Here is a 144,179-nt window from a genome sequence, read left to right on the forward strand (position 1 = left end):
TTGTTGGTAGAAAAATCCACGTTTAAGTGGCAGATGTTTCCCAAAAAATGTTCTCTAAAAAATTCCCGTTTTAGTGGCCAATATTGCTCTAGATATTTTTTTAAACACGTTTAAGTGGCGAAAATTGGCCTAGAAACTTTCTTCAAAAAATCCACGTTTAAGTGGCCAATGTTGCTCTAGAAATTTTCTTTACAAAAATCCAAGTTTAAGTGGCCAATGTTGCTCTAGAAACTTTCTTTAAAAAATCCACGTTTAAGTGGCCAATGTTGCTCTAGAAATTTTCTTTAAAAAATTTACGTTTAAGTGGCCAATGTTGCTCTAGAAATTTTCTTTAAAAATCCACGTTTAAGTGGCCAATGTTGCTCTAGAAATTTTCTTTAAAAATCCACGTTTAAGTGGCCAATATTGCTCTAGATATTTTTTTAAACACGTTTAAGTGGCGAAAATTGGCCTAGAAACTTTCTTCAAAAAATCCACGTTTAAGTGGCCAATGTTGCTCTAGAAACTTTCTTTAAAAAATCCACGTTTAAGTGGCCAATGTTGCTCTAGAAACTTTCTTTAAAAAATCCACGTTTAAGTGGCCAATGCTGCTCTAGAAATTTTCTTTAAAAAATCCACGTTTAAGTGGCCAATTTTGCTCTAGAAATTTTCTTTAAAAAATCCACGTTTAAGTGGCCAATGTTGCTCTAGAAATTTTCTTTAAAAAATCGACGTTTAAGTAGCCAATGTTGCTCTAGAAATTTTCTTTAAAAATCCACGTTTAAGAGGTCAAGTTGTTGTAGAAAATGGCTTTAAAAAATCCACGTTTAACTGGTCAGATATTGTCGTAAAAATCCAGGTTTAAGTGGCCAATATGCTGTAGAAATTTTTTTTAATAATCCACTTTTAAGTGGCCAATGTTGCTCTAGAAATTTTTTTTAATAATCCACTTTTAAGTGGCCAATGTTGCTCTAGAAATTTTCTTTAAAAAATCCACGTTTAAGTGGCCAATGTTGCTCTAGAAATTTTCTTTATAAAATCCACGTTTAAGTGGCCAATGTTGCTCTAGAAATTTTCTTTAAAAAATCCACGTTTAAGTGGCCAATGTTGCTCTAGAAATTTTCTTTAAAAAATCCACGTTTAAGTGGCCAATGTTGCTCTAGAAATTTTCTTTAAAAAATCCACGTTTTAGTGGCCAATGTTGCTCTAGAAATTTTCTTTAAAAAATCCGCGTTTAAGTGGCCAATGTTGCTCTAGAAATTTCCTTTAAAAATCCACGTTTAAGTGGCCAATGTTGCTTTAGAAATTTTCTTTAAAAAATCCACGTTTAAGTAGCCAATGCTGCTCTAGAAATTTTCTTTAAAAAACCCACGTTTATGTAGCCAATGCTGCTCTAGAAATTTTCTTTAAAAAACCCACGTTTAAGTAGCCAATGCTGCTCTAGAAATTTTCTTTAAAAAACCCACGTTTAAGTAGCCAATGCTGCTCTAGAAATTTTCTTTAAAAACCCACGTTTAAGTGGCCAATGTTGCTCTAGAAATTTTCTTTAAAAAATCCACGTTTAAGTGGCCAATCTTGCTTTAGAAATTTTCTTTAAAAAATCCACGTTTAAGTGGCCAATGTTGCTCTAGAAATTTTTTTTAAAAAATCCACGTTTAAGTGGCCAATGTTGCTCTAGAAATTTTCTTTAAAAAATCCACGTTTAAGTGGCCAATGTTGCTCTAGAAATTTTCTTTAAAAAATCCACGATTAAGTGGCCAATGTTGCTCTAGAAATTTTCTTTAAAAAATCCACGTTTAAGTGGCCAATGTTGCTCTAGAAATTTTCTTTAAAAAATCCACGTTTAAGTGGGCAATGTTGCTCTAGAAATTTTCTTTAAAAAATCCACGTTTAAGTGGCCAATGTTGCTCTAGAAATTTGCTTTAAAAAATCCACGTTTAAGTGGCCAATGTTGCTCTAGAAATTTTCTTTAAAAAATCCACGTTTAAGTGGCCAATGTTGCTCTAGAAATTTTCTTTAAAAAATCCACGTTTAAGTGGCCAATGTTGCTCTAGAAATTTTCTTTAAAAAATCCACGATTAAGTGGCCAATGTTGCTCTAGAAATTTTCTTTAAAAAATCCAAGTTTAAGTGGCCAATGTTGCTCTAGAAATTTTCTTTAAAAAATCCACGTTTAAGTGGCCAATGTTGCTCTAGAAATTTTCTTTAAAAAAAATCCACGTTTAAGTGGCCAATGTTGCTCTAGAAATTTTCTTTAAAAATCCACGTTTAAGTGGCCAATGTTGCTCTAGAAATTTTCTTTAAAAAATCCACGTTTAAGTGGGCAATGTTGCTCTAGAAATTTTCTTTAAAAAATCCACGTTTAAGTGGGCAATGTTGCTCTAGAAATTTTCTTTAAAAAATCCACGTTTAAGTGGCCAATGCTGCTTTAGAAATTTTCTTTAAAAAATCCACGTTTAAGTGGCCAATGTAGCTCTAGAAATTTTCTTTAAAAAAAATCCACGTTTAAGTGGCCAATGCTGCTTTAGAAATTTTCTTTAAAAAATCCACGTTTAAGTGGCCAATGTTGCTCTAGAAATTTTCTTTAAAAAAAATCCACGTTTAAGTGGCCAATGCTGCTTTAGAAATTTTCTTTAAAAAATCCACGTTTAAGTGGCCAATGTTGCTCTAGAAATTTTCTTTAAAAAAAATCCACGTTTAAGTGGCCAATGCTGCTTAAGAAATTTTCTTTAAAAAATCCACGTTTAAGTGGCCAATGTTGCTCTAGAAATTTTCTTTAAAAAAAATCCACGTTTAAGTGGCCAATGTTGCTCTAGAAATTTTCTTTAAAAATCCACGTTTAAGTGGCCAATGTTGCTCTAGAAATTTTCTTTAAAAAATCCACGTTAAAGTGGGCAATGTTGCTCTAGAAATTTTCTTTAAAAAATCCACGTTTAAGTGGGCAATGTTGCTCTAGAAATTTTCTTTAAAAAATCCACGTTTAAGTGGCCAATGCTGCTTTAGAAATTTTCTTTAAAAAATCCACGTTTAAGTGGCCAATGTTGCTCTAGAAATTTTCTTTAAAAAATCCACGTTTAAGTGGCCAATGTTGCTCTAGAAATTTTCTTTAAAAAATCCACGATTAAGTGGCCAATGTTGCTCTAGAAATTTTCTTTAAAAAATCCAAGTTTAAGTGGCCAATGTTGCTCTAGAAATTTTCTTTAAAAAAAATCCACGTTTAAGTGGCCAATGTTGCTCTAGAAATTTTCTTTAAAAAATCCACGTTTAAGTGGCCAATGTTGCTCTAGAAATTTTCTTTAAAAAATCCACGTTTAAGTGGCCAATGTTGCTCTAGAAATTTTCTTTGAAAAATCCACGTTTAAGTGGCCAATGTTGCTCTAGAAATTTTCTTTAAAAAATCCACGTTTAAGTGGCCAATGTTGCTCTAGAAATTTTCTTTAAAAAATCCACGATTAAGTGGCCAATGTTGCTCTAGAAATTTTCTTTAAAAAATCCAAGTTTAAGTGGCCAATGTTGCTCTAGAAATTTTCTTTGAAAAATCCACGTTTAAGTGGCCAATGTTGCTCTAGAAATTTTCTTTAAAAAAAATCCACGTTTAAGTGGCCAATGTTGCTCTAGAAATTTTCTTTAAAAAATCCACGTTTAAGTGGCCAATGTTGCTCTAGAAATTTTCTTTAAAAAATCCACGTTTAAGTGGCCAATGCTGCTTTAGAAATTTTCTTTAAAAAATCCACGTTTAAGTGGCCAATGTTGCTCTAGAAATTTTCTTTAAAAAATCCACGTTTAGGTGGGCAATGTTGCTCTAGAAATTTTCTTTAAAAAATCCACGTTTAAGTGGCCAATGTTGCTCTAGAAATTTTCTTTAAAAAATCCAAGTTTAGGTGGCCAATGTTGCTCTAGAAATTTTCTTTAAAAAATCCACGTTTAAGTGGCCAATGTTGCTCTAGAAATTTTCTTTAAAAAAAATCCACGTTTAAGTGGCCAATGTTGCTCTAGAAATTTTCTTTAAAAAATCCACGTTTAAGTGGCCAATGTTGCTCTAGAAATTTTCTTTAAAAAATCCACGTTTAAGTGGCCAATGCTGCTTTAGAAATTTTCTTTAAAAAATCCACGTTTAAGTGGCCAATGTTGCTCTAGAAATTTGCTTTAAAAAATCCACGTTTAAGTGGCCAATGTTGCTCTAGAAATTTTCTTTAAAAAATCCACGTTTAAGTGGCCAATGTTGCTCTAGAAATTTTCTTTAACAAAAATCCACGATTAAGTGGCCAATGTTGCTCTAGAAATTTTCTTTAAAAAATCCAAGTTTAAGTGGCCAATGTTGCTCTAGAAATTTTCTTTAAAAAATCCACGTTTAAGTGGCCAATGTTGCTCTAGAAATTTTCTTTAAAAAAAATCCACGATTAAGTGGCCAATGTTGCTCTAGAAATTTTCTTTAAAAAATTCACGTTGAAGTGGCCAATGTTGCTCTAGAAATTTTCTTTAAAAAATCCACGTTTAAGTGGCCAATGTTGCTCTAGAAATTTTCTTTAAAAAATCCACGATTAAGTGGCCAATGTTGCTCTAGAAATTTTCTTTAAAAAATCCAAGTTTAAGTGGCCAATGTTGCTCTAGAAATTTTCTTTAAAAAATCCACGTTTAAGTGGCCAATGTTGCTCTAGAAATTTTCTTTAAAAAAAATCCACGTTTAAGTGGCCAATGTTGCTCTAGAAATTTTCTTTAAAAAATCCACGTTTAAGTGGCCAATGTTGCTCTAGAAATTTTCTTTAAAAAATCCACGTTTAAGTGGCCAATGTTGCTCTAGAAATTTTCTTTAAAAAATCCACGTTTAAGTGGCCAATGTTGCTCTAGAAATTTGCTTTAAAAAATCCACGTTTAAGTGGCCAATGTTGCTCTAGAAATTTTCTTTAAAAAATCCACGTTTAAGTGGCCAATGTTGCTCTAGAAATTTTTTTTAAAAAATCCACGATTAAGTGGCCAATGTTGCTCTAGAAATTTTCTTTAAAAAATCCAAGTTTAAGTGGCCAATGTTGCTCTAGAAATTTGCTTTAAAAAATCCACGTTTAAGTGGCCAATATTGCTCTAGAAATTTTCTTTAAAAAATCCACGTTTAAGTGGCCAATGTTGCTCTAGAAATTTTCTTTAAAAAATCCACGTTTAAGTGGCCAATGTTGCTCTAGAAATTTTCTTTAAAAAATCCACGTTTAAGTGGCCAATGTTGCTCTAGAAATTTTCTTTAAAAAATCCACGTTTAAGTGGCCAATGTTGCTCTAGAAATTTTCTTTAAAAAATCCACGTTTAAGTGGCCAATGTTGCTCTAGAAATTTTCTTTAAAAAATCCACGTTTAAGTGGCCAATGTTGCTCTAGAAATTTTCTTTAAAAAATCCACGTTTAAGTGGCCAATGTTGCTCTAGAAATTTTCTTTAAAAAATCCACGTTTAAGTGGCCAATGCTGCTTTAGAAATTTTCTTTAAAAAATTCACGTTTAAGTGGCCAATGTTGCTCTAGAAATTTGCTTTAAAAAATCCACGTTTAAGTGGCCAATGTTGCTCTAGAAATTTTCTTTAAAAAATCCACGTTTAAGTGGCCAATGTTGCTCTAGAAATTTTCTTTAAAAAATCCACGATTAAGTGGCCAATGTTGCTCTAGAAATTTTCTTTAAAAAATCCACGTTTAAGTGGCCAATGCTGCTTTAGAAATTTTCTTTAAAAAATTCACGTTTAAGTGGCCAATGTTGCTCTAGAAATTTGCTTTAAAAAATCCACGTTTAAGTGGCCAATGTTGCTCTAGAAATTTTCTTTAAAAAATCCACGTTTAAGTGGCCAATGTTGCTCTAGAAATTTTCTTTAAAAAATCCACGTTTAAGTGGCCAATGTTGCTCTAGAAATTTTCTTTAAAAAATCCACGTTTAAGTGGCCAATGTTGCTCTAGAAATTTGCTTTAAAAAATCCACGTTTAAGTGGCCAATGTTGCTCTAGAAATTTTCTTTAAAAAATCCACGTTTAAGTGGCCAATGTTGCTCTAGAAATTTTCTTTAAAAAATCCACGTTTAAGTGGCCAATGTTGCTCTAGAAATTTTCTTTAAAAAATCCACGTTTAAGTGGCCAATGTTGCTCTAGAAATTTGCTTTAAAAAATCCACGTTTAAGTGGCCAATGTTGCTCTAGAAATTTTCTTTAAAAAATTCACGTTGAAGTGGCCAATGTTGCTCTAGAAATTTTCTTTAAAAAATCCACGTTTAAGTGGCCAATGTTGCTCTAGAAATTTTCTTTAAAAAATCCACGATTAAGTGGCCAATGTTGCTCTAGAAATTTTCTTTAACAAATCCAAGTTTAAGTGGCCAATGTTGCTCTAGAAATTTTCTTTAAAAAATCCACGTTTAAGTGGCCAATGTTGCTCTAGAAATTTTCTTTAAAAAAAATCCACGTTTAAGTGGCCAATGTTGCTCTAGAAATTTTCTTTAAAAAATCCACGTTTAAGTAGCCAATGTTGCTCTAGAAATTTTCTTTAAAAAATCCACGTTTAAGTGGCCAATGTTGCTCTAGAAATTTGCTTTAAAAAATCCACGTTTAAGTGGCCAATGTTGCTCTAGAAATTTTCATTAAAAAATCCACGTTTAAGTGGCCAATGTTGCTCTAGAAATTTTTTTTAAAAAATCCACGATTAAGTGGCCAATGTTGCTCTAGAAATTTTCTTTAAAAAATCCAAGTTTAAGTGGCCAATGTTGCTCTAGAAATTTGCTTTAAAAAATCCACGTTTAAGTGGCCAATATTGCTCTAGAAATTTTCTTTAAAAAATCCACGTTTAAGTGGCCAATGTTGCTCTAGAAATTTTCTTTAAAAAATCCACGTTTAAGTGGCCAATGTTGCTCTAGAAATTTTCTTTAAAAAATCCACGTTTAAGTGGCCAATGTTGCTCTAGAAATTTTCTTTAAAAAATCCACGTTTAAGTGGCCAATGTTGCTCTAGAAATTTTCTTTAAAAAATCCACGTTTAAGTGGCCAATGCTGCTTTAGAAATTTTCTTTAAAAAATTCACGTTTAAGTGGCCAATGTTGCTCTAGAAATTTGCTTTAAAAAATCCACGTTTAAGTGGCCAATGTTGCTCTAGAAATTTTCTTTAAAAAATCCACGTTTAAGTGGCCAATGTTGCTCTAGAAATTTTCTTTAAAAAATCCACGATTAAGTGGCCAATGTTGCTCTAGAAATTTTCTTTAAAAATCCAAGTTTAAGTGGCCAATGTTGCTCTAGAAATTTGCTTTAAAAAATCCACGTTTAAGTGGCCAATATTGCTCTAGAAATTTTCTTTAAAAAATCCACGTTTAAGTGGCCAATGTTGCTCTAGAAATTTTCTTTAAAAAATCCACGATTAAGTGGCCAATGTTGCTCTAGAAATTTTCTTTAAAAATCCAAGTTTAAGTGGCCAATGTTGCTCTAGAAATTTGCTTTAAAAAATCCACGTTTAAGTGGCCAATATTGCTCTAGAAATTTTCTTTAAAAAATCCAAGTTTAAGTGGCCAATGTTGCTCTAGAAATTTTCTTTAAAAAATCCACGTTTAAGTGGCCAATGTTGCTCTAGAAATTTTCTTTAAAAAACCAAGCTTCAGTGGCCAATGTTGCTCTAGAAATTTTCTTTAAAAAATCCACGTTTAAGTGGCCAATGTTGCTTTAGAAATTTTCTTTAAAAAAATTCACGTTTAAGTGGCCAATGTTGCTCTTGAAATTTTCTTTAAAAAATCCACGTTTAAGTGGCCAATGTTGCTCTAGAAATTTTCTTTAAAAAATCCACGTTGAAGTGGCCAATGTTGCTCTAGAAATTTTCTTTAAAAAATCCACGTTTAAGTGGCCAATGTTGCTCTAGAAATTTTCTTTAAAAAATCCACGTTTAAGTGGCCAATGTTGCTCTAGAAATTTTCTTTAAAAAATCCACGTTTAAGTGGCCAATGTTGCTCTAGAAATTTTCTTTAAAATATCCACGTTTATGTGGCCAATGTTGCTCTAGAAATGTTCTTTAAAAAATCCACGTTTAAGTGGCCAATGTTGCTCTAGAAATTTTCTTTAAAAAATCCACGTTTAAGTGGCCAATGTTGTTCTAGAAATTTTCTTTAAAAAATCCACGTTTAACTGGCCAATGTTGCTCTAGAAATGTTCTTTAAAAAATCCACGTTTAAGTGGCCAATGTTGCTCTAGAAATTTTCTTTAAAAAATCCACGTTTAAGTAGCCAATGCTGCTCTAGAAGTTTTGTTTAAAAAATCCACGTTTAAGGGGCCAATGTTGCTCTAGAAATTTTCTTTAAAAAATCCACGTTTAAGTGGCCAATGTTGCTCTAGAAATTTTCTTTAAAAAATCCACGTTTAAGTGGCCAATGTTGCTCTTGAAATTTTCTTCAAAAAATCCACGTTTAAGTGGCCAATGTTGCTCTAGAAATTTTCTTTAAAAAATCCACGTTTAAGTGGCCAATGTTGCTCTAGAAATTTTCTTTAAAAAATCCACGTTTAAGTGGCCAATGTTGCTCTAGAAATTTTCTTTAAAAAATCCACGTTTAAGTGGCCAATGTTGCTCTAGAAATTTTCTTTATTGTTGCTTTTTAAAAAAATCCACGTTTAATTGGCTAATGCTGCTCTAGAAAGATTATGTTAAGAGTGCCCCATTATTTGGCCCCATTTCAGTTGCAACATTTTATCACACAATGTTCTTCATTAACTTTATCATAATTTTATTAAAATGGCTTCTTCTTCTCTATTTTAGCTTGGTCCTTAAGCATTCTTCTTCGAAATCATGTTTGGGTTTTTGTACATTTTCTCAAATAAACTCTGAACAATATTCCTTGAGGGTTTGTTTCTGAGCATAACTTTACTAATTGATTTCAAATTAAAATTACACACACACATGCAAAATTGTTTCACATGAAACACAATTTGAAATATTCTAGGAATGCTTGAAGAAACCTCTTGAAAAGCATGGGTGAGTGTGTCGATGTGTGTACGAATTCTATATTTCGCCCGTAAGCATAATTTTTCTGTTTGGACCAAGATGATTGTTTTGGGGAACTCTATACACAAGTTTGCAAAATTTTAAACATATTTAACACCACATATACATTTGTATATGTATTTGTCGATTGCTTTTCGGCAAAAAAATTCGTTCATAATTTTAATAATGTTTTAATATGCAGACGCTACAACACCAACAACAAGAACAATTGTAACAAATACCCAGACAAGTCCTCAAGACAAAAGATAAGGCTCGCGTTCCTAAAAATATTAACAAAAGGCTAAGAAGCAGCAAGAAAAAAAAGAAACACGAACGAAACAATAAAAACAACAACACTTAAGTGTAAAAGGCAATAAAAATACGACTCAAAGGCATTGTTATCTGCAAAATAATAATAATATCAACATATTGAGAGGATATCAGACAAGAAGCACTTAAGGATTACATACATATGGAACAGCAGGAACAGTGTTGGGAGTATAGGAAAATATTTGGAAAAATTAATTTTTCTTTTGTTTTAGTATTGTTCGGCTACAGGCTTTTTTATAAATAAAAAGACTTGATGTTCTATGTTTTCAAGTTTTCTTTATTTCCAATATTTCGATTGGAGTCTCCAATCATCTTCAGGGAATTAAAGGAAGTAATGGATGTTTACTGCCCAAAACACTTTCTTTATTGATAAACAACAAATTAATTTTTGTCAAAGGATTTTTGAGATATATTCTAATTTTTATAATTAGAAAATTCTATCCTAAGAGCTTTTATTCCAGCAAAGGCAAGTGCCAGCTAGCTTTCTAGCGCAATATTGTCCTCTTAAACGTGGATTTTTTAAAGAAAATTTCTAGAGCAACATTGGCCACCTAAACGTGGATTTTTAAAGAAAATTTCTAGAACACATTGGCCACTTAAACGTGGATTTTTAAAGAAAATTTATAGAGCAACATTAGCCACTTAAACTTGGATTTTTTAAAGAAAATTTCCAGAGCAACTTGGCCACTTAAACGTGGTTTTTTTAAAGAAAATTTCCAGAGCAACTTGGCCACTTAAACGTGGATTTTTTAAAGAAAATTTCTAGAGCAACTTGGCCACATAAACGTGGATTTTTTAAAGAAGATTTCTAGAGCAACATTAGCCACTTAAACGTGGATTTTTTAAAGAAAATTTCTAGAGCAACATTAGCCACTTAAACGTGGATTTTTTAAAGAAGATTTCTAGAGCAACATTAGCCACTTAAACGTGGATTTTTTAAAGAAAATTTCTAGAGCAACATTAGCCACTTAAACGTGGATTTCTTAAAGAAAATTTCTAGAGCATTTTTGGCTCTTTAAACGTGAATTTTTTTAAAGAAAATTTCTAGAGCATTATTGGCTCTTTAAACGTAGATTTTTTTAAAGAAAATTTCTAGAGCAACATTGGCTCTTTTAGCGTTGATTTTCTAAGGAAAATTTCTAGAGTAACATTGGCCTTTTGAACTTGGATTTATTAAAGAAAATTTCTAGAGCAACTTTGGCCACTTAAACGTGGATTTTTTAAAGAAAATTTCTAGAGCAACATAGGCCACTTAAACGTGGATTTTTTAAAGAAAATTTCTAGAGCAACATTGGCCACTTAAACTTGAATTTTTTAAGAAAATTTCTAGAGCAACATTGGCCACTTAAACGTGGATTTTTTAAAGAAAATTTCTAGAGCAACATTGGCCACTTAAACGTGGATTTTTTAAAGAAAATTTCTAGAGCAACATTGGCCACTTAAACGTGGATTTTTTAAAGAAAATTTCTAGAGCAACATTGGCCACTTAAACGTGGATTTTTTAAAGAAAATTTCTAGAGCAACATTGGCCACTTAAACGTGGATTTTTTAAAGAAAATTTCTAGAGCAACATTGGCCACTTAAACGTGGATTTTTTTAAAGAAAATTTCTAGAGCATTATTGGCTCTTTAAACGTGGATTTTTTTTAAAGAAAATTTCTAGAGCAACATTGGCCACTTAAACGTGGATTTTTTAAAGAAAATTTCTAGAGCAACATTAGACACTTAAACGTGAATGTATTAAAGAAAATTTCTAGAGCAACATTAGCCACTAACACGTGGATTTTTCAAAGAAAATTCCTACTGCAGCATTGGCTCTTTAAACGTGGATTTTTTAAAGAAATTTTGAAATCATTACACTGTGCTTAACCAAAATTTCCATAATCCTTCACAGCCTTTGTTACTGTCCTCTCAATTCTATCTCTATCTCTCTCACTCTATATTCCAATTCAATCGCTCTAAGACCTTTTATGGCATTTATTTTGCAATACAACAACGACGAAATATTTATGAAGTTCTGCTGTGGGTCACAACAATAAAATTTTAAATGTTTTTGCTGTTCGTTGTTTTCTTTAGGCCATGAACAATTCAATTGACTAAAGTTTGCCACCTAATTTGATAAAATATTAGAATTAACTTGAAAAATATGTAAATTTCCAAGAGGCAAAATTTTGGAAATTCTGTGTTTTGCATTTGATAAATCCCAAAATCCTTAGCCCATATCTTTCGATTCTTCTTTGATAAAAATGTGACAATTCACTGCAAAAAATGTAATTTAATTTTGCAAGCTTTTGAGGTTATGGTATTGGATTTCTTTGTTTTTGTTTAAGCATATCAAAATAAAGCTGCTGCAGGGCAAAAAAACCAATAACAAAAAGTATTAGCCACAAAGACCAAGAGAGAGAGAGAGAAATACAAGAAGACAGAATATTGGTGACGTCGGCTAATTTGATTTGATGTCTAATATGTTCAAACAAATTGCAAAATAATTGGTTTTTATTTGTGTCCTTTATGTTGATGCAGCAGCCCACAGGAATGGAAGGATGTACCCTATGTCTGCCAGTTAACCATTAAAGTTAAACAAGAAAATTTATTAACAAATAAAACAAGTGTTTAAGTTAAATAAAAAGTTATTGATTTGTCCTCCTCGCCCTCCTTTCAGGCTTGGGGCTTGTAAAACAATAAAACAAGTAAGAATAAGTAAAAAGTTTTTTTTATGTTTCCTTCTTCTCTGCTAAAAGTTTAACAAGTTCCTTACAAGGAATTATTGTCTATTTTTGGAATGTCTGTTAAAGACTAAAGTTTATTTTTATTGAAATAAATGGGGTTGTGGAATGTACAAACATTCAAATAAAGGCGGGTCAGAAGGGTATATTCTAAAGAGAAAATGTTTAAGGACTATGGAGTGGAGAATATTAATAAAAATAATAATAATAATATTTTTTTTAAGATGGGAAAATGCGTTTACGCATTTGGCGACGTCGTCGGTGCCTCTCACCAACTTCTTCAAAAATTGCCTGCGTCCAGGCACCGCTGCCTTATCTTATATCAAGGTCTATCTTTTTCTTGCGGAGAACGAATTCCACAAACTTCGATATCGCTTTCCATCCAGCTTCACTTTCCAGCATTTTTGTTGTAATGCTTGAGCTTGCAACGTGTCCGATCTCGCTTTGTAGTATTTGTCGCCTGTAGATCAATTGGGATCATTCCAGCTCTAACAGCTCCTACGGATACAGTGCGGTCGGCCGAAGTTACCCGTAGGGCTGATGTTCTTTGTACCGACAATAACTTACTCGCCCGGACCTGGGTTCTTAGGGCCGGGGCCCAGATTTCCGAGCCGTACAACAGAATGCTATTGCTCGCCTCCATGAGAATTTTTCTGCTGTTTGGCAGAGGACCACCTGTATTTGGCATCAGTCTACTTAGTTGCGAGGTTATTTCTGCAGCTTTATTGGTAGCATACTCAATCTGCTTTGTGTATGTTAGCTTTGAGTCTAATCTCATTCCCAAATATTTTACTGACTGCTTTGTGGGGATTCTTATGTCATCTACATTCAACTCAATCTCAGTGGGAATATGTCGCCTGATAAGGAGAAGCAATTCCGTTTTTTGGAGAGCTAATTGAAGACCATGTTCATCCAACCAACTTTTCGCGCGTATCATTGTTTGGCGCAGTTTACTTTGGGCTTCGCTTATGCTCCTAGCTTTAATTACCGCCGCGATGTCACCTGCGTATCCCACAAGGTAGGTATCATGTGGCATTTCGATCTTCAAAATTTCATCGTAGGTTGCGTTCCACAAATCAGGACCCAATATAGAACCTTGTGCCGCTCCCGACGTGACCTGTATACATTTGTTACCTTGCTTGGTATCATACATCAGCTTTCTGTTTCTCAGATAGTCTCGGATGATTTTACGTAAATACTTCGGAATGTTGAAAATCGTGTCTAACGTTTCTGTTACGTCCGCCCATCGCAGGCTGTTGAAGGTGTTTTTTTATTACATCTAAAGTGGCTAGCAGTATAATGGGCCGGGAATAATGATTTCCGCATTGTGCGCTTTCTACAGTGTCTATTACGTCTTTGAGGGCTCCCACTGTTGATTTACCGGGACGAAAGCCATATTGTCTTCTGGAGAGACCACCTGCAGCTTTTATTGCTTCATTTAATCTGGGCTTGATTAACCTTTCTAGTAGCTTCCCAGCTGTGTCGAGAATACAGTGTGGTCTGTACGAGGATGGTTCTGTGGTTTCGCCTTTTCCTTTGCTTAATAGGACCAGCTTTTGTGTTTTCAATGGGTCCGGGAAAATTCCTTCTATTAAACATCTGTTATACATTTTAAGTATTACATCAGGGCGTTTTTTTGCTTTAATTTTTTAAAAACTTCGGTTGGTATATCAGTGGTATGTCTGTGGGAGAATCTGGTTCAGTTGAATTTCTCTAATGGTATGTTTTGGAAATAGGGCATTCACAATATTATCCATTATGTCCTCATCCATTTGGGCAACCGTGTTTTTTGATCCTAGTTTTTGTATCACGACCTTGTAGCCAAGTCCCCATGGATCTTGGTTCTTCCCACTTCTCAGTTCTTCCCACTTCTGTTTCTTGCTGGTCTCAATGGCGTTCTGCAGCTGTTGTTTGGCATCTTTGTATGAGGCGAGTTCTATATGAGCATCGCCTCTTCGCCTAGCTCGGGTGTATTTTCTTCTCATCTTCAGGCAGTTTCGTCTGGACTCATCGATCGTGGTGTTCCACCAATACACCTCCTTTCGCTTTGGTCGGGAAGTTGCTTTTGGCATGGCCTTGTTGCAGCTACTTGTGATAAGTGTCATTACATCTCTGACGGTTTGTTTAGCTTCTGCTTTCTGCTGGCTACGTTTGTACACCTCGTCCGAAGGTTTTCGTTCTCTTTTAAACAGAATGAGATATATTGGTGGTCGCTTCCGGTGTATTTTTCCAGTACTCTCCATTCTTTGATCTTATTAAATAGTCCATCTGAGACAAAAGTTACATCAGGGATGGTCCCTTCGCACCCAGGTCGTCTGAAAGTTGCAGTGCTTCCGATGTTAACTGTTGTTACACCCAGTCGAGCAATCATGTCCACTATTCGATTGCCTCTAGGGTCTGTTGTCGGCATCCCCCATTCGACTGCGCGGCAGTTAAACTCTTCCGCGATTATAAGATCTCCATTTTGGGACATTGCGAAATCTTCAATGTTCAATAATAAAATAATAATAATCATAATAATAATAATTGTTTTTGGGGGTTAGGAGGTAAAAATGTATTTCTACATGCACGAAGGCCGTCGCCAACGTGTTATGTCTGATTCTCCGGTCTGGCCTACCGACTAAAAAACCCCCTATTACTCTTTCCCGTGGAAATTTTGTCCACCCCGTAACCGGGTTTATCGTTACTTCGGGGTGGTTTCCTAGATAGCTGCGCCATCTCCGTCTATTTCAAATGCCTGCGTCCAGGCCTCCGCCTGCTTCTCTGCATCATCAAAGTATCGCTTTTTGGATCGAAGAACGTCTTCGCAGAACTTCTTTACAGCTTAACATTTTGCGTATTAGGTGTGCATGCTCGGCGTCGTCCGCATGGTTTTCTTCCTCGTATATGCAAAATGGCGTATTTCGTTTGCCTATGTTATATAGATACTTCATAAAATACCCATGGCCTGTGAACATCTGAGTTAAGTAGTAGTCCACTTCGCCGATTTTTCTTTCAATCCAAGATTCAAGACTTGGTAGGAGTCTTCTTGTCCATCTACCTTTGGTCTCAGCTGTCCATCTCTCTTGCCATGCTTGAAGGGTTTTCCGCCTTATTTCATCTTCTTCTTCCTGTTCAAGGCTACCACTTTGTTTTTTCGTCCATATTTTCTTTCGTTCGCGTATCGTGAGGCCAATTGGGGACTACTCCGGCTATGACGAGGACTGCGGCTCCGAAGACTGTTCGGTACGCGGACGTGATTTGTAAAGCGGCTGTTCTCTGGACTGCAAGTAAGGAGTTAGCTTTTTTTTTCCACTTCATTGCATCGCCCCATATTTCACAACCGTACAAAAGTATGCTATTACTCGATACCATCAACAGACGTCGCTTCTTTTGTGTTGGACCTCCGATATTAGCCATTAAACGGCTGAGTTGCGCTGTTATTTTCGCTGCTTTTGTAGCAGCATGTTTTATTTGATAGAAAAATGTCACCTTGGAGTCCAACATTATACCTAGGTAATTAATACTTTTACTCGAATTAAGTGTCAGGTCGCCGACGTTAAAAGCGATCTCGGTTGGTATGTGCTGTCTTGTGAAAAGAAGTATCTCCGTTTTGTGAGTATCTAAGCTAAAACCATGTATGTCTAGCCAACTTTTGGTTCTGATCATGACTTGCCTTAACTTGCGTTCAGCTTCCACAGTATCTCTGGCGCTTATGACCGCTGCTATGTCGTCAGCGTAGCCCACTAGGAGGGCACCAACCGTGGATCTGCCAGGTCTAAAACCATGATGTCTGTTCGACAAGCCTCTTCTATCAGCAATAGCTTTTTCCAGTCTCGGTTTTAAAAGTCTTTCGAGTAGCTTCCTCGCTGTATCGAGCATACAGAGTGGTCTATAGGCCGATGGGGAATCCGGATCGACTTGCCTTTGCTTATCAATACCAATTGCTGCGTTTTTCAAATTTTGGGGAATTTCCCTTGCGTTAAACATGCGTTGTGTGTGTCAAGGAGTATTTCTAGGCGATTGATAGCTATTTCCTTCATCACTTCTGTTGGTATGCCATCTGAGCCTGGAGTCTTCTTCTGTTGGTATGCCATCTGAGCCTGGAGTCTTCTTAGAATTTAGTTTTATTGTGGCTGCGACGAGTTCTTCTTTTGTGAAAAGTGGGATATTTGTCTTTTCTATAGGCATTGTGCGTTCTTCCCGGTGGTCGTGTGTGGGGAAGAGCAATCTTACAATGGAAGTAGTTTGTTCGGGTTTAACTTTTCCATAACAAGTTTATATCCTGTGCCCCAAGGGTTAAAGTTGATGTCCTCACGTAGAGCTTCCCACATTCACCTTTTGCTATCGAAAATTTTTTTCTGTAGGTTCTTCTTTGCCTCTCGTTTTCAGCTTCGTTTCTGTGCCTTGCCCTCGTGTATCGTCTTCTGCATTTGAGACATTCTCGTCTTGCATTTGCGATATCTTCATTCCACCATCGTACTGGGTTCTTCCTTTCCCTGTTAGTTTGTACTTTAGGCATGGCCTTGTTGCAGCTCTTTCTGATTGCATCAATCAAAAACTCTGCTTTAATGGCAGCATTTTCCGTAATTGGTGCCTTGTTCATCATTCGGTCTAGCTCAGATAGTAGGGTGCTTTTGCTCAATTTTTCGGCATTCCATATGCGTGTTGAAGTGCTCTGCCGTCTTGCTTATACATCTTTTACAGCTTCTGTCATAACATTGTACGATATGTACTGGTTGTCACTTCCTGGGTAATATTCAAGGACTCTCCAGTCCAGTATTTTTGTAAGTGTTCTTTCGGTAGCTAGAGTTACATCTGGCATGGTGCCTTCACATCCGGGCCGTCTGAAAGTTGGAGTGTTTCCGGTGTTTGCTGCAATATGACCAGCTCTGGCCATCATTTGGACTATCCTTCTGCCTCTTGCATCAGTGGTTTGCATTCCCCATTCTACAGTTCTGGCGTTTAGATCTCCTGCTAATATGACAAGTCCTCTTGTTGTGCAAACGAAATCCTCAATCTCGTTTAATTTCCTTTCGAACCCTTCGATGTTGTCACTTGGAGTGAGGTAGCAGCTGACGATTGTAAGGTCTTTAATTTGTATCCAGACAAAACAGTTTCCTTTCCCTCTTTTGTTGATCACCGGTATGTTTGTATTTGGGATCCAGAGTGCTGCTGTGGCGCTGTCGTCTTCAAACCATAAACCATTCTTTTTCCTGTACTGTTCGCTTATAATAGCGATGTCGACTGATTCCCCTTTTACGATCTGTTGTAGCAGAGCATCTGCTACTTTCCTTCTATGCATGTTTAGTTGGAGGATTTTAATGGTCGCGTTGTTTCTTGTCTATCTGCTTTGCATTTTCTTGACCCTGGCAAGTGATCTTTCAGAGTCTTTCCTTGTTCCGAGCAAATGCAGCATTTTGGTGGATTTTGACATTGTTTAAGTAGATGCCCTTCTTGGCCGCATTGGATGCATATACCTTTTCTGTCTGGTCCTCTGCATTCCCATTGCCCGTGTCCAAGACCGAAACACTTGAAACAGCGTCTGTCTTCTTCTCGATATTTCAGTCTGCAGTTTGACGTCCATCCGATCTTTAGTCGCTCTATCTTTAGCCTTTAGCCCAAAAGCCTTTCTTTGATTTCTTGAGTCTAGCTTTATGAGTCGGACGCTCATATCTTCTTCGTTTGTTCCCGTATTCTTGAGAATAGCCACAATTACGTCCTCCTTTGTAGTTGTGCAATCTATGTCTCTTATTTCAATTGCTGCTTTCGGCTTCGAATCTGTCTCTTGTGCGGTTTCTTTCAGAGTGTCTTTTATTGCATCTGAGAACTGTTTTGTTTTCCCTCCTTGGGCTAGTTCTAGAAATATAGCACCATTTCTGGTCTTACGAATTGTGCGGACAATAACGTCAGCGTCTTCCGGTTTCACATTCTCCTTCAGGTTTTTTAAGACATCGGCATAAGTATGACCGTCGGCTGGTTTGACCAGAACGACATTCGCACGAGATCTGGGAAATCCTTTTCCTGTGTTCATCTCTTCTTGTCTGATCCCTGTTTGGGAGCAGTCGATTGTTTTTACCCATGGCGAATTCATCAGATGCTTTCTTCTTTACTCTTCTGAGTTCCTTATTTTGTGAGGTGTTCTTCTTTCTCTTTCCAGGTGTTGGCATTTCTGCTGGGCTGGTTGCAAAGCGTTTTTGTGGCAGAGTTCTTATATTCTCTAGATCGTTTGTAGTCATCACGGTATTTTCTGCCGATCTTTTACTTTTTTCTCATTCGATTTCAGCGTCTATCCAGTTTCTTCTGGACTCTCCTAATATGTCGGGTGTGCATACCATTGCACCACGGTGACTCCAACTCTATACATCATGTTGTAGAAAAACGTACTTTCGAAAATGGTGATACATTTCTTCTATAAAATAATAATTTAAGAGTACCAATTATTGAATATATAAAAACCATCCTGGCAGTCCTACCAGTTCCTTTTCATTCCTCAATTAACATCCATGCCATAGGAATATCCTTAACTTAATTTCCTATTAACTTCCTTAAAATAATTTTCAAAATTTGATTCGCCAGTTTAACGGAAATTTAAAATTGTTTTTCTGCCATGAATGACATTTGTCTTTTCCTAGCATATCCACAAATTCGTGGAATGAGAAAGGGATGGATGGAAATTGCCAACAGGTATTTTTTTACATTATTTTGTTTTCTAGGAAAGAAAAAAGAAAATCCTTGTAGTCGTAAATGTCATTTAAGTCAACACCCCACTTGACTTATTCCCCACTAGAGTTTTGGCAAGAAAGGTAAAGTGGCGATACTTAATGTTTAACGTAAAGGCCTGGCTGCATCGAAATAAAAGAGACTAGACGAAACATAAGAGGATGCCACCAGCATGGCGGAAATCAAGCTACTTAAATGTTCAATTTCTTTAGACACAATTTCTTGTGTTTTATTTGTTCAGGTTTTTTTTGGCTGCAAAACACAAGATGTTTCACCTTACCTCAGCCAAATGAAAGCTTGAATGTCTAACGGAAACGGAAATCATTTAACTGGGGCTTGTTCTCTTCGGGTATGTTGATTTTTTTTCAAATGAAGAAATTGTTATGTCTTAAATATGTTTATTTACGGTGAGAGGAAGAGAATGATATAAGCCAATTATGTCAAACGTGTCGATAGTAAGAATATTTCTTAAAAAATAAATTGTTATCGACAGCTTTATATTAAGCGGGGTACCCACGACCAATTTTGCTTGCCATTGAGCCCGTTCATTTTTCCCAGTCACCAGGCAACCAAAAAATGCGTCTTATCGACGCCTTTTCTTTACAGAAAGATTGTCATCGTCAACTTTTTTATAGGCAAGTTGTTATCGACAAATTTTATTTAAACAAAAGTTGTTATCGATAACAATCCGATTGTTATTGTCAACTTTTCTTGATAGGAAGGTTCTTATCGACAAATTTTCTTTATAAGGAAGTTATTATCGACAAAGTTTCTTTATAGACAACTTAATTGACAACTATCTTTGTGGAAAAGATGTTATTGAGAACTTCTCTTTATAGAAAATGTATTGTAAACAAATTCTCTTTGTAGAAAACTTATTATCGATAAATTTTCTCTGTCAATTGATAAATTAATTTAAGCTCGAGGTCATGCTTGAATTAATTTATCAATTGACATAGAAAATTTAAAGGTCGAAAAAACTAAAAATAAAACTTCACGATAAATTTTCTCTGTAGAAATGTTATTACCGAAAAGTTTTCTTTATAAAAAAAGTGTTATCGACAATTTTTCTTTATAAGAATTTTGTTAATTAAGTCATAGAAAAATCATAATCGAAAACTTTTCCTTATAGAAAGCTTGTTATCGACATCTTTTCTTTAAGGAATGGTAGTTATCGAAAACATTTCCTTATAAAAAGTTGTTATAGAATTATTTTCATAATAGAAAGTTGTTATCGAAAATTTTTCTTAGAAGAAAAGTTATTATCGACATCTTCTTTACAAAAGAGTTGCTATGGACAGTGTTTCTTAACAGAAAATCTGTTATCGACAACTTTTCGTTATAACTAAAATTGTTATCAACAAATTTTCTTCATAGTAAATTAATATTCGTTATAGAAAAGTTTTTATCGATAACTGTTAATTATAGAAAAGTTGCTATCGACAACTTTTTGTTATGGAAAAGTTGCTATCGACAACTTTTTCTTATAGAAAAGTTGTTATCGAAAACTTTTCCTTATGGAAAACTTGGTACTAACAGTTTTTCTTTATAGAAATGTTGTTATCGACAATTGCTATAGAAAACTGCTCTTCCTTGAATAGTTGTTATCGACAAGTTTATAGAAACTTTTATCGACAACTTTTCTTTATAGAAAGGTTGTTATCGCCAAAAATGTTATCGACAACTTTTTTAATAGAAGAATTGTTTTTTATTTATATAAATTTGTTATCGACGAATTTTCTTCATAGAAATGCTGTTATGGAAAAGTTTTCGAAAACTTTTCGTTATAAAAAAGTTTGTATCGAAAGCTCTTCTTTGTAGAAATGTTGTTGTCGACAAGTTTTCTTCAGAAAAAGGTTGTTGTCGACAACAGTTTGCATAAAAGTTGCAATCGACAACTTTTCTTATAGAAAGTTGTTGTCGACGACACTTCCTCATAGAAAAGTTGTTATTGACAACTTTTACTAATAAAAAAGTTTATACAAAGGTTGTTATAGAAAACATTTCCTAATAAAAAGTGCTGATAGAATTGTTTTCATAATGGAAAAGTTGTTATAGAAATCTTTTCTTAGAAGAGAAGTTGATATCGACAAATTATCTGTATAGAAAAGTTGTTGTCGATACTTTACTTTATAGAAAAGTTGTTATCGACGACGTTTCTTTATATAAAATGTGTTATCGAAAATTTTCTCTGTAGAAAGGTTCTTATCGAAAAGTTTTCTTTATAGAATAGTTGTTATCGAATACTTTTCATTATATAACGACATTATTTCTCTAAAGAAAAGCTTTTATCGAAAATATGTTCTTCAAAGAAGAGTTGTTATCGACAACTTTTCCTTATAGAGAAGATTTTGCCGACAATTTTTCGTTAAAGAAAAGTTGTTATCGACAACTTTTCGTTATAGAAAATGTGTTATCGACAACTTTTCGTTATAGAAAAGTTGTTGTTATCGACAACTCTTCGTTATAGAAAATGTGTTATCGACAACTTTTCATTATAGAAAAGTTGTTGTTATCGAGAACTTTTTGTTATAGAAAAGTTGTTATCGACAACTTTTCGTTATAGAAAAGTTGTTATCGACAACTTTTCGTTATAGAAGTATTGTTATCGACAAATTTTCGTTATAGAAAAGTTGCTGACGACACATTTTCGTTATAGAAAAGTTGCTATCGACAAATTTTCGTTATAGAAATGTTACTAGCGACATCTTTTTTTTATAAAACTTATTATCGACAACTTTTCGTTATAGAAATGTTGTTATCGACAAATTTACTTTATAGAAAAGTTGTTACCAACTAAGTTTCTTTATGTAAATTTTGTTATCGAAAAATTTTCTGTATAGGAATGTAATCCAATTTTTTTTAGAAAAGTTGTTATCGACATATTTTCTTTATATTTTAAATTTGTTATAGAAAATATTTCATCATGGAAAGGTTGTTATCTAATTTTTTTAAAAAATATGTCGTTATCGACTACTTTTTGTTATACAACATGTGTAATCGACGAACTTACTTTTTAGAAAAGTTGTTATCGAAAATTTTTCTCTATAAAAATGTTGTTATCGAAAACTGTTTAGAAAAGTTGTCGATGCTTTTCTTTATATAGAATTTGTTATCGAAAAAGTTTCTTAATGGGAGGTTTTTTTATTAAATATTTATTTATAGAAATGTTGTTATCGACAATTTTTTTTAATGTTAATGAAATGTGTTTATACATAACATTTTGTTCTTCACAGAGAAGTTGTTAGCGACTACTTTTTTTATAAAAAACGTTTTTATCGAAAACTTTCATGTATTGGAAAGTTGTAATCGAATTCCTTACATAATGGAAAAGTTGTTATCGACAACTTTTCTGAAGAGAAAAATTGTTATCGACAACTTTTCTGAAGAGAAAAGTTGTTATCAACCACTGTTTTCTTTTAGAAAATTGTTATCGACAACTTTCCTTTGTAAAAATGTTGTTATAGAAATATTGTAATCGACATTTTAAAGAGAATTTGTTGGCAACCCTTTTTTATAAATGTTGTTATCGACTACTTTTCTTTGTAGGGAAGTTTTTATCGACAACTTTTCTTTATAGAAATCTTGTTATCGGGAACTTTTCTTAATAAAAAATAGTTATCGTTATAAAAAAATTTTAATGGATAACTTTTCGTTACAGAGAATCTTTTATAGGCAACTTTTTATTATATAAAAGTTGTTATCGACGATTTTTCTTTGTTGAGAAGTTGTTATCGACAACACTTTCTTATACAAATGGTTTTGTTTTTCATGTAAAATTTGTAATGCACAATTTTTCGTTTTTTATATAAAATTTGTTATCGAAAACTTTCCTTTATATATAACTACATCCCACTTTAAATAAAACTTGTTGTTTTTAAAATTTAAAAACAACAAAACCCGAGATTTAGCTGAATTATTTTACAACAATGAAAAGTTGTTATCGAAAACTTTTTTTTACAAAACAGTTGTTATCGACAACATTTCTCTAAAGAAAAGCTGCTATCGACAACTTTTCGTTATAGAAAATCTGTTATCGACAATTTTTTTCTCTTAGAAAAGTTGTAATCGACAACTTTTTTATACAGAAGTTGTTATCGACAACTTTTACTCATAGAAAAGTTAATATCGATAATCTTTCTTGATATAATATTTGTTATCGAAAACTTTTTACTACAAAATTTTTTTTTTAAATTTGTTATCGACCACTTTTCCTTACAGAAAAATAGTTATCGACTACTTTTTTTTATAGAAAAGATGATATCGATAATTTTTTATAGAAAAGCTGTTATCGACAATTTGTCTTTATAGAAACTTTATTATCGAGGAGAAGATCTTCAGAGAAAACATATTATCGACAACTTTTCCGTATAGAAGGGTTGTTATCGAATACTTTTCCGTATAGAAGGGTTGTTATCGACAACTTTTCTTTATAGGAAAGATCGTTATCGGGAAATGTTTTTTTATAGAAAAGTTGTTATCAAAGCTTTTCTTTTTTGAAAAATTCTGGTTGAAAGCTTTTCTTTAGGGAAAGATTGTTATCGAATATTTTTTTTGATAGAAATGTTATCGACAACTTTTTTTTGTGGAAATTTTTTTATAGACAACATTTTAACAAATTTTTCTTTACAGATGAGTTGTTATGTACTACTTTTCTGTATAAATAAGATGTTATCGAACGTTCTTTTGGAAAAGTTGTAAAGTTGTTATCGAAAACTTTTTTTGATATATTCTTTGTAGGGAACTTGTTATCGGCAACTTTTTTTATAGAAATTTTATCTACAATTTTTTATATACAAATTTGTTATCGTTGTAGAAAAGTTATATGAAAACGCTTATATAAAATTTTTTGTTGTATAAAACTTTTTATCGAAAATGTTTCTGTTGAGAAGTTGTCATCGACATCAAGATTTTTTTATAGAAAAGTTGTTATCGACAACTTGTGTTTATGGAAACTTAATTATCGAGGAGAGGGTCTTCAGAGAAAACTTATTATCGACAACTCTTCCGTATAGAAGGGTTGTTATCGAAAACCTTTCCGTATACAAGGGTTTTTATGGACAGCTTTTCTTTATAGAAAAGGTCGTTATCGAGAACTGTTTTTTTATAGAAAAGTTGTTATCAAAGCTTTTCTTTTTAGAAAAATTCCGGTTGAAAGCTTTTCTTTATGGAAAGATTGTTATCGAATAATTTTTTTTTATAGAAATGTTATCGACAACTTTTTTTTATAGAAATGTTCTTATAGACAACATTTTAACAAATTTTTCTATACAGATGAGTTGTTATGTACTACTTTTCTGTATAAATAAGTTGTTATCGAACGTTCTTTTGGAAAAGTTGTTATCGAATGCTTCTTCCCAAAGCTGGGTACACATTGTCAGTTTTGAATGACAGCTTTGTTGTTGCTTGCTAGTGTGGCCGTTCATTTTTGTCATTCATCATGCAACCGCAAAATGTTTTGTGATTGCTGGACGGTTTGACAGTTATCGATAATTGCGAAATATCGACATTCAAAACTGACAATGTGTACCCACCTTAAAGTTGTTATCAAAAACGTTTCTGTCTATTCTTCTTTGTTGTCGATACTTTTTGTTGTATAAAAGCTGATATCGACAACTCTTCTTCGTTGGGAAGTTGTTACCGGCAATTTTTTTATAGAAATTTTGTTATCGACAAATTTTTTATATAAAAATTTGTTATCGTTATAGAAAAGTTTTAATCGATAACTTTTTGTTATATGAAAATTTTTTTATTGAAAATTTTTCTGTTGAGAAGTTGTCATAGACAATACTTCTGTGAAAAATGTTGTTATCGATAACTTTTCTTTATAGAAAAGTTTCTATCGTCAACTTTTCTTTATAGAAGGGATATTATCCTCAACTATTCTTTATAGAAAACTTGTTATTGCTATTCGTTATAGAAATATTGTTGTCGGCATCTTTTCTTTATAGAAAATATATTATCCACAACTTTTCGTTATAGAAAACTTACTTTCGGCAACTTTCCCCTATAGAAATGTTGTTATCAACAACTTTTCTTTATATTTGTGGTTATCTACTCTCTCCGTTTTATCTCTAACGGAGAGCCAAAAGCCATACTTCAATACATTAAAGCTCAGATAAACAGCCAGAGTATCTCAAACCCCTAAAACAGCTAAATAAACAAAATCACAAAATAGAAGAACAACATCGTAATGCAACACACAAACTTAAACGCAAAAAATCAAGTCCAACCCTCTAAAAAAATTAATAACAACACAACAATAACCCAGTCCAGTGGTGGTGGACCAACTGACAGTGTCAAGTGACGTAGAACGCGCTTAAACATTGTTTTGGTTTAGTACGGTGGTCGGTCGATCGGTATTCAAGTATAACAAGTAAGCGTAACTTACTTGAGACGATCAGTTGTGATACAAGCGTGATAGCGATAAGATATCTATCGGAGTCGTTACGAAGTAAGATACGAAAGATACGACGATACGTAATTAAAGATTCGTTGGAAAGCAGAGCAAAAAAAAAAAGCAATAAAACGCGCTTCTCCAAGTCAAGAATGCAAATGCTGACTTAATTACAGACTTGTGATTTTTTTCTTTATTGTTGTTGTTGATCATTCACATCGCTTAGAGAGTGATAGTGAAAGAGCTAAAAGTGATCTTGAGATTATATCCGAAATTGTGAATTGATATTTAATTTCAAAGTGAATGTTTGTGGTTGAACATAAAAATGAATGAATTATGAAAAATGATCACTGACTGTCAAATGTTGTGGGGGAATCGTGGCTTGGGGGAGGTCGGATGCATTGAACCACAAACCATAAAGTAAAAAAAAACAACAAACTAAAGAACGACTGGGATTTAATAAAATTATGTTTATGTTACCGCCAAGAGGGCTGCTCTGACAACTCGCATACACATGTCGGACATCCCATAGCTATTGACTGACTTAATGATCGTGGTGTGTTCCCACTTTGAACGGCGGATGGAGGAAGCGGCGAGGGTAGTGTGCGTAACATAAACTAAAAATAAAAAATACATATGGTTAATAAAACAAAATTATGTGATTATTATTATTAATTGAATCAATTCTCAATGGAAGCTGTGTTGAAATATGACAAAAGCATATTCTAAACAAAAGCATATTAAAAAAAAAAAAAAAAATTAAATGAAGTGAGAATGAGAAGTAAAAAAAAATAATAATAATAAAATAAAATAATAAAAGGAAATTTGAAATTGTGCAACAAAATGAAAATATTATACAATGTATCCTACAATTAATTAAACAATAAAAAATAGTTAATTAATAAAAATATAAAAAAAAAAAACACGAGAATAACAACACATTTTGGCAATTAACGGTGATGTGTCATTTAAAAAACAATTTACTTGGCAGTCATGCAATTTTCTAAGTCATCTTAGGATTTAATTAAAACAACTGCTCTGTTCCAGAACCTGCAAGAAGCTACTATTTTTTACTACGATAACATTTTTCCCTTTATGTTATCCGAAAAAATAGTAAAAATTAGTAGATTCTTGCAGTTCTGGAACAAACCAAATATAAGTGAAAAAATGTGTTTCGGAGTTAGCCGCCTATTAAACACCATCGTTATTTTTTTTCTATAAGGAAACGTTGTCGACAACAATTTTTGTTTAACGGAAAATTATTGATAAGATTTTTTCTACAAAAAACCTTGTCGATAACATTTGCTATGCAAGGAACAGTCGTCGACAATAACTTTTCTGTTATGGCAAATTGTCGATAAACACTTTTCTATAAAATAACGTTATCGATAACAACTATTTATAAAGGGAAGTTTTCGACAACAAAGAAAACATAACAGTAAGGAACACTTGACGATAACAACATTATTATAAGACAGTTGCTCTGTTCCAGAACCTGCAAGAAGCTAGTATTTTTACTACGATAACAATTTTTCCTTTATGTTATCGGAAAAAATAGTAAAAATTAGTAGATTCTTGCAGTTCTGGAACAGACCAAGTGTTGTCGCAAATAATCTTTCTATAACTACAATTTGTCGACTAGGTCCCTGTATAAAAACTTACCGATTACAACTTTTTTTGTAAAAGATGGTTGTCGACAGCAAAGCTGCTATAAAGAAAAGTTATCGATAACAACTTTTCTACAAGGAACCATTGCCGATAACAACTTTCCAATAAGGAGTATTTGTCGATAAAAAAATTTCGGGAAAAAAAATTTCCGATAACAACTTTTCTGTAAAAGATGGTTGTCGGTAGTAACGCTTTTGTAAAGAAAAGTTATCGATAACAACTTTTCTACAAAGAACTATTGCCGATAACAACTTTTCTATAAGGAATAGTTATCGATAAAAAAGTATAAGATAGTGTTGTCGCAAACAATCCTTCTATAACTACGATTTGTCGACTAGGTTTCTGTATAAAAACTTATCGATAACATTTTTTTTGTGTAAATATAACGAAAAGTTATCGATAATAGCTTTTCTACAAAGAACCGTTGCCGATAACAACTTTTCTATAACAAATAGTTGTCGATATAAAAATTTCGGCAAGAAAAGTTATCGATAACAGATTTTCTACAAAGGACAGTTATCGATAAAAACTTTTCTATAAATAATAGTTGTCGATATAACTACAATTTGTCGACTAGGTTTCTGTAAAGAAAACTTACCGAAAACAATTTTTTTTTGTAAAAGCTGGTTGTCGATAGCAACGCTTTTATAAAGAAAAGTTATCGATAGCAGTTTTTCTACAAAGAACTGTTGCCGATAACAACTTTTGTATAAGTAATAGTTGTCGATAAAAAAATTAGGGATGAAAAGTTATCGATAACAGCTTTTTTTACAAATGACAGTTGTCGATAAAAACTTTTCTAGAAATAATAGTTATCGATAAAAAATTATAAGGTAGTGTTGCCGCAAACAATCTTTCAATAACTATATTTTGTGTACAAAAACTTGCCGATAACAACTTTTCTGTAAAAAAGGTTGTCGATAGTAATGCTTTTATAAAGAAACGTTATCGATAACAACTTTTCTACAAAGAACCATTGCCGTTAACAATTCTTCTATAAGGAGTAGTTGTCGATAAAAAAAAAAATCGGGAAGAAAAGTTATCGATAACAGCTTTTCTACAAAGGACCGTTGTCGATAAAAACTTTTCTATAAATAATAGTTGTCGATGAAAAATTATAAGCTAGTGTTGTCGCAAGCAATCTTTCTATAACTACAATTTGTCGACTAGGTTTCTGTATAAAAACTTGCCGATAACAATATTTTTGTAAAAGATGGTTGTCGATAGCAATGCTTCTATAAAGAAAAGTTTTCTACAAAGAACTGTTGCCAATAACAACTTTTGTATATGTAATAGTTGTCGATAATAAAATTCGGGAAGAAAAGTTATCGATAAAGCTTTTCTACAAAGCACAGTTGTCGATAAAAATTTTCTATAAATAATAGTTGTCGATAAAAAATTATACTACAATTTGTCGACAGCATAAAAACTTACAATTTCTGCGTAAAAACTTACCGATAACAACTTTTCTGTAAAAGATGGTTGTCGATAGCAATTCTTCTATAAAGAAAATTTATCGATAACAGCTTTTCTTCAAGAGAACTGTTGTCGATAACAACTTTTGTATAAATAATAGTTTTCGATATAAAAATTTCGGGAAGAAAAGTCAACGATAACAGTTTTTCTACAAAGGACGATAAAAAATTATAAGGTAGTGTTGTCGCAAACTATCTTTCTATAACTACAATTTGTCGACTAGGTATCTGTAAAAAAAACTTACCGATAACAATTTTTTTGTAAAAGATGGTTGTCGATAGTAACGCTTCTATAAAGAAAAGTTATCGATAACAGCTTTTCTACAAAGAACTGTTGACGATAACAACTTTTGTATAATAGTTGTCGATAAACAAATTCGGGAAGAAATGTTATCGATAAAGCTTTTCTACAAAGCACAGTTGTCGATAAAAACTTTTCTATAAAGATTAGTTATTAATTAAAATTATAAGGTAGTGTTGTCGCAAACAATCTTTCTATAACTACAATTTGTCGACTAGGTTTTTGTATAAAAACATACCGATAACAACTTTTTTGTAAAATATGGTTGTCGATAGCAACGCTTCTATAAAGAAAAGTTATCGATAATAGCTTTTCTACAAAGAACCGTTGCCGATAACAACTTTTCTATAAGAAATAGTTGTCGATATAAAAATTTCGGGAAGAAAAGTTATCGATAACAGCTTTTCTACAAATAACCGTTGCCGATAGCAACTTTTCTATAAGAAATAGTTGTCGATATAAAAATTTCGGGAAGAAAACTTATCGATAACATGTTTTTTTTAAAGAACAGTTGTCCATAACAACATTTCTATAAATAATAGTTGTCGATAAAAAATTTTCCCTGAAGAAAAAGTTGTCGGTAAGAATATTTCTGCAAAGAAATGTTGTCGATAACAATATAGTTTTCGATAAAAAATTGGTATAACGAAAGGTTGTCGATAACGACATTTCTATACATAAACATTTTGATAAAGAAAAGTTGTGATAAAACCTTTTTTTAAGTTTTCGATAACAAATTTTTATCAAAAAAAGTTTTCGATAACAAGTTTTCAATTAAGCAAAATTGTATATACAACTTTTTATAATGAAAATTTTTTGATGGCAAGTTTTTATAACGATTACTTGTCGATATTTACATTTTTAAAAAGAAAAGTTGTCGATAGCAAGTGTCCCATAACGAAAAGTTGTCAATAAGAACTTCATTATGAAGAAACGTTGTTGATATCATTTTTTCTATAAACAAAATTTATCGATAAACATTTTTCTATAAAGGAAAGTTGTCGATAATAACTTTTCTATAAATAAAAGTTATCGGCTACAATATTTCTAGAAACATTTTCGATAACAAATTTCTTATAACGAAAATTTGTCGATAAGAAAAAAAGGTATAGTTGGCGATAAAAATGTTTCTATTAAGAAGAAATTTCGATAATAAATTTTCTACAATGAAAAGTTATCAATAACAAAGTTTCTATTAGGAAAAGTTTTCGATAACAACTTTTCTATTAGGAAAAGTAATAGATACCAATTGTTCTATATCTTTAACAACTTTTGTATTAAAAAGTTGTCGATACAAACTGTTTTTTAAAGAAAAGTTGTCGAAAACATTGTTTCTGTAAAGAAAAACTGTCGACAACATTTTTTCTGTGGGGCAAAGTTGTCGATAACAATTTTTCTTTAAGGAAAAGTTATCGATAACTAGTTTTTTATAAGGTAAATTGGGCACTAACAATTTTTCTATAAGGAAAATTGTTCGATAACACCAGTTCTGTGGAGAAGAGTTGTTGATAAAAACACTGTCTTTATAGAAAAATTATCGATAACAACAATTCTTTACAGACAAATTGCCGACAACCACTTTTCTGTAAAGAAAAATTGTCGATAACAACTTATTTTATCGAAGAAAAGTTGCCAATAACAACTATTAAACAAGGAAAAGGTGTCGATAACAACTTTTCTATAACGATAAGCTATAGATAACAACCTTTAATAACAAATTTGTCGAGAACAACTCATTAAAGAAAAGTTGTCTATAACAAATCTCCTCTAAAAAAATGATTGATAACAACGTTTACATAAAAAATATTTTCGATAACAAAATTTTCTATTAAAAAAGCTGTCGATTACAAGTTTTTTTTTTTATAAAGAAAGGTTGTCGATAACATTTTCGTCCGAAGAAAAGTGGTCTATTAAAATTTTCTATAAAGAAAAGTGGACGGGAAAGACTTATCTATAAGAAAAATTGACGATAACAACTCTTTTATAAAGGAGGTGTGCCTATAACAGTTTTTTAATAACGAAAAGTTGTCGATAACAACATTTCTATAAGAAAGATTTTTCTCTGGCCACCTTTCTATAAAGAAAAATTGTTAATAACAATTTTTTATTAAGAAAACTTGTAGATAACAAACTTTCTCTGAAGAAAAGTTGTCGATAACCACAGAGAAAGGTTTTGGATAACAACTTTGCTATAAGGAATAGTTGTCGACGACAACTACCTTTAAGGAAAATTATTGATAACATAATTTTTGTGAGGAAAATTAGTCGACAACTTTTCTATATGGAATTTCCGTGGGGAAAATTGTCGATAAAAACGTTTATATAAAGAAAAGTTATCGATAATATCATTTCTATAGAGACAAGTTATCAATATGTTGTAGATAACTACCATTCAATAAAGATATGTTATCCATAACAACTTTTCTATAAGGAAATGTCGTCGATAAAAACCTTTCAATAGAGAAGTTGTAGATTTCAAACTTTCTCTAAAGAAATTTTATCAATAAAAAATTTTCTAAAGAAAAATTTGTCGATATAAATTGGTCGATAACAATTCAAAGAAGAAATTTTGTCGATAACAAATTTCCTCTAGAGAAAAGTTATCGATAACAACATTTATATAAAAAGTTTTCGTTAAAAATTTTTTTAATAAGAAAAGTTGTCGAGTTTCCTATGAAGAAAAATTGTCGATAACAAAGGGTCAATAACCACAGGCAAAAGTTTTCTATAAGGAAAAGTTGTCTATAATAAAAGTTGTCGATAAAAACGTTTCTGTAAGAAAAAGTTATCGATAACATCGTTTCTATAGAGACAAGATGTCAATAACCACATTTCTATAGAGAAAAATTTTCGATAACAACTTATTTCTATGATGAAAACTTGTCGATAACTGCCTTTCCATGAAGGCAAATTTCCGATAACAACTTTTCTATAAGGAAATGTTGTCGATGACAACTTTTCTATGAACAAAAGTCGATAACGATTTATCTATAAAGAAAAGTTGTCGATAACAAATTGTCTATGAAAGTTGTCGAAAATAACAAGGACAAGTTTTCGGGGACTACTTTTCTATAAGGAAAAGTTGTCAAGAACAACTTTTAACGTGTCGATAACGACTTTTCTATCAAGAAACCCATTATTTTATTTAAGGAAAAGTTATCCGTAATAACTTTTCTATAAAGAAAAGTGAGCGAGAATAACTTCTCTATAAGGAAAAGTTATCGATAATAACGTTTTTAAGGGGAAACACGATCGACAACAACTTTTAATTAAATAAAATGTGGCGACTTAAGCTAATGCTGTCGATATAACTTTTCTATAAAGAGAAGTGGTCGATAACAGGGAGATATTTCGATAAGGACTTTTTTATAGGGAAACGTTTTCGATTACAACTTTTATTTAAGGAAATTTTGTCGATAATATCGTTTTTTAAGGAAACGTTATCGATAACAACTTTTCTCTGAGGAAAAGATGTCGATAACAACTTTTCATTTAAGAAAATTTTTCGATAATGCGAAACTTTTTCGATTACAACTTTTATTTAAGGAAATTTTGTCGATAATATCGTTTTTAAGGAAACGTTATAGATAACAACTTTTCTCTGAGGAAAAGATGTCGATAACAACTTTTCATTTAAGAAAATTTGTCGATAATGCGTTTATTGAGAGAAAAAGTTGTCGACAATAACTTTTATGTATGGAAAAGTTGTCGATAACAATTTTTATAAGGAAAAAATTTCGATTACAAAATTTCTATAAAGAAAAGTGGTCGATAACGGGGAAAAGATTTCGATAGCGACTTTTATAAAGGGAAACGTTTTCGATTGCAACTTTTATTTAGGGAAATGTTGTCGATAATATCATTTTTTAAGGAAAAGTTGTCAATAACAACTTTTCTCTGAGGAAAAGATGTCAACAACAACTTTTCATTTCAGAAAATTTTTCGATGAGTTTATTGAAAAGAAAAGTTGTTGACAATAACTTTTATGTATTGAGAAGTTGTCGATAACAATTGTTATAAGGAAAATTTTTGGATTACAACATTTCTATAAAGAAAAGTGGTCGATAATAACTTTTCTATAAAGAAAAGTGGTCGATAACGGGGAAAAGATTTCGATAAGGACTTTTCTATAGGGAAACGTTTTCGATTACAACTTTTATTTAGGGAAATGTTGTCGATAATATAATTTTTTAAGGAAAAGTTGTCAAAAACAACTTTTCTCTGAGGAAAAGATGTCGATAACAACTTTTCATTTCAGAAAATTTTTCGATTATGAGTTTATTGAAAAGAAAAGTTGTTGACAATAACTTTTATGAATGGAGAAGTTGTCTATAACAATTTTCTATAAGGAAACATTGTCGATTACAACATTTCTATAAAGAAAAGTGGTCGATAATAACTTTTCTATAAAGAAAAGTGGTCGATAACGGGGAAAAGATTTCGAGAAGGACTTTTCTATAGGGAAACGTTTTCGAATGCAACTTTTATTTAAGGAAGAGTTGTCGATAATGTTTTTTTTAAGGAAAAATTATCGACAACAATTTTTCTTTAATAAAGATGTGGATAACAACTTTTCATTTAAGAAAATTTGTCGATAATGAGTTTATTGAAAAGAAAAGTTGTCAACAATAACTTTTAGTTATGAAAAAGTTGTCGATACCAATTTTCTATGAGGGAATATTGTCGATTACAACATTTCTATAAAGAAAAGTGGTCGATTAAAAACATTTCTATAAAGAAAAGTTGTCGATAACAGGGAAAAGATTTCGATAATGACGTTTCTATAGGGAAACGTTTTCGATTACAACTTTTATTAAAGGAAAAGTTTTCGATAATGTTTTTTTAAGGAAAAATTATCGATAAGAAATTATCTTTTAGGAAAAGGTGTCGATAACAACTTTTCATTTAGGAAAATTTGTCGATAAGCTGTTTATTGAAAAGAAAATTTGTCGACTATAACTTTTATGTATGGAAAAGTTGTCGATAACAATTGTTATAAGGAAAATTTTTGGATTACAACATTTCTATAAAGAAAAGTTGTCGATAATAACTTTTCTATAATGAAAAGTGGTCGTTAACGGGAAAAAGATTTCGATAACGACTTTTCTATATATTTCGATTACAACTTTTATTTAAGAAAATGTTGTCAATTATATCGTTTTTATAAGGAAAAGTTATCGATAACAACTTTTCTCTAAGGAAAAGATGTCGATAACAACTTTTCATTTAAGAAAATTTGTCGGTAATGAGTTTATTGAAAAGAAAAGTTGTCGACAATAACTTTTATATATGAAAAAGTTGTCGATAACAATTTTCTATAAGGAAACATTGTCGATTACAACATTTCTATAAAGAAAAGTGGTCGATAACAACTTTTCTATAAAGAAAAGTGGTCGATAACAACTTTTCTATAAAGAAAAGTGGTCGATAAGGGGGAAAAGATTTCGATAAGGACTTTTCTATAGGGAAACGTTTTCGATTACAACTTTTATTTAAGGAAAAGTTGTCGATAATATTCTTTCTTTATCGATAATAACTTTTCTATGAGGAAAAGATGTCGATAGCAACTTTTCATTTAAGAAAATTTGTCGATAATGAGTTTCTTGAAAAGAAAAGTTGTCGACAATAACTTTTATATATGAAAAAGTTGTCGACAACAATTTTCTATAAGGAAATATTGTCGATTACAACATTTCTATAAAGAAAAGTGGTCGATAACGGGGAAAAGATTTCGGTAAGGACTTTTCTATAGGAAAACGTGTTCGATTAAAAGTTTGATTTAAGGAAAAGTTGTCGATAATATCGTTTTTTAAGGAAAAGTTATCGATAATAACTTTTCTATGAGGAAAAGATGTCGATAACAACTTTTCATTTAAGAAAACTTGTCGATATTGAGTTTATTGAAAAGAAAAGTTGTCGACAATAACTTTTATGTATGGAAAAATTGTCGATAACAATTTTCTATAAGGAAACATTGTCGATTACAACATTTCTATAAAGAAAGTCTGTCAATTGCAACATTTCTATGAAGAAAAGCTTTCGATAACAACAAGGAGAAGTTTTCGATAACAATTTTTGTATAAAGGAAAAGTTGCCGATAACAAATTTTCTTTGGAAAAAGTTGAGTATAATGTTTTTTCTAATATGAAAAGTTATCGAAAACCTTTTTTATGAGGAAATATTGTCGATTACAACATTTCTATAAAGAAAAGTGGTCGATAACGGGGAAAAGATTTCGGTAAGGACTTTTCTATAGGGAAACGTGTTCGATTAAAACTTTGATTTAAGGAATAATTGTCGATAATATCGTTTTTTAAGCAAAAGTTATCGATAATAACTTTTCTATGAGGAAAAGATGTCGATAACAACTTTTCATTTAACAAAACTTGTCGATATTGAGTTTATTGAAAAGAAAAGTTGTCGACAATAACTTTTATGTATGGAAAAATTTTCGATAACAATTTTCTATAAGGAAACATTGTCGATTACAACATTTCTATAAAGAAAGTCTGTCAATTGCAACATTTCTATGAAGAAAAGCTTTCGATAACAACAAGGAGAAGTTTTCGATAACAATTTTTGTATAAAGGAAAAGTTGGCGATAACAAATTTTCTTTGGAAAAAGTTGAGTATAATGTTTTTTCTTATATGAAAAGTTATCGAAAACCTTTTTTATGAGGAAAAGTTGTCGTTAACAACATTTCTATAATGGGAGGTTTCGATAATAGGTTTTCTATAACGAAAATTTGTCGATAACAACTGTTCTATAAAGAAAAGTTTTCGATAACCACAGTTCTATAAAGAACATTTCTCGATAACATATTTTCTATAACAAAAAGTTACCGATAATCTTTAGAAAATTTTTCTATTATAACATCTTTTCGATAAGAACTTTTCTTTAGGACAAGGTTGCCTATAACAAATTTGGAAAAAGAAAAGTTGTCGATTAAAAATTTTCTGCAAAAATCGAAAGTTTTCGAGGAAATGTGATACTAGGAACTATTATACTTAGACAAGTTGTTATCGACAATTTTTTTTTGTACATAAATTTGTCATCAACAACATTTGTGTATATAAAAATATTTATTGCATCTTTATCTGGAAAAGCAGGCTGTCACCGACCTTTTTCTCAACAGAAAATTTATTATTGACACCTTTTTGGTAGAGAAAGTTCCTTTGTCGGCAATGTTTCTGTGTGAAAATTCTGTTATCGGCTACATTTCTATATAAATAAGTGGTTATAAATATTTTTCATAGAAAACTTCTTATGAGCATCCCTCTGCTCTCCTTTGAGCTGTGTAGTAAACCGATGAGTAATACAAATTGACGACTTACAAAGAACTCAAATAAAATTTGCAATACCGGTTTTGTCACGTGCTTCAATTTCCAATGCTTTTTTAAAACAATTCAATAAGAACAAAAAACAACAACAATACGAGTAACAACAATTAAAAAATTATTGCAAGGCAACAAGTCAGAGATACGAAAATATTGAAACGAACAAGTGACCGGCCGCTTAAAAGTGAACTAAAATCGGCAAGTGTTCAAAAATCGACTAGTTTTGATATTGAATTATAAAGGTTGAAATGAAAGTAAACAATAAATAAAGGTCATTTCCCCACAGGCCAGTTAATTATATCCTTTTAAACAAAAATTAAACAATGAAAATAATTTGAAACTAAAGTTGAAGAACTATCCTTAAATTGTGTAAAGAAGAAAAAACATAAACCCAATTACGTGACATCATCAAATCTCATAAATGTCAGTGTCAGTGACCTCTTGAAATGCCAAAATGTCAATTTATAAAATGTCAAATTACAAATCAACCATAAAATTACTATCAATGCCATCATCATCATCATCGACGTCATCCTCATCATCGACGAAGGCATCAAAACATATCGTCAGGAAAGCCGCAGCCATAATGCCGTTATTTATAAAAATCATTTTAATTAATTTATTAATTTTGCTACAATGTTTTCTGTGTGCGGCAACAACAACAACACCAACAAGTCATCTACAACAACAACCACATCCATTAGCATCTGTAATACTGCAAAATCACACACTGGATAAAGATAATCTTCAACCAGAATTGATAGTGGCGGCAACCAAAATACCCACACCGTTCTCAGTCCAGCAGCCGCCACAGAGCACAAATATCGACAAAGCTTTTGCAGTTGTTGATAGTGCAAATGACAGTTCAAATAATAATCACAGTGATGCTCCAAATGTTAATAATGCCGCTGCTGTTAGTGCCGCTGCTGCTGCTGCGGCTTCTGTAGCCGGTGATAATGATGGTAATGTCCATAATGACATTACCGCCGCCGCTGATAATGACCTGTCATCCATTAACCAATTATTTACCCATTTAACAAATGCAACACTTTTCCATGCTGCCACTTCGCATGATGAATATGATGCCAGCACTGTTATGCTATTGGGCAATGTAACCTATTCGTGTTTACAAACCTGCATCGAAGAGGTAAGTTAATGAAATTTGTCAGTGTGTGTGTGCTTTTTTATTTTGCAAAAGAAACAATTAAACAATTTTGTGGTACTTAAACTACGGTTTAAGGTTATTAGAAATTTGGAAAGGTTTTCTTTAAAGAAATGGTTTTCTTTAAAGTTTTCTTTTAACAAATAGTATGCCGGAAATAATTTTCTATAAGGAAAAGCTGTCGATAACAACTTTACTATAAAGAAAACGTGTCGATAACAAAATTTCTATAAAAAAAGTTGTCGATAACAACTTTTCTATAAAGAAAAGTTGTCGATAACAATTCTTCTATAAAGGAAAGTCGTCGATAACAACTTTTCTATAAAGAAAAGTTGTCGATAACAACTGTTCTATAAAGAAAAGTTGTCGATAACAACTTTTCTATAAGGAAAAATTGTCGATAACAACTTTTCTATAAAGAAAATTTTTCGATAACAACTTTTCTATAAAGAAAAGTTGTCGATAACAACTTTTCTGTAAAGAAAAGTTATCGATAATCACTTTTCTATAGAGACACCAACTTTTCTATAAAGAAAAGTTGTCGATTAAAACTTTTCTATAAAGAAACTTTATCGATAACCACATTTCTATAGAGATAACAACTTTTCTATAAAGAAATGTTGTCGATAACAACTTTTCTATAAAGAAAAGTTGTCGATAACAACTTTTCTATAAAGAAAAGTTGTCGATAACAACTTTTCTATAAAGAAAAGTTGTCGATAACAACTTTTCTATAAAGAAAAGTTGTCGATAACAACTTTTCTATAAAGAAAAGTTGTCGATAACAACTTTTCTATAAAGAAAAGTTGTCGATAACAACTTTTCTATAAAGAAAAGTTGTCGATAACAACTTTTCTATAAAGAAAAGTTGTCGATAACAACTTTTCTATAAAGAAAAGTTGTCGATAACAACTTTTCTATAAAGAAAAGTTGTCGAAAGCAACTTTTCTATAAAGAAAAGTTGTCGATAACAACTTTTCTATAAAGAAAAGTTGTCGATAACAACTTTTCTATAAAGAAAAGTTGTCGATAACAATTTTTATATAAAGAAAATTTGTCGATAACAACTTTTCTATAAAGAAAAGTTGTCGATTACAACTTATCTATAAAAAAAGCTGTCCATAACAATTTTTCAATGAAGAAAAGTTGTCGATTACAGATGTTCTATAAAGAAAAGTTGCCGATAACAACTTTTCTATAAAGAAAAGTTGTCGATAACAATTTTTATATAAAGAAAATTTGTCGATAACAACTTTTCTATAAAGAAAATTTGTCCATAACAACTTTTCTATAAAGAAAAGTTGTCGATTACAACTTATCTATGAAGAAATTTTGTCGATAACGACTTCTATAACAAAAGTGGTCAATAAAAACGTTTTTATAATAAAAAAATTTAGCGATAAAATTTCTTTAAACAAATTTTAGCGATAACAAATTTTCTATAAAGAAATGTTACCGACAACAACTTTTCTGTAAACAAAATTTGCCGATAACAACTTTCCTATAAGGAAAATTTGTCGAAAATCACTTTTCTATAAAGAATAGTTTTTGATAATAACCTTTCTATAAAGAAAATTTTTCAATAAATTTTTTTCTATTAAGAAAGTGTCGATAACAACTTTTCCATAAAGAAAAGTTGCCGATAACAACTTCTCTATTAAGGAAAGTTTTCGATAGCAATTTGTCTATAATAAAATGTCGATAACATCGTTTCTATAAAGAAATGTTTTCGACAATAAATTTAAATAACGAAAAGTTGTTTTCTACGAAGAAAAGTTGCCTATAACAACCTTTCTATAATGAAACGTTTGCGATAACCACATTTCTATAAGGGAAAGTTGTCGATAACAAATCATCTATAGAGAAAAATTGGTTATAACAACATTTCTATAACGGAATGTTGTCGATAACAACTTTTCTATAAGAAAAGCTCGTCGATAACAATTTTTCTATAAAGAAAAATTGTCGATAATAAATTTTTGTTTAAGAAAGGTGTCAATAATTATTTTTCTATATAGACAAAGTGTCGATAAAGTTTTTGATAGCAATTTTTCTATAATAACATCGATAACAACTTCTTTATAACAAAATGTTGTCGATAACAACTTTCTTATAACGAAAAGTTGTCGATAATAACTTTTCTATAACTATAACAACTTTTCTATAACGCAACTTTTCGTTATAGAATAGCAATTTTCTATAACGAAAAATTGTCGATAACAGCTTTCCTATTACAACAAGTTATCGATAACAAGTTTCCTATAAAAATGTTTCCGAAATCAACTTTTCGGTACCGAAATGTTTGTCGATAACAACTTTTCTGTAACGAAAAGTTTGTCGATAACAACTTTTCTGTAACGAAATGTTTGTCGGTAACAACATTCCGGTAATGAAAAGTTTGTCGATAACAACTTTTCTATAAAGAAAATTTGTCGATAAGAAATGTCTATAAAAAAAGAGATCGATAACAACAAATATTTTTCGATAGCAATCCTTTCAATTTTTTCTATAACGAAAAGTTGCCGATGACAACTTTCCTATTACAAAAAGTTATCGATGATACATTTTCTTTAACGAAAAGTTTGTCGATAACAACTTTTCTAAAAAGAAAAGTTTCGGTAACAAATGTCTATAAAGATAAGTGGTCGATAATAAATATTTTATACTAAGTTTTTGTTGATAATAAAATTTCTATAACAAAAAGTTGGTGGTAAAAACTTGCCAGTACCAAATAGTAGTCGATACAAATTTTCCTATTACAAAAAGTTATCGATAACAAGTTTCTTATTAAAATGTTTTCGTAAGCAACTTTTCTATAACGAAAAGTTTGTCGATGACAACTTTTCTATAAAGAAAATTTGTCGATAACAAATGTCTGTCAAGAAAAGAAATCGATAACAACTTTTATTTGAGCAAAACTGACAGTCAAAACTGATCATGTGTACCCCGCTTAATGAAAATTTTGTCGATAACAACTTTTCTATAAAGAAAATTTGTCGATAAGAAATGTCTATAACAAAAGAGGTCGATAACAACAAATATTTGTCGATAGCAATCTTTTCTATTTTTTCTATAACGAAAAGTTGCCGATAACAACTTTCCTATTACAAAAAGTTATCGATAATAAATTTTCTATGACGAAAAGTTTGTCGATAACAACTTTTCTATAAAGAAAAGTTTCGATAACAAATGTCTATAAAGAAAAGTGGTCGATAACAAATATGATATAGCAAATAGTTGTCGATAATAAAATTTCTATAACCAAAACTTGACGGTAAAACTTTTCTGTACCAAATAGTAGTCGATAAAAACTTTCGTATTACAAAAAGTTATCGATAACAAATTTCTTATTAAAATGTTTTCGGAAGCAACTTTTCGGTTACGAAAAGTTTGTCGAGAACAACTTTCCGTAACGAGAAGTTTGTCGATAACAACTTTCCGTAACGAAAAGTTTCTCGATGACAACTTTTCTTTTAAAATAGTTTTCGATAACAAATGTTTATAAAGAAAAGCGGTCGATAACAACTTTTTTAAACCAAGTAGATCTCGGCAATAAATGTTCTTTAAAAAAAATTCGGTAACAACTTTTCTATACAAAAAAGTTGTCGTTAATAACTTTTCTCTAACCATTACAACTGTTCTATAACGAAAAGTTGTCGATTACAAAAATTTCTATAACGAATTGTCGATAACAAAATTTTTTTAGCGAAAATTAGTCGATAACAATTTTTCTATAACGAAATGTTGTCGATAACAACGGTTTTGTAACGAATAGCTGTCGAAAACAACTGTTTTGTAACGAATAATTGTCGATAACAACTGTTTTGTAACGATTAGCTGTCGATAACAACCGTTTTGTAACGAATAGTTGTCGATAACAACTTTTCTATAAAGTGTTCGATAATAAAATAATTTCAGTTGCGAAAAGTTGTCGGCAGCGATTTTTCTATAAAGAATATTTGTCGATGACATTTCTATAGGGAAAATTTATCGATAACACACTTGTTATAGAAAGAAAATTTCGATATCAACTTATCTATAACGAAATTCCCACAGAGAAAAGTTCTTGATAAAAACACGATATCGATAATAACAGAGCAAAATTGTCGATAAAAATTTGTCTACATCGATGATAACTTTTCTATAAGGAAATAGAAATAAAATCGATATCAACTTTTCTATAACGAAATGTTGCTGACTACAAATTTTCCGTAAAGAAAAGTTTCCTTTAACAACATTTCTAAGGAGAAATAACACAAAGATCGATAATAACTTTTCTATAAGGAAAATTTATCGATAAAAATTTTTTTAAAGAAAAAAATCGATATCAACTTTTCTATAACGAAATGTCAACAGAGGAAAGTTACTGATAACAACACGATATCGATAACAACAGAGAAAAATTTTCGATAAAAATTTGTCTATAAGGAAAATTTATCGATAACAAACTTTTTATAGAAAAAAAATCAATATAAACTTTTCTATAACGAAATGTTGCTGACTACAAATTTTCCGTAAAGAAAAGTTTCCTTTAACAAAATTTCTAAAGAGAAATATTGTCGACAAAAAGTTTTTTTTAGAAAAAAAGTTATCGAAAACATTTTTTAAACAGAGAAAAGTTTTCGTTAACATTTTGTTATACAAAGAAAAGTTATTGAGAAAATTGTTTATACATATAAAAGTTATCGATAACATCTTTTTTACATAGAACAGTAGTCGATAATTGCTTTTTCACAAAGAAAAGTTAGAGATTACATCTTTTTTACAGAGAAAACTTGCCGATTACTATTTTTCTACATCGATAACAACTTTTCTATAGAGAAAATTTGTCGATAACATATTTTCTTTAGAGAAAAGTTGGCGATAAAAGGTTTTCTACATCGATTCTATAGAGAAAAATTGTCGATAACATTTTTTCTACGGAGAAAAGTCGTTCGTAATACCTTTTATACAAAGAAAAGTATAACAATAACAATTTTACTATAGAGAAAAATGGTCAATAACTTTTCTAGAGCGAAAAGTTGTCGATAACAACTTTTCTATAGAGAAAATTTGTCGATAACATATTTTCTTTAGAGAAAAGTTGACGATAAAAAGTATTCTACATCGATAACAACTTTTCTATAGAGAAAAGTAGTAGATGAAATCTTTTCTATGGAGAAAAGTCGTTGGTAATAGTTCTTGTACAGAGAAATGTAGTCAATAACAATTTAACTATAGAGAAAAAATATCGATAACAACTTTACTATAGAGAAAATTTGTCGATAACATATTTTCTATCTAGAAAAGTCATTGGTAATAATTTTTGTACAAAAAAAGTAGTCAATAGCAACTTTTATATAGAGAAAAATTATCGATAACAACTTTACTATAGAGAAAAGTGGTCGATAACAACTTTTCTTTAGGGAAAAGTTGACGATAAAAAGTTTTCAACATCGATAACAACTTTTCTATGGAGAAAAGTCGTTGGTAACAGTTTTTGTACAGAGAAAAGTAGTCAATAACAACTTAACTATAGAGAAAAATTATCGATAACAACTTTACTATAGAGACAAGTGGTCGATAACAACTTTTATATAGAGAAAAGTTGTCGATTACAATTTTTCTGCATCGATAACAACTTTTCTATAGAGAAAATTAGTCGACAACATATTTTCTATCGAGAAAAGTCGTTGGTAATAGTTTTTGCACAGAGAGAAGTAGTCAATAAAGTTAACTATAAAGAAAAATTATCGATAACAACTTTACTATAGAGAAAAGTGGTCGATAACAACTTTTATATGGAGAAAGGTTGTCGATTACAATTTTTCTGCATCGATAACAACTGTTCTATAGAGAAAATTTGTAGATAAAATCATTTCTATGGAGAAAAGTCGTTGGTAATAGTTTTTGTATAGAGAAAAGTCGATAACATATTTTCTATCGAGAAAAGTCATTGGTAATAATTTTTGTACAAAAAAAGTAGTCAATAACAACTTTTATATAGAGAAAAATTATCGATAACAACTTTACTATAGAGAAAAGTGGTCGATAACAACTTTTCTTTAGGGAAAAGTTGACGATAAAAAGTTTTCTACATCGATAACAACTTTTCTATGGAGAAAAGTCGTTGGTAACAGTTTTTGTACAGAGAAAAGTAGTCAATAACAACTTAACTATAGAGAAAAATTATCGATAACAACTTTATTATAGAGACAAGTGGTCGATAACAACTTTTATATAGAGAAAAGTTGTCGATTACAATTTTTCTGCATCGATAACAACTTTTCTATAGAGAAAATTAGTCGACAACATATTTTCTATCGAGAAAAGTCGTTGGTAATAGTTTTTGCACAGAGAAAAGTAGTCAATAAAGTTAACTATAAAGAAAAATTATCGATAACAACTTTACTATAGAGAAAAGTGGTCGATAACAACTTTTATATGGAGAAAGGTTGTCGATTACAATTTTTCTGCATCGATAACAACTGTTCTATAGAGAAAATTTGTCGATAATAAATTTTCTTTAGAGAAAGTTTGACGATAAAAAGTATTCTACATCGATAACAACTTTTCTACAGAGAGAAGTTGTAGGTAAAATCATTTCTATGGAGAAAAGTCGTTGGTAATAGTTTTTGTATAGAGAAAAGTCGATAACATATTTTCTATCGAGAAAAGTCATTGGTAATAATTTTTGTACAAAAAAAGTAGTCAATAACAACTTTTATATAGAGAAAAATTATCGATAACAACTTTACTATAGAGAAAAGTGGTCGATAACAACTTTTCTTTAGGGAAAAGTTGGCGATAAAAAGTTTTCTACATCGATAACAACTTTTCTATGGAGAAAAGACGTTGGTAACAGTTTTTGTACAGAGAAAAGTAGTCAATAACAACTTAACTATAGAGAAAAATTATCGATAACAACTTTACTATAGAGAAAATTTGTCGATAACATATTTTCTATCGAGAAAAGTCGTGGGTAATAGTTTTTGTACAGAGAAAAGTAGTCAATAACAACTTAACTATAGAGAAAAATTATCGATAACAACTTTACTATAGAGACAAGTGGTCGATAACAACTTTTATATAGAGAAAAGTTGTCGATTACAATTTTTCTGCATCGATAACAACTTTTCTATAGAGAAAATTAGTCGACAACATATTTTCTATCGAGAAAAGTCGTTGGTAATAGTTTTTGCACAGAGAAAAGTAGTCAATAAGAAGTTAACTATAAAGAAAAATTATCGATAACAACTTTACTATAGAGACAAGTGGTCGATAACAACTTTTATATAGAGAAAAGTTGTCGATTACAATTTTTCTACATCGATAACAACATTTCTATAGAGAAAATTTGTCGATAATAATTTTTCTTTAGAGAAAAGTTGGCAATAAAAATTATTCTACATCGATAACAACTTTTCTATAGAGAAAAGTTGTAGATAAAATCTTTTCTATGGAGAAAAGTCGTTGGTACTAGTTTTTGTACAGAGAAAAGTAGTCAATAACAACTTAACTATAGAGAAAAATTATCGATAACAACTTTACTATAGAAAAAATTTGTCGATAACATATTTTCTATCGATAAAAGTCATTGGTAATAGTTTTTGTACAGAGAAAAGTAGTCAATAACAACTTAAATACAGAGAAAAATTATCGTTAACAACTTTACTATAGAGAAATGTGGTCGATAACAACTTTTATATAGAGAAAAGTTTCGATTAAAATTTTCCTACATCGATAACAACTTTTCTATAGAGAACATTTGTCGATAACATATTTTCTTTAGAGAAAAGTTGACGATAAAAAGTTTTCTACATCGATAACAACTTTTCTATGGAGAAAAGTCGTTGGTAATAGTTTTTGTACAGAGAAATGTAGTCAATAACAATTTAACTATAGAGAAAAAATATCGATAACAACTTTACTATAGAGAAAATTTGTCGATAACATATTTTCAATCGAGAAAAGTCGTTGGTAATAATTTTTGTACAAAAAAAGTAGTCAATAACAACTTTTATATAGAGAAAAATTATCGATAACAACTTTACTATAGAGAAAAGTGGTCGATAACAACTTTTCTAGAGGGAAAAGTTGTAGATTACAATTTTTCTACATCGATAACAACTTTTCCATAGAGAAAATTTGTCGATAACATATTTTCTTTAGAGAAAAGTTGACGATAAAAAGTTTTGGTAATAGTTTTGGTAATAGTTTTTGTACAGAGAAAAGTAGTCAATAACAGCATTACTATAGAGAAAAATGGTCGATAACAACTTTTACATAGAGAAAAATGGTCGATAACAACTTTTATGTAGAGAAAAGTTGTCGATTACAATTTTTTTTTATATCGATAACAACTTTTCTATTGAGAAAAATTGTCGATAACATATTTTAGTTAGAGAAAAGTAGACGATAATTGACAACTTTTCTATAGAGAAAAGTGGTCAATAGTTATTGTTCTATAGAGAAAAGTTGTTATCGACGACTTTTTCTTTTTCATTACCATTTATCTAAACAAAAGTGACCTCTAACAATTTTTTAATGAAAAATTGTCGATAACATATTATCTAGAAGAACTCTAAAGTGGGGTACACACGATCAGTTTTGACTGTCAGTTTTGCTCAAATAATCGGTTGCTTGCCAGTGTGGTCGTTAATTTTTGTCAGTCATCAGGCAACCACAAAATATTTTGTGGTTGCTGGACAGTTTGACATTTATCGATATTTCCGAAAAATCGACAGTCAAAACTGATCGTGTGTACCCCGCTTAAATGTATCTCTATCATGAAGAGTTGTCCAAAACAATTGTTATCAAATCATTATAATCAGTTTTTTTATTTATTCAAAGCTCTTTGTCTTTTGAATATTTTCTAAGGTCAGTTATAAATTAGAAATATCTTGGATCGCATTCAAGCTAAGCCAGAACGTGTTTAATGGCCATTAGCGAGAGAAGAATTTGATGTGAATTTTAGCGATCCAAGCTAATGATAAACACCAAACAACATAAACAATTTGTTGTTAATAGTGGTATGAATTTATTAAATTGTTTTTATTTTCTAACTTCTTTGATGTTGGTGTTTGTTTGTTGTTATTGAAAAAAATACTCTTATTTTGAATACAGATTTCAATATCGTTGAAAGTTTTAGTGCCTATTTACCAATTTATTATTTGCCAAAAGCTCTGCAGAGTAAATAAAAAAGAAACAGAAAAAACAAATTTTTGCCACTGACCCAAGAAGAGTGATGCGATTGAGGGAAGAAGAGTTTGTAAAAACATTTTTTTTGCATTTTTTACATGCATTTGTTATTGTTGTTGTTGCACATCCAATTTATCCAATTGAAAAGTCAACACCTTTCTTCTCATTGACAGACTCATCATCTAAACTCTAAGCGTTTAAAAATAATTTACGCCCAGATGGGGGTGCGTGCGTTTTATGTTGTCTGTTTTCAGTTTTTTTTCTAGAAAGTGCAGCAAACGCTAAAAAATGTTAAGGTCAAAGAAATTAAGAGCATGTCACATTTGTAGGCTTTGTTAATTTTTGAGTTTTTCATTTTAGTTTTGTTGGATTTTTTTTTTCTGAGATGCACTTGTCTGCATTCTTTTGTGATTAAAACAACAATAAGCAACAACAAAATAGACACTCATAAATCTTACACTTGACTAGGTGGAAATCCAAGTTTTTTTAATAGAAATAATGGAATTTGTCTTTCGTATTTTTTTACCAGGAACAATAGCGAACGGAGGCCAGTACAATGTGGAACTAATAGGTAGGCATTAAGAATAAACTAGTTTATCATTTGCGTCGCGATAATACTTTCATACATACATAAAGCGGGAAACACACGATCTGTTTTGACTGTCGATTTTTCGGAAATATCGATAAATGTCAAACTGTCCAGCAACCACAAAAATGAACGGCCACACTGGCAAGCAACCGATTATTGGAGAAAACTGACAGTCAAATCTTCCTTCCGCTTAAAGAAGAGTTGTTATCGAAAAATGTTATTTATAGCTTAACTGTTATCGACAACTTTTCTCTATTGAAAAATTGTTGGAGCTTTAACGAAAATGGTATCTATAAAACGAACAACATTTCAATAAAAAAAAGTTGTCGATAAAATGTTCTCTATATGAAAATATTGATATTAAACACTTTTCTTTATATAACATTTGTTATCGACAACTATTCTTTATAGAGAAGTTGTCATGGACAATTTTTTCTTTTTAAAAAGTTGTTTTCGTCAACTTTTCGTTATAAAATGGTTGTTATCCAAAGCCATACTCTGTAGAAAAGTTGCTATCGACAACTTTTCTTTATAGAAAATTTGTTATCGACAACTTTTCTTTATGGAAAAATTGCTATCGACAACTTTTCTTTATAGAAAATCTGTTATCGACAACATTTCTTTATAGAAAATTTGTTATCGACAACATTTTTTTATAGAAAATTTGTTATCGACAACTTTTCTTTATAGAAAATTTGCTATCGACAACTTTTCTTTATGGAAAAGTTGTTTTCAACAAATTTTTTCTATAGAAAAGTTGTCATCGACTACTTTTCCATACAGAAATGTTGTTATAGGCTGTTTTCTCTATAGAAAATCTGTTATCGACTACTTTTCCTTATAGGAAAGTTGTTATTGATTACATTTCTTTATAGAAAAATTGTCATCGATTACTTTTTGCTATAGAAAAGGCGTAAACGACAACTTTTAGCTGTAGAAAATATGTTATCGACAACTTTTCTCAATAGAAAAGTTGAAACCTACTACTTTTCTTCATAGAAAAAATTCTCATCGACAACTTTACTCTATAGAACATATGTTATCGGCTTCTTTACAGAAAAGTTGTTATCGACAACTTTTTTGTACAGGAATATTTTATTTGGCCAGATGTTATCGACTACGTTTAGCTATAGAAAATAAGTGATCGACAACTTTTCTCTATAGAAAAGTTGTTATCGACTACTCTTTGTTATAGAAAAAACGTTATTGACTACTTTTTGCTATAAAAAAGGTGCTATCGACTACTTTTAGCTATAGAAAATATGTTATCGACAACTTTTCTCTATAGAAAAATTGTTATCGACTACTTTTCTCTATGGAAAAAGTTGTAATCTGCTACTTTTCTTCATAGAAAAAATTGTTATCGATAACATTACTTTAGAGAAAACGTGCTATCCACAATTTTTGCTCATAGAAATGCTGTTATCGACAACTTTTCGTTAAAGAAAAGTTGTTATCGACAACATTTATCTAAAGAAAAAAATTATCGAAAACTTTTCTTTATGTTATCGACAATTTCCCATAAAGAAAATTGTTATCGACAATTTTCCGTTATAGAAGAGATGCTATTGACAATTTTTCGCTATAGAAATGTTACAAGTACAACAAATATGTTATCGACAACTTCAAAAACAAATGCCTTTCGATAACTTTTTGTTATAAAATGTTGTTATCGACATTTTTTCCTTAAGGACAACTTTCGGTTATAGGACTTATTGGTAACCTTTTGTTATAGAAAATTTGTTATCGATGAACTTACTTTAGAGAAAACGTGCTATCCACAATTTGTGCTTATAGAAATGCTGTTATCGAGAACATTTCGTTGTAGAAAAGTTGTTATCGACAATAATTTTTCTCAATATTAAAGTTTTTATCGATAAATTGCCGCTACAGGAAAATTCTTGTCGATATTTTTCTCTATTGAAAGCTATTATCGACTACTTTTCTCGATAGAAAAGTTGCTATCGACTTCTTTTCTCTAGTGAAAACTTATTGTCTAATACTTCTCTCCTTAGAAAAGTTGTTTTCGACAACATTTTTCTACAGAAAAATTGTTGTTGATAGCTTTTCTCTATAGGAAAATTGCTATCGATGTAGAAAAATTGTTATCGGTTTTTTTATTTATGGAAAAGTTGTAGACAACAACTTTTCTTTATAGAAAAGTGTTATCGACAACTGTTTGTTCTAAGAAACTTGTTATCGAGAAGTTTCCGCTATAAAAAACATGTTATCGACAGCTTTTCGTTATAAAAAAACTTAATATCGAAAACTTTTCGTTATAAAAAAGTTCTTATCGACAACTTTTCTTTATAGAATACTTGTTATCTACAACTTTGCTATATTCAAAAGTTGTTATCGATAACTTTTCGTTGCAGAAAAATTATTTTCGAGAAGTTTTCGGTATAGAAATGTTGTTTTCCACCAATTTTCATTATTGAAATGTTTTTATCTACAACCTCGGGTTATAAAAAAATGTTTTCGGTAATTATGAAAAATTGTTATTGAAAAGTTTTCGTTATAGAAAAAGAGTTACCGATAAAATTTCGTTATTGAAAAAATTTGTATCAACAACTTTTCTTTATAGACAAATTGTTACGGGCAACTTTTCTTTATAGAAAAGTTATAATCGACATGTTTTTGTTACAGAAATGTTGTTATCGCCAAGTTTTCGTTATAGAACAGATTTTATCGACACCTTTTTTTCTAGGAAAATTGTCCTACAATAATTGTTATCTACATATTTGCCCCATAGAAAAGTTTTCGACATGTTTTTTTCTATAAAAAAGTTGTTATGGACACAATTTTTCTATGAAATATTGTTATCGATAACTTTTCTTTATAGAAAATTTGTTATCGGCAACTTTTCGTTATAAAAATTTGTTATCGACTGAAAAGCAGTTACTAAAAACTTGGTGGAGACAACTTTTTATTGTAAAAATTTTGTTATAGACAACTTTTCTGTCTAGAGAAAATGTTATCGGAAACTGTTGGTTATAAAAAACATGTTATGGACATCTGTTTCGTAAAAAAATTGTTAACGAAAATGTTTCTCTATAGAAAAGTTGTTAGCAACAAGAGAAGAGAGAAGATGCTATCGGCAACTGTTTGTTATAGATTGTTAGTTTTGAATCTCGATATTTCGCAATTATCGATAACTGTCAAACCGTCCAGCAACCACAAAACATTTTGCGGTTGCGTGATGATTGGCAAAAATGAGCGGTCACACTAGCAAGCAACAACAAAGCTGTCATTCAAAACTCAGACTGTGTACCCAGCTTTATGGACATGTGTTTCTTATAAAATTTGTTATCGACAATTTGTCTCTATGGAAAAGTTGTCATCAACAATTTTTTTCCCTAGAAAAGTTATTATCGACATTTTTTCTCTATAGAGAAACTTTTCTTGACTACTTTTCTCTATAGAAAAGTTGCTATTGACTACTTTTATCTATTGAAAAGTTATTGTCTATTACTATTCTCCATAGAAAAGTTGTTATCGACAAAATTTATCAATAGAAAAAATATTAGTGACAACTTTTCTCTGTAGAAAAATAGCTATCGATGTAAAAAAATTGTTATCGGCTACTTTTCGCTATAGAAAATTTATTATCGAGAACTTTTCATATTAGAAAAGATGTGAGAGAAAAATTGTCATCTACATTATGGCGAACGGTTTCTTATAAAAACCATGTTATAGACAACTTTTCGTTACAAAAAACTTGTTATTGAAAACTTTACGTTACAAAATATTTTTTATCAAAAACTTTACGTTATAAACAGTTGTTATCGATAACTTTTCGTAATACAAATTTTATTATTAGCAACATTTCTTCCTAGATACGATTTTATCGCTATAGAAAATGTCTAATCGACAATTTTTTTATAGAAATATTATTGACAAGAAATCAATTATCGACAACTTTTCTCTATAGAAACGTTTTTCTCGGCAACTTTTCTCTTTAGAAAAGTTTTTCTCGGCAACTTTTCGAAATAGACAAATTGTTATGGACAACTTTTTTTTATACACAATTTTTTATCGATAATTTTTCATTTCAGAAAATTTGTTATCGATAATTTTTCGTAATAGAAAAGTTGTTATCGACAACTTTACGTTATAGAAAAATGCCATAGACCAATTTTCGTTATAGAAAATATGTTATCGACAACTTTTCTTTGTATACATTTTATTATCGATATTTTTCTCGTCAACTTTTCGTAATAGAAAAGTTGTTATGGACAACTTTTCGTTATAGACAATTTTTTAACGATACTTTTTCGTTTTAGAAAACTTGTTATCGATATTTTTTCGTAATAGAAAATTTGTTATCGATAACTTTACGTTATAGAAAAATGTCATAGACCAACTTTACGTTATAGACAATTTTTTATCGATAATTTTTCGTAATAGAACAGTTGTTATCGACATTTTTTCGTTATAGAAAAGTGTCATAGACAAATTTTTGGTTATAGAAAAAATGTTATCGACATCTTTTCTTTATATAAATTTTGTTACCGATATTTTTCTCGGCAACTTTTCGTAATAGAAAAGTTATTATGGACAACTTTTCGTTATAGACAATTTTTTATCGATAATTTTTTAGAAAACTTTTTATCGCTAATTTTTATTAATAGAAAAGTTGTTATCGACAACTTTACTTTATAGACAATGTTTTATAGAACAGTTGTTATCGTTATAGAAAAGTATCATAGGCAAATTTTCGTTAAAGAAAATATTTTATCGACAACTTTTCTTTATATACATTTTGTTATCGATATTTTCTCGGCAACTTTTCGTAATAGAATAGTTGTTATCGACAACTTTACGTTATAGACAATTTGTTATCGACAACTTTTCGTTATAGAAAAGTATCATAGGCATATTTTCGTTAAAAAAATATGTTATCGACAACTTTTCTTTATATATTTTTCTCGGCAACTTTTCGTAATAGAAAAGTTGTTATCGACAACTTTTCGTTATAGAAAAATGTCATAGACAAATTTTTGGTTATCGAAAATATGTTATCGACATCTTTTCTTTATATAAATTTTGTTACCGATATTTTTCTCGGCAACTTTTCGTAATAGAAAAGTTATTATGGACAATTTTTGTTATAGAAAATTTTTTATCGATAATTTTTCGTTTTAGAAAATTGTTATCGATAATTTTTCGTAATAGAACCGTTGTTATCGACAACTTTTTGTTATAGAAAGTATCATAGGCAAATTTTCGTTAAAGAAAATATGTTATCGAGAACTTTTCTTTATATACATTTTGTTATCGATATTTTTCTCGGCAACTTTTCGTAATAGAAAAGTTATTACGGACAATTTTTGTTATAGACAATTTTTTATCGATAGTTTTTCATTTTAGAAAACTTGTTATCGACAATTTTTCGTAGTAGAAAAGTTGTTATCGACAACTTTTCGTTATAGAAAAGTTTTATAGACAATTTTTCGTTATAAAAAATATGTTATTGAGAACTTTTTGTTATAGACAATTTTTAGCATTGTGGCGTTTTTTTATTGGGATAGCGTTCGCAATTTTGTTTTTTTTTCAAAATAGTCTGCCTTAATCCCATTGTTGTTGTTTTAATATTTTAAAACAACTATTTTATTAGTGGAAAAGATTTGGCATTGTTCACCAAGGGGTAAGGCAGGGAATACTATAGTTGACTTGCCTATCCCTAGTACGTACTTATTTCCTTCAATTAATAGCATTGTGGAATTCCTCACTTTAACTTCACTTGAGTGACAAGTTAACTGACACATGACAACACTAACCGAGAATAAGGCAGAAAACTAATTTTATGGAAATAAGTCCAAGTCGCAAGTTTCCTTGCGGCAATTGTCAGTTTGTCGGTGTGAGAGAGAGAGAGAGAGTGTTGAGAGGCAAAGGGTTACATATGCCTCACCTCTCTCTCCATCAAACTGACAATTGCCGCAAGGAAAATTGCCTATGGTCTGTTCCAGCATTGCAAGAATCTACTAATTTTTACTATTTTTTTCGATAACATAAAGGAAAATATGTTATCGTAGTAAAAAGTAGTAGCTTCTTGCAGGTTCTGGAACAGAGCACTAATGTAAATATGGACTTTTATCATAACCCAGTTTTTTTTTTCAAGAATGAAGTTTTGGAAATTTTTGCCATGTTGTTTACTGGGTTTCTTAAACATTTCTTAATTGATTTCGATGTTCATGCAATAATTGTTATGTGGGCATCAGGGAATTTAATAAATTATTATTGTACATGATTCCCGTAGAAGTGAATAGCGAAAAAAAAACTAGTTTGAGAGGTAAACGTCACACACACCAAGTTTGTGACCAATTAAACTAACAAGAGAACAGTGGCAACGTAAAAAATTTAGTTCAAGCTTTTAGAAAAAAATATGAACTTTTGCCACAAGTAATGGAACAAATTCTGTTGATTGTTATAGTCAGTAGGAAGTCAAACCTTACTCTATTCTATATTTATTTCAAACCTCAAGCCCCTTTTGCATTGGATACTATTTGTGTGCACATTTGTGCCCATTCTTACCAAGAACACTATTTTCCCCGAGTCCATAACCAAACAACAATTAAACAATTATAAACACCACACTGCCACCGCCACCAACAACAACAATTATCAAGTAGCTACAGAGAGAGGGAAAGGGGAAAAATGGCAAACAATTTAAGTTGTTATCGAATAGCCAATGTTGAATATGATATCGAGTATTTAGACTAGAATCGCCTTACCCACAATGGCAACTAACAATGGGACAATAGCAGCCAGCAGCCAGCACAAGGCAAATATTTGTTCCATAAAACAAGAGTTGGAAAAAGCAAAACTCACTTCCATAGAACGGAGATGAAAAATGTAGAGGAAATACGTTTCAAACATTGGCAAAAAAAGTGAAATGCAACCAAAGAGTGAAACATAAAACCCTACAAGCTATGGCAGATTTTTTTCTGCTATTTTTTTTTTTGTGCAACAGAAGCAATCCGTGTTTGCTCTAAGCAAACAAATGGAACACTCTCTAACCTTCAGTATTCATTGCTATTCACAAAACAGAAAAGGAATACCGTGGGGGAGAGGGAAAAATATGTTGACTATTTTTTTCCATTTGAAATCTTTTGTAAAAAAATCTCATCAACGTCATCACCATCAGCATCATCACCAACCATCATCAGTTGCATTCTAGACCTATTTTTCTTTGGTCCATTGTTGTCGATATGCTTGACAAAATGACTGCCATTCTTCTGCTGAATAGCAAGTGTAAATAAAGACATTTGGTTGTTTGTTGGTCGTTATTTGTTCACAACTGAACTATTATGCCACCTAAATTGAATTACAATGCTGCTGCTTAACAAAATGACACCACAAAAAAAAAACAACATTCAATGTCACAAAGATTTAATAACAAGTTGCAAACGCGAAAAAGACCAACTGCAATTGAGATTAGAAATACAGTTTTAGCAAACCAAAGCAAAAAGTTTGCCGAAGAAAAAATAAATAGCTAAGGAAAAAAGTTGTACGAAAAATTTTAGCAAACACCCAAGGAAAGTTGTCGATAACAGCAACTCTATAACAATAAGGTGTGGCTTATAAAATTTTTATAGAGAAAAGTTGTCACCAAAAATTTGCTTAGTTCCAGAACCTGCAAGAAGCTACTATTTTTTACTACGATAACATTTTTTCATTTATGTTATCGAAAAAAATAGTAATAATTAGTAGATTCTTGCAGTACTGGAACAGACCAATTGTTGATTGCAATTTTCTTAAGCGGGGTACACACGATCAATTTTGACTGCCAGTTTTGCTCAAATAATCGGTTACATGCCAGTGTGGCCGTTCACTTTTGTCAGTCATCAGGCAACCACAAAATATTTTGTGGTTGCTGGACGGTTGGACAGTTATCGATAATTCCGAAAAATCGACAGTCAAAACTGGTCGTGTGTACCCTGCTTTACAATGTAAAGTTGTCAGTAATATTTGTTTATAACGAAAATATATAGATAACAACAATTCTATAAACAAAAGTTGTCGATAACAAATATTCTATAACGGAAAGTTGTCGATGACGACATATCTTTAGTGGCAAATGCTCGCAACAGTTATTCTATAATATTACATTGTGGATTAAAACTTTTCTATGAATTTAAATTATCGATAACAACTTTCGTTTGACGAAAAGTTTGCAATAACCACATTTATATCAAGAAAAGTGTTCGATAACAACATTTCTACCAAGAACAGTTTTGAACAACAATGATTTTATGACGAAAAGTGGGCGACAACAACCTTTCATTAACGAAAGATTTCGATAACCATTAGTATATAACAAAATATTTTCGATAATAACTTTTTTGTAATGAAAAATTGTCGATAACAAATTTTCTATATCGAAAAGTTATTGAGAATAACTTTTGTTTTTAATATCTAGTTTTCGTTAAAGGAAATATATCGATAATAACTTTTCAATAACAAAAAGTTTTCGATAACAAACTTTCTATATTGAAAAATTGACGATAACAAAAATTCTATAACGATTCTTTAAAATTTATCAAAAAAACTATTTATTTCTTAAGCGGAGTACACACTATCAGTTTTGACTGTCGATTTTTCGGAAATATCGATAAATTTCAAACTGTCCAGCAACCACAAAATATTTTGTAGTTGCCTGATGACTAGCAAAAATTAGCGGCCACATTGTCAAGCAAACGATTATTTGAGCAAAACTGACAGTCAAAACTGATCGTGTGTACCCCACTTTACGTAAATAAGACGATATCAACAGTTCAATAACGAAAAATAGTCGGCTAGAACATTCCTATAACGAAAAAATGTCGATAACAACTTTTTATAAGGTGGGGTACACACGATCAATTTTGACTGTCAGTTTTGCTCAAATAATCGGTTGCCTGTTAGTATGGCCGCTAATTTTTGTCAGTCATCAGGCAACCACAAAATATTTTGTGGTTGCTGGACAGCTTGACATTTATCGATATTTCCGAAACATTGACAGTCAAAACTGATCGATTATTCGATAACAACTTTTCTATAAAGAAAAGTTGTCGATAACAACTTTTCTATAACGAAATGTTGTCGATAACAACATTTCTATAACGAAAAGTTGTCGATAACAAATTTTCTATAACAAAAAGTTTTCGATAACAACTTTTCTATAACGAAAAGTTGTCGATAACAACTTTTCTGTAACGAAAAGTTTTCGATAACAACTTTTCTATAACGAAAAGTTGTCGATAACAACTTTTCTATAAAGAAAAGTTGTCGATAACAACATTTCTATAACGAAAAGTTTTCGATAACAACTTTTCTATAACGAAAAGTTGTCGATAACAACATTTCTATAACGAAAAGTTTTCGATAACAACTTTTCTATAACGAAAAGTTGTCGATAACAACTTTTCTATAACGAAAAGTTGTCGATAACAACTTTTCTATAACGAAAAGTTGTCGATAACAACTTTTCTATAACGAAAAGTTGTCGATAACAACTTTTCTATAACGAAAAGTTGTCGATAACAACTTTTCTATAACGACAATTTTTCGATAACAACTTTTCATAACGAAAATTTGTCGATAACAACTTTTCTATAAGGAAAACTTGTCAATAACAATTTTTTTATAACAAAATGTTGGCAGTACATATTTTATTCAAAAAGTGGTCGATAACAACTTTTCTTTAAACAAAAGTTATCGATAGGAACTTTTCTATGACGAAACATTGTCGATAACTACTTTTCGTAACAACATTTCTATAATAAGTTGTCGATAACTGCTTTTCTATAACGATAAGTTGTCGGTAATAAGTTTTCCCTCACGAGAAGTTTTCGGTTTTCTATATCGAAACATTTCGATAACAACATTTATTATAACTAGAAGTATTCTATAGTCACTTTTCTACAACGAAAAGTAGACGATAAAAAACATCTACATAATGATAAGTTTTCGATAACAAAGTTTCTATAACGGAAAACATGTCTATAAGAGTTTTTTATTATGAAAAGTTGTCTATAACGACATTCCTTTAACGAAAAGCTACCGATAACAATTGGTCTGTTCCAGAACTGCAAGAATCTACTAAATTTTACTATTTTATTCGATAACATAAAGGAAAAAGTGTTATCGTAGTAAAAAGTAGTAGCTTCTTGCAGGTTCTGGAACAAAGCAAATATTTATAATACGAGGAGTTGTCGATAATATTTTTCTATAAAGAAAAACTGTCGATAATAGCTTTACAATAACTAAAAATCGTCGATAAATCTTTTATATAACAAAAACTTTTTTATAAAAATTTTTCTATAACGATAATTTATCGATAACAACTTTTGTCGATTAGAAAACTTTCTGCAACGAAAAGTAGTGGAAAAACAACATTTCTGTATCGATAACAACTTTGATATGATGAAAATTAATCGATAACAACTTTATGAAGTTAAAATGAAAAGTTGTCGGTAAATACACACGTGTAACGAAAATCAGTTGATAACAACACTCCTATCACGCAAAGTTGTCGGTAACAGCTTTAATATGAGGCAAAATCTATATATATAAAAGAGCTTAGTGAGTGAGTGAGTGAGTGAGTGAGTGAGTGACTGACATATCATCGTCCAGACGAAACCGCTGAAACTAGAAAGCTGAAATTTTGACTGTGGGTTGCTGTCGGTATGTAGGGGTGAGATAAGGCTGGGTTTTTGGAAATTCGACCTAGAAGGGTACGAAAAGTACTAAAAGTTACTAAATATGGTACCCTTTGTATTAGGCAAACGGGAAGAGCTACAATTCTGAAATTTGGAATGAGGGTAACTGATGGAGAGTTAGAAAGATGTACCAAAGGGTTTTTGGAAATTCGACCTATAAGTGTACGAAAAGTTACTAAATTTGGTACCAATTGTATATTTTGAGCGGATATAGCTACAATGTTCACATTTGGTATGGAAATCAAGGTTGGGAAGTGGTGTTGATATAAGGAAATGATTTTGGAAGTTCGTACTTATGTGTACGAGTAGTACTAAATGGTACTAAATTTGGTACAATTTGGATTTGGGTGAACGGATAGAGCTGAAAACCTGAAATTTGGAATTTAGATTACCGTTGAAGCGTAGGATTGAGATATGGGTGTAGTTATGGAAATGCATACTTATGTGTACGAAAAGTACTAAATGGTACCAAATTTGGTACAATTTGGATTTAGATAGACATGGAAACCTGAAATTTGGAATTAAGATTACTGATGAAGCGAAGGATTGAGGTAGTTTTGGAAATTCTTACTTATGAGTACGAAAAGTACTAAAAGGTACTAAATTTGGTACAAGTTGATTTTGGGTGAACGGATAGAGCTGGATAGCTGAAAATCGAAATTTAATTAAATTTGGAGTGTAGAATTGAGATAGTTTTGGAAATTCATACTTATGGGTAAGGAAAGTACTAAATGTACTAAATTTGGTACAATTTATATTTGGGTGAACGGATAGAGTTGAAATCCTGAAATTTGGAATTAAGATTACTGATGGAGTGTAGGATTGAGGTAGGTTTGGAAATTCGTTCTTATGGGTACGGAAAGTACTAAATGGTACTAAGTTTGGTACATTTTGGATTTGGGTGAACAGATAGAGCTGGAATCCTGAAACTTATAATTAAGATTACTTATGGAGTGTAGGATTGAGGTGGTTTTGGAAATTCGTACTTATGGGTACGGAAAGTAGTAAATGGTACTAAATTTGGTACAATTTATATTTGGGTGAACGGATACTGCTGAAATCCTGAAATTTCGAGATAAGGTTACTGTTGGAGTGTAGGATTGAGGAAGTTTTGGAAATTCGTACTTATGGTACGATAAGTACTAAATTTGGTACAATTTGGATTTTGGGGAACGAATAGAGCTGGAATCCTGAAATTTTGAATTAAGATTACTGTTAAACTGTAGGATTGACTTAGTCTTGGAAATTCGTAATTATGGGTACGGAAAGTACTAAATGGTACTAAATATGGTACAATTTGGATTTAGATAGACATGGAAACCTGAAATTTGGAAATAAGATTACTGATGAAGCGAAGGATTGAGGTAGTTTTGGAAATTCTTACTTATGGGTACGAAAAGTACTAAATGGTACTAAATTTGGTACAAGTTGGATTTGGGGGAACGGATAGAGCTGGAATGCTGAAATTTGAAATTTAATTAAATTTGGAGTGTAGAATTGAGATAGTTTTGGAAATTAATACTTATGGGTACGGAAAGTACTAAATGTACTAAATTTGGTACAATTTATATTTGGGTGAACGGATAGAGCTGGAATCCTGAAATTTGGAATTAAGATTACTTATGGAGTGTAGAAGGTAGTTTCGGAAATTCATACTTATGGGTACGGAAAGTACTAAATGGTACTTAGTTTGGTACATTTTGGATTTTGTGAACAGATAGAGCTGAAACCTGAAATATATAATTAAGGAGTGTAGCATTGAGGTAGTTTTGGAAATTCTTACTTATGGGTACGGAAAGTACTAAATGGTACTAAATTGGGTACAATTTATATTTGGGTGAACGAATAGAGCTGGAATCCTGAAATTTCGAGTTAACGTTACTGTTGGAGTGTGGGATTGAGGAAGTTTTGGAAATTCGTACTTATAGGTACGAAAAGTAATAAATGGTACTAAATTTGGTACAATTTAGATTAGGGTGGGCGGATAGAGGTGGATTCCTGAAATTCGCAATTACTGTTGGAGATAGTTATTGAATTTCGTACTTTCATACGAAAAGTATTAATGGTATCATGAATAGAGGTGGAATTCGGAAATTTGGTATTATAGCCGCTGTTGGTGTGTAGGGTTGAAATATGGATGTGGTTGTGGATATAAGTACAATAAGTGTACGAAAATTACTAAGGGTAGTTTACACTATATGTAAATGTCATATGACATGAAATTTTCCATCAATAAATGTGCAATATTGGGGATTTTCCTTATGCCATTTACTTTGTGCGTCCACGCCAGCAAAAATGTAATAAAATTACGTCTCCACATTGCCTGCGTGGGTAGATATGGAATGTTTTCATTTCGTGTCATATGACATTGATAGATAGTGTAAACTACCTCTAAATGGCACAGAATTAGGTCCAAATTGTTATTGTGTAAAGTAGAGCTGAAATTGTGAAATTCGGTATTAGTATAGCAGTTGACGTTTAGAGTGGAGATAGAGAGGAAGTTTTGGAAATTCGTACTAATATATACGAAAAATACTAAATCGCGGCTGGGATATAGTTTTGGATAAAAGGAAGTAATTTTAATATAAAATGTCTCAAAAATTAACTGTTATATAGGGTAGCATCTTCTGAATAATGGTTTTCTACATTTGATATCTAATATTCTAAAATTCGGTTGGAAATGTGGATAACATTTTCAAAATACTCGTACCGTTCTAATAAAACTTGGACTGGAATTTAAAATGTAGGCCGCTGTTGAAGTGTACAGGTTTTTTTTTGAAATTCGAACAAAACGTGTACGAGCAGTACTTGAAAGAAATTAAATATCAATTCAAATAGGTATTAGTACATCAAAAATTTTCAGTGTTCTCCATATTAAATATTGTTTATTTGTATATTATTCCTTTTCCGCTTACGAAGTAGCGGGCATTTTGCTAGTATTGGATAATTACGTTTCTGTAATGATAAGCAGTCGATAACAACTTTTCTATAACGAAAAGTTGTCGACAACATTTTTTTATAACGACTAGTTGGCGATATCAACTTTTCTATATCGACAAGTTACCGATAACAACTTTTTCATAACGAAAAGTAATCGATAACAAATCTTATTATCGACAACAACTTTTTTGAAACGAAAAGTTGTCGATATCAATTTTTATAGCGAAAAATAACTATAATGAAAAATGTTCTGTAGTAATAAATTGTCGATAGAAACTTTTCTATAAGGAAAAGTTGTGAGTAAAGAATTTTCTGTAACGAAAAGCTGTCGATAACAAATTTTCTACAACGAAAAGTTATCCATAAATACTTTTCTATCACGAAAAGTTGCATTTTACAACGTTTTTTTTATCGAAACGTCGTCGATAACAACTTTTCTATAAAGAAAAGATATCGATAAGAACTTTGGTATATGGTGAACCTGTCGACAACAATTTTTTACAACAAAAACTTGTCGATAGCAATTTTTCTATAATTTTATGGATAACAACTATCCTGCAACGAAAAGTTGACGATAACTACTTTTCTAAAACAATAAGTTGTCGATAATATATTTTCAATAGCGCGAAATTGTCCTTAACAAATGTGTCGATGTGTTGATGTGTCGACAACAACTTTTCTATAATGAAAAGTTTTCGATAACAACATTCCTATCGATAAAAACTTTTTTATAACGAAAATTTGTAACAATTTTCGATAACGAGAAGTTATCGATAACAACTTTCCTATAAAGAATAGTTGTCAATCATTTTTTTTCTAACGAAGAGTTTTCAATAACAGCTTTTCTATATCGAAAATGTATCGATAACAACAATTGTACCACGAAAGCTTATCGATAACAGCTTTTCTATAACGAAAAGTCATCGATAACAAAGTTTTCTGAAAAGAAGAGTGATCCATAACAAATTTTCTATAACGAAATTCCGTCGATAACAATATTTAAATAGCGAAAAGTTGTCTATAACTACTTTTAATAAACGATAAGTTATCGATAAACACATTTCTATAACAAAATGTTACAGTTTTTCGCAAAGGAAAAGTTATCGAAAACAACTTTTTTATAACGAAAAGTTTATCGTTACAACTTTTCTATAACGGATAGTTTCGATAATAACTACTATAACGGAATGTTATCTATTCTGTAAAGCTGGGTACACATTGTCAGTTTTGAATGACAGCTTTGTTGTTGCTTGCTAGTGTGGCCGTTCATTTTTGTCATTCATCATGCAACCACCAAATATTTTGTGGTTGCTGGACGGTTGGTCAGTTATCGATAATTGCAAAAAATCGTCATTCAAAACTGACAATGTGTACTGTACTTAAAGTGGTTTACACACAATCGGTTTTGACTGTCAGTTTTGCTCAAATAATCGGTTGCTTGTCAGTGTGACCGCTCACTTTTGTCAATCACCAGGCAACGACAAAATATTTTGTGGCTGCTGGACTGTTTGACATTTATCGATATTTCCGAAAAATCGACAGCCAAAACAGATCGTGTCTACCCCGCTTAAGGAAAAATTGTCGGTAGCAACTTTTCTATTGCAAAAAGTTGTCGATAACAAATTTGCTACAACATAAAATTATCGATGACAACATTCATATAACTATAAGTTGTCGATTATAACAAGTATTCTATAAGACAAAGTTGTCGATAACAATTTTTCTATAACGAAAAGTGGTCGATAGCAACGTTTCTATAAAGCGGGGTACACACCATCAGTTTTGACTGTCAATTTTTCGAAAATAACGATTGCTGTCAAACTATCCAACAATCACGAAACATTTTGTGGCTGGCAAAAATTAAAGCTAGTTTTACATTGTCAGTTTTGAATGACAGATTTTCTCCAGATTTTCGGTTGCTTGCTATTGTGGCCGTTAATGTTTGTCATACATCAGGCAACCACAAAATATTTGGAGGTTGTTGGCCAGCAATCGATAATTGCGAAAAATCGACAGTCACAACTGAAAATGTGTACCACAATTAACCGATATTTGAGCAAAAATCGAATGTCACAACTGACCGATTTACGATGAGTTGTTGATAACAACTTATCAAGAACGAAAAGTCTTCGATAAAAAGCTTTGTAGTTAGTAGCAACGTTTCTATATCACAAAATTGTCGATATATAAAAATATGATTTCGATAACAAGTTTACCAGAACAAAAAATTTGGTTAATAATTTTCTATTATGAAAAGTTTTTGATAACAACTATTCTATAACGGAATGTTGTCTTTAACAATGCAAAGTTGTCGAATACAATTTTTCTAAATCATAATTATAACGAAAAGTTATAGATAACATTGTTGGTACAAAGAAAAGTTGTCTATAACAACTATTGTATAACAGGAAGTCTTCGATAACTACAATATTATAACGAAAAGTTGTCGCTAACAAATTATCCATTAGGAAAAGTGGTCTATTACAACGAAAAGTTGTCGATTTGTTCAAAATAAAAATTTATAAAAATTTTCTATAACGAAAAGTTATCCATAACAGCTTTTTTATAAGGTATAGTTGCCAGAATATCTGTCGATAATAGTATTTCTACAATGAAACGTTTTCGATAACTTATTTTCTTTGACAAAAATTGTCGATAACATGATTTTTTTCTGATTTCAGTTTAAATCATATGTTATGCTAGGTTTACATTTACGAAATACTCACGATTTCAACTGTCAATTCCATTGTTTAAACGTCAAATGAAATCCAATGGATTTCAGATGAGATTTCAATTGACGTATACGCAAAGGAATTGACAGTTGAAATACACTCGATTTCGTAAATGTAAATGTACTATAAGTGTGTTTTTTGAGCGTTTTATAGTAGTAATGTCCATGCAGCTGACCTAACAATCTGACACTTATGTTCCTCCATCGACATAAATAACTTTTAGATATTTATCATAAACATATCGTTGTCATCACTTCGTCGTCAGTCGACAACGTGTGCTAAATTTATTAAATGACATTAGGATTACTTAAATTGTTTTGGAATTACATGGCGTAATGGAAACACTTGTATTCCCACATCTCTGGCCATTATTGTGATATTTTGTGGCTCATACTCCTAGTTAAATACTTTTCCAACCCCCATAAGTAAATTCTTGTTGATTAGTGTTGTGTATTCCGTACGTCATTTCACAAATTAACCCAACAAATATTTATTCCTTCCTTCTTAATGAGCCTAAAAACATAATCATAAAAAATGAAATATGTCTTACAATGATGATTACGGCGTTTAATTAAATTGAAGATTTAATAAAAAAAAACGTACAGAAATAGTCTTCAAGACATTTTTTTTACAGATTTAGTGTCACATGTGTGCGTATGAACATATGTACATACTCGTACATCACGTAATAAATTCCATGAATTCTCATAAGTGAATTCTGTGTATGTGTGTCATAAGGTCGCATTTACTCCTCTTCATCAGAAAAATTCATTTGATGGAAGCATGTCCAATAGTCGCCCGGCAATTACTACACACTTTCTATGTGTGCTTGCTACGATAATAAGGCAAATTAGGAAATATGGAAGAGGATAGACATTTGGAGAAAAGGCAATACGCAGAAAATTTAACAGTGGGCCGTAGAAAAAATGAACAGAATGAAACTTACCTCAAATAAAGCATAAGAACATTTTCAATAATCAATTTTGTATAGCGAAAATTTGTGTAAAAGAAATTTTAAATAACAACAAATTTTCGATTACAAATTTTCTATATCGAAAATTTGTCGATAACAATTTTTTTAAAACGAAAATTTTTCTATAACAAAAATTTGTCGATAACAAATTTTCAATAACGAAAATTTGTCGACAAGAAATTTTCAATAACAAACATTTGTCGATCAAAAATTTGCTGTAACGATAATTTGTCGATAACTAATTTCAATAACGAAAATTTGTCGATAACAAATTTTTTATAACGAAACTTTTTCTATAACAAAAATTTGTCGATAACAAATTTTCAATAACGAAAATTTTTCGACAAGAAAATTTCAATAACAAACATTTGTCGATCAAAAATTTGCTATAACGAAAATTTGTCGATAACAAATTTGTCTATAACAAATTTTCAAAAACGAAAGTTTTTCGATAATAAATTTTCTATAACAAAAATTTTTCGATAACAAATTTCCAATAACGAAAATTTGTCGATAACAAATTTTCTATAACGAAAATTTTTCGATAACAAATTTTTGATAACGAAAATTTTTCTATAACGAAAATTTGTGGATAACAAATTTTCTATAACGAAAATTTGTCGACAAGAAATTTTCAATAACGAAAATTTGTGGATAACAAATTTTCTATAACGAATATTTGTCGATTACAAATTTTTTATAACGAAAATTTAGTGTCATATTTGTCGGTAACAAATTTCCTATAACGAACATTTTTCGATTACAACTTTTCTATAACGAAAGTTTGTCGATAACAAATTTTCAATAACGAAGATTTTCTATTACGAGAATTTGTCGATAACATATTTTGAATAACAAAAAATTTTCGATAACAACTTTTCTACAGGAGAATTTGTCGATAACATATTTCTAATGTTTAATAACGAAAAATTTTGGATAACTAATTTTCTATAAAGAAAATTTGTCGACAACAAATTTACTATAACGAAAGTTTGTCGATAACAAATTTTTTTAACGAAAATTTGTCGATAACAAATTTTCCATAACGAGAATTTGTCGATAACAAATCTTCAATAATGAAAATGTTCTATAACGAAAATTTGTCGATAACAAATCTTCAATAATGAATTTGTCGATAACAAATTTTCCTTAACGAACATTTGACGATAACAAATTTTCTATAACGAAAATTTTTCGTTAACAACTTTTCTATAACAAAAATTTTTCGATAACATATTTTTTAAGTAAAATTTGTAGATATCGAATTTTCTATAACGAAAATTTGTCGATAACAAATTCTATATAACGAAAACTTGTCGATAACAAATTTTATATAACGAAAACTTGTCGATAACAAGTTTTCTATAACGAAAATTTGTCGATAACAAAATTTTTTATAACGAAAATTTGTCGATAACAAATTTTATATAAAGAAAACTTGTCGATAAAAAAGTTAAAAAATATGCCGATAACAAATTTTCAAGAACGAAAATTTGTCGATAACAAATTTTCTATAATGAAAATGTGTCGATAACATAATTTCAATAACGAAAATTTGACGATAACAAAATTTCAATAAAGAAAATTTAACGATAACAAATTTTCTATAACGAAAATTTGTCGATAAAAATTTTTCTATAACAAAAATTTGTCGATAACAAATTTGGAATAACGAAAATTTATCGACAAGAAATTTTCAATAACGAACATTTGTCGATCAAAAATTTTCTATAACGAAAATTTGTCGATAACAAATTTTCAAAACGAAAAATTTTCGATACCAAATTTTCTATAACGAAAATAGGTCGATAAAAAATTTTCTATTACGAAAATTTGTCGATAAAAAATTTTCTATAACGAAAATTTGTAGACAAGAAATTTTCAATAACGAAAATTTGTGGATAACAAATTTTCTATAACGAACATTTGTCGATTACAAATTTTCGATAACGAAAATTTAGTGTCACATTTGGCGGTAGAAAATTTCCAATAACTAACATTTTTCGATTACAACTTTTCCATAACGAAAGATTGTCGATAAAAAATTTTCAATAACGAACATTTTTCGGTAACACATTTTCCATAACGAAAATTTGTCGATAACAACTTTTCTATTACGAGAATTTGTCGATAACATATTTTGAATAACAAAAAATTTTCGATAACAACTTTTCTACAGGAGAATTTGTCGATAACATATTTCTAATGTTCAATAACGAAAAATTTTGGATAACTAATTTTCTATAAAGAAAATTTGTCGACAACAAATTTACTATAACGAAAGTTTGTCGATAACAAATTTTTCTAACGAAAATTTGTCGATAACAAATTTTCCATATGGAGAATTTGTCGATAACAAATCTTCAATAATGAAAATTTTCTATAACGAAAATTTGTCGATAACAAATCTTCAATAATGAAAATTTTCTATAACGAAAATTTGTCGATACAAATTTTCAATAACGAAAATTTGTCGATAACACATTTTCTATAACAAAAATTTGTCGATATCAAATTTTCAATAACGAAAATTTGTCGATAACAAGTTTCCAATAACGAAAATTTGTCGATAACAAATTTTTATAAAGAAAAATTGGTGATAACAAATTTTCTATAACAAAAATTTGCCGATAGAAAATTTTCAATAACGAAAACTTGTCGATAGCAAGTTTCCAATAACGAAAATTGGTCGATAACAAATTTTCTACAACGAAAATTTGTCAATAATAAATTTTCTATAACGATCATATTTTCGATAAGAAATTTTCTATAACGAAAATTTGTCGGTAACATATTTTCAATAACGAAAAGTTGTCGTTAACAAATTAATATAAGGAAAAGTAGTCGATAACAAATTTTTTATATAAGGAAAATACGTGGATAACAATTTTTTAACGAAAATTTGTCGATAACTAATTTTCAATATCCGAAAGTTGTCGTTAACAAATTTACTATACCGAAACTTTGTCGATAACAAATTTCCTATAACGAAAATTTTCCGTTAGCAACATTTTTTAACGAATATTTTTCGATAACAAAGTCTCTATAAAGAAAGTGCGTCGATAACAAAATTTCAATAACGAGAATTTGACGATAATAAATTTTCTATAACGAAAATTTGTCGATAGCAAATTTTCTTTTACGAAAATTTGTCGATAGCAAATTTTCAACAACGAACATTTGTCGATAACAAATTTTCTATAACGAAAATTTGTCGATAACAAATTTGTCTACAACACAGATATGTCGATAACAAATTTTATATAACGAAAATTTGTCGATAACAAATTTTCTATAACGAAAATTTGTCGATAACAAATTTTCTATAACGAAAATTTGTCGATAAAAAATTTTCTATAACGAAAATTTGTCGATAACAAATTTTCTATAACGAACATTTGTCGATAACAAATTTTCTATAACGAAAATTTGTCGATAACAAATTTTCTATAAAGAAAATTTGTCGATAACAAATTTTCTATAACGAAAATTTGTCGATAACAAATTTTGCATAACGAAAATTTGTCGCTAACAAATTTTCTATAACGAAAATTTGTCGATAACAAATTTTGCATAACGAAAATTTGTCGATAACAGATTTTGCATAACGAAAATTTGTCGATAACAAATTATCTATAACGAAAATTTGTCGATAACAAATTTTTCTACAACACAGATATGTCGATAACAAATTTTCTATAACAAAAATTTGTCGATAACAAATTTTCTATAACGAAAATTTGTCGATACAGATTTTGCATAACGAAAATTTGTCGATAACAAATTTTCTACAACACAGATATGTCGATAACAAATTTTCTATAACGAAAATTTGCCGATAACAAATTTTGCATAACGAAAATTTGTCGATAACAAATTTTCTATAACGAAAATTTGTCGATAACAAATTTTCTATAACGAAAATTTGTCGATAACAACTTTTATATAAGGAAAGTGTGTCGATAACAACTTTTCTATAAGAAAAAGTTGTCGATAACAATTTTTCTATAATGAAAATTTGTCGATAACAAATTTTTTAAGGAAAATTTGTCGATAAAAAATTTTCTATAATGAAAATTTTTCGATAAAAATTTTCTGTAACCAAAATTTGTCGATAACAATTTTTCTATAACGAACATTTGTCGATAACAAATCTTCTATAACGAAAAGTATTCGATGCAATATTTTCGTTATAAAAAATTTGATATCCACAAATTTTTGTTATTGAAAACTTGTTATCGACAAATTTTCGTTGTAGAAAATTTGCTCTTCACAAATTTTCCTTATAGAAAAATAGTTATCGACAAATGTTTGTTATTGAAAATTTATTACCTACAGATTTGGTTACAGAAAATTTGTTATCGAAAAATTTTCATTATAGAAAATTTGTTATCGACGAATTTTCGTTATAGAAACAAATTGTCAACAACAAATTTTATGTAACGAAAAATTTTCGTTATAGAAAATTTGTTATCGACAAACTTTCGTTATAGAAAATGTGTTACCAAAACAAATTTTGTTAAAAAATGGTTATCCACATATTTTAGTTATAGAAATAAATTGTATATAACGAAGATTTGTTATCGAACATTTATCGTTATATAAAATTTGTTATGAACATTTTTTTTCTATAACGAGAGTTGGTCGGTAACAAATTTTCTATAACGAAAATTTGTCAATATCAAATTTTCTATAATGAAAATTTTTTGATAACAAATTTTCTGTAACCATAATTTTTCGATAACAAATTTTCAATAACGAAAATTTGTCGATACAATATTTTCGTTACAAATTTTTTTTTGTTATTGAAAATTTTTCGTTTAGAAAAATTGTTATCGACTAATGTTTGTTATTGAAAATTTTTTTTAGAGATTTTCGTTATTGAGAATTTGTTATCGACAATTTTTGGTTACAGAAAATTTGTTATCGAAGAATTTTCATTATAGAAAATTTTTTATCGACAAATTTTTTGTAACGAAAATTTGTCGATAACAAGTTCTGTAACGAAAATTTGTCGATAACAAATTTTCTATAACGAAAATTTGTCAATAAAATATTTTCTATAACGAAAATTTGTCGATACAATTTTTTTCGACACAATTTTTTTTCTGTTACGAAAATTTGTCGAAAACTAATTTGATATGTAATCAATATTACCCTTGTCCCACTGTCTCACGCTCTCTTTAGCATATTAAAGACAATTGGTTTTATTGCTCGCCTAGAACAAAATTATGATTGTATCTCTGCTTTTAAATGGCATTTGGATGATATATCGGTTACAGTTGTGGCTACGCCGCCAACATGTATCAGCATGATGTCTAATGACAATAATCTTGATTGTTAAAATGACAAATTTGATATATGATAGGCCGGGCATAAACGCAAGATGAATGTCGAGAATGAATTAAGGCAATGCGAATGGGAAGTTCGTTAAGGGAAGAAATGAAAAACGGTGGGTAATTAGGCGATATCTGTCAACAGTTTAACAGAAATATATGTGCCAGGATATCAGTTGTAAAGAACAAGAACATATAAAAAGATATAAGAAAGCAGAAATATCAATGTCAAGGTTGTAAAAGGAGGAACATTTCTATAATTTTGTATTAACAGAAAATTTTATTTATACAATGAAACCTGCCAACCTCATTAATATTAAAGACAAAGCGTATTAATTTTTTCCGTACTTTATTTTTGGTTTTCCCAAAATTATATTTAAATTTTGTAACCGAATTTCTCACTTGCATTGCTTTCGCTTAGAATCCACGTGCAAGTGGCGTTGGTGTGCTGAATATACAGCACAGCATCACCAGGAAGTTTATTAGCCTAACATTAACCTGATAATTTACATTAATTATTATTTTTACAAATTTTATGAAGCTAAAGTCGAACAACAACAATACGAGCTAATAAATTAAAATTTAATGCAATTCGTGTAACAATAATTACAGGCTAATTATATTTAGCTGTGAAACGTAATTGAATAAATAATAAACTTTTAAAATAATCTTTGTTTTTCTTATTTGTTTTTATAGGAAACACGTTTTCTGAATGATTTTGGTTTGAAATGTTCGATGGGAGATAATCGCACGGCATGTTATCGTTCAAGGGTAAGTGGAATATATTAAAATTACGATGCCAGTAGTTTTCAATAAAGGAAACATGAAAATAAAATAATTTTACAGCAAAAATATACCGATATCTAGATTTTATTGGAAAAAATTAGCGATAAAAAATTTTTTATTGAGAAACATAGTCGATAACAATATTTCTATAGATACATATTGTCGATAACAACTTGTCCATAGAAGGAGTATCCATAACAACTTTTCATTCTAAAACAAAAAGATGTTGATAAAAATTTTCTATAACGAAAAGTTGTCGATAACAAATTTTCTATAGAGAAATATTGTACATAAGAACCTCCCGTTGCGAAGGATTGATGATTTTCTAAACCGAGAAATTGTTGATAACATTTTTTTTATCACGAAAAATTGTCGATAACAACTTTTCTATAGAAACAATTTTTCGATAACAACTTTCCTATAGCGAAAAGTTGTGGATATCTACTTTTCTATAGCTTAAAATTGTCGATATCAACTTTTCTATGGCAAAAAGTGGTCGATAACAACTTTTCTATGGCGAAAAGTTATCGATAACAACTTTTCTATGGCGAAAAGCTGTCGAAAACAATTTTTCTATAACGAGAATTTGTTGATAACATCTTTTCTATAACGAAAAATTGTTGATAAAAACTTTTCTATAGAAACAAATTGTCGATAACAACTTTTCTATAGCGAAAAGTTTTGGATATGAACTTTTTTATAGCTTAAAATTGTCGATAACAAGTTTTCTATGGCGAAAAAATTTCGATAACAAGTTTTCTATGGCGAAAAGTTGTCGATAACAACTTTTCTGTGGGGAAAAGTTGTCAATAACGAATTTTCTATGACAAAAAGTTGTCGATAACAAGTTTTATATGGCGAAAAGTTATCGATAACAAGTTTAATATGGCGAAAAGTTATCGATAACAACAAAAGGCAAAAAGTTGTCGATAACAATTTTTCTATGGCGAAAAGTTGTCGATAACAAATTTTCTATGGCGAAAAGTTGCCGATAACAACTTTTCTATTGCAAAGAGTTGTCATAACAACTTTTCTATAACTAAATGTTGCCGATAACTAATTTTCTACAACGACAAGATGTCGATAACAACTTTTCTATAACAAAGGGTTTGGTGATAACACTTTGCTTTTACGAAAATTTGCGGATAATAACTTTCTATAGTGAAAAGTTGTCTATAGCAAATTTTCTATTACGAAAAATTGTCGATAAAAACTTTTCAATTACCAAGAGAAGTCGATAACAACAACTTTTCTATTATGAAAAATTTTCGATTCCAAATTTTCGTTAGAAAAAGTTATCGATAACAACTTTTCCAAAGAGAAAAATTTGTCTGCATAGATACAAGTTGTAGAAAACAAACTTTCCAAAACGAAAAGTTTTCGATTATAAAATTTTCCAAGAGAAAAGTTATTGATAACAAATTTTTCAAAAAGAAAAGTTGTCGATAAAACCTTTTCCAAAGAGAAAACTTTGCCGATATTAACTTTTTATACAGAAAACCTTTCGATAACATCGTCTTTATGGTTAAAAGTTGTCGATAACAATGTGTGTATAACGAGAAAATTTCGATAACAACTTTTCTATTACGAAGTGTTGTCGACAATAAAAATTTTTCTTCTATGAAAAACTATCACTTGTCGGTAACGACAAAAAAAGTTACAGAATCCCACTACTGGTCCTTAAGAAAAACTTCCGATAACAACATGTGGATAAAGAAGAGTGAAATGTTATCGATAACAATTTTTCTATAGCGAAAGTATTCGATTACAACTTTTCCAAATCGTCGATAACAATGATTCTATAGGGAAAAGATATCGACAACAACAGACAGAAAAATATTCGATAACAATTTTTCAGAGGAGAAGAGTTGTCGATAGCTACTTTCTGTTGAAGAAATAGTCGATAAGAACTTTTATGTGAAGAAAATATGCCGACAAAAATTTTATGCAGAGAAAAGTTGTAGATAACTACTTTTCTATAACAAAAGATTGTCGATAAAAACTTTTCTATAATGGAAAATTGTCGATAACACTTTCCTATTATTTGTTTTCAATAACAACTTTACTATTACGAAGATGCGCCGATAACAATTTTTATATTGAAATTTGTCGATAAAAAATGTATATATTACGAAAAACTGTCGATAACAGCTTTTCTATTACGAGAATTTGTCTATGAAAACTTTTCTAATATCGAAAGTAGTCGATAACAACTTTGTTATTATGAAAAATTGTCGATAACAACTTTTTTGTTACGAAAAGATAACGACGACAAGTTTCCTAGAGAAAAAGTTGTCGATTAGAACCTTTCTTTAAAGAAAAGTTTTCGATAGCAGCTTTTCCCAAGAGAAACATTTGTCGATATTAACCTTTCTATATAGAAAATTTTCGAAATTTTTCGAAAAGCTGTAAATTAAAACTTGTCGGTATAGAAAGACAAGTTTTAATTTACAGCTTTTCTATGATGAAAAGTTTCACCAAATTTTCTTTTACGAAAATTTATCGATAACAAGTTTTTTATAAAAAATGTTTTCGATGAAAATTTGTTTATAGCAAAAATTCTTATAAAGATAATTTTTCGATAATAATCTGGTCCTTAAGAAAAAGATCCGATCCGAACATTTATATAGAGAAGAGTGAAAAGCTGTCGATAACAACTTTCTATAACGAAAAGTTATCGATAACAAATTTTCTATAGCAAAAGTATCCGATTACAATTTTTCTAAAACGACGATAACAACTATGCTATGAAGAAAAGTTGCCGATAACTATTTTTCAGAGGAGAAGAATTGTCGATAGCTACTTTTCCATTGACAAAAATTGTCGGTAAGAACTTTTCTGTGAAGAAAAGATGTCGATATAAATTTTCTGCAGAGAAAAGTTGTCGATAACAACTTTACAATTACGAAAATTTGCCGATAACAACTTCATATTAAAATAAAACTGTCAATAACAATTTTTATATTGAAAGTTGTCGATAAAAAATTATCTATTACGAACAATTGTCCGTTACGAGAATTTGTCGATAAAAACTTTTCTATTATCAAAAGTAGTCGATAACAACTTTGTAAGAACTGTTCTGTGAAGAAAAGATGTCGATAAAAATTTTCTGCAGAGAAAAGTTGTCGATAACAACTTTACAATTACGAAAATTTGCCGATAACAACTTCATTTTAAAATAAAACTGTCAATAACAATTTTTATATTGAAATTTGTCGATAAAAAATTATCTATTATGAACAATTTTCCGTTACGAGAATTTGTCGATAAAAACTTTTCGATTATCAAAAGTAGTCGATAACAACTTTGTAATTATGAAAAATTGTCGATAACAACTTTTCTGTTATGAGAAGTTAACGATGACAACTTTTCTATACAAAAAGTAGTCGATTTGAGCCTATCTTTATCGAAAAAAATTTTTCGATAACAGCTTTTCCAAAGAGAAACATTTGCCGGTATTAACCTTCCGATAGAGAAAATTTGCAATAACATATTTTCTATACCAACAAGTTTCCGATTACAGTTTTTCTATGATGAAAAGTTTTTGACAAAGTTGTCTTTTACGAAAAATTGCCGATAACAAGTTTTCTATAACGATAACAACTTTCCTATAACGAAAAGTTGCCGACAACATTTTTTATCGCGAACATTTTTTCAATAGCAGCTTTTCTATTAGGAAAAATTGTCGATAAGAACTTTTCCATAGAGAATTTTTTTCGATAACAACTTTTCTGTAGAAAAAATTGATCGATAACAATTTTCCTATAGAAAAATTTTTCGATAACATATTATATAGAGGAAAGTTATCAATAACAACTTTTTTATAAAGGAAAGTTATCGATTACAGCTATTCTATAACGAAAAGTTGTCAAATACAAATTTTCTACAACGAAAAGTTATCAATAACATCTTTTCTATTACAACAAGTTTGCAATTTTTTTGACGAAAATGTGTCGATAGCAAATTTTCTATTACGAAAAATTGTCGATAACATCTTTTCTATAGAGAAAAGTTTTCGATAACAATTTTTCTATAAAGAAAATTTGAAAAGCAAAAGGGAAAATTTATCGATAAAAATGTATATATAATTTATCGCTTACAACTTTTATATAAAGAAAATTATCGATAACAGCTTTTATATAGAGAAAGGTTATCGATAACAACTTTTCTCTAGTGTACATTTATCAATAACACTTTTTCTATAGAGAAAATGTTTCGATAACAACTTCTATATAGAGAAATTTTATCGATAACAATTTCTATGTAAAGAAAATTATCGATAACAACTTTTATATCGTGAAAAATATCGATAATCACTTCTCTCTAGTGATAATTTATCGATAACACTATTCACAATTTTTTAATAAACTTTTTCTATAGAGAAAATTTATAGATTACGACTTTTGTATAGAGCATATGTATCGATGAATTATTGATAGCAGCTTTTATATAGAAAAAATTGATCGATAACAACTTTTCTATAGAGAAAAATTTTCGATAACCCTTTTTCTATAGAGAAAAATTTTCGATAACAATTTTTCATATAGAACATTTATCGGTAATGACTTGTATACAGAGAAAGTTTATCGATAATAACTTTTGTATAAATCAAATGATCGATAAAAGCTGTTATATAGAAAAAGTGATCGATAACAACTTTTCTATAGTGAAAGTTTATTGATAACACTTTTTTATAGAGAAAATTTATCAACTTTTATATCGGGAAAATTTATCGATAAAATCTTTTGTATAGAGAAAGCTGTCGCTAACCACTAGTCTATATCGACTTTTTCTATAGAGAAAATTTATCGATAATAGCTTTGGTATAGGAAAAGTTATCAGTAGCAACTTTTTTATAACAAAAAATTTTTGATAACAAATTTTCTATAACGAAAAGTTGCCGATAACAACTTTTCTTTAAGGAAGAGTTGTAGAGAGTTTAAGGAAGAGTTTCTTTAACGAAAAGCTGTCGATATCAACTTTTCTATAACGAAAAGGAGAAGACGTCGATAACAACTTTTTATAATGAAAAGTTGTCGATAACAACTTTTTTATAGTGAACATTTATCGATAACAATTTTTCTATTTCGATAACAATTTTTCATATAGAACATTTATCGGTAATGACTTGTATACAAAGAAAGAGTATCGATAACAATTTTTTTATAAATCAAATGATCGATAAAGGCTTTTTTATAGAAACAGTTATCGATAACAACTTTTCTATAGTGAAAGTATATAGATAACACTTTTTTATAGAGAAAATTTATCAACTTTTATATCGGGAAAATTTATCGATAAAATCTTTTGTATAGAGAAAGCTGTCGATAACCACTTGTCTATATCGACTTTTTCTATAGAGAAAATTTATCGATAACAGCTTTGGTATAGGAAAAGTTATTAGTAGCAACTTTTTTAATACCAAAAATTTTTTGATAACAAATTTTCTATAAGGAAAAGTTGTCGATAACAACTTTTCTATAACGAAAAGTGTTCGATAACAATTTTTCTATAACGAAAAGTGTTCGATAACAATTTTTCTATAACGAGAAGCTGTCGATAACAATTTTTCTAAAACGAAAAGTTGTCGATAACAACTTTTCTATAAAGAAAAGTTGTCGATAACAACTTTTCTATAAAGAAAAGTTGTCGATAACAACTTTTCTATAAAGAAAAGTTGTCGATAACAACTTTTCTATAAGGAAAAGTTAACAATAACAACTTTTCTATAACGAAAAGTTGTCGATATCAACTTTTCTATAACGAGAAGTCGTCGATAACAACTTTTTATAACGAAAAGTTGTCGATAACCTCTTTTCTATAACGAGAAGCTGTCGATAACAATTTTTCTATTACGAAAAGTTGTCGATAATAATTTGTCTATAGGGAATATCTAATCGATATCGATAACTACATATACATATATATTGAAAAGTTGTCGATAACTCATTTTTTTATAGAGAAAAGTAGTCGATAATGTTTATCGATAAATTTTCCCTATCTACTAATTTTTACTATTTTTTTTTCGATAACATAAAGGAAAAAATATTATCGTAGTAACAAATAGTAGCTTCTTGCAAGTTCTGGAACAGAGCAATAATGTGTTGTCGATAACAACATTTATATAAACAAGAGTAACGCTAGCAGACTATCTCTGTTGGATGGCAGATTTCCTTATGAAATCTCATCAATCTAATCGACATCACACATTCAACTTTATTTTTTTTTCAATGTCATTCCTATTATGCTTCTTCACTTCACAGAACATCTGAGAGCATTTTGTTACGTTTCCAAGTAATGCCATTGTCATTAACTTGCCGTGTTTTACGCCGATATTTTGTGACCCTGAGTTCATGTTGTCGTTTGTTACAGTTCTTTGCGTTTTGTCAGATTACTTATGAGGAATCAAAGTTCTCATTTACCAAAGCTATTTTTGTGTGTAAGCCACACTTGCACACACCCACACACACTCAACATAAACAAAATCAAAACACACACAAACAACTCGTACAAGGACATTGTGTTACAATTTGAAATTTGAGACAATTCCAGTGAATGATACAAGAATCAACCGACAAATGTACTTATGAGAACATAACAACAACAACAACAACAACGACAACATACATAACACACACATAGATTAAAAGCCAGACACCTTGACGACGTCATCGCATAGACTACAACAATAACCCAAAAACAAGAAGCAAGCATTGCAAAGCCAAAGGAGTAGAAGAAACATTCTCATTTGATCCGAAAATAACAACACCAACAATGGACGGCAAGGGTGGCTTAATATTGTAATTTAATAGCCATAATGTGGTCTTGTTAACTCTTGGCTTTTACCATGAGAACCTGACATTGACAGGAAAGAAGAAGAAGAAACTTCAAGAAAAAAATGTTCTGGTGTAAGCTCTTGTTGCACTGAATATTTCAAGTCAGTGGGTTGTGAAAAAACAATTAAAGAAGCGTATAATTGAATACCGATTCATTCATGCTGACGACAGTGGGAAGGAACTGAAGAAGGCAGAAAAAAAAAACTGAAATGAGAAGTTGTTGTTAACAACTTTTCTATAAAAGTTATAAAAGTTCCCGATAAAATTTTTTTTTGTCGATAACAACTTTTTCTATAGAAATAGTTGTCGATAACAACTTTTTCTATAGAAATAGTTGTCGATAACAACTTTTTTTATAGAAATAGTTGTCGATAGCAACATTTTCTATAGAAATAGTTGTCGATAACAACATTTTCTATAGAAATAGTTGTCGATAACAACTTCTTCTATAGAAATAGTTGTCGATAACAACTTTTTCTATAGAAATGGTTGTCGATAACAACTTTTTCTATAGAAATAGTTATCGATAACAACTTTTTCTATAGAAATAGTTATCGATAACAACTTTTTCTATAGAAATAGTTGTCGATAACAACTTTTTCTATAGAAATAGTTGTCGATAACAACTTTTTCTATAGAAATAGTTGTCGATAACAACTTTTTCTATAGAAATAGTTGTCGATAACAACTTTTTCTATAGAAATAGTTGTCGATAACAACTTTTTCTATAGAAATAGTTGTCGATAACAACTTTTTCTATAGAAATAGTTGTCGATAACAACTTTTTCTATAGAAATAGTTGTCGATAACAACTTTTTCTATAGAAATAGTTGTCGATAACAACTTTTTCTATAGAAATAGTTGTCGATAACAACTTTTTCTATAGAAATAGTTGTCGATAACAACTTTTTCTATAGAAATAGTTTTCGATAACAACTTTTTCTATAGAAATAGTTGTCGATAACAACTTTTTCTATAGAAATAGTTGTCGATAACAACTTTTTCTATAGAAATAGTTGTCGATAACAACTTTTTCTATAGAAATAGTTGTCGATAACAACTTTTTCTATAGAAATAGTTGTAGATAACAACTTTTCTATAGAAATAGTTGTCGATAACAACTTTTTCTATAGAAATAGTTGTCGATAACAACTTTTTCTATAGAAATAGTTGTCAATAACAACTTTTTCTATAGAAATAGTTGTCGATAACAACTTTTTCTATAGAAATAGTTGTCGATAACAAATTTTCTATAGAAATAGTTGTCGATAACAACTTTTTCTATAAAAAGGTTGTCGACAACAACATTTTCTATAGAAATAGTTGTCGATAATAACTTTTTCTATAAAAATATTTGTCGATAATAACTTTTTCTATAAAAATAGTTATCGATAACAACTTTTTCTATAGAAATAGTTGTCGATAACAACTTTTTCTATAGAAATAGTTGTCGATAACAACTTTTTCTATAGAAATAGTTGTCGATAACAACTTTTTCTATAGAAATAGTTGTCGATAACAACTTTTTCTATAGAAATAGTTGTCGATAACAACTTTTTCTATAGAAATAGTTGTCGATAACAACTTTTTCTATAGAAATAGTTGTCGATAACAACTTTTTCTATAGAAATAGTTGTCGATAACAACTTTTTCTATAGAAATAGTTGTCGATAACAACTTTTTCTATAGAAATAGTTGTCGATAACAACTTTTTCTATAGAAATAGTTGTCGATAACAACTTTTTCTATAGAAATAGTTGTCGATAACAACTTTTTCTATAGAAATAGTTGTCGATAACAACTTTTTCTATAGAAATAGTTGTCGATAACAACTTTTTCTATAGAAATAGTTGTCGATAACAACTTTTTCTATAGAAATAGTTGTCGATAACAACTTTTTCTATAGAAATAGTTGTCGATAACAACTTTTTCTATAGAAATAGTTGTCGATAACAACTTTTTCTATAGAAATAGTTGTCGATAACAACTTTTTCTATAGAAATAGTTGTCGATAACAACTTTTTCTATAGAAATAGTTGTCGATAACAACTTTTTCTATAGAAATAGTTGTCGATAACAACTTTTTCTATAGAAATAGTTGTCGATAACAACTTTTTCTATAGAAATAGTTGTCGATAACAACTTTTTCTATAGAAATAGTTGTCGATAACAACTTTTTCTATAGAAATAGTTGTCGATAACAACTTTTTCTATAGAAATAGTTGTCGATAACAACTTTTTCTATAGAAATAGTTGTCGATAACAACTTTTTCTATAAAAATAGTTGTCGACAACAACTTTTTCTATAGAAATAGTTGTCGACAACAACTTTTTCTATAGAAATAGTTGTCGATAACAACTTTTTCTATAGAAATATATGTCGATAACAACATTTTCTATAGAAAGAGATGTCGATAACAACTTTTTCTATAGAAATAGTTGTCGATAACAACTTTTTCTATAGAAATAGTTGTCGATAACAACTTTTTCTATAGAAATAGTTGTCGATAACAACTTTTTCTATAGAAATAGTTGTCGATAACAACTTTTTCTATAGAAATAGTTGTCGATAACAACTTTTTCTATAGAAATAGTTGTCGATAACAACTTTTTCTATAGAAATAGTTGTCGATAACAACTTTTTCTATAGGAATAGTTGTAGATAATAACTTTTTCAATAGAAGTAGTTGTCGATAACTAGTTTTGCTATAGAAATGGAAAAGTTGTTATCGTTATATAAATGTTGTTATCAACAACTTTTTGTTATAGAAAAGTTGATATCGACAAATTTTCGATATAGAAGTGTTGTTATCAACAACTGTTCGTTATAGAAAAGTTGTTGTCGATAACAACTTTTTCTATAGATATTATTGCCAATGACAAACTTTTCTATGGAAATAGTTTTCGATAACAACTTTTTCTATAGAAATAGTAGTCGATAAACACCTTTTCTATAGAAATAGTTGTCGATAACAACTTTTTCTATAGAAATGGTTGTCGATAACAACTTTTTTTATAGAAATAGTTGTCGATAACTAGTTTTGCTATAGAAATGGAAAAGTTGTTATCGTTATATAAATGTTGTTATCAACAACTTTTTGTTATAGAAAAGTTGTTATCGACAAATTTTCGATATAGAAGTGTTGTTATCAACAACTGTTCGTTATAGAAAAGTTGATGTCGATAACAACTTTTTCTATAGAAATTATTGCCAATGACAAACTTTTCTAGGGAAATAGTTTTCGATAACAACTTTTTCTATAGATATAGTTGTCGATAACAACTTTTTTATAGAAATTATTGCCGATGACAAATTTTTCGATAACAACTCTTTCTATAGAAATGTTTGTCGATAACAACTTTTTCTATAGAAATAGTTGTCGATAACTAGTTTTGCTATAGAAATGGAAAATTAGTTATCGTTATAGAAATGTTGTTATCAACAATTTTTTGTTATAGAAAAGTTGTTATCGACAAATTTTCGATAAAGTTGTTATCGACAACTTTTCGTTATAGAAGAGTTGTTATCGACAACTCTTCGTTATAGAGAAGTTGTTATCGACAACTTTTCGTTAAAGAAAAGTTGATATCGACAAATTTTCGTTATAGAAAAGTTGTTATCGACAACTTTTCGTTATAGAAAACTTGTTATCGGCAACTTTTCGTTATAGAAAAGTTGTTATCGACAACTTTTCGTTATAGAAAAGTTGTTATCGACAACTTTTGTTTATAGAAAATTTGTTATCTACAACTTTTCGTTACAGAAAAGTCATTATCGACAACTTTTCGTTATAGAAAAGTTGTTATCGACAACTTTTCGTTATGAAAAATTTGTTAGCGTGTACTTTTCATTGCGTTATGTTTTGTCCCTATTGTCTCACTGTCATTTCCTGTCCATCCACCTGTCCATTGTTCCACTTTTTGTGGTTGATACCTTCTGAACATTCTTCAGGTTGCCTTGCGATTGCTGCTGCCGCTTCAATGTCGTTACACTTTTGTGAACAATTTCTTTTCAATTCTTTATCTTTTGTTGTTTTCTGTCTCATTTTTGTCTCCGTAGTGTTTCAAAGGCTGTGAACTGTGGTGGAATGCCTTAAAGGAATTTGAGCCTTGCCAGGAAGCATGTGTAAGTATTCTCACCGTAAAGATGAAGCCAATATTTTGGTGACGTTAGTGCCTTGGTGTAGCCTGGGAACATACCAAAGTCATTGTTAAGCGAAAAATTGTGGTTGGGTAGTTATTGGCACTTGTTTTTGCACTTGTTGTTTATTCTTTTTCTTTTCTCCTATTCTTTTTTGTGTCTCCTCTTGTTTTTTTGGCTAGATTTCTACGCAATTCTATCACTTTAATTCACCCTGTATTTCCGCCTGCGAACAATCACAAAGGCATTACTGGCACTTACAGCGTTTAAGAGTCGAACGAGTTGTGACGAGTGTTCAACCCCAGCTGTTGCATGACAATGACGTGGTGACACTCAAATGGCCCATCAGCATGGAACTGTTGCCGGCACAATATTTCGCCAGCAGACCATTTAATATACAATACCAATATGTGTTGAAGTCATCACCACCACCACTAGCAAATGGAGGAGGGCCATCAAAAGCAATGCCAGCATTTGTAAATGGCACCACAAGCATAAACGATGACGATGAGGAGGACGACATCATTGCCAACAATACCGATGATCATCGGGAACATATGAAACAGGAAGATTATCCACAGCCGGATGCGGATATTGCAAAACAATGGTGGAATTTGGCCGATTACAATTGTAATGAGAATTTCGAATGTGACATTATGGATGGTTTGGTGGCATACGTGTCCTACAGGGTAAGTAAGGAGGCGGAGGAGGGATTGGCATTTTGTTTACGAGAATGATGTCCGTTGTTTTTTTTTTGTTTCATATCTAGTTTCGTTTTGAAATACCATTTGGTCAGAATTTGGATGATGTGCTGTACACCCCACCATCTGAGATCTTTACCAGTCCCGCAATGGGTGCACCCATATCGAAACCTCTAATCAAACAGGCCCTAGCCCTAAGTAAAAGCCACATAGCAGTGTTCTGGGAGGAGGGTAAATTTACAAATGGTCCCCTAAAAAGCTACAAACTTGAGGCATCGGCCTGGACAGATTTGAATAGTATAAGAGATGAAATGGTAGGTACCCATGGCATACCCAAGAAAATTCCCTAATATCTTCCTGATATTCCAGCTACTACCGCCAAATGCTTCCTATATCGTCTTACCAAACTCAGAGGATGATGACTACAATATACGTTTGGCCATGATCAACGAAGAAGGTGAAGGTCCCTTCGCTGAAACGTTCATTCGAAAGCCAGCTGCTGCGGATGTAGCGCCTCTGAAAGTGAATGTCCACAATATTGGGTTATTGGTGGCTGGGAAGCACAACATTATTTTGAAATCGCTGGATCCTTTGATTGAAACGAAAACTCTCTTCAAAAGTGATGAGGGATTGGCGGATTTTGATGTCAACCATCATACTCGGCAGTTGTTTGTCTTGGATGGCAGGGGCCAATTATTCAGGTAAGAAAGGGATAATAAATAGTCATATCCTGTATCTTCCTACCTAATTCAATTCTTTTTTTTTCAGTTTTTATATTGAAAATCCATTGAATTATTCGATGATAGATTTGAAAACCGAAGATGAAAATGTTGTACCTTCCAAAATTTCAGTAGATTGGTTGAATCTCAGGCTCTACCTGGCGGGAGAGGTAAGTTAGATAACAACAATTTACACTATCCCACAAAGGAGTATTCTATAAAAAAAATAAGAGCAACACGTAGGATTTCATATATGGATTTCATATAAAATAAAAGAACTCGGTAGGGGTAGGGGTCTTCCATAGAATGGAGTAGAAGACCACCGTAGTAGTCAACTATAGAAAAGAAGACCGCGCTATGACCCCCAAAATGGTTTCTACTCTGTAGAAAATCCCCTTAAGCGGCCTTCTACTCTGTATCAGACCTATTCGGCGGCCTTCTTTTCTGGAGAAGACACACCTAGGGTGACCTTCTACTTCGTAGAAGACCCTGTAGTGGTCTTCTACTTTGTAGAAGATCCTATAGTGGTCTTCTATTCTGTAGAACAGCCAACTGTTGTCCACTACTCTGTCAGGGACTCCTACATGTGTCTTCTACTCTGTAGAAGACTTCCACGGTAGTCTTCTCATAAGTAGAAGAAACCTATGTTGGGTACTCTGTAGAACATCCCAACGGTGGTATTCTACTCTGAAGAACACCCCTACGATGTTATTCTACAACTGAAGAAAATTAATACGGTTGTCTTTTACCCTGTAGAACACTCCAAAGGTTGCCTTCTACCCTGTAGAAGACTCCAAAGATTGTCTTCTACTCGGTAGAAGACACCTGAGGTTGTCTCCTACTCAGTAGAAGACTCCTAAGGTTGTCTTCTACTCCGTATGGTATTGTCTTCTACTCGGTTGAAGACTCTTGCGGTTGCCTTCTACTTGGCAAAAGAATCCTGAGGTTGCCTTTTACTTGGCAAGAGACTCCTGCGGTTGTCTTCTACTCTGCCGAAGACATCTACGGTTGCCTACTTCTCTGTAGAACACCCCTACGATCTTATTCAACAACTGAAGGAAATTCCTACGTTTGTCTTCTACTCTTTAGAAGACCCCTAGGATTGTCTCCTAGTCGATAGAAGACTCCTGAAGTTATCTTCTACTCGGTAGAAGACTCCTGAGGTTGTCTTCTACTCGGTAAAAGATTCCTGAGGTTGTCTTCTACTCAGTAGAAGATTCCTGAGGTTGTCTTCTGCCAGGTAGAAGACTCTTGAGGTTGTATTCTACTCGGTAAAAAATACCTGAGGTTGTCTTCTACTCGGTAGAAGACCCCTGCGGTTGTCTTCTCCTTGGTAGAAGATTCCTGACGTTGTCTTCTACTCAATAGAAGACTCCTGAGGTTTTCTTCTACTCGTTAGAAGACTCCAGAGTTTGTCTTCTGCTCGGTAGAAGACTCCTGAGGTTGTCTTCTACCCGCTAGAGGTTGTCCTCTACTCGGTAGAAGACTCCTGAGGTTGTCTTCTACTAGCTAGAACATTCCTAAGAGTTGTCTTCTACTCGGTAGAAGACTCCTGAGGTTGTCCTCTACTCGGTAAAAGATTCCAGAGGTGGTCTTCTACTCGCTAGAAGACCCCAGATGTGGTCTTCTACTCGCTATAAGACTCCAGAGGTTGTCTTCTACTCGGTAGAAGAATCCTGAGGTTGTCTTCTAGCCGGAAAAAATCCTGAAGTTGCCTTCTACACAGTAGAAGACTCCTGAGGTTGTCTTCTACTCGGTAGAAGACTCCTAAGGTTGTCTTCTTCTCGGTAAAAGATTCCTGAGGTTGTCTTCTACTCAGTAGAATACTCCAGAGGTTCTCTTCCGCTCAGTAGACGACTCCTGAGGTTTTCTTCTATACGGTGGAAGACTCTTGAGGTTGTCTTCTACTCGCTAGAAGACTCCAGATGTTGTATTCTACTCGGTAGAAGACTGCTGGGACTGTCTTCTACTTGAAAAAAGATTTTATAGGTTGTCTTCTGCTCCGTAGAAGACCCCTGAGGTTGTCTTCTACTCGGCAGAACATTCAAGAGGTTGTCTTATACTCGTTAGAAGACTCCTTAGGTTGTCTTTTATTCGCTAGAAGACTCCTGAGGTTGTCTTCTACTCGGTAAAAGATTCCTGACGTTGCCTTCTCCTCGATGGAAGACTCCAGAGGTTGTCTTCTACTCGGTTGAAGACTCCAGAGGTTGTCTTCTACTCGGTAAAAGATTCCTGAGGTTGTCTTCTTCTCGGTAGAAGACACCTGGGGTTTTCTTTTACTTCCTAGATGACTCCTGAGGATGTCTTCTACTCTGTAAAAGATTCCTGAGGTTGTGTTCAACTCGCTAGAAGACCCCAGAGGTTGCCTTCTACTCTGAAAAAAATTCTGAGGTTGTCTTCTACTCGGTAGAAGACTCCTGAGGTTGTCTTCTACTCGCTAGAATACTCTAGAGGTTGTCTTTAACTCGGTAGAAGTCTCCTGAGGTTGTCTTCTACTCACTAGAAGACTCCTGAGGTTGTCTTCTGCTCCGTAGGTGACTCCTGAGGTTGTTCTCTACTCGGTAGAAGAATCCTGAGGTTGTCTTCTACTCGGTAGAAAATTCTGAGGTTGTCTTCTCCTCGGTAAAAGATTCCTGATGTTGTCTTCTACCCGCTAGAAGACTCCTGATGTTGTCTTCTTATCGGTAGAAGATTCTTGAGGTTGCCTTCTGCTCGGTAGAAGACTCCAATGATTGTCTTCTACTTGGTAGAATACTCCTTCTATTCGGAAAAGTTTCCTGAGGTTGTCTTCTACTCGCTAGAAGACTCCTGAGGTTGTCTTCTTCTAGGTAGAATACTCCTAAGGTTGCCTTCTACCTGGTAGAAGACTCCTGAGATTAACTACTACTCGGGAGAAGACTCCTGAGGTTGCCTCCTACTCGGTGGAAGACTCCAGGACAAGACTCTACTCGCTAGGAGACTCCTAAGGTTGTCTTCTACTCGTTAAAAGACTCCAGGGGTTGTCTTCTGCTCGGTAGAAGACTCCTGAGGTTGTCTTCTCCTCTGAGGTTTTCTTCTACTCGGTAAAAGATTCCTGAGGTTGTCTTCTACTCGGTAAAAGACTCGTAAGGTTGTCTTCTACTCGCTAGAAGACTCCCGGGATGGTCTTCTACTTGGAAAAATATTTTAGAGGTTGTCTTCTGCTCGGTAGAAGACCCCTGAGGTCGTCTTCTACTCGGTAAAAGATTCCTGAGGTTGTGTTCTACTCGGTGTAAGACTCCAGAGGTTGTCTTCTACTCGGTTGAAGACTCCTGAGGTTGTCTTCCACTCGGAAAACATTTCTGAGGTTGTATTCTGCTCTGTAGAATACTCCTGAGGTTGTCTTCTACTCGCTAGAAGACTCCAGAGGTTGTCTTCTACTCGGTAGAAGACTCCTGGGATTGTCTTCTACTTGGAAAAAGACTTTAGAGGTTGTCTTCTGCTCGCTAGAAGACCCCTGAAGTCGTCTTCTACTCGGTAAAAGATTCCTGAGGTTGTGTTCAACTCGGTGTAAGACTCCAGAGGTTGTCTTCTACTCGGTATAAGACTCCTGAGGTTGTCTTTTACTCGGTAGAATACCCCAGAGGTTGTTTTCTGCTTTGTAGAAGAGTCCTGAAGTTGTCTTTTACTCGCTACAAGACCCCTGAGGTTGTCTTCTACTCGGTGGAAGACTCCTGAGGTTGTCTTCTACTCAGTAGAAGACTACTGAGGTTGTCTTCTGCTCGGTAGAAGACTCCAGAGATTGTCTTCTACTTGGTAGAATACTCCTGAGGTTGTCTTCTATTCGGAAAAGTTTCCTGAGGTTGTCTTCTACTCGCTAGAAGACTCCTGAGGTTGTCTTCTTCTAGGTAGAATACTCCTGAGGTTGCTTTCTACCTGGTAGAAGACTCCTGAGATTAACTACTACTCGGTAGAAGACTCCTGAGGTTGTCTTATACTCGCTAGAAGACTCCTTAGGTTGCCTTCTATTCGGTAGAAGACCCCAGGGGTTGTCGTCTACTCGTTAGAAGACTCCAGGGGTTGTCTTCTGCTCGGTAGAAGACTCCTGAGGTTGTCTTCTACTCAGTAGAAGACTCCTGAGGTTGTCTTCTACTCAGTAGAAGACTACTGAGGTTGTCTTCTGCTCGGTAGAAGACTCCTGAGATTGTCTTCTACTCGGTAGATGGCTCCTGAGATTGTTTTCTACTCGGTAGAAGGCTCCTGATGTTTTTTCTACTCGGTAGAAAACTCCTGAGACTGTTTTCTACTCGCTAGAAGGCTCCAGAGGATGTCTTCTGCTCAGTAGAAGACTCCTGAGGTTGTCTTCTGCTCGGTAGAAGACTCCTGAGGTTGTCTTCTGCTCAGTAGAAGACTCCTGAGGTTGTCTTCTACTCTGTAGAAGATTCTTGAAGTTGTCTTCTGCTCGGTAGAAAACTCCTGGTGGTGCCTTCTGCTAGGTAGAAGACTCCTGAGGTTGTCTTCTACTCGGTAAAAGATTAGTGAGATTGTCTTCTACTCAGTAGAAGACTTCGGAGGTATTCTTCTACTCGGTAGAAGACTCTTACGGCTGTCTTTTACTCTGTAGATAACCCTACGCTGGCCTTCTACTCTCTAGAACATACTGTAAACAATACTCATACTGTTGCCTTCTACTCCGTGGAAGACCGCTATGGTGCGCTTCTAGACTGTAAGAGATGTCTGCGGTGGTCTTCTACTCTGTAGGAGACCCTAAAGTGGTCTGCCACTCTGTAGAACATCCCTTTGATGGTCTTCTACTCTGAAGAACGCTCCTACGATGGTTTTCTATTCTGAAGACGAAGATTCCTACGGTTGTTTTCTAGTTCGAAAATCCCCCTGTGGATTTCTTCTAATCTATGGAAGTCTCCTACGGTTGTTTTGTACTCTGATGAAGACTCTTACGGCTTGTACTCTGTAAAGGCCACCATAACGGTTGTCTTCTACTCTGTAGAAGTCCTCTATGGTGGTTTGCTACTCTATAGAAGACTCCTGTGACTGTCTCTATTGAAAACCGCTACGTTGCTCTTGTGTTCTATAGAAGGTGGTCTACTGTTATACTCTGTAAAAAACCCCTATGATTTGCTTCTAGAAGACTCTTTTGTTCGTCAGAAGGACAGGGGGTTTGATGACTTTTAACTCTTCATCTTCACATACCTTTTCTTTTCTCTTTTTTTTTTTGCAGATCTCCCCCAATAGCTGGAAAATAATTTCCACTGACTTTCAGGGCTCCCTAATGGAAACTCTGGCTGATAACCTCTCCACTCCCGTAAAATCCCTACAAATTGATCCCTTAAATGGTTGGATATTTGCCACAAATACCCAGGATCAACTGCTGCGTCTGAATTTGGCCACCAAACAACTCACTACCATACCCAGTCCAATGCACATCACAGCAGTTTACAACGATCACGAACATTTCCTATTGAAAACCTTTGATCAGGAAGAGCGTTCCATATACGAACTTAGCTATGATGGATTATATTTCCAGAAGTTGGAAGATCGCGTTATATATACATTTGAGGGCGACATTTTGGGATTCTATTATTTGGATAATAATTTCCTAATGGCTGCAAATGCTACACATTTCCTGCTGCAGATTAATGAGATTAAACGATATGAAATATTTGCGCTGGAGGATGTGGCGTGGAAGGCGATACCATTGTTGGACAGCAGAGAAGCAAGGATCTTGCAACCTATACCAAAACCCCTGAAAAGTCCGGGTGGTGTGCAAGCCGTTCTGTCCGACACCAAGGCAAGAATCAGTTGGTCTGCCCCGGAAATCTTGGGCGGGTTTCAATCGCCTGCCTGCTGGCATGATTGGGAGTATGAATTGGAAATAATGGATGTTTCGAGCAGTAGTGCCTTTAATATTCGCGGCATCAAGTCGAGGTATTTCGAGGTGGAACGTTTGCAGGCAAACAATTTGTATACATTCAAGGTGAGAGCCATGTTCATGGCCATGGGTGGCAGGATGTCCGGTGATGCCAGTGAGTGGTCTAGGGAGGTGGCAACACGTACCTGGCCCATGGCCAACCATAGATTGCTGTGGGCCACCCTCGGAGGCTTGTGGGAGACCAATGAATTGGCCGAAGATGTGGAGTTAAGGGGATTGAGGGAAGAGAATGTACAAAGCTTTGTGCAGGTCAATAGCTCAATTTATTATGTCACAGGTGGAGAGAGGCTGCTGAAATGTTTCAATATTATGAATCCCGAAATACCCTGTGGCTTCGTGGCCCACAATGTTTACAGTGTGGATTATGATTGGCGCGGTGGCAGAATCTATTGGTCGGATGTGAAACGCAATTGTGTGCTGAGATCAGATTTGAAGGGAGACAATCTGGAAATGCTGCCCATAGTTGAGGCCAGGGAAATCAAGGTGGATCCGCTGAATGGTTATTTGTACTTCAGCACCGACAGCCGTTTGGCGAGACGTTATCTCAATGGAGTTTTTCAAACTGATGAGCGGGAATATTATCATGTCAATGGCAATGGGGAGGAGATTAAGGGTTTCACCTTGGATTACATGGCCAATGAGGTGTATTGGCTGGTCCAGCATCAGGAGGAGCCGGTAAAATTGTTTCGCTCCAATGTGGAGGTACAGAAAACTGAGGAATATTTGCAGTTACCTTCCGGCATGAATGTGGCGCCGCACAGCTTGCAATATGTAAAGGAGATTGAGGGTTTTCTGATGCTGAGAGAGCCGGGGGATGGGGCAATTGTGCTGCGCAAAGAGTACCCCAAGTATGTGGCGAAAATCCAGGCTCCCTCCTCGATGGGGCGAGGGGTAAACTTTGTTAAGCTACGCTCCGATTTTGTGGGATTTATGGATTATCGTGTAATACCAGAGCCGGTGGATAAAGATGGCATACGTATCACCGAGGGATTTTGGGATGATTTCAATCTCAAATGGCCAGCGGTGGGTGGTAGTGAGAGTTTTTGGATAATGTATAAGGTGTTGATAACATCGATGGGTGTTAATGCCAGCGCCCAGGAGGTGTACAGCTTTGAGATCCCCCGGCCTTCACTGAGAATAACGGAATTCAAATTGGCCCCACGGCTGATAAATGTTACCATTACACCCGAAACATATTGGGCCAAGGGCAGCACCACATGGTCTGTACTAAGCACACCTTCGGCTGATCCCAAACAACCCAAAAACCTAAGGGTATTTGTGGACCTAGTGCAGGAACCTTTGCAGGAGAAGGTGAATATTACGGCCCTGGTAAGATGGGATTCACCGGAGAATATTGGCCAGGAAAAGGAGGCGTTTTACAAGGTCTATTGCTGGCACAGAGATGAGTTGTTCGGTGCCAAGGACGTTGAAGATATGGGTTTGGGTTCCCATGAAATGCGGTTCTACAATTTGCAAGCCGAGGAGACTTATATGTTCCAGGTCCAGGCCTTTTCCTCGAGTCGCCCCAAGGGTGGTGAAAAAACACCCTTTCTCAGTTATCACATTAGTCCGGAACTGCAGTCCCGGCCCAAATTGATATTTAGTACCTCGGATTATATTGGAGAATTGGATATGGATGTGAACAGCTCCAAGGTGTGGCTTCACACCTCCAGTGAGGTGGAGCACATGGTGTTGATGCCCGGAGAACAGCGCCTAGTATGGGTCAATGATAATGTGGAACTAATGACCTATCAACCTGGTTCAGCTGCCCTGAAATTGGCCCGCATGCGTGCCGAAGTTTTGTCACTTGCCGTAGATTGGATTCAACGCAAGGTCTACTGGGCTGAATTGTCGGGAGACATAGAACGTCCGGTGGATATTTACATGCTGGATTTAAACCACTACGAGGGTAAGGTTATGCTAGGCCAGCGTTTGTTTTCCCTAACCGATGGCAAACTTTTGAAAGATCTCCTGGTCTTGGCCCACTCCCAGCTGTTACTGTGGTTGGAATATGATTTGGAAACGGAAAATGCCAGTCTTCAGGCGAGAAATTTAAGCGATTTAATTGAGGTTAAACTGAAAAATTTACCCCTGGAGCCATTGCAGGCCATGTTTGAGGGTTCATGGTTATCGGATATGGAAACGGTGAATTTGTTGGGCGCCAAAGGCAAGCTGTATAGCTATGAGGTTCAAAGGCAAATTTTATCTAATCTAAAGTTGCCTTTGACTGCTGGGGATCCTGTAAGGAAATTTGAACGGGATCCGGGTTTTATATACACCCTAAACAATCACACCATTAAGGCCTACAGTCGCCGGAAACACAATTTGGAATATTCGATTAAGCTCAATGATGTCAAGGTCATAAAGGCCTTTAATTTCCAAAGTTATCCCGCCAGGGAGTGTATGCTGCCAGCCAGGAACATAAAGGAAGTCGAAGAAGATGATGATGAGGAGGAGGAGGTGGAGCAGACGGCAGAAACGGAGGAGGTTGGCTTTCTCAAAAACCTACTTGTCAAGGAAGTGGGTCAAAAGCATATTTTGCTTCAACTGCCCCAGCACAACTTCCTTGGCCCCTGCCATGTACCCATACCGGGCTTGAAATATCACCTAACCCTGGAGGATGCCAAATACAACTATAACCAATCTTTTACGATGAGCGGCAACTTTAGCCAACTAAATGTGACCGGATTAAGGCCCTATACCAACTACTCCATTGCCATAGAGGCCACATCCTATTACCAACAAAAGCTGAATCTTAATGAGACCCAATATCCCCCGTTTATGGTTCTCACTCAACCCGGCACTCCCACACAACCCAGGAACTTTTCCCTGGAGGTTATTAGCCCCACGGAGGTCTATGCTGTGTGGCAGGAACCCGAGGAGCTAAATGCCCCCATGGTACGTTATGCCCTTAGCTTTATGGAGGATGGTGCCGCCCGAGGCTATCGTGTAGACTTGGATGATTTCGAATATACCCTGAGGAATTTAAAACCCCAAAGTAAATATTCCATTTGGGTTTCGGTATATGCCGGAGAGGAAATGAACACCACCGAAAAACTGGAAATCCATACCTATGGTGAACCGGAACCATTGCTGCTTATTGATTCCCAGCCCTACAACTTAACCTTGTTTTGGAATTCCAGCATTTCCTATACGTCCGTTATTCTTGAATGTCTACCCCACAGCCATGATCCTGATGTCACCGCTTTCAGCATAGACATAAGCCAGCTGAATGGCAACATAACCATCACCAATTTAGAGCCGAAAACCAAATATGAATTCTATTTTAAAATCATCTATCCCAAGTCCACCCACACCTATGTTTGGCCCACGGACCAAAGTTCCCATTTCATATATGAAACCCAAGGCACGGCTCCCGGTCGTCCCGGCCGGCCCATGTTGGAACTGATAAGTGGTGAGATATTTAAAATTCAATGGGAAGAGGCCCAGGCAAATGGTGCCGCCCTACTCCACTACAGTCTAGAGGGTTTACAGGCCCGTAGCATCAAACGTAATCGCCGCGAAGCTGTGGCCTCCTACAACAGTAATCTCAACCACACTTCAAGTATAAGTGTAATTTCCCAACTACCCTGGGCTGAGGAGCTGCAACCAATCGAAGACAAATGGATAGTGGTGTGTAATACCACGGAACTCAATTGTATAGTAAGAGAACTTCACACTCTGCGCCTGCTAATGTTTCGTGTGCGTGCCCACAGCCAGGAATATGGTTGGGGACCATACAGCGAGGACAGTGAACGTGTGCTGGAGCCTTATGTTTCACCACAAAAACGCAACTCATTGGTATTGGCCATAATTGCTCCCGTTGTAATTGTTGCCACTTGTGTCATCATTTTGTTTGTCATACGCAAAGGTAAGTAGGTAGAAGAAGAATTGGTGAACTACTCATTACATTACATTCCATTCCCACCCTCTCTCTCCCTCTTTCAATTATCCGTTCTTGCTGTGGTTTAGTTCACAAACGCCGTTTAAAGGCCAAACAATTATTGGCCAAAAGCCGCCCAAGCATATGGAGCAATGTCTCGAGTATGCAACAGCAGTTCGATAGAAATCGTGCCTTTTCCATGACCAGCAATGCCACCATGTATACGGGAGGTCCATTGAGTGATGCTGATATTGCCTTGCTGCCGCACGTTAATTGGAGTCAAATTTCATTGTTGAATTTCCTGGGCAGTGGTGCCTTTGGTGAGGTCTATGAGGGTCTGTTGAAGCATGAGGACAGTGAAACACCAGAAAAGGTGGCCATTAAGGTAAGAATCACAGTTTATACAGTTGGACACTAAGCCCACCTGATTGTTATGTTTGTTGTCAAAAACATTATTGTGATTTAAAATACAAAGAAACTCAAATCACAATAATATAAAATCTATTGTGTTTGTTGCCAAAAGTTGTTAACAAAACTCTGAATGGCCGAACTCCTATAGGCCTTGGTAAGAATGGTGTTAAAAAAAAACATCAAAAATGTCTAATGTACAGATTTTTGAAACTGTTATACAACCATGTGTGGTTTTTTTGTATTATTGTAGAAAGAAAAAATACTCTTGAGGGGGTTTAAAGGAAATTATGTGAAATTTGGCAACTGTTATACAAAATAATTTCTTTAAAAAACTGTTATACCCAAGAAATGCGATTTTTTTACAAGTGTTATATGAAGAAATGTGTGTTTTCTGAAAGTAAATTTCTTACTTTTTGGCAATGTTATATAATATTTTCGAAAATGTTGTATAATAAAAAACTGTTATACTGCGTCTTTGATACTGTTATGCAACCAAGTGTTGGTTTTTTGTATTATTGTAGAAAGAAAAAATACTCTTGAGGGGGTTTAAAGGAAATTATGTGAAATTTGGCAACTGTTATACAAAATAATTTCTTTAAAAAACTGTTATACCCAAGAAATGCGATTTTTTACAAGTGTTATATGAAGAAATGTGTGTTTTCTGAAAGTAAATTTCTTACTTTTTGGCAATGTTATATAATATTTTCGAAAATGTTGTATAATAAAAAACTGTTATACTGCGTCTTTGATACTGTTATGCAACCAAGTGTTGGTTTTTTGTATTATTGTAGAAAGAAAAAATACTCTTGAAGGGGTTTAAAGGAAATTATGTGAAATTCGGCAACTGTTATACAAAATAGCTTCTTTAAAAAACTGTTATACCCAAGAAATGCGATTTTTTACAAGTGTTATATGAAGAAATGTGTGTTTTCTGAAAGTAAATTTCTCAGTTTTTTCCAATGTTATATAATATTTTGGAAAATGTTATATAATAAAAAACTGTTATACTGCGTCTTTTAGCATTGTTAAAAACTCTTTTTAAACCACAGTATGTGAAATTTAGGATCTGCTATACAAAACAATTTCTCCTTAAAAACTGTTATACACAAAAAATTAATTTTTGGCAATTGTTATATGAAAAATATGGGGTTTGAAAGCGGTTCTATTAGTTTTTGAAACTGTTATATAAAGGAATGGCTTAAAAATTTTATTTTTTTATTTACAATTTTATTTACAAATTTTATAAAAAATCCTTTTTATAACTGTTATACAATGAAGTGTGGCTTTTAGCATTGTTAAACAAAGAAAAAACACTCCTTAGACATTTTGAACCACTGTAAGTGCAATTTGACAACTGTTATACAAACCGATTCCTTCGAAAACTGTTATACAACAGAAACTAGATTTTTAGCAACTGTCATAAGAAGATATTGGGTTTCTGAAGCATATTTCATTAGTTTTTCTAACTGTTATACAACTGTGAAAACTGTTGTACAAGAAAAATTTCCAACAGAGAACCGTTATAAAATCAATGGCTGTAAAAATATTAAAGTTTTTTTGTAATTATGAATATTTTGGAAACTGTTATACAAAATAATTTCTTTAAGCAACTGTTTGAAAACTGTTATATAATAAAAAACTGTTATACTGTGCCTTTTAGCATTGTTATACAAAAAACCCCTTAGGAGTTCTTTATACCACAGTATGTGAAATTTAGGAACGGTTATACAAAACAATTTCTCCTTAAAAACTATTATACACAAGAAATTTTTCTTTTTGGCAAGTGTTATATGAAAAAAAAAAATATACGGAGGTTGAAAGCAATTCTATTAGTTTTTGAAACTTTTATATAGAGAAATGAGTAAAAACAAACTTTATTTAAAAATATTATAAAAATCCTTTTGTTTTCTTAGGAATGTGCGCGTTTTAAAGCTGTTATACAATGATCTTTGACCTTTAGCATTGTTGAACAACGGCTTTTAGTATTGTTACACAAAGATAAACTACTCCTTAGGCATTTTAAACCACTGTATGTGAATTTTTACAACTGTTATACAACTCGATTTTTTCGAAAACTGTTGTACAACAGAAACTAGATTTTTGGCAAGTGTCATATGAAGAAATTTGGTTAATGAAGCATATTTCATTTGTTTTTCTTACTGTTATACGACTGTGAAAACTGTTATACAGGAAAATTTTGCAACAGGGAACCGTTATAAAAACAATGGCTGTAAAAATATTAAAGTTTTTTCAGTATTATGAATATTTTGGAAACTGTTATACAAAATAATTTCTTTAAGAAACTATTTGAAAACTGTTATATAACAAAAAAACTGTTATATTGTGCCTTTTAGTATTGTTATACAAAAAAAACTCCTTAGGAGTCATTTAAACCACAGTATGTGAAATTTAGGAACTGTTATACAAAATAATTTCTCCTTAAAAACTATTATACACAAGAAATGTAGTTTTTGGGAAGTGTTATATGAAAAAAATACTGGGGTTGAAAGCAATTCTATAAGTTTTTGAAACTCTTATATAGATGAATGATTAAAAACAAACTTTATTTAAAAATGTTATAAAAATCCTTTTGTTTTCTTAGGAATGTGCGCATTTTAAAACTGTTATACAATGATCTTTGGCCTTTAGCATTGTGGAACTGCGGCTTTTAGCATTGTTACATAAAGATAAAATACTCCTTAGACATTTTAAACCACTGTATGTGAAAGTTTACAACTGTTATACGAACAGATTTTTATCAAAAACTGTTATACGACAGAAAATATATTTTTGGCAAGTGTCATATGAAGAAATCTGGTTCCTAAAGCATATTTCATTAGTTTTTCTTACTGTTATACAACTGTGAAAACTGTTATACAAGGAAAAGTTGCAACAGGGAACCGTTATAAAGCTAATGTCTGTAAAATAATTCATGTTTGTTTAATGTTATGCATATTTTGGAAACTGTTATACAATTGTCATACAAAGTAATTTCTTTTAAATATTGTTATACCAAAGAAACTAATTTTGTAGTAATATTATATCAAGAAATTTGGATTTTATAAGCAATTTTGTTAGTATTTCGAACTGTCATACAAAGAAAAAAAAAACTGTTATACAGGGAAAAACTCCAGCAGAGAAATATTATAAAGACAACTACAAAATTTTTTTCACATAAAAAATGAGATATGGGTTTATTTATATATTTTTTGGAAACTGTTATACAATTTGTATAGAGAAAAATCTTTAAAAACTGTTACACACTTACTTACTTAGCTGGCCCATTACAGAACATTTGTTCTATAGGCCGAACTAAGAAGAGATCTCCATTCCTCTCTATTTGTTGCTTTGCACTCTGAAATACCGCGCCATCATCCACTTGTTTGCGCCATCTATTCCTTGGCCTGCCAATTCTGCGTGCATCGCCATGTGGCATGTATTCATACGCCTTTTTAGCGGGTTCATCATCGCTCATTCTTATGATATGGCCTAGCCAACGCAATCGCTGCATCTCGATACGTTTAACAATATTGATGTCGTTGTATAGCAGATACAGCTCGTGGTTCATGCGACGTCGATATTCATCGTCAACGCAAATCGGCCCGTAGATCTTTCGAAGAATTTTCCTCTCAAACACACCGAGCACTGCCATGTCTGCTTGCGCAAGTACCCAGGCTTCGGAGCCATACATCAGCACGGGTAGTGTCAGTGTTTTGTAGAGCGTTATTTTTGTTTGACGAGATGTGGCTTTGTTTTTAAACTGCTTACTTAAACCAAAGTAGCATCTGTCCAATACAATTCTTCTTTTTATTTCACAACTGATGTCGTTTGTTGTGTTTACGGAGGTGCCGAGGTATACGAAGTCTTTTACTACCTCAATATTATAGGAACCAACTTCCACAGTCGGTCCGAGCTCAATGGACGCATTGCGCGTCGACACCATCAACTTGGTCTTCTCAGCGTTTACCGCCAGACCCACTTTAGCAGATTCTCCTTCGACCTTTATAAAGGTATCAGTTACTTCTTTTACTGATCGGCCCATGATGCCTATATCATCGGCATAAGCAAGTAACATGTGACTATTGGTGTAGATTGTGCCACTTCTTTTGACGTTTGCCTCTCGTATAACCTTTTCTAGCAGGATGTTGAAGAGGTCACACGAAAGGCTGTCTCCTTGTCTGAAACCTCTTTTGGTACGAAACTCTTCGGAGAGGTTCTTTCCTATTTTAACTGAGGACCTCGTGTCAGTTAAAGTCATCTTACAAAGCCGGATGAACTTTGCGGGGATACCAAATTCAGACATTGCGTGGAATACCTTTGATCGGAGGGGACTGTCGAATGCTGCTTTATAATCGACAAAAAGGTGGTAGGTTTCGATCTGCATCTCTTGGGTCTTCTCCAGGATTTGCCGCAGGGTAAATATCTGGTCAATGGTGGACTTGCCAGGTCTAAAGCCGCATTGGTATGGTCCAATTATCTCGTTGACCATAGGCTTTAGTCGTTCGCACAATATCCCTGACACGATCTTGTAGGCAATAGGGAGTAGACTTATGCCCCTATAGTTAGAGCATACAGTCTTATCTCTTTTCTTGTGGACGGGGCACAGGATACTCAGGTTCCAATCGTCGGGTACTCGTTCTTCCTGCCAGATGGTGCTAACTAGCTGATGCATACACCTTATCAGCGCGTCGCCTCCGGTTTGAAACAGCTCGGCTGGTAAGCCATCGGCTCCTGCTGCTTTATTATTCTTCAGCCGGTTGATTGCTGTTTTTACCTCATCTTGGCCGGGCGGTATACATTCTATACCATCTTCTGGGATTGGATCTGTGGTATCATCGTCTTCTCTACTATTGGATACCAGCAGATTGGAGAAATGTTCCTTACATATCCTGAGCACGCTATCTGTATCTGTTACCAGATTACCTTGCTGGTCTCTACAGGAGGATGTACCTGTACCAAAGCCATCTGTTTGATGTTTCACTCTTTGGTAGAATTTTCGGACTTCATTCTGGCTCCTGTACATCTCGATTTTTTCACACTCCCGCTTTTCCATTTCTCTCTTGTTCTTGCGGAAAAGACGTTTCTCTTCTCTCCTTTTCTCCCGATATCTCTCTCGCGCGCTACGTGTTGCTACTGATTGTAAAGTAGCTCTATATGCCGCATTTTTCCCTTCGGTAGCAGCACGACACTGCTGGTCATACCATGAATTCCTTTGTGGAGGTCTCTGGAATCCAATTATGGACTTTGCGGCTGTTTGCATGGAGTGGGCAATAGGTTGCCATTGTGTTGTTATGTTATCGGGACAAGGAGTGCTTGCGTTAAGCAATTGGGCTAGTTGAGTGGAATATGCTGTGGCTATCTGTTGTGTTTGCAGCCTATCGATGTCCAACTTCCGCGTTGTGTCTGTTCGTGCTTTATTTGCAACGTTTAGACGGGTACGTACCTTTGCTGCAACAAGGTAGTGGTCCGAATCAATGTTTGCGCCTCGGAACGATCGTACATCCAACACGCTGGATGAATGTCTTCCATCTATCACAACATGATCAATTTGGTTTCTTGTTTTCTGATCTGGAGACAGCCAGGTGCCCTTATGAATATCGAGATGATTAAATCTGGTACTGCTAACTACCATGTTTTTTGCAGCTGCAAAGTCTATAAGCCTCATACCATTGTCAGATGTTTCACTGTGGAGACTGAATTTCCCGACTGTTGGGCCAAAGATATTCTCCTTTCCAATTTTGGCATTAAAATCGCCTAGAATGATTTTAATGTCATGGACAGGGCAACGGTCATATGTTTCTTCTAAGCGCTCGTAAAATATATCTTTGGTCTGTTCGTCCTTTCCTTCAGTGGGAGCATGAGCTCAAATAAAGCTGATGTTGAAGAATTTAGCTTTTATTCGAATTGCAGCAAGTCTTTCATTCACTGGGGTGAAGCTGGATATCAGATGTTTTAGTCTCCGACTAACTACGAATCCGCAACCTAACTCATGCTTTACGTCATGACAGCTATAATACAGTGCGTCACCTTTAGGTGTTGTTGTGACGCCTTCCCCAATCCATCGTATTTCCTGTATGGCAGTAATATCGGCCTTGTACTTTTCTAGTACGTCTGCCAATGCGAAGACTGCACCTTCTCTATAAAGAGTGCGAACATTCCAGGTGCAGATTCGCAGATCATGGTCCTTAGAACGTTTGCGGGGTTCGTCAACTTTAGAGGGGTTTGTTTTTCTTTGTTTCTAAAGGCAGTTCCCCAGGTGACACCACCGGGAGGTCAGTGTCCACTTAAGATGAAAGAGGGACCAAGATAAATCCTGGGCTTTGCCATGTTAAAGCCGGTCAAGACCGTTGCTTGGTATCATTCATCCCCTACGTCACCCATGGTTACATGGTTATGGTTACTTTTATATATTTTTTGGAAACTGTTATACTATTGTTATAAAAACAAATTCTTTAAAAACTGTTACAAACAAGAAGTTTAATTTGTATCAAATGTTAAATGAAGAAATGCGGACAGTGAAACTTCAGAAAAGGTGGCTATTAAGGTAGGAATGGATTTGAAAATAATTGAATTTAAAAGTGTTATACAAAGAAATCATTTTATTTTATGAAGAATGCAATTTTTTTAAACTGTTATACAACGAACGGTGGCTTTTAGCATTGTTATACAAAGAAAAAATACTTCTGAAGGTTTTTAAGTCGCAATATGTAAAATTTGGAAACTGTTATACAAACCAATTCCTTCGAAAGCAGTTATAAACCAGAAATTAGATTTTTATATGACGAAATTTGGTTTCTGAAGGCAATTTCATTGAGTTTTTCTAACTGTTATACAGCAGTGAAAGCTGTTATACAGAAAGATATTGGAACATGGGACCGTTATAATGATAATCGTCGTAAAAATTTTAAGTTTTTGTATTGTTATGCATATTTTAGAAACTGTTATACAATTGTTATACGTAATAAATACTTTTAAATACTGTTATACCCAAGAAATTATTTTTTTGTAATATATGAAGAAATATGGACTTTATGGGCAATTTTTTTAGTTTTTATGAGCAATTTTACAAAAAAAAAAACTGTTATACAAGGAAAAACTCCACAGAAAGCTCTTATAAAGATAATTACAATTTTTTTTTCACATAAAAATGAAGTATGGGTATATTTATGTATTTTTTTGAAAACTGTTATACAATTAGTATGAAAAAAAAACTTTAAAAACTGTTATACAAGGAAAAACTCTAACAAAAAACTCTTATAAAGATCATTACAATTTTTTTTCACATAAAAATGAAGTATGGGTATATTTATGTATTTTTTGGAAACTGTTATACAATTGGTATAGAAAAAAAACTCTTTAAAAACAAGAAGTGTAATATTGATCAAATGTTAAGCGAAGAAATACGGCATTTGAAATCAATTTGAAAGTTCTTGAAACTGTTACACAAAGAAAAAAACTGTTATACAGGGGACTGTTATAAAGATAATTACAGTAACTGCCAACATTTTCACATTTTTATACGTATTCTGAATGCTGTTATGCAAAATAAAAAATCTGACGTATTTTGAACCAAAATATCTGGAGTTTGGCAACTGTTATACAAAATAATTCCTTTTAAATGCTGTTATAGGCAAGAAGTTGTTTTTTTCTAATAGTATATGAAGAAATGTGGGTTTTATAAGCAATTTAGTAGTTTTTGAAATTGTTATAATATCTTTAAAAACTGTTATACAAGATAAAATTGCGACAGGGAACTGGTATAAAAACAATTTCAGTTACTGACAACATTTTTACTGCTTCCAGAAAACTCTCTAGAGTGTTCTAATCCACTCTATGTGAAATTTGTGCAACTGTCATACAAAAAGAATTCCTTTTTAAGTTGCTGTTATTTGCTTTTGTCAGGTTTTTTTTTATGAAGAAATATGTACCTATTCTGAAAGTATTTTACTTAGTTACACTACGTATAATTAGGGTAGAAATGTTGTTTACTATTTTTAACATAATAAAATGATTTTTTTTTCTGTTAAGACTGTTATACACTTGGAAAATTCGTTGGAAACGCAATACCAAAGCAAAAATAAACATTGTAGAATACTACTCTATATATATTTAACTGACTAAATTAAATGTCATTAGTATAACAGTTTTAAAAAAACTGTTATACGCCTGGGAAATCCATTAAAAACATGTTTAAAGGCAAAAATAGATATTCGTGACTATTAATCTACATTTAATTAAGGGAAAAATATTGTTTTAAAATTTTAAACATGGTAAAGGCATTTTTCTGGTAAAACTGTTATACATCTGGAAAATTAAATTAGAAACACGATATAAAGCAAAAATAAACATTGGCGAATAATACGCAACAGATATTTGACTGATAAAGTTAATTTTTAGTAGTATAACAGTTTCAAAAAAACTGTTATACACCTGAAAAATCATTTATAAACAGGTTTAAACGAAAGTTCTCGTGTTATACAATTTCTCTACATATGCTTAACTGATAATATTAATATTACTTCGTATAACAGTTTCAAAGACTGTTACACACCTGAAGAATCAATTAGAAATAGGTTTAAACGAAAGTTATACAATTGTTCTACACATGATTAACTGATAATATTCATATTACTTGGTATAACAGTTTCAGAAAAACTGTTATACACTTGAAAAATGGATGTAACGATATTATTATTCAACTACTGTATAAAACTTCCCCATTGTAGACATTTTGTGGAAGAATAATTTTCTATTATTAAATTTTCAGACCCTACGCAAAGGAGCCAGTGAATTCGCTGAATTGCTGCAGGAAGCCCAATTGATGAGCAATTTCAAACATGAGAATATTGTGCGGCTGATTGGAGTTTGTTGTGACACAGAATCCATTTCCATTATAATGGAGCACATGGAGGGTGGGGATTTGTTAAGCTATCTCAGGGAGTCTAGGCCAAATTCGACGGTAAGCTTAGATGATTCAGATTTTGTGGACCCCTTTCTTATAATTTGGTCTTCTTCCTCTTCTTTGTAGAAACCCGTGGCATCTTTACAACTGTTGGATCTCATGTCGATGTGCATTGATGTGGCCACCGGTATGGCCTATTTGGAGGATATGCATTTTGTACATCGTGATTTGGCCTGTCGCAATTGCTTGGTTTCCTCACGTGTGCCCAGTAAGCGTGTGGTTAAAATTGGGGATTTTGGTTTGGCCCGCGACATATATAAAAGTGATTATTACCGTAAGGAAGGGGAGGCCTTGGTTCCAGTGCGTTGGATGGCTCCTGAAAGTTTGGTGGATGGGGTATTTACCACACAATCTGACGTGTGGGCATTTGGCGTCTTGTGTTGGGAAATATTGACTTTGGGCCAGCAACCATATGCTGTGCGCAATAATTTTGAGGTATTGACATTTGTCAAGGAGGGTGGACGGCTGGAGCAGCCTGATAATTGTCCAGATAAATTGTGAGTTGAGGCGAAGTATAATTTGTTGATGCTTTTATTGAAATGTTTGTTGTTTTTCCAGGTTTACATTAATGACCGAATGTTGGCTTACGGATCCCGAGGAACGTCCCACCTTCCGCAAGATATTCAACACCCTGCTGTCCATTAAAACCGATGTTCGCCGTGTCAGTTTGGGTTATAACATAGATGACAGTGACTATGCCATGTATGCCAATCAGCATGGCATTGTTTTCAGTAGCTTTTTGGGAGGATCTCCTTTGAATAAAGTCAGCGAAGAACAAGAAGAGGAGGAGGAGGAGGAAGAAAGTTCCGAATCAACCACCTATGAAACGAAACAAAATCTCAAAAATGAAGAGGAAACAAAATTAAATGGCAATGTGGGTCGTTATATTGAATCGACCGCCCCACCACCCATTGAAAAAATCGATATGAAAGTACGTTTTGAAAATAATATTAATTCGAAAACGCCGGACTGTGATTCGTTGAATGATGAAGCCCATTTAATTGATACAAAATTATATCGGATGCAAGAGAATCCTGATTACTATATTAATGAGGGAGTATCAAGATTATAGAGTTTACTAATGCATTTTGGAAATGAAAACCGCCCACTTGCCCTTGCCGTTTGAAACAAAAAAAAAAAAAAAAACGTTAATGAAAAATGCCAAAGTATGAAGAAATATTTCGCAAATCTAAGGAGACTGTCTAATTAATTATGTTTTTTATAAGGAAAGGAAATTAAATTTTGTATAACGAAACGATGTATTATTTAAGTGTAAAATATTATAAATTTTAAGAATTATTTTAGTAGTATGTACGATAAGAAACATAATAAACAGGATATTACATTTTCAAACTCTGCGTTTTTTTAATAATTTGTGGCCATATGGACGTTTAAAAGCAATAACATATTGCATTGCTTTTAACGAAGTGTTTTTTATTGCATTTTAGATAAAATAAAGAATTTTAAGATTTTATAACAGTTTGTATAACAGTTGAAATCTGTTATACAAACTGTTATACAGAATTTAAAAAGCAATCAAATATTTAAAAAAGTTATTTTGCGTTTTAAAATAAAGAACCCCTTTTTAAGATTTTATAACAGTTAAAATCTGTTATACCAATTTGAAAAGCAATAAAAAATTTTAAGGAAGTATTTTATTTTACATTTTAGAAGTAAAACAGTTTCATACGATTTTATTGCAGTTTGTATAACAGTTACATTCTCTTATTATAGCCGTTTGTATAACAGTTAACATATTTTTTATAAACTGTTATACGAATTTGTAAACAATAAAATATTTTGAAGAAGTATTTTCTTTTGCATTTTAGAAGAAAATCCTTTTTTAGGATAACCGTTTGTATAACAGTTAAAATCTGTTATACAAACTGCTCTACGGAATTTGAAATGCAATAAAATATTTTAAACAAGTATTTAATTTTGCATTTTAGAAGAAAATCCGATTTTTATGATTTTATAACAGTTAAAATCTGTTATACAAACTGTTATAAGGTATATGAAAAGCAATAAAATATTTTAAAGAAGTATATTATATTGCATTTTAGAAGAAACCCATTTTTAAGATTTTATAGCCGTTTATATGACAGTTAAAATATTTTTTACAAACTGTTATACGAATTTGAAAAGCATTCAAATATTTTAAAGTATTTTATTTTGCATTTTAGAAGAAAACCCCGTTTTATAAGAATTTATTGCAGTTTGTATAACAGTTTAAATCAGTTCTACAAACTGTTATACGGAATTTGAAAAGCAATCAAATACTGTAAGAAGTGTTTTTGCATTTTAAGGGAAAAGTCCGGTTTATAAGATTTTATAGCAGTTTGTATAACAGTTAAAATTTGGAAGAAAACGCCGATTTTTTAGATTTTATAACAGTTATAATCTGTTATACAAACAGTTGTAAGGTATATAAAATCCAATCAAATATTTTAAAGAAGTATTTATTTTGCATTTTAGAAGAAACCATTCTAAGATATTATAACCGTTTGTATAACAGTTAAAATGTTTTTTAAAAAACTGTTATACGAATTTGAAAAGCAATCAAATATTTCAAAGAAATGTTTTATTCTGCATTTTAGAAGGAAAGCCCGTTTTATAAAATTTTATGGCAGTTTGTATAACAGTTAAAATCTGTTATACAAACTGTTATAAGGAACTTGAAAATCAATCAAATATCATAAAGAATAGTTTTATTCTGCATATTAGAAGAAACTCCTTTTTAAGATTTTATAGGCGTTTGCATAACAGTTAAAATCTGTTATACAAACTGTCATACGGAACCGGAAAAGCAATCAAATATCATAAAGAAGTGTTTTATTCTGCATATTAGAAGAAACCCCTTTTTAAGATTTTATAGCCGTTTGTATAAAAGTTAAAATATTTTGTACAAAATGTTATACGAATTTGAAAAACTATAAAATATTTTATGGAAGTATTTTATTTTGCAGTTTAGAAGGAAACCCGTTTTATAAGGTTTTATAGCAGTTTGTATAACAGTTAAAATCATTTATTCAAACTGTTATACGGAAGTTATGAAGCAATCAAGTATCTTTATGAAGAAATTTTTGGATTTTAGAAGACGAAAAACGTTTTTTTGGTTTTATAACAGTTTGTATAACAATTTAAAACTGTTATAAAACGAAATTTTTAATTATCAGATTTAATTTTTAAGATTTTATAGCCGTTTGTATAAAAGTTAAAATATTTTTTACAAACTGTTATACGAATTTGAAAAACCATAAAATATTTTAAAGATGTATTTTATTTTGCATTTTTTTGAAGAAAACCCGTTTCATAAGGTTTTATAGCTGTTTCTATAACAGTTAAAATCATTTATACAAACTGTTATACGGAAGTTCTGAAGCAATCAAGTATCTTTATGAAGAAATTTTTGCATTTTAGAAGACGAAAAACGTTTTTTGGTTTTATAACAGTTTGTATAACAATTTAAAACTGTTATACTAACTGTTATACAACGAAAATTTAAATTTTCAGATTGTTTCACAAGGAAATATTGTGAAAAATTACATTATATGAACTTATGCGTGGTGCTCTGGTACAACAGTGTGGATGGGCTCATAGCAATGGTCCTGGAGTCAACCCGGAGAGGACGGAACTCGTACTATTCACCAGGAAACCCAAACTTCCCGATTTCCAGCCACCAGTTTTGAATGGAGTTGCATTAGAACTTTCTCCGTAATCTAAGTATCTCGCTGCAATCCTGGACCGTCTCTTAACATTGGAAAAAGGAATATAGAATGCAATGTAAGGTCTTATTGCACTTTACTCCCGCAAGAACAGCATGTGCAAAAGTTGGGAGAATCGAATCAAAAGTCATACACTGGTTGCATGCAGCCGGCGTTCTTCACATTTTGACCTATGCTGGACTTGTCTGGTGGCCAGCTCTTGGGAATGAGGTAACTAACAAGTATTCAAAGGCCTGCATTAATTCTGATCATCGGAGCAGTTTAAAGCAATTCTCAGGCGGTTTCGAGCGTGATCTTGGATCTCTAACCCCTGTATATCTATAACCAGTTTCAAGCTTATAGGTCGCACGGCATATTGACTGCGAGAGTGTGGAAGGTGACGAATTTCACAGTTTAGACATGCGATGATCTTAAACCTGATTGATAGTCAGTTTGAACCGAGCGACAATAATCGCACAAGCGTTAATTTGCCCTACTTTTTCAGGTTGGACTCGCCCACAGTAATTATTGCAATCAGGGACATTTTGGCTAATGGTAATTCACCTCTGGGCGGTCTGGAAATATACGCAGACAGATTGAAGATGGGGTAGGCTTTCGTATTCAAAAACTCATATAAGCTTAACGATAGCTGTAGCGTCTTTCAAGCGGAGATTTTTTATATCAAGAAAGCAGCAGTGTTAATTAGAAGAATTGAAACCAGTCTTATAGGACCCGTGAACATATATGTCGATAGTAAGGCTGGACCATAAACGCTTGAGCTGCCTTCGACTATATAAAGGTTCTGTATTATGTGCGAAATATCGTTAAACTTTGCTGGGTTCCAGGACATAGCAATGTAATGGTAAACGAATTAGCAAATGAACTAGATCGGGCTGGCTCCATATTGACCCATTTACCAATTAATAATTCTGTTACGCCATCGATGTGCAACTACATACATTGGCTTGGGATCTTCCAACTTAGAACGATTTCCCTTCTCTAACTAGATAAGTTAGAAATGAAAATCATTGCGGAACTTTTTAGGGGCCATTGTAGTGTTGGATCTCTAACGTCAAGATGCGATGACAGTGGCGTCGATTATGTGGGTATACAGAAGGAATAGAGGCGGTCGAGGATCTACTTTGTAGTTATAGCATACTGCACACAAGAAGACTACTGAGTTGATACGAGATAGATTCACTCATCTTCTATCAGACATTGATCCCAAAATCTAGCATGACTTGTCAAAAATACCCAACTACTCTCTTTCTTTTTCACTCTCTCTCTGTCTTAGTATAAAACAATGGTGCACAAGAAGAGAATGCAATTTTGGGTTTTGTATGGGAAAGAGAGTCGTAATTAACTTTTTCGTAAAGACGCGTGCATGGCTGGTATAAAAATCGAACAACAACAATATCCGGAAATTTCTTCTTTTCATTCACAATTTTAGCAAGCAATAACTCTGAAATCTTCTCATTAGCGTCCTTAAACCTGTGCACGGTAAACACAATGGAGTAATGTTCTCCCAGCGAAGAGAACACTGTTTATTAGGTGGCTGGGCATCTTTAATCCGAACCTTTAACTATTGCGTTTCTCTAAATCATATTCAAAGTTCACTATTTATAAGGGATTTATTGAATTTATATTTAAAATTTTACTCAATATTTAAAAAAAAAATGTCATAGCTACCACACTACGGCTTATATCCATAGGGTTTTTGGCTGACTAAGTATCAGGTGTAAAGGATTAGTCTTCTAAGAATACTGCCTTATTTCTTAGCATTCTAAAACTATTTTAATTTTCTAAATCGAATTCATAGTTCACCAGTTATAAAGGTTTTGGCGAAGCGACCCATTAATTAATAACAATCATACGCACTATGACACCAAATTTAAAAGTCATGATAACTTCCATACTATGGCTTAGATTTTAAACATAACAAGTAAAAAGTCGTTAAGTTCGTCCGGGCCGAACTTTGTATACCCTCCACCATAAAATAGTCTCAATTAAAATGGATTAATTAGGGTCCTTTCACAATTTTAGGTGGAACAACTTTTCGACAATGGATAGACTCCTACTGCCTCCCACTATTGCTTAAATTACACTGTGAACACAAATGTTAGGGCAGAGATAATTCCTTTTGGATATGAAAGCCCTTGGTGTGTGTATATTAAAAACCCCGAAGGACAGATGCGCCGTGAGTCGAACTTCCGCGTTATGGCGTGATGAAGTTTTTGCAAAGGAACCCTGTAAGCCATCATGAATTAGGATTATATCTTTGTTTGTTGTTTTTGTAGAGCACTTAAGCAACAGTGTACAAAGATATAACGCTAATTCCTGATGGCCCACAGGGTCTCTAACAAAAATTTCATCACGCCATAACGCGGAAGTTCGACTCACGCTGGATCTGTCCTTCGGGGTTCATAATATACTCACCAAGGCCTTTCTTCCCCAAGAGGAATTTTCCGTGCCCCAGACTTTCACCTCCATTTTGTTGCACAGTGTTATCTAATATAATCTAATCTAAAAAAATGTGTTCAGCTAGGTGAAAGGTACCACCTACGGGGCTATATCAAAGAGTCAACCTATCTTTAAATTTGTTGGCGGAAAAGTTTTATAGCTGCAGGGAACTTCAAGAGTCAAATTGAGGGTAGTTGAACTGAAAATTCCCGAAAATGGGAGGTACAGTTATATGGGGGGGATATAACAAAACATGGACATATGTATATTGACGATTATTTTGGAATAGACAAAATTGTAGCTAAAATTCTCAAAATACCGATCATTACAGCTAGTTCGGTTAAAAATTTCACCCAAAATTCTCAAAATACCGGAAAGGAAGAGATACCGTTATATGGGGGCTATACCAAAACATGGACCTATGTTGACGATGTTTCGTTGGAGATGTTTTATGACCACTGAGACCTTCAAATGTCAAATTACAGCTATTTCGGTTAAAAACTGTAGCTAAAATTCTCAAAATACCGAAAATCGGGAGTTACCGTTATATGGGGGCTATACCAAAACATGGACCTATGTTGACGATGTAAGGTGGATATGTTTCATGACCACTGAGAACCTCAAACGGCAAATTACAGCTAGTTCGGTTAAAAATTGTAGCTAAAATTCTCAAAATACCGAAAATCGGGAGGTACCGATATATGGGGGCTATACAAAAAAAAAAAAATGGACCTATATTGACGATGTTTTGTGGAGATGTTTCATGACCACTGAGAACCTCAAATGTCAAATTACAGCTAGTTCGGTTAAAAATTGTAACTAAAATGCTCAAAATACCGAAAATCGGGAGGTACGGTTACAAGGGGGCCATACCAAAACATGGACCTATGTTTACGATGTTTGGTGGAGATGTTTCATGACCACTGAGAACCTCAAATGTTAAATTGCAGATAGTTCGGTTACAAATTGTGGCTAAAATTCTCAAAATACCGAAAATCGAGAGGTACCGTTAAATGGGGTCTATACCAAAACATGGACCTATGTTGACGATGTTTCGTTGGAGATATTTCATGACGACTGAGAACCTCAAATGGCAAATTACAACTAGTTCGGTTAAAAATTGTAGCTATAATTCTCAAAATACCGAAAATCGGGAGGTACCGATATATGGGGGCTATACCAAAACATGGACCTATGTTGACGATGTTTCGTGGAGATGTTTCATGACCACTGAGAACCTCAAATTGCAGATAGTTCGGTTAAAAATTGTTGCTACAGTTCTCAAAATACCGAAAATCTGGAGGTACCGTTATATGGGGACTATACCTAAACATGGACCTATGCCCATATCCTTTGGCATATAAGTTTGATGATCACTAGGAACCCTAGATGCCAAATTATAGCTAATTCGGACTGCAAATGTGGCGAAGAACGTCAAAATACCTCAAATCCGGAGGTACCGTTATATGGGGGCTATACCAAAGAGTGGACCGATATAGCCCATCTTCGAACTTGACCAGCCTATAGAAAAAATAACATCGGTTGCAAAATTTTAGCACTCTAACTCAATTATTGCGGATTCTAGAGTGTTTACAACAGACGGACAGACAAACGGACATCGCTAGATCGTCTTAGAATTTTATCCTGATCAAGAATATATATACTTTATAGGGTCGCAAATGATTAGTTCGATGTGTTACTATGGTGGAGGGTATAAAAATATTTTTGGAAGGCTATGGAGAAGTTGGATAAACGAGATACAAATAAATATAAAAAAATTAAAAAAAATTTAAAAAAATATTTTACATTGGATTCCATTTTTAAAACAGTTTGGCTTAATTCCATTATTGTTGTTTTAAAATTTTACTAAAACAATTAATTTTTAGTGGAGAAAATTTAGAATTGATCGTCAGGGGATAAGGCAGTGAAGAAACAATTTTTAAAAATATTTTTTTCTAATTGTCCGTATATTGTTTGTAAAGATTCCCTAGAAACTATATTATAAAGTCCATGTACATGTGTTCTGAACGATGTGTATTTATTGATCCCTGGATGCTATGGAAACATTCGCTAAAAATGATCGGTCAGTCATACAGTAGGTTTTTTCTAATACAATACAAGGAGTAAAGATTTCAACTTCATGCAATACTGTTTCATTTCTAGGTTTTCTGCAACTATTGTGGTTTTCCAAATCGAATTCATAGTTCAAGTGTTTTTGAGAAACAACTCTAAAAAATAATAGCAATTATACCTGCGAAAATTTTGCCCTCTGGGAATAGTGCCGCATTTCTAAGCATTGAGCGACTACTTAGCTTTTTAAAATCGGATTCATAGTTTACGAGTTATGAGGGTTTTTGTGAAACAACCCAATAATTATTAACAATTATACGCACTGTGGTATCAAATTTAAAAATCGCTATAACTCCCACATGTTTTCTTGGAATATTGATAACAAAATATTTTTGAAAAGCCCAGAAGAATCCGTATAAATCAAAATCCAAATATTATTATTCTGAACAAATATTCTTTAAGAAAATAGTTAATACTCTAAAAACTGTCTCAAGAGAGTCTAAATTTTTTTTAATTTTGGATCAGCGTTAACAATTTTATCTTCTTAGAATGTAGGCTTACTTCTAAGCTTTCTAAAACCATTTTGCTTTTCCATTTATGATTCATAGTACAAAAATTCTGAGGGTATTTGTGAAACAACCCAATAATAAATAACAATCATACGCACTGTGGTACCAAATTTTAAAAAAATATTATTTGAAAGTAGAAGAAACCCAGATACCAAAAATATTCTTTACAATGTTTGTTAGTGAACGTTATCCTAAAAATGATTTTCACAAAGTACATGGGTAATGGTGTAATAGTATTCTCGACAATATTTTCGAGAGAATCCACAATTTTTTCGTTTTAATTTTGGATTAGCCGAATAGACTCCACCATCTATGAATGTAGAATACTTATTTCTAAGTCTCCTTAAACGAGTTTTATTGATTCATAGTTCACGACTTATGAAGGTTATAGTGCAACAATCCAATAATTAAAGCAGTCGTGCGCACTGTGATACAAATCATAACTCCCACACTAGAGTTGGGTAATCTAGTTCCTAGTTCCTTGTACCAGTTCCAGAACGTATGAGTAACATCATGAAATATAACGTGTGATATTAAGTATACACCGTTTGTTCAAAGAAAAATGTGGGCCATTGAAACTGCGAAGTGAACTGTATAGTTCCATATAGTTCCTTTGGCACAACTCTATCCCACACCATGAATTGGATTTTTATTTAAAAAAATTGAAAACTGAAGTGAAGCCACATAAACCAAAAATATTCTATCAGAAATGGACATTTATTTATTGATAAAGTTATCCTAAAAATAATGTTCATAATGGGTATTTGTTTTGTTATAATACTACAAACATAAATACATATGTTCCCACAAAATCCCCAAGGGACAAGGGAGGCTTCTTTCATATCAATGAGTGCACGCCGATTCAATTAGCTCACTGATATGGCACCTACTTTTCATCGCCGAGCCCGAACGCCATGTCTTACGCCATCACTAGTTGAGACATTTTTCATGTCTGAAAAACTCAGGAAATGTCGTCTACATTTTACTGAGGGGAGCTGCCATCGCCGAAAATGTTGATGTTTTGGCCGGGGATTGAAACGCACACCTTCTGAATCCAACACGGAATTGCTTACCAGTGCACCACGGTAGTCTAATAGTACTCTGGAAAATATTTGCCCTACAGTATATAATTTAGATCAGCGCAATATACTTCAAAGTTTGAGAATGTATTAGCTTCATTTCTAAGCTTCTTAAAACATGTTTACTGTTCCAAATCGGAGTCATAGTTCACGAGTTATGAAGGTTTTTGTCAAGCACCCCAATAATTAATAACAATCATACGCACTATGAAACCAAATTTAAAAATCTTCATAAATCCCACACTTTGGGTTGAATTTTTATTAAAAAAAAGTATTTTTGAACGCTAAGTAGAAGCCGAACACACTATTATTCTGTTCAAATATTCTTAAAAGAAGGATCCTTTATTAATTAATTGTAATAAAGGTCGCCCAAAAATTATTCTTTATAAAGTGTTCATGTATTGGCCCAATATTACCCTAGCTGAATTTCAAAGGGGTGTAATCCTGATGCAAACAGTGATTTTATCTTCCTAAAATTTCGAACCCATGTGCAAAATGGACATATGGTGGCGAAACATCTGCTTCCTCCAACAAATTAAAAAAAATATATTTGGTTCCCACTGACCTGCTACTAACAACTACTATCTACAGATTCAGTAAGGACCCTCCAAAAACACACACTATATTCATTAAAAAATAATATTAAAAAATAAATTATTAATTAAAATCTAACCAGTAGTGTGGGAGCTATGATTTTTTTTAAATTGGTACCACAGTGCGTATGATTGCTATTAATTATTGAGTTCTTTTACAAAAACTAGTATAACTCTTGAACTATGAATCCGATTAGGAAAAACACAATAGTTTTAGAAAGCTTAGAAATGAGACAATATTGCACAAGGTTTAAATCCTCAAACCTGACACTGTATTGAAAGAAAAATCTACAGAATAACTAGCCGATAATTTTGAATCCCTGCAATATTTTATTAAAGAAAGTTTTTAGAGGATCCAGAAATAACTACCAATGAACTTTATAAAGAATATTTTCTAGGCTATCACCGATCAATAGCAGAAATTTTCACTGGATCGTGCAAGCTATGGATTTACACCTCTTATAGATATAATTCTGTTCCATTTTCCATCCCTGGCCTTTCTTTATGAAACACATTCTTCAATTTACCAACATTTCTTTCCCCAATTTCTTTATCTCTCTCTCTTTCTGCTTATCCAAAATTATTTTATTGTTATTAATTAAAATCTAAGCAGTTGTGTGGGAGTTATGAATCTATTTTAAATTGGGACCACAGTGCGTATGATTGCTATTAATTATTGAGTTGTTTCACAAAAACTCGTATAAGTCTTGAACTATGAATCCGATTTGGAAAAACACAATAGTTTTAGAAGGCTTAGAAATGAGACAATATTGCATAAAGTTTAAATCCTCAAAACTGACACTGTATTGAAAGAAAAATCTACAGAATAACAAATCGATAATTTTGAATCCCTGCAATATTTTATTAAAGAAAGTCTTTAGAGGATCCACATATCAATAAATACACGCGAACCTTATAAAGAATATTTTCTGGGCTACCATCAATCAATAGCAGCAATTTTCACTGGATCGTGCAACCAATGGATTAACACCCTTTATAGATATAATTCTGTTCGATTTTCCATCCCTGGCCTTTCTTTATGAAACATATTTTTAATTTACCAACATTTCATTCCCCAATTTCTCTATCTCTCTCTTTCTGCTTATCCAAAATTATTTTATTATTATTAATTAAAATCTAAGCAGTTGTGTGGGAGTTATGAATCTATTTTAAATTGGGAACACAGTGCGTATGATTGCTATTAATTATTGAGTTGTTTCACAAAAACTCGTATAACTCTTGAACTATGAATCTGATTTGGAAAAACACAATAGTTTTAGAAGGCTTAGAAATGAGACAATATTGCAAATCCTTAAAACTGACACTGTATTGAAAGAATATTTTTTAGAGGATCCAGTTATCTCTGAACTTTATAAAGAATATTTACTTGGCTATCATCAATCAATAGCAGCAATTTTCCATGGATCGTCCAAACAACGGATTTTTACACCCCTTATACATATAATTCTGTTCCATTTTCCATCCCTGGCCTTTCTTTATGAAACACATTTTTCAATTTACCAACATTTCATTCCCCACTTTCTCTATCTCTCTCTTTCTCCTTATCCAGAATAATTTTATTATTATTAATTAAAATCTAAGCAGTAGTGTGGGAGTTATGCATCTTTTTTAAATTGGTATCACGGTGCGTATGATTGTTATTAATTATTGAGTTGTTTCACAAAAACTCGTATAACTCTTGAACTATGAATCCGATTTGGAAAAACACAATAGTTTTAGAAATCTTAGAAACAAGACAATATTGCATAAGGTTTAAATCCTCAAACCTGACACTGTATTGAAAGAAAAATCTACAGAATAACTAGCCGATAATTTTGAATCCCTGCAATATTTTATTAAAGACAGTTTTTAGAGGATCCACATATCAATAAATACACTCGAACACGAACTATCATACCCAGAAATTCAAAAAAGTGTCATAACTACAACACTATGGCATCGATTGCAAATAAAATAATATTTTTGGTAAGCCGAGAGGAAGACGGATAAATGAAACACATATTATTAATGTTTTTCCAAACATATTCTTTTAAATTGCACGTTTATTTTGTTTTTCAAAATAGTCAGGCTTAATCCCATAGTCTTTGTTTTAATATTTTATTAAAACAACTTTAATTTATTAGTTTATTTGTCAAATAAAATGACATATTTAATATTTGATTTCCAAAATTATTGGCATGTTACTGCATAATTTTTTTTGCAATAATCTAACCTTATATCTAATCTTTCTAAAATGATTTAATTATTCAAAATCGGATTCACATTTCAAAAGTTATGAGCGTTTTTGTGAAACGAACCAATTATACAGAATCATAAAAGCATAAAATTGTCATAACTCCCATACTGAGATTAAAAATAAAAAAATATTTTCGAAAAGCTGAATAAACAAAAAATATTTTTAAAAAAATCGAATTGTTTGTTGTGAAGGTTATAGTATTGTGGAAAATATTTATTTTTAGAATTTTGTTTTAATGCTGTATCTGCGAAATAGATTTCATACTCAGAAAATGTTGTAGCCTCATTTCTAAGCTTCCTAAAACAAGTATACTTCTCCAAATCGGATACATAGTTCAAGAGTTATGAATGTTTTTGTAAAACAACCGAATATCTAATAACAATCATACGCACTGTGAGACCATATTTAAAAATCGTCATAATTCACATACTATTACTTTGATTTTAAATAAAATTATATTTTTTGAAAGCTGACAAAAACTGGATAAAGCAAAAAACATCAGAAATATTTTATATTTTACTCTAGTTTTATTAGTTTCATTATTAATATTGTTATTCTATTTAAATATTCTTTAAAAAATCGCTTTTTCATTCTTAAACGTAAAAATCTTCTTTATAATATTCATGATCGGACCAATACAATTCATACTTTAGAAAATATTTTTTTATAAAATTCAGGTGCATTTATTGTCTGGTATAGCATAGGGTTTTTATATTAATGTTGTATTAGGTGTGATGGTGTTATCTTCTCAGAATATTCCCTCATTTTTATGTTTTCTAAAACCAGTTTACTTCTCCAAATCAGATTGATTGTTCAAGAGTTATGAAGGTTTTTGTGAAACAACCCAAAAATAAATAACAGTTATACGGAATAGACTTTATATTAAAAGAATGTTGTAGTCTCATTTCTGAGCTTCCTAAATCATGTTTGCCTTTCCAAATCGCATTCATAGTTCAAGAGCTATGAAGGTTTTTGTGAGACAACCCAGTAATTAATAACAATCATACGCACTGTGAGATCACATTTAAAAATCATCATAACTCACACAACATGACTCAGGTGTTCAATAAAAAAATTAATTTTCAAACGCTGAGAACAAGCGGGATATACCATAAACATAAACTAAAAAAACACAATTATTCCTTTAGAAGGTCATCCAAAAATAAATTTCATAAAGTGTGTGTATTGTTCTAATAGTTCTTTAAAAAAATATCCGGAGAGTTTAGAATTTTATTTCAACTTTCGATTAACAAGATGGACTTCTTATTCACAGAATGTTGTAGTCTCATTTCTAAGCTTCAAAAAACAAGTTTACGTTTCCAAATCGGATTCGCAAATCAAGATTTATGAAAGTGTTACTGAAATAACTCAATAATTAATAGCAATCATACGCACTGTGAGACCACATTTAAAAATCATCATAACTCACACACCATCGCTCAGGTTTGAATATTATTGAATTGAAAAATGAATATTATTTTTATTATTAATTTACAAATATTTTCTTATAATGTCCACGATCAGACTAAGAAAGCTCGTACTTTAGAAAATCTTTTTTCATAAAACCCAAGTGGATTTTTTTGCTTTTGAATCCCCTAAATATTGTCTTTAATTATTTATTGCCGAGATCTAAAGCTACCATCTGAGTGATTATATAACTCTCTTAGGGTGGTACTTTAATTTATTCTACTTCAGCAATTATTAAATAACAGAACCACAATAGACTTGAGTTAATAATAACAGAAGCAATAAACACAGTCCACTTTTAAATCCCGTCATCATGGAAGGGGAGGTAGTCGAATTCCTTTTGTTTGTTCTTTGTATTTGTCAATGTTATTACAGAGTTAGAAGCGTAAACCAATAGAAGGAGGAAGATGTAGTGTTGCAGCGAAAACACAAGTGTCTCCCCCTTACATTTACTGTTTATTAAAAATGCTGGCTGGTCTTTTGTGATGACACCAGCATTACAATTGTAAATAATACAGTTTATTAAAAGCGCCTAAAACCACACTATAAAATTGTATTACATGGACACATGTAAACAACGACATTTTGGATAAGGAGAAAGAGAGAGAGATAGAGAAAGTGGGGAATGAAATGTTGGTAAATTGAAAAATGTGTTTCATAAAGAATGGCCAGGAATGGAAAATGGAACAGAATTATATCTATAAGGGATGTTAATCCATTGCTTGCACGATCCAGTGAAAATTGCTGCTCTTTTATAAAGTTTGCTTGTATTTATTGATCTCTGGATCCTCTAAAAACTTTCTTTAATAAAATATTGCAGGGATTCAAAATTATCGGTTGGTTATTCTGTAGATTTCTCTTTCAATACAGTGTCAGGTTTGATAATTTAAACTTTATACAATATTGTCTCATTTCTAAGCTCTCTAAAACTATTGTGTTTCTCCAAATCGGATTCATAGTTCAAGAGTTATACGAGTTTTTGTGAAACAACTCAATAATTAATAGCAGTCATACGCACTGTGGTACCAATTTAAAAAAAGACGCATAACGCCCACACTACTGCTTAGATTTTAATTAATAATAATAAAATAATTTGAGATAAGGAGAAAGAGAGAGATAGAGAAAGTGGGGAATGAAATGTTGGTAAATTAAAAAATGTGTTTCATAAAGAAAGGCCAGGGATGGAAAATGGAACAGAATTATATCTATAAGAGGTGTAAATCCATTGCTTGCACGATCCAGTGAAAATTGCTGCTATTGATTGATGATAGCCAAGAAAATATTCTTTATAAAGTTCGCGTATATTTACTGATCTCTGGATCCTCTAAAAACTTTTTTTAATAAAATATTGCAGGGATTCAAAATTATCGGTTAGTTATTCTGTAGATTTTTCTTTCAATAAAGTGTTAGGTTTGAGTACTTAAACTTAGTGAAATATTGTCTCATTTCTAAGCTTTCTAAAACTATTGTGTTTTTCCAAATCGGATTCATAGTTCAAGAGTTATACGAGTTTTTGTGAAACAACTCAATAATTAATAGCAATCATACGCACTGTGGTCCCTATTTAAAATAGATTCATAACTCCCACACAACTGCTTAGATTTTAATTAATAATAATAAAATAATTTTGGATAAGGAGAAAGAGAGAGATAGAGAAATTGGGGAATGAAATATTGGTAAATTAAAAATGTGTTTTATAAAGAAAGGCCAGGGATGGGAAATGGAACAGAATTATATCTATAAAGGGTGTTAATCCATTGCTTGCTCGATCCAGTGAAAATTGCTGCTATTGACTGATGATAGCCAAGAAAATATCCTTTATAAAGTTCGCGTGCATTTATTGATCTCTGGATCCTCTAAAAACATTCTTTAATAAAATATTGCAGGGATTCAAAATTATCGGTTAGTTATTCTTTCAATACAGTGTAAGGTTTGAGAATTTAAACTTTATGCAATATTGTCTTATTTCTATGCTTTCTAAAACTATTGTGTTTTTCCAAATCGGATTCATAGTTCAAGAGTTGTACGAGTTTTTGTATAACAACTCAATAATTAATAGCAATCATACGCACTGTGGTACCAATTTAAAAAAGTTTAAAGTTTAAATACTCTCACATAATAATAACTCTCACACTACTGTTTAGATTTTAATTAATAATAAAATAATTTTGGATAAGGAGATAGAGAGAGAGATAGAGAAAGTGGGGAATGAAATGTTGCTAAATTGAAGAATGCGTTTCATAAAGAAAGGCCAGGGATGGAAAATGGAACAGAATTATATCTATAAAGGGTGTTAATCCATTGCTTGCTCGATCCAGTGAAAATTGCTGCTATTGACTGATGATAGCCAAGAAACTATTCTTTTTAAAGTTCGCGTGCATTAATTGATCTCTGGATCCTCTAAAAACATTCTTTAATAAAATATTGCAGGGATTCAAAATTATCGGTTAGTTATTCTGTAGATTTGTCTTTCAATACAGTGTCAGGTTTGAGAATTTAAGAATTTAAACTTTGCAGTATTGTCTTATTTCTAAGCTTTCTAAAACTATTGTGTTTTTCCAAATCGGATTCATAGTTCAAGAGTTATACGAGTTTTTGTGAAACAACTCAATAATTAATAGCAGTCATACGCACTGTGGTACCAATTTAAAAAAGATGCATAACTCCCACACTACTGCTTAGATTTTAATTAATAATAATAAAATAATATGGGATAAGGAGAAAGAGAGAGATAGAGATAGTGGGGAATGAAATGTTGGTAAATAGAAAAATGTGTTTCATAAAGAAAGGCCAGGGATGGAAAATGGAACAGAATCATATCTATAAGGGGTGTTAATCCATTGCTTGCACGATCCAGGGAAAATTGCTTCTATTGATTGATGGTAGCCAAGAAAATATTCTTTATAAAGTTTGCGTGTATTTATTGATCTCTGGATCCACTAAAAACTTTCTTTAATAAAATATTGCAGGGATTCAAAATTATCGGTTAGTTATTCTGTAGATTTTTCTTTCAATAAAGTGTTAGGTTTGAGTACTTAAACTTAGTGAAATATTGTCTCATTTCTAAGCTTTCTAAAACTATTGTGTTTTTCCAAATCGGATTCATAGTTCAAGAGTTATACGAGTTTTGTGAAACAACTCAATAATTAATAGCAGTCATACGCACTGTGGTACCAATTTAAAAAAGATTCATAACTCCCACACTACTGCTTAGATTTTAATTAATATGATAAAATAATTTTGGATAAGGAGAAAGAGAGAGATATAGAGAAAGTAGGGAATGAAATGTTGGTAAATTGAAAAATGTGTTCCATAAAGAAAGGCCAGGGATGGAAAATGGAACAGAATTATATGTATAAGGGGTATTAAATCCGTTGTTTGGACGATCCATGGAAAATTGCTGCTATTGATTGATGATAGCCAAGTAAATATTCTTTATAAAATTCATGTGTAGTTATCTCTGGATCCTCTAAAAACTTCCTTTAATAAAATTTTGCATGGATTCAAAATTATCGATTAGTTATTCTGTAGATTTTTCTTTCAATACAGTGTCAGGTTTGAGAATTTAAACTTTATGCAATATTGTCTTATTTCTAAGCTTTCTAAAACTATTGTGCTTTTCCAAATCGGATTCATAGTTCAAGAGTTATACGAGTTTTTGTGAAACAACTCAATAATTAATAGCAGTCATGCGCACTGTGGTACCAATTTAAAAAGATTCATAACTCCCACACTACTGCTTCGATTTTAATTAAAAAATATATATATTTTTTTAATATTATTTTTTTAATGAATATAGTGTGTGTTTTTGGAGGGTCCTTACTGAATCTGTAGATAGTAGTTGTTAGTAGCTGGTGAGTGGGGACCAAATATATTTTTTAAAATTAATTTGATATTTCCATCTCTTTGGCATTTACATCTGCAAGATTTGTGAAGTCAAATAGTCGAAAAGAAGAGGAATACCAGAAGCTGGAATAAAAGACATGGAAATTTAACGAAAAATCCTCGAGGGATATTGATATTAAATAAAAATTAAGGACTAGACCCCTCTGAAATTCAGAAATTCAGCCATGTATATCTTCTCTGTAAAAGGTGCTGCCATGAGTACCACGGTTCTTCAAGACTTTATGACAGAATAAAATCATATATCAAGCAAATTATATATCTAAATAAATAAAAAAATATTTTTCTTGTGACCTTAAATTCATGAAATACACATGGACTCTCTAGAGAATAATTTTTAGAGCAATATTTGGCCAATGTACTTACTTCCTTAGTTGGCCCATTACAGAACATTTGTTCCATAGACCGAACTAAGAAAAGATCTCCATTCCTCTCTGTTTTTCGCTTGACTTTTTGGAATACCGCGCCTTTTCATTTCTTCATCCACTTGTATGCTCCATCGAAGCTTAGGCCTGCCGATTCTGCGTGCACCGCCATGTGGCATGTATTCATAGATCTTTCGAAGAATTTTCCTCTCAAACACACCAAGCACTGCCTTATTTGCTTGCGCAAGTACCCATGCTTCGGAGCCATACATTAGCACGGGTAGTATCAGCGTTTTGTATAGTGTTATTTTTGTTTGACGAGATGTGGCTTTGTTTTTAAATTGCTTACTTAGACCATAGTAGCATCTGTTGGCCAATACAATTCTTCTTCTTATTTCACAACTGATGTTGTTTGTTGTGTTTATGGCAGTGCCGAGGTAGACGAAGTCTTTAACTACCTCAAAATTGTAGGTACCAACTTCGACAGTTGGTCCGAGCTCTATGGACGCTTTGCGCGTCGACACCATCAATTTGGTCTTTTCGCCGTTTACCGCCAGACCCACTTTCGCAGATTCTGCTTCGACCTTCCTAAAGGTATCAGTTACTTCCTTTACTGATCGTCCCATGATGTCTATGTCATCAGCATAGGCAAGTCACATGTGGTTATTGGTGTAAATTGTGCCATTTCTTTTGACATTTGCATCTCGTATGACCTTTTCCAGCAAAATGTTGAATAGGTCACACGAAAGGCTGTCTCCTTGTCTGAAACCTCTTTTGGTACAAAATTCTTCGGAGAGGTTCTTTCCAATTTTAACTGAGGACCTAGTATCAGTTAAAGTCATCTTACAAAGTCGGATGAGCTTTGCGGGGATACCAAATTCAGACATTGCGTGGAATACCTTTGATCGGAGGGGACTGTCGAATGCTGCTTTATAATAGACAAAAAGGTGAAATGTGTCGATCTGCATCTCTTGGGTCTTCTCTAGGATTTGCCGCAGGGTAAATATCTAGTCAATGGTGGACTTGCCAGGTCTAAAGCCACATTGGTATGGTCCAATTATTTCGTTGACCATTGGCTTTAGTCGTTCGCACAATATCTCTGACACTATCTTATAGGCAATAGGGAGAAGACTTATGCCCCTATAGTTGGAGCATACAGTCTTATCTCCTTTCTTGTGGACGGGACACAGGATGCTCAAGTTCCAATCGTCGGGTAAGCGTTCTTCCTGCCAGATGGTGCTAACTAGCTGATGCATACACCTCATCAGCGCGTCGCCTCCGGTTTTAAACAGCTCGGCTGGTAAGCCATCGGCTCCTGCTGCTTTATTATTCTTCAGCAGGTTGATTGCTGTTTTTACCTCATCTTGGCCGGGCGGTATACATTCTATACCATCTTCTGGGATTGGATCTGTGGTATCATCGTCTTCGCTACTATTGGATACCAGCAGATTGGAGAAATGTTCCTTCCATATCCTGAGCACGCTATCTGTATATGTTACCAGATTACATTACTGGTCTCTACAGGAGGATGTGCCTGTACCAAAGCCATCTGTTTGATGTTTCACTCTTTGGTAGAATTTTCGGACTTCATTCTGGCTGCTGTACATCTCGATTTTTTCACACTCCCGCTTTTCCATTTCTCTCTTTTTCGTACCTTTTCTGCAACAAGGTAGTGGTCCGAATCAATGTTTGCGCCTCGGAACGATCGTACATCCAATACGCTGGATGAATGTCTTCCATCTATTACAACATGATCAATTTGATTACTTGTTCTTTGTTCTGGAGACAGCCAGGTGCCCTTATGAATATCGAGATGATTAAATCTGGTACTGCTAACTACCATGTTTTTGCAGCTGCAAAGTCTATCAGCCTCATACCATTGTCAGATGTTTCACTGTGGAGACTGAATTTCCCGACTGTTGGGCCAAAGATATTCTCCTTTCCAATTTTGGCATTAAAATCGCCTAGAATGATTTTAATGTCATGGACAGGGCAACGGTCATATGTTTCTTCTAAGCGCTCGTAAAACAGATCTTTGGTCTGTTCGTCCTTTTCTTCAGTGGGAGCATGAGCGCAAATAAAGCTGATGTTGAAGAATTTAGCTTTTATTCGAATTGCAGCAAGTCTTTCATTCACTGGAGTGAAGCTGGATACCAGATGTTTTAGTCTCCGACTAACTACGAATCCGCAACCAAACTCATGCTTTACGTCATGGCAGCTATAATACAGTGCGTCACCTTTAGGTGTTGTTGTGACGCCTTTCCCAATCCATCGTATTTCCTGTATGGCAGTAATATCGGCCTTGTGCTTTTCAAGTACGTCCGCCAATGCGAATACTGCATCTTCTCTATAAAGAGTGCGAACATTCCAGATGCAGATTCGCAGATCATGGTCCTTAAAACGTTTGCGGGGTTCGTCAACTTTAGAGGGGTTTGTTTTTCTTTTCTTTCGTTTTTTCATAGTAGGATGTTTTTTCTAGGGGAGGGTTACTAACCCGACGCCCAAACCCAAGTTTTTAACGTTCTTATGGGTGAACGCGCGGCACATGTTAGCTCACTACCTTTAACGGGTGTTAAAGGCAATTCTCCAGGTGGAACCACGGGGAGGTCAGTGTCCACTTGAGATGAAAGAGGGACCAAGATAATTCATCCCCTACGTCACCCGGGCCAATGCATGTACACATTTTAAAAAATAATTTTTGGGCGACCTTTATTACAATTAATTAATAAAGGATCCTTCTTTTAAGAATATTTGACCAGAATAATAGTGTGTTCGGCTTCTACTTAGCGTTCAAAAATACTTTTTTAATAAAAAGTCTATCCAAAGAGTGGGAGTTATGAAGATTTTTAAATTTGGTTTCATAGTGCGTATGATTGTTATTAATTATTAGGTTGTTTGACAAAAACCTTTATAACATGTGAACTGTGACTCCGATTTGGAAAAGTAAACATGTTTTAAGAAGCTTAGAAATGAAGCTAATATATTCTCAAAATATGAAGAATATTCGGCTGATCTAAATTATATACTCTAGGGCACAGATTTTCGAGATTACTATTAGACTACCGTGGTGCACTGGTAAGCACTTCCGTCTTGAATTTAAAAGGTGTGCGTTTCAATCCCCGACCAGAACATCAACATTATCGGCGATGGCAGCTCCCATCAGTGTAATGTAGACAACATTTCCTGAGTTTTTCAGACATGAAAAAAGTCTCTGCTAGTGTTGGCGTAAGACACGGCGTTCGGGCTCGGCGATAAAAAGTAGGTGCCATATCAGTGAGCTAATATGAATCGGCATGCACTCATTGATATGAAAGAAGCCTCCCTTGTCCCTTGGGGATTTTGTGGGAACATATCTATTTATGTTTGTACTATTGTACCAAAACAAATACCCATTATGAACATTAGTTTTAGGATAACTTTATCAATAAATAAATGTGCATTTTTGATAGAATATTTTTGGTTTATGTGGCTTAACTTCAATTTTCAATTTTTTTCTTAAATAAAAATCCAATTCATAGTGTGGGAGTTATGATGATGTTTTTTTTTAAATTTGTATCACAGTGCGCATGATTGCTTTAATTATTGGATTATTGCACTGAAACCTTCATAAGTCGTGAACTATGAATACGATTTGGACAATAAAACTCGTTTTAAGAGACTTAGAAATAAGGATTCTACATTCATACATGTCGAGAGTACTATTACACTAATACCCATGCACTTTGTGCAAATCATTTTTAGGATAAGGTTCACTAACAAACATTGTAAAGAATATTTTTGGTATCTGGTTTTCTTCAGCTTTCAAATAATATTTTTTTTCTTTAAAATCCAAGTCATATTGTGGGAGTTATGGTGATTTTTAAATTTGGTACCACAGTGCGTATGATTGTTATTAATAATTGGATTGTTTCAAAAATACTCTCATAACTGGTGAATGGTGAGTCCGATTAGGAAAAACAAAATAATTTTAGAAAGCTTAGAAATTAGGCAATATTCTAAGGGCATGAAATCTTTGCACCTGGTATTGAATTAGAAAAATAAGTTGATCAATACCAAGAACAACTACCAATAAATGGAATATCTAACAAATAACTGGAAAATCGTTGTGTCCCAACTTTTTGATCTCACCAAAAACTATTGAAGAATGTTTTAAAGAATCCAAAGACCAATAAACACGCGTAATTTTTATGAAGAATATTTTCTAGGTTACCATCGATCAAACACAAGGACTCCATATAGAATATTTTTTTGAGGACCTATAACAGGAATAACTATCAATAAAATTAAATCAGTTAACGTCCCATTTAAAAAATGTCTACAAAATTTTAATAATTATTTGTGATTCATTTATTCGAATTTTCCAGAGCTTTCCAACAATATGTTTTTACGTAAAATATAAGACATAGTGTGGGACCTTTTTTGTTTTTTAGAGTACCATTATTATTTTTTTAAAGAATATTTGTTCAGAATAATTATATTTGGATTTTGATTTATCCGGATTCTTGTAGGCTTTTCAAAAATATTTTGTTATCAAAGTTCCAAGAAACCATGTGGGAGTTATAGCTATTTTTTAGTTTGGTGCCACAGTGCGTATGATTGTTGTTAATTACTGGGTTGTTTCACAAATAACCTCATAAAACTTGAACCATGAATTGGATTTGTAAGTACAACATAGTTTTCGAAAGCTAAGATATTAGGCTACATTGAGAGAAGATGATATTTATACCGATGACTATGAATTAGAAAAAAATAACCTATGAAATACTGGATCAATAAATGTCCTTTTAGTTTTAGATGAGAGTAATAATATTTGTGACGGGTGACGTAGGTGATGGAAGATACCAAGCAACGGTCCTGACCGGTTTTAACATGGCAAAGCCCAGGATTTATCTTGGTCCCTCTTTCATCTCAAGTGGACACCTGGGGAACTGCCTTTAACACCCGTTAAAGGTAGTGAGCTAACATGTGCCGCGCGTTCTCCTATAAGAACGTTAAAAACTTTTGTTTGGGCGTCGGGTTAGTAACCCTCCTCTAGAAAAAACAGCATACTATGAAAAAACGAAAGAAAAGAAAAACAACCCCCTCTAAAGTTGACGAACCCCGCAAACGTTTTAAGGGCCATGATCTGCGAATCTGCACCTGGAATGTTCGCACTCTTTATAGAGAAGGTGCAGTCTTCGCATTGGCAGACGTACTTGAAAAGTAAAAGGCCGATATTACTGCCATACAGGAAATACGATGGATTGGGAAAGGCGTCACAACAACACCTAAAGGTGACGCACTGTATTATAGCTGCCATGACGTAAAGCATAAGCTTGGTTGCGGATTTGTAGTTAGTCGGAGACTAAAACATCTGGTATCCAGCTTCACTCCAGTGAATGAAAGACTTGCTGCAATTCGAATAAAAGCTAAATTCTTCAACATCAGCTTTATTTGCGCTCATGCTTCCACTGAAGAAAAGGACGAACAGACCAGAGATATATTTTACGAGCGCTTAGAAGAAACATATGACAGTTGCCCTGCCCATGACATTAAAATCATTCTAGGCGATTTTAATGCCAAAATTGGAAAGGATAATGTCTTTGGCCCAACAGTCGGTAAATTCAGCCTCCACAGTAAAACATCTGACAATGGTATGAGGCTGATAGACTTTGCAGCTGCAAAAAACATGGTAGTTAGGTAGGTAAGGGCACCTGGCTGTCTCCAGATCAGAAAACAAGAAATCAAAGTGATCATGTTGTGATAGATGGAAGACATTCATCGAGCGTGTTGGATGTACGATCGTTCCGAGGCGCAAACATTGATTCGGACCACTACCTTGTTGCAGCAAAGGTACGTACCCGTCTAAACGTTGCAAATAAAGCACGAACAGACACAACGCGGAAGTTGGACATCGATAGGCTGCAAACACAACAGATAGCCACAGCATATTCCACTCAACTAGCCCAATTGCTTAACGCAAGCACTCCTTGTCCCGATAACATAACAACACAATGGCAACCTATTGTCCACTCCATGCAAACAGCCGCAAAGTCCATAATTGGATTCCAGAGACCTCCACAAAGGAATTCATGGTATGACCAGGAGTGTCGTGCTGCTACCGAAGGGAAAAATGCGGCATATAGAGCTACTTTACAATCAGTAGCAACACGTAGCGCGCGAGAGAGATATCGGGAGAAAAGGAGAGAAGAGAAACGTCTTTTCCGCAAGAAAAAGAGAGAAATGGAAAAGCGGGAGTGTGAACAAATCGAGATGTACAGGAGCCAGAATGAAGTCCGAAAATTCTACCAAAGAGTCAAGCATCAAACTGATGGCTTTGGTACAGGCACATCCTCCTGTAGAGACCAGCAAGGTAATTTGGTAACTGATACAGATAGTGTACTCAGGATATGGAAAGAACATTTTTCAAAACTGTTGGTATCCAATAGCAGCGAAGACGACGAAGATACCACAGTCCCAATCCCAGAAGATGGTATTGAATGTATACCGCCCAGCCAAGATGAGGTAAAGACAGCAATAAATCGGCTGAAGAATAATAAGGCAGCAGGAGCCGATGGCTTACCAGCCGAGCTGTTCAAAACCGGAGGCGACACGCTGATAAAGTGTATTCATCAGCTAGTTAGCACCATCTGGCAGGAAGAACGAGTACCCGCCGATTGGAACCTGAGTATTCTGTGCCCCGTCCACAAGAAGGGAGATAAGACTGTATGCTCTAACTATAGGGGCATAAGTCTACTCCCTATTGCCTACAAGATCGTGTCAGGGATATTGCACGAACGACTAAAGCCTATGGTCAACGAGATAATTGGACCATACCAATGCGGCTTTAGACCTGGCAAGTCCACCATTGACCAGATATTTACCCTGCGGCAAATCCTGGAGAAGACCCAAGAGATGCAGATCGACACCTACCACCTTTTTGTTGATTATAAAGCAGCCTTCGACAGCCCGCTGCGTTCCAAGGTATTCCAAGCCATGTCTGAATTTGGTATCCCCGCAAAGCTCATCCGGCTTTGCAAAATGACTTTAACTGACACGAGGTCCTCAGTTAAAATAGGAAAGAATCTCTCCGAAGAGTTTGGTACCAAAAGAGTGATCTCTTTAACATCCTGCTGGAAAAGGTTATACGAGAGGCAAACGTCAAAAGAAGTGGCACAATCTACACCAATAGTCACATGTTACTTGCTTATGCTGATGATATAGACATCATAGGCCGATCAGTAAAAGAAGTTACTGATACCTTTATGAAGGTCGAAGGAGAATCTGCTAAAGTGGGTCTGGCTGTAAACGGCGAGAAGACCAAGTTGATGGTGTCGACGCGCAATGCGTCAATTGAGCTCGGACCGACTGTGGAAGTTGGTTCCTATAATATTGAGGTAGTAAAAGACTTCGTCTACCTCGGCACCTCCGTAAACACAACAAACGACATCAGTTGTGAAATAAAAAGAAGAACTATATTGGCCAACAGATGCTACTTTGGTTTAAGTAAGCAGTTCAAAAACAAAGCCACATCTCGTCAAACAAAAATAACGCTCTACAAAACACTGATACTACCCGTGCTGATGTATGGCTCCGAAGCCTTGGTACTTGCGCAAGCAGACATGGCAGTGCACGGTGTGTGTGAGAGAAAAATTCTTCGAAAGATCTACGGACCAATCTGCGTTGACGGTGAATATCGACGTCGCATGAACCACGAGCTGTATTGCTGTACAACGACATCAATATTTTTAAACGTATCGAGATGCAGCGATTGCGTTGGCTAGGCCATATCATAAAAATGAGCGATGATGACCCCGCTAAAAAGGTGTATAAACAAGGACCGCTTGGCGGTGCACGCAGAATTGGCAGGCCAAGGAATAGATGGCGCAAACAAGTGGATGATGAGATGAAAAGGCGCGGTATTCCAGAAAGCGAAGCAACAAATAGAGAGAATTGTAGATCTTTTCTTAGTTCGGCCTATAGAACAAATGTTCTGTAATGGGCCAGCTAAGTAACCCTGCGTTTACAAATGCCAGTATTGGCAAGACAATAGCAAAAATACAAACCTTTTTCACAAATACATTTATAAATTTTTAAATATGTATAGAGAAAAGTATGAATGTATTGGTGAAAATGGTTTGTAACTTTGCTATTGTCTTGCCAATACTGTCTGTGTGTAAACGCCTAGTAAGTAAGTAAGTAATAATATTTGTACGACCTTAAAATATGTACGTACATTTTAATCGAGTCTGAAATTAGACTTTGTTGTCTGCCATAAAAAGGAAGAAGGTCTTCTGGTCTTCTATGACTTGTTGGTATTTTATAAGAAGAATTTATGACCTTCTGGTCTTTGCAAGAAGACCTTCTAGTATTCCATTAAAGGTCTTCTAATATTCTTCATACTTTTTGATCTTATATAAAAAGACTTTCTAGTATTCTATAAGAAGACCATCTGGTCTTATATAAGATGACTTTCCCGTCTTTTGTAAGAAGAGCTTTGGGTTTATAAGAAGACATTTAGTTCTTCTGGAAATGCCTCACAAACTGTGATATTCTATGATAAAAAAACTCTATACCGAAGTCGTTATTTATAGAACAAAAGATCATCGAGGGGAATATATGACCACCCAGTCTTTTTCAAGGCAGAAGATTACCAAAAGTGGTAATCTATTTCCATTGGAGGTTTATATTTTATAGGATACCTCTTCGGTGGGTTTCTATTTTCGTTTATGGACTTGAAATCTGTCAAAGAATTGAAGACCACCATAGATGGATTAGAAGACCAACGAAAGGGTATTCTGTAGAGTAGAGTAAAAGGGTCTTCTGTAGAAAAAAATACCACTAATGAGGTTCTCTATGTAGTAGAAAGAAATCTTGAACGCCACTAAGGGAAAATTCTCTAGATGGTTAGACCACTAAAGAGATTTTCTATAGAATATAGTCCACCGAAGGCAGATTTTCCATAGAAATTTTTTTTTTCAGTTGCTGAGTATTGTTTTTATATAAAGTAACAATCCGCATATGCTGCAGAAATGGTTTTTTTGGTTCTGATGATTCTCTCGTATAGAAAAACTGGCCTCATTACGCTGAGATTTTTTCTACAACAAAATACTGTCCTCGAGAGCTGACGATTCTTTCCTATAGGAAAACTAACCTCAATGGGCTGACCTCATTCTTCTATAGAAAATAACGGTCCGCAGGGGTAGAGGACAATGTTTTCTATAAAAAATTGTCTTCAGAGTAAACTGTCTTAGGTATCGATGAAGAAACAAGTAAGAACGGCGTTAAGTTCGCCCGGGCCGAACTTGTTATACCCTCCACCACAAGTTGTATTGAAGTAAAATGGAATAATTAGTTTCCTTTCGTGTATGAAGAATACCTAATACTAAATTTCAGCAATTTCGGTAAAACAATGTGAGGCACCATTCTATGGGGGCTATTTCAAAACGTCGATCTATACCGACAAATATCTGACGGAAAGTTTTTAGGCTCAAAAAAGACTAAATACCAAATTTCCTATATTTCGGTAAGAGAATGTGGCTAAAACTAAAAAAATACCGAAAATCAAGAAGTAAGCTTCTATGGGGATATAGGAAGAGGTGGACCTATACTGATAATACTCTTCTGGAATATTTTATAACTCTTGGAAGATTAAATAACGAATTTCAGCCATTTCGGTTGGATATTGACGTCACAATCTTCAGTATTACGAAAATCCGGAGGTACCGTTCTATGGGGGCTATATCGAAACGTGGACTTATACCGACGAATTTTAGTCAGAAATGGGGCAATATGAAAGCGTGGACCTGTACAGACATATTTCTGGCGAACAGTTTTATATCACATTGAAGACTAAATACCAAATTTCAGCCATTTCGGTGGAATGTTGAAGACACAACCTTCAAAATACGAAAAATCGGGAGGTACTTTTCCATGGGGGCTATATGAAGGCGTGGACCTATACCGACAAATTTAAAGGGGAAGTTGGAGTACCCCCAACGAAGTCTAAATACCAAATTTCAGCCATTTCGGTGGAATATTGAGGTCACAACGTTCAAAATACCGAAAATCGGGAGGTAACGTTCTATGGGGGCTATATGAAGGCATGGACCGATACCGACAAAGTTCTGGGGGAAAGTTTTATACCACCAACGTAGACTAAGTACCAAATTTCAGCCATTTCGGTGTGATAATGAAGCAAAAACCTTCAAAATACCGAAAATCGGGAGGTACCGTTCTATGGCGGCTATATGAAGGTGGGGACCGATACCGACAAAATTCTGGGGAAAAGTTTTATACCCCTAAAGAAGACTACGTACCAAATTTCAGCCATTTTGGTAGGATAATGAAGCTAAAACCTTCAAAATACCGAAAATCGGGAGGTACCGTTCTATGGGGGCTATATGAAGGTGTGGACCGATACCGACAAAATTCTGGGGAAAAGTTTTATACCCCTAAAGAAGACTACGTACCAAATTTCAGCCATTTTGGTAGGATAATGAAGCTAAAAACTTCAAAATACCGAAAATCGGGAGGTACCGTTCTATGGGGGCTATATGAAGGTGTGGACCGATACCGACAAAATTCTGGGGGAAAGTTTTATACCCCTAAAGAAGACTACGTACCAAATTTCAGTCATTTTGGTATGATAATGAAGCTAAAACCTTAAAAATACCGAAAATCGGGAGGTACCGTTCTATGGGGGCTATATCAAAACGTGGACCGATATATCCCATTTTCAATACCAACCATCCTGCAAGTAATAAAAACTTCCGTACCAAATTTTGACTCTCTATCTTTAAAATTGCGAGCTGTATCTTGATTTCAACAGACAGACGGACGGACGGACGGACAGACGGACATGGTCAAATCGACATAGAATTTTATGCTGATCAATAATATATATACTTTATAGGGTCTCTGACCAATATTTCGATGTGTTACAAACGGAATGACAAATTTAATTATACCCTCCATATGGTGGAGGGTATAAAAATCGGGAGGTACTTTTCCATGGGGGCTATATGAAGGCGTGGACCTATACCGACAAATTTAAAGGGGAAGTTTGAGTACCCCCAACGAAGTCTAAATACCAAATTTCAGCCATTTCGGTGGAATATTGAGGTCACAACGTTCAAAATACCGAAAGTCGGGAGGTACCGTTCTATGGGGGCTATATGAAGGCATGGACCGATACCGACAAAGTTCTGGGGGAAAGTTTTATACCACCAACGTAGACTAAGTACCAAATTTCAGCCATTTCGGTGTGATAATGAAGCAAAAACCTTCAAAATACCGAAAATCGGGAGGTACCGTTCTATGGCGGCTATATGAAGGTGGGGACCGATACCGACAAAATTCTGGGGAAAAGTTTTATACCCCTAAAGAAGGCTACGTACCAATTTTCAGCCATTTTGGTAGGATAATGAAGCTAAAACCTTAAAAATACCGAAAATCGGGAGGTACCGTTCTATGGGGGCTATATGAAGGTGTGGACCGATACCGACAAAATTCTGGGGGAAGTTTTATACCCCTAAAGAAGACTACGTACCAAATTTCAGCCATTTTGGTAGGATAATGAACTAAAACCTTAAAAATACCGAAAATCGGGAGGTACCGTTCTATGGGGGCTATATGAAGGTGTGGACCGATACCGACAAAATTCTGGGGCAAAGTTGTATACCCCTAAAGAAGACTACGTACCAAATTTCAGCCATTTTGGTGGGATAATGAAGCTAAAACCTTAAAAATACCGAAAATCGGGAGGTACCGTTCTATGGGGGCTATATCAAAACGTGGACCGATATATCCCATTTTCAATACCAACCATCCTGCAAGTAATAAAAACTTCTGTACCAAATTTTGACTCTCTATCTTTAAAATTGCGAGCTGTATCTTGATTTCAACAGACAGACGGACGGACAGACGGACATGGTCAAATCGACATAGAATTTTATGCTGATCAATAATATATATACTTTATAGGGTCTCCGACCAATTTTTCGATGTGTTACAAACGGAATGACAAATTTAATTATACCCATATGGTGGAGAGTATAAAAACTGAAGAAATTTGTTTATAAAACATTGTCCTCAGTTACTGAGAAAAATTTTTTCGGCAGAGCAACATTTTCTTTGTAGAAAAAAACTGTCCTCAGAAAGATTTTATTTGGGTGAAATTTTCTTTGGTTCTGAAGGACAAACTTTACAATTTTCAAAGGGTACTGATGAAGATATGTTTAAAGTAAAAGCTATCCTCAGGGACTGAAGATTTTTTCTATATAAAAAACTGTTCTCAGGTATTGTAAAAAATGTTTCTATAAAAAACTGTTCTCAGGAACTGAAGAATTTTTCCTATAGAAAAAAATATTATCAGGGACTGGATAATTTTTTCTATAGAAATTACTGAGGAAATTTTTTTCTACAAACAAAACTGTACTCAGTGACTGAGAAACATTTTTTTTCTATTGAAATATTTTTCTACAGAAAACTGGTCTCACGCGGTGAGGATATTTTTTCCATTGAAACGAAAAGCTGTCATCAGGGACTGAAGAAACTTTTTTTCTATAAATACTGTCATCATAGACTGAGAAAAATTCTTTCTACAGAAAAAAATTATCCGACTAACGAAATTGTTTTCTACAGAAAAGAGCTGTCCTTAGGGGCTCAAAAAACGTTTTTCAAAAAAAAAAAAAAAAAAAGAACAGAAAAATTTTTCGGCAGAGGAATATTTTCTTTATAGAAAAAAACGGACCTCAGAAAGATTTTATTTGGGTGAAATTTTCTTTGGTTCTGAAGGACAAACTTTACAATTTTCAAAGGGTACTGATGAAGATATGTTTAAAGTAAAAGCTATCCTCAGGGACTGAAGATTTTTTCTATATAAAAAACTGTTCTCAGGTATTGTAAAAAATGTTTCTATAAAAAACTGTTCTCAGGAACTGAAACAATTTTTTCCTATAGAAAAAAATATTTTCAGGGACTGGATTATTTTTATACCCTCCACCATATGGAGGGTATAATTAAATTTGTCATTCCGTTTGTAACACATCGAAATATTGGTCGGAGACCCTATAGAGTATATATATTATTGATCAGAATAAAATTCTATGTCGATTTGACCATGTCCGTCTGTCCGTCCGTCCGTCCTTCCGTCTGTCTGTCTGTTGAAATCAAGATACAGCTCGCAATTTTAAAGATAGAGAGTCAAAATTTGGTACAGAAGTTTTTATTACTTGCAGGATGGTTGGTATTGAAAATGGGATATATCGGTCCACGTTTTGATATAGCCCCCATAGAACGGTACCTCCCGATTTTCGGTATTTTTAAGGTTTTAGCTTCATTATCCTACCAAAATGGCTGAAATTTGGTACGTAGTCTTCTTTAGGGGTATAAAACTTTCCCCCAGAATTTTGTCGGTATCGGTCCACACCTTCATATAGCCCCCATAGAACGGTACCTCCCGATTTTCGGTATTTTGAAGGTTTTAGCTTCATTATCCTACCAAAATGGCTGAAATTTGGTACGTAGTCTTCTTTAGGGGTATAAAACTTTTCCCCAGAATTTTGTCGGTATCGGTCCACACCTTCATATAGCCCCCATAGAACGGTACCTCCCGATTTTCGGTATTTTGAAGATTATAGCTTCATTATCCTACCAAAATGGCTGAAATTTGGTACGTAGTCTTCTTTTGGGATATAAAACTTTTCCCCAGAATTTTGTCGGTATCGGTCCCCACCTTCATATAGCCGCCATAGAACGGTACCTCCCGATTTTCGGTATTTTGAAGGTTTTTGCTTCATTATCACCCCGAAATGGCTGAAATTTGGTACTTAGTCTACGTTGGTGGTATAAAACTTTCCCCCAGAATTTTGTCGGTATCGGTCCCCACCTTCATATAGCCGCCATAGAACGGTACCTCCCGATTTTCGGTATTTGGAGGTTTTTGCTTCATTATCCTACCAAAATGGCTGAAATTTGGTACGTAGTCTTCTTTAGGGGTATAAAACTTTCCCCCAGAATTTTGTAGGTATCGGTCCACACCTTCATATAGTCACCATAGAATGGTACCTCCCGATTTTCGGTATTTTGAAGGTTTTAGCTTCATTATCCTACCAAAATGGCTGAAATTTGGTACGTAGTCTTCTTTAGGGGTATAAAACTTTTCCCCAGAATTTTGTCGGTATCGGTCCACACCTTCATATAGCCCCCATAGAATGGTACCTCCCGATTTTCGGTATTTTGAAGGTTTTAGCTTCATTATCTTACCAAAATGGCTGAAATTTGGTACGTAGTCTTCTTTAGGGGTATAAAACTTTTCCCCAGAATTTTGTCGGTATCGGTCCGCACCTTCATATAGCCGCCATAGAACGGTACCTCCCGATTTTCGGTATTTTGAAGGTTTTTGCTTCATTATCCTACCAAAATGGCTGAAATTTGGTACGTAGTCTTCTTTAGGGGTATAAAACTTTTCCCCAGAACTTTGTCGGTATCGGTCCATGCCTTCATATAGCCCCCATAGAACGGTACCTCCCGATTTTCGGTATTTTGAACGTTGTGACCTCAATATTCCACCGAAATGGCTGAAATTTGGTATTTAGACTTCGTTGGGGGTACTCAAACTTCCCCTTTAAATTTGTCGGTATAGGTCCACGCCTTCATATAGTCCCCATGGAAAAGTACCTCCCGATTTTTCGTATTTTGAAGGTTGTGTCTTCAACATTCCACCAAAATGGCTGAAATTTGGTATTTAGTCTTCAATGTGATATAAAACTGTTCGCCAGAAATATGTCTGTACAGGTCCACGCTTTCATATTGCCCCATTTCTGACTAAAATTCGTCGGTATAAGTCCACGTTTCGATATAGCCCCCATAGAACCTCCGGATTTTCGTAATACTGAAGATTGTGACGTCAATATCCAACCGAAATGGCTGAAATTCGTTATTTCATCTTCCAAGAGTTATAAAATATTCCAGAAGAGTATTATCAGTATAGGTCCACCTCTTCCTATATCCCCATAAAAGCTTACTTCTTGATTTTCGGTATTTTTTTTAGTTTTAGCCACATTCTCTTACCGAAATATAGGAAATTTGGCATTTAGTCTTCTTTGAGCCTAAAAACTTTCCGTCACAAATTTGTCGGTATAGATCGACGTTTTGAAATAGCCCCCATAGAATGGTGCCTCACATTATTTTACCGAAATTGCTGAAATGTAGTATTAGGTATTCTTCATGCACGAAAGGAAACTAATTATTCCATTTTACTTCAATACAACTTGTGGTGGAGGGTATAACAAGTTCGGCCCGGCCGAACTTAACGCCGTTCTTACTTGTTTCTATAGAAATTACTGAGGAAATTTTTTTCTACAAACAAAACTGTACTCCGTGACTGACGAATTTTTTTTCTATAGAAATATTTTTCTACAGAAAACTGGTCTCACGCGGTGAGGACATTTTTTCCATTGAAACGAAAACTGTCATCAGGGACTGAAGAAACTTTTTTTCTATAAAAACTGTCATCAGGGACTAAAGAAAATTCTTTCTACGAAAAAAAAAATTATTCGACTAAAGAAATTGTTTTCTACAGAAAAGAGCTGTCCTTAGGGGCTGAAGAAACGTTTTTCCATTGAAAAAAAACTGAGAAAAATTTTCGGCAGAGGAACATTTTTTGTAGATAAAAGACTGTCCTCATTTGGGAAAAAATTTCATTGGTTCTGAAGGACAAACTTTGAATTTTCAAAGTGTACTGATGAAGATATGTTTAAAGTAAAACTATCCGCAGGGACTGACGATTTTTTCTATATAAAAAACTGTTCTCAGGTATTGTAAAAACTGTTTCTATAAAAAACTGTTCTCAGTAACTGAAACAATTTTTTCCTATAGAAAAAAATATTTTCAGGGACTGGATTATTTTTTCTATAGAAATTACTGAGGAAATTTTTTTCTACAAACAAAACTGTACTCCGTGACTGAGAAAAATTTTTTTCTATAGAAATATTTTTTTACAGAAAGCTGGTCTCACGCGGTGAGGACATTTTTTCCATTGAAACGAAAAGCTGTCATCAGGGACTGAAGAAACTTTTTTTTCTAAAAAAAAACTGTCATTAGGGACTTTCTACAGAAAAAAAAATACCTGGCTTAGGATATTGTTTTCTACAGAAAAGAACTGTTCTCAGAGGCTAAGAAAATGTTTTTCTATAGAAAAAATGAGAAAAATTTTTTTCTGTAGAGGAAATTTTCTTAGCAAACTCTCCTCAGAAAGAGCACTAATGGGCTGAAATAAGCTATGAGATGATCATCCATATAACAAAACCCCCTGTTCTTCAAGGTTCCATCTTGTCATTTTCTTAATGAAGACTTTCTGGTTGTTTACAAGAAGACCCTCTGGTTTTCTATGAGAAGGTTTTGTGGTCTTTCGTAAGAAGAGCAACTAGTTGCCTATAGGAATCGAAGAGGACCTACGCATATTATGGTCGTCTATAAGAGAACCTTCGTGTCTTTCATAAGAAGACCATCGGGACTGGTTTTTCTTCAGCAGATCTACTTTCTCGAGGTTTAAAACTTACCTTTGAATAATTTTTCCAAATAATAATATAATTTTTTCTTATTTTTATATTTAAAATTATATTTATTTTTATTTATTAATATTATAATTATTATTATTATTATTTGGTATATACTTTTCTTAAAGAAAGTACAATCTAATGTAATCATTTGTTGTTGTTGTTGTTTTATATATTTCTTTATTTTTATCATATGCTTGTTCTTATTTAATGAAATGTGTTGGTTTGTCAGCTGCGGTGTGAAGGATGATGGTGGTCAAAAAATAGTTCATGTAAGCAGGGCTGAGATTATAGAATAGAATCTAGACCTGATCCACTTCCCAGTCCTATTTCTGAGATTTCTAGTGTGATTAAAGACGATAATGATGGTGATGTTGATGGTGACAAACTTATCATCTATGAACATTTATTCTTGTTTTTTATTAAATATTCCATTTATCATTCAATTTGTTTTGTGTTTTTTTTTTGTTTCTTCTTAAGGGCTAAGGAAAATAAATAAAGATTAGGGTTTTGTTTTGCGAAACAACTAAATTCTAAATCTACTTAAAACTCAATTAGGATAGTGTTAGTGGAAATAATATTATGTAGAAAGTTTTGTTGTAATTGGTTTTCTTGTTTTAAATTGTTTCCCCCAAAAACTGAACTTAAACATTTCATTTTTATCTCCCACTTTTCTGCTCTTCATACCCCCGGCAATTTAAACAAATGCAAACTGTGGATGTGTACATTTCTTGGGTGTATCCAGTGTCAATCTTAACCATTTGCCACGGCATGAGGGTGCTGCCAATGCGGTCCATCTTGTTGTGCGACCCGGTAAACCTTCACCACGACAATGGAATTGCCGTATTTGCAATGGGGGATAGGGTGATATGGTTGTCGTTGTTGTTGTTGTAGTGGTGGTGGTTTTGATGGTGCTTGGGTTAGTACTGCTACTTGTGGCTGCAGCAGACTTTTGTGTCAATGATGCCGTATCATATTCATCATGTTCCTCTTCTTCACTATTACTGCTGCTACTGCTGCTATCTTCAATCATATTTTCATCACTCTCGGCATCCATATCCGTTTCATCCTCATCCATAATGGCCGATGTATTGGGTATTTCATATTTTTGCTTATATGAGGGATTATTATTGTGATGTTTCGTTGATGGACCATTTAAGTTATGGGCAGTGGAATTCATTTCATCCATGGTCATAAAATCGGGTATATAGGCTTCCATGTCACAGCGTACAACAATACGATCGCCTGAAAATATTAAAAAAAAGAACAAAGAGGTTGGGAAAATGCAAAATAACCTAATTTTTTTTATTAAAAATGTGTGCTCATACCTTCAATTAATAAATTATAGGGTGGCAGCTTGTGGCAGGCCTTTGAGCTTCTCAAGACTTCAAATTCCACACAGTATCTGTAATGAAAAGAAATGAAAAATAATATAATGAAAAATAAACGGGGATTTTTAAAAAAAAAATTTGTTCAATACACGTGGATTTTTTTAAAAATATTTTTTTAATAAACGTGGATTTTTTAAAAAATATTTTTCCAATAAACGTGGATTTTTTAAAAAATATTTTTTCAACAAACGTGGATTTTTTAAAAAATATTTTTTCAATAAACGTGGATTTTTTAAAAAATATTTTTCCAATAAACGTGGATTTTTTAAAAAATATTTTTCCAATAAACGTGGATTTTTTAAAAAATATTTTTTCTACAAACGTGGATTTTTTAAAAAATATTTTTCCAATAAACGTGGATTTTTTAAAAAATATTTTTCCAATAAACGTGGATTTTTTAAAAAATATTTTTTCAACAAACGTGGATTTTTTAAAAAATATTTTTTCAATAAACTTGGATTTTTTAAAAAATATTTTTTCAATAAACTTGGATTTTTTGAAAAATATTTTTTCAATAAACTTGGATTTTTTAAAAAATATTTTTTCAATAAACGTGGATTTTTTAAAAAATATTATTCCAATAAACGTGGATTTTTTAAAAATATATTTCCAATAAACGTGGATTTTTTAAAAAATATATTTCCAATAAACGTGGATTTTTTAAAAAATATTTTTCCAATAAACGTGGATTTTTTAAAAAAATATTTTTCCAATAAACGTGGATTTTTTAAAAAAAATATTTTTCCAATAAACGTGGATTTTTTAAAAAAATATTTTTCCAATAAACGTGGATTTTTTAAAAAAATATTTTTCCAATAAACGTGGATTTTTTAAAAAAATATTTTTCCAATAAACGTGGATTTTTTAAAAAAATATTTTTCCAATAAACGTGGATTTTTTAAAAAAATATTTTTCCAATAAACGTGGATTTTTTAAAAAAATATTTTTCCAATAAAAATCTATTTTTAAAAAAAATATTTTTCCAATAAAATTCTATTTTTTAAAAGAAATATTTTTTCCAGTTTTTGCAGATATTTTTCCATATGTTTTAACAATTTTTTTTAAATTTTTATAAAATATTTTTCCATTAAAAAAATATTTTTGCATTTTTTAAAAATATATTATTCCAGTTTTTAACAAATGTTCCTCCATTTTTAACGAATAGTTTTTAATTTGTTAAAAAATATTTTTAATTTGTTAAAAAAACTTTTTTTAATAATTCAATTTTCCTAAAAGAAATGTCCCAAATCTCTTCCAAAAATTTTTTCCCAATATAAAAAAATTCAATTATTAAATAAAATTATTTTTTTTTAATATTTTCCATTGTCTTAATATTTGGTTTCTGTTTTTTTTAAATATTTGTTTAAAGTTCAATAAATCATTGGGGATTTTAAGAATATTGAAGTAAAGTATGAGTTACTTCACCCTGTCATCACTCAGTCGCCTTAATGTCCATGGTATTTGTTACGTATACATTACTTCTCCTTGTCGTCAATCATACGCCCCAAATGTCCCTTGCCCATTTAAGCTTATTTCGTCTCATAAAACGCTAAAATACATAATTTGCTTTTTAAGCAGATTTAATATTTAAAGACTTCCTAACTTTTGGGCATTAAATATAATTTCAAAATAATACATAATATTTTCTTAAGAACATAATACCCCACAAAAAACAAACACCTGTGGCAAAAAGCAAAATGTTATTTCAATTCATGGAATTTATTTTCATAAATCCTCAAGAGGAAAAAGTTGCATTTGCTGGTCATTTACCTTACAGCATTTATTTTTACTGTTTTATTTTTATACATACATTCCTCTTTTTGCTTTGTTATGTCCACATTTTCATTCTATTTTTCTGTACAAAGCTAATTAAAAATGTCACATTTGTCTTCAACATTCTTGCAAAAACTTTTCATAAATATTAATTTTAGTATACAAATTTTGTTTTCAACACATAAAAGCGAATATAAAAAGTTGGAACTGCTACCACTACTACTACAAGTTTTGAATACTTTTTTACACACATTTTTCCACATGACTCCTTTTGGCATTTTGTTTTTCATTTTACATTAAAGTGAATATTATTTTATTTTGTTTTTCCTTCTTTGAGACGAAGAAGAAGAAACACTAAAAAACCAACACTTGTTTTAAATTTATTATTCAAATAAGCAAACATATTGTCCGGTTGATGGCATCAGGATTACAGTTCTTTTTTGTTTTATGTTAAAGCTTTAGTGTAACTCTTTGTCGTTTTCTCTTTATCCTTTTACAGGTCATAAGTGGTTTTGTGTTGAACCACAATGCATTTGCTTTGGTTTAGGTAACTACTTGGGACTTTTAAATTGTCATGCATTATGGGAATATTTTTTTATGGGGTTGTTTTTATTAAGGCCTACAAGTCTTTAAAAAAGGAAAAACAGCGAATATTATCAATATATGAGCGAATATTATCGTTGTATTTAAGCTAGTAAAGTTTACAATGGTTTTTATATGACACAGACTTATAAATTCCACGTTATTTGGGCTCGGAAAAAATATTTTTTAAAAAATCCACATTTATTTGGGCTTTGAAAAAATATTTTTTAAAAAATCCACATTTATTTGGGTTTAAAAATTAATTTTTTAAAAAATCCACATTAATTGAGAAAATATTTTTAAAAAATCTACATTTATTAAGAAGATATTTTTAAAAAATCCACGTTTATTGAAAAAATATTATTTAAAAAATCCACGTTTATTGAAAAAATATTATTTAAAAAATCCACGTTTATTGAAAAAATATTTTTTTAAAAATCCACGTTTATTGAAAACAAGTAAGAACGGCGTTAAGTTCGGCCGGGCCGAACTTGTTATACCCTCCACCACAAGTTGTATTGAAGTAAAATGGAATAATTAGTTTCTTTTCGTGTATGAAGAATACCTAATACTAAATTTCAGCAATTTCGGTAAAACAATGTGAGGCACCATTCTATGGGGGCTATTTCAAAACGTCGATCTATACCGACAAATTTCTGACGGAAAGTTTTTAGGCTCAAAGAAGACTAAATACCAAATTTCCTATATTTCGGTAAGAGAATGTGGCTAAAACTAAAAAAATACCGAAAATCAAGAAGTAGGATTCTATGGGGATATAGGAAGAGGTGGACCTATACTGATAATACTCTTGTGGAATATTTTATAACTCTTGGAAGATGAAATAACGAATTTCAGCCATTTCGGTTGGATATTGACGTGACAATCTTCAGTATTACGAAAATCCGGAGGCACCGTTCTATGGGGGCTATATCGAAACGTGGACTTATACCGACGAATTTTAGTCAGAAATGGGGCAATATGAAAGCGTGGACCTGTACAAACATATTTCTGGCGAACAGTTTTATATCACATTGAAGACTAAATACCAAATTTCAGCCATTTTGGTTGAATGTTGAAGACACAACCTTCAAAATACGAAAAATCGGGAGGTACTTTTCCATGGGGGCTATATGAAGGCGTGGACCTATACCGACAAATTTAAAGGGGAAGTTTGAGTACCCCCAACGAAGTCTAAATACCACATTTCAGCCATTTCGGTGGAATATTGAGGTCACAACATTCAAAATACCGAAATCGATCGGGAGGTACCGTTCTATGGGGGCTATATGAAGGCAAGGACCGATACCGACAAAGTTCTGGGGGAAAGTTTTATACCACCAACGTAGACTAAGTACCAAATTTCAGCCATTTCGGTGTGATAATGAAGCAAAAACCTCCAAAATACCGAAAATCGGGAGGTACCGTTCTATGGCGGCTATATGAAGATGGGGATCGATACCGACAAAATTCTGGGGAAAAGTTTTATACCCCTAAAGAAGACTACGTACCAAATTTCAGCCATTTTGGTAGGATAATGAAGATAAAACCTTCAAAATACCGAAAAGCGGGAGGTACCGTTCTATGGGGGCTATATGAAGGTGTGGACCGATACCGACAAAATTCTGGGGGAAAGTTTTATACCCCTAAAGAAGACTACGTACCAAATTTCAGCCATTTTGATATGATAATGAAGCTAAAACCTTAAAAATACCGATAATCGGGAGGTACCGTTCTATGGGGGCTATATCAAAACGTGGACAGATATATCCCATTTTCAATACCAACCATCCTGCAAGTAATAAAAACTTCTGTACCAAATTTTGACTCTCTATCTTTAAAATTGCGAGCTGTATCTTGATTTCAACAGACAGACAGATGGACGGACGGACGGACGGACAGACGGACATGGTCAAATCGACATAGAATTTTATGCTGATCAATAATATACTTTATAGGGTCTCCTACCAATATTTCGATGTGTTACAAACGGAATGACAAATTTAATTATACCCTCCATATGGTGGAGGGTATAAAAAATCCACGTTTATTGAGAAGATATTTTTTAAAAAAAAATCCACGTTCATTGAAAAAATATTTTTTAAAAAAATCCACGTTTTTTGAAAAAATAAAAAAATCCGCGTTTATTAAAAAAATATTTGTAAAAAATCCACGTTTATTAAAAAAATGTTTTTTTTTTACAAAATCCAAGTTTATGGAAAAAAATATTTTTTAAAAAATCAACGTTTATTGAAAAATATTTTTTAAAAAATCCACATTTAATAAAAATATATTTTTTAAAAAATCCAACTTTATTTGGGCTTTGAAAAAATATTTTTTAAAAAAATCCACCTTTATTTGGGCTTTGAAAAAATATTTTTTAAAAAACCCACTTGTATTTGGGCATTGAATTTTTTTTTTTTTAAAATCCACGTTTATTGAGAAGGAATTTTTTGGGAAATCCAAGTTTATTGAGAAGGAATTTTTTGGGAAATCCAAGTTTATTGAGAAGATATTTTTTGGGAAATCCAAGTTTATTGAAAAAATATTATTTAAAAAATCCACGTTTATTGAAAAAATATTATTTAAAAAATCCACGTTTATTGAAAAAATATTATTTAAAAAATCCACGTTTATTGAAAAAATATTATTTAAAAAATCCACGTTTATTGAAAAAATATTATTTAAAAAATCCACGTTTATTGATAAAATATTATTTAAAAAATCCGCGTTTATTGAAAAAATATTATTTAAAAAATCCGCGTTTATTGAAAAAATATTTTTTAAGAAATCCACGTTTATTGAAAAAATATTTTTTAAGAAATCCACGTTTATTGAAAAAATATTTTTTAAGAAATCCACGTTTATTGAAAAAATATTTTTTAAGAAATCCACGTTTATTGAAAAAATCTTATTTAAAAATCCACGTTTATTGAATAAATATTTTTTAAAAAATACGTGCTTATTGAAAAAACATTTTTTGAAAAACCACGTTTCTTTAAAATATTCTTTACGTTTCTTCTTTAAAAAAATTCAGGTTTATTGAAAAAATATTTCTTTAAAAAATCCACGTTTATTGAAAAAATGTTTTTTAAAAAATACGCGCTTATTTGAGCTTTGAAAAATATTTTTTAAAAAAATCCGCTTTTATTTGGGCATTGATACAAAATATTTTTTTAAAAAATCCACATTTATTTTTTGTTTAAAAAATATTCTTTTAAAAATTCTCGTATATTTGTGCTTGTATAAAATATTCTTTAAAAACCCACGTTTATTGTTGTTTGAAAAAAAATTTTGAACTCTTAGGAAATCATGAAGGTAATCCGATTTTGATGTCAATAATTCTCTTTAGTTGTCGCTCAAAGCTTTCTTTATTCAGCCTTAAAATGAATTTCTTTTATTATTCTGAAGTACCAACGAACTCCAAATTTCATTGCACAGCTTCTTTATCCATGGGTAGACAATTGTATTTTGGTGTCAGACAATTGTATTGGCATCAAACAATTGAGTTCAATTGCATGGAACCAATGGAACCTTTTGTTGTTGTTGGGCTTAAGTGGTTGTGTTTCTGTCGATTTTGACA

The 144,179-nt window shown here is 32.6% G+C and overlaps 3 protein-coding genes across 10 annotated transcripts in view; 1 reads left to right on the plus strand and 2 right to left on the minus strand.

Annotated features, from left to right (window-relative positions):
- Nucleotides 1–12,390: 12,390 nt before the first annotated feature.
- LOC141398113 (uncharacterized) lies at nucleotides 12,391–18,015 on the minus strand. The gene is made up of 5 exons (XM_073975343.1): nucleotides 17,652–18,015; nucleotides 15,658–15,928; nucleotides 13,748–14,087; nucleotides 13,280–13,555; nucleotides 12,391–13,200 (listed from the first exon to the last, which is right to left on the minus strand). The coding sequence occupies exons 1-5, from the start codon at nucleotides 18,013–18,015 to the stop codon at nucleotides 12,391–12,393; spliced, it is 2,061 nt and encodes a 686-aa protein (XP_073831444.1).
- A 6,958-nt stretch (nucleotides 18,016–24,973) lies between these two features.
- On the plus strand, nucleotides 24,974–103,198 carry sev (receptor protein-tyrosine kinase sevenless). 8 transcript variants are annotated; one of them, XM_073979091.1, is made up of 14 exons: nucleotides 24,974–25,158; nucleotides 26,324–26,539; nucleotides 35,803–37,030; nucleotides 70,195–70,269; nucleotides 81,181–81,246; nucleotides 81,444–81,950; nucleotides 82,031–82,276; nucleotides 82,332–82,663; nucleotides 82,731–82,851; nucleotides 87,879–92,460; nucleotides 92,562–92,857; nucleotides 101,651–101,842; nucleotides 101,912–102,342; nucleotides 102,404–103,198. In XM_073979091.1, exons 3-14 carry the CDS (start codon nucleotides 36,338–36,340, stop codon nucleotides 102,915–102,917), a joined length of 8,055 nt encoding a protein of 2,684 aa, XP_073835192.1. In that variant the 5' UTR covers nucleotides 24,974–25,158; nucleotides 26,324–26,539; nucleotides 35,803–36,337; the 3' UTR covers nucleotides 102,918–103,198. The 8 variants fall into 8 exon arrangements, with proteins under 8 accessions (XP_073835192.1, XP_073835195.1, XP_073835191.1 ...); XM_073979092.1 differs by lacking the exons at nucleotides 24,974–25,158; nucleotides 26,324–26,539 and adding an exon at nucleotides 25,165–25,704 and having other exon boundaries at nucleotides 35,803–36,081; nucleotides 36,170–37,030; XM_073979094.1 differs by lacking the exon at nucleotides 26,324–26,539 and having other exon boundaries at nucleotides 36,170–37,030.
- A 33,830-nt stretch (nucleotides 103,199–137,028) lies between these two features.
- vex (somatomedin B and thrombospondin type 1 domain containing protein vexed) overlaps nucleotides 137,029–144,179 on the minus strand; it is a 655,834-nt gene continuing 648,683 nt past the window's right edge. Inside the window, exons 5-6 of the mRNA XM_073979098.1 lie at nucleotides 138,182–138,258; nucleotides 137,029–138,098 (exon numbers count right to left, since the gene is read on the minus strand). Of these exons, the coding sequence (XP_073835199.1) occupies nucleotides 137,551–138,098; nucleotides 138,182–138,258 (625 nt within the window). The 3' untranslated portion in view covers nucleotides 137,029–137,550. The remainder of the gene's footprint in view (nucleotides 138,099–138,181; nucleotides 138,259–144,179) is intronic.

The sequence above is a fragment of the Musca autumnalis genome, unplaced genomic scaffold, assembly GCF_047663935.1.
Source record: "Musca autumnalis isolate F117 unplaced genomic scaffold, ASM4766393v1 scaffold_3, whole genome shotgun sequence".
NCBI lineage: Eukaryota > Metazoa > Arthropoda > Insecta > Diptera > Muscidae > Musca > Musca autumnalis.

Coding starts and splice junctions, on each gene's coding strand:
- LOC141398113 (XM_073975343.1), bottom strand. CDS start 18,015: ATGAACACAGGAAAAGGATTTCCCAGATCTCGTGCGAATGTCGTTCTG. Junction 15,929..17,651: donor AACAAACGAAGAAGATATGA/GCGTCCGACTCA, acceptor TGAAAAACGCAG/CAATTGGTATTGATAAGCAA. Junction 13,556..13,747: donor AGGACATAATGGATAATATT/GTGAATGCCCTA, acceptor AAAACACAAAAG/CTGGTCCTATTAAGCAAAGG.
- sev (XM_073979091.1), top strand. CDS start 36,338: ATGTCAATTTATAAAATGTCAAATTACAAATCAACCATAAAATTACTA. Junction 92,461..92,561: donor TTTGTTTGTCATACGCAAAG/GTAAGTAGGTAG, acceptor GCTGTGGTTTAG/TTCACAAACGCCGTTTAAAG. Junction 101,843..101,911: donor AGTCTAGGCCAAATTCGACG/GTAAGCTTAGAT, acceptor TCTTCTTTGTAG/AAACCCGTGGCATCTTTACA.